Source organism: Cyprinodon tularosa, unplaced genomic scaffold (genome assembly GCF_016077235.1).
Source record: "Cyprinodon tularosa strain WSP-4 unplaced genomic scaffold, ASM1607723v1 ctg352, whole genome shotgun sequence".
In the NCBI taxonomy this organism is placed as follows: domain Eukaryota; kingdom Metazoa; phylum Chordata; class Actinopteri; order Cyprinodontiformes; family Cyprinodontidae; genus Cyprinodon; species Cyprinodon tularosa.
Genome location: NW_024039066.1, coordinates 811,964 through 933,859, shown reverse-complemented (window position 1 = coordinate 933,859; position 121,896 = coordinate 811,964). Strand labels below are relative to the sequence as shown.

At 45.4% G+C, this 121,896-nt stretch overlaps 7 protein-coding genes, 1 long non-coding RNA gene and 1 pseudogene across 13 annotated transcripts; 6 read left to right on the top strand and 3 right to left on the bottom strand.

Moving 5' to 3' along the window:
• Positions 1 to 4,862: 4,862 nt before the first annotated feature.
• nupr1b (nuclear protein 1b) lies at positions 4,863 to 7,317 on the top strand. The gene is made up of 3 exons (XM_038295212.1): positions 4,863 to 5,033; positions 5,118 to 5,253; positions 7,041 to 7,317. Exons 1-2 carry the CDS (start codon positions 4,937 to 4,939, stop codon positions 5,243 to 5,245), a joined length of 225 nt encoding a protein of 74 aa, XP_038151140.1. The 5' UTR covers positions 4,863 to 4,936; the 3' UTR covers positions 5,246 to 5,253; positions 7,041 to 7,317.
• A 250-nt stretch (positions 7,318 to 7,567) lies between these two features.
• sgf29 (SAGA complex associated factor 29) lies at positions 7,568 to 13,954 on the top strand. 3 transcript variants are annotated; one of them, XM_038295286.1, is made up of 10 exons: positions 7,568 to 7,715; positions 10,266 to 10,333; positions 10,415 to 10,490; positions 11,041 to 11,113; positions 12,524 to 12,588; positions 12,662 to 12,791; positions 12,866 to 13,012; positions 13,087 to 13,122; positions 13,285 to 13,447; positions 13,787 to 13,954. In XM_038295286.1, the coding sequence occupies exons 1-10, from the start codon at positions 7,583 to 7,585 to the stop codon at positions 13,901 to 13,903; spliced, it is 1,008 nt and encodes a 335-aa protein (XP_038151214.1). In that variant the 5' UTR covers positions 7,568 to 7,582; the 3' UTR covers positions 13,904 to 13,954. The 3 variants fall into 3 exon arrangements, with proteins under 3 accessions (XP_038151214.1, XP_038151212.1, XP_038151215.1); XM_038295284.1 differs by having other exon boundaries at positions 10,236 to 10,333; XM_038295287.1 differs by having other exon boundaries at positions 7,607 to 7,715; positions 10,175 to 10,333; positions 13,787 to 13,952.
• Positions 13,955 to 14,904: 950 nt separating this feature from the next.
• LOC119790003 (nuclear factor of activated T cells 2 interacting protein) lies at positions 14,905 to 20,034 on the top strand. The gene is made up of 9 exons (XM_038295288.1): positions 14,905 to 15,033; positions 17,440 to 17,538; positions 17,605 to 17,665; positions 17,753 to 17,873; positions 17,944 to 18,030; positions 18,097 to 18,298; positions 19,216 to 19,360; positions 19,555 to 19,661; positions 19,734 to 20,034. Exons 1-9 carry the CDS (start codon positions 15,022 to 15,024, stop codon positions 19,893 to 19,895), a joined length of 996 nt encoding a protein of 331 aa, XP_038151216.1. The 5' UTR covers positions 14,905 to 15,021; the 3' UTR covers positions 19,896 to 20,034.
• Positions 20,035 to 21,566: 1,532 nt separating this feature from the next.
• spns1 (spinster homolog 1 (Drosophila)) lies at positions 21,567 to 45,659 on the top strand. 2 transcript variants are annotated; one of them, XM_038295266.1, is made up of 12 exons: positions 21,567 to 21,781; positions 36,220 to 36,429; positions 36,931 to 36,996; positions 39,376 to 39,512; positions 39,586 to 39,737; positions 41,012 to 41,215; positions 41,285 to 41,440; positions 41,512 to 41,701; positions 42,401 to 42,466; positions 42,545 to 42,643; positions 44,365 to 44,533; positions 45,208 to 45,659. In XM_038295266.1, exons 2-12 carry the CDS (start codon positions 36,228 to 36,230, stop codon positions 45,273 to 45,275), a joined length of 1,509 nt encoding a protein of 502 aa, XP_038151194.1. In that variant the 5' UTR covers positions 21,567 to 21,781; positions 36,220 to 36,227; the 3' UTR covers positions 45,276 to 45,659. The 2 variants fall into 2 exon arrangements, with proteins under 2 accessions (XP_038151194.1, XP_038151193.1); XM_038295265.1 differs by having other exon boundaries at positions 45,205 to 45,659.
• A 3,411-nt stretch (positions 45,660 to 49,070) lies between these two features.
• On the bottom strand, positions 49,071 to 50,322 carry LOC119789992 (proline-rich protein HaeIII subfamily 1-like). The gene is made up of 2 exons (XM_038295273.1): positions 49,541 to 50,322; positions 49,071 to 49,491 (listed from the first exon to the last, which is right to left on the bottom strand). The coding sequence occupies exons 1-2, from the start codon at positions 50,320 to 50,322 to the stop codon at positions 49,071 to 49,073; spliced, it is 1,203 nt and encodes a 400-aa protein (XP_038151201.1).
• A 235-nt stretch (positions 50,323 to 50,557) lies between these two features.
• LOC119790014 lies at positions 50,558 to 80,616 on the top strand. Of its 2 annotated transcripts, none has more exons than XM_038295300.1 (13): positions 50,558 to 51,118; positions 73,152 to 73,258; positions 74,609 to 74,648; positions 74,736 to 74,761; positions 75,288 to 75,342; positions 75,505 to 75,566; positions 75,649 to 75,672; positions 78,329 to 78,371; positions 78,454 to 78,503; positions 78,679 to 78,702; positions 78,786 to 78,842; positions 78,925 to 79,116; positions 79,194 to 80,616. In XM_038295300.1, the coding sequence occupies exons 2-12, from the start codon at positions 73,159 to 73,161 to the stop codon at positions 79,050 to 79,052; spliced, it is 609 nt and encodes a 202-aa protein (XP_038151228.1). In that variant the 5' UTR covers positions 50,558 to 51,118; positions 73,152 to 73,158; the 3' UTR covers positions 79,053 to 79,116; positions 79,194 to 80,616. The 2 variants fall into 2 exon arrangements, with proteins under 2 accessions (XP_038151228.1, XP_038151227.1); XM_038295299.1 differs by having other exon boundaries at positions 50,563 to 51,118; positions 74,733 to 74,761.
• Positions 80,617 to 81,644: 1,028 nt separating this feature from the next.
• sh2b1 (SH2B adaptor protein 1) lies at positions 81,645 to 95,306 on the bottom strand. Of its 2 annotated transcripts, XM_038295236.1 has the most exons (9): positions 93,517 to 95,306; positions 93,319 to 93,420; positions 90,063 to 90,154; positions 87,323 to 87,405; positions 86,911 to 87,063; positions 86,397 to 86,608; positions 86,148 to 86,322; positions 85,693 to 85,786; positions 83,212 to 83,378 (listed from the first exon to the last, which is right to left on the bottom strand). In XM_038295236.1, the coding sequence occupies exons 1-9, from the start codon at positions 95,179 to 95,181 to the stop codon at positions 83,357 to 83,359; spliced, it is 2,598 nt and encodes an 865-aa protein (XP_038151164.1). In that variant the 5' UTR covers positions 95,182 to 95,306; the 3' UTR covers positions 83,212 to 83,356. The 2 variants fall into 2 exon arrangements, with proteins under 2 accessions (XP_038151163.1, XP_038151164.1); XM_038295235.1 differs by lacking the exon at positions 85,693 to 85,786 and having other exon boundaries at positions 81,645 to 83,378.
• A 5,643-nt stretch (positions 95,307 to 100,949) lies between these two features.
• LOC119790013 lies at positions 100,950 to 101,702 on the bottom strand (annotated as a pseudogene).
• A 5,531-nt stretch (positions 101,703 to 107,233) lies between these two features.
• LOC119789952 lies at positions 107,234 to 108,240 on the top strand. Its single transcript, XR_005281662.1, has 2 exons — positions 107,234 to 107,394; positions 107,512 to 108,240. It is a non-coding gene; the product is annotated as an uncharacterized LOC119789952 (long non-coding RNA).
• Positions 108,241 to 121,896: the final 13,656 nt, after the last annotated feature.

The window sequence follows — 121,896 nt, the reverse complement described above, 5'->3', positions numbered from 1 at the left end:
TGACCAGATAGTGTAGAACTAGATCTTGTAGAAAGTGTCCCTCTGCGCATTAAAGCTACAGTGTGTAATTTTCAGCAAAATCTAACGTCCAGACTGCAGACCGGAGCAACATGAACATCTCCCCCCCCACCGCTTCTCCCCCCCAACAGTACGGCGAGCGTTACAGGACAAAATGTCTTCCACGACGTCCGCATCACCTACCTTCTCAAGTGATGAGGTTTGTTTACATAGATCATTTTAATACTGCCATCTATTGTTCAGTACCGTCTCAGTTCATCTCTCTCAACTTGCCGTAGTTACTTTCGAGCGTAATGGGCGATCTCGCAATCGCTAGTTTGTTGGCTCTGCGCTGCCGTAGCGCAAAGATGTCTGCCTCCATGGCTGCGAGACCCGCTCCTATGTAATTATAAATAACGAATTCTAAGGCAACGCAAATATTAAGGTTAAGAGGCTGAGCTCGTAGATGATGATAAATAACATAGTTATGTATAATATATTACATTTCTGACTGTATATCCCTGTAATTATTACACACTGTAGCTTTAATGGAAAAAGACATAAATCTTTCACTACATTAACCAATGGTGGTCAGAGGGTGGCGCCAGTGTACGGCAGCCGTCAGTGAGCCCCAGGGCAGCTGTGGCTACAGTGTAGCTCGCCACCATCAGTGTGTGAGTGAATGGGTGAATGAATGTAGAGTAAAGCGCTTTGGTCAAGTGTCCTGACTTATAAAAAGGCGCTATATAAGTACAGGACATTTACCTTTTAACCAAGTCCTTGATGGTTGGAGGTTTCAGCCATTTTCTTCTGAGGTTCTTTTTGCTCCCCGCCAGCAAAATGTATAAAAGTTTCTGATCATTATATTTCAGTTTGTTTTACACAGAAATATGCATTCAAAGGTTAAAGGAAAATGAAATGTGAAAATATAAATGTTGATCAATTTGAGGCCAATATTTCTGGATGGTTTGACAGAAAATAATATGGGAGTGATTGGTAGCATTACTGCCACATCTCCAGCAGGTGTCGCCATTTCCCTCATATCTATTTTTCTCTGGAGTTATAAAAAATCTTATAATCCTTTTCCAGCTAAATTCAGGCCAAACCTTTGATCTTGTTGTTTTTGGTATCTGACAGATGTGATCCCAATCCGCCTCTGGAGTCTGTTTGGGCCCCTGTTTGGGGCCCCTGGACTGCTTCTGTTCAGGGCCCAAAACTGCTTCTATTCAGGGGCCCCAAAACTGCTTCTATTCAGGGGCTCCAAATTGCTTCTGTTCAGGGGCCCCGAATTGCTTCTGTTCAGGGGCCCCAAATTGCTTCTGTTCAGGGGCCCAAAAGTGCTTCTATTCAGGGCCCCAAACTGCTTCTGTTCAGGGGCCCCAAATTGCTTCTGTTCAGGGGCCCCAAACTGCTTCTGTTCAGGGGCCCAAAACTGCTTCTATTCAGGGGCCCCGAATTGCTTCTATTCAGGGGCCCAAAAGTGCTTCTGTTCAGGGGCCCAAAAGTGCTTCTGTTCAGGGGCCCCAAACTGCTTCTGTTCAGGGGCCCAAAAGTGCTTCTGTTCAGGGGCCCCAAACTGCTTCTGTTCAGGGGCCCCAAACTGCTTCTGTTCAGGGGCCCCAAATTGCTTCTGTTCAGGGGCCCCAAATTGCTTCTGTTCAGGGGCCCCAAACTGCTTCTGTTCAGGGGCCCAAGACTGCTTCTATTCAGGGGCCCCGAATTGCTTCTATTCAGGGGCCCAAAAGTGCTTCTGTTCAGGGGCCCCAAACTGCTTCTGTTTAGGGGCCCCAAATTGCTTCTGTTCAGGGGTCCCAAACTGCTTCTGTTCAGGGGCCCCACACTGCTTCTATTTAGGGGCCCCAAACTGCTTCTGTTCAGGGGCCCAAAACTGCTTCTATTCAGGGGCCCCGAATTGCTTCTATTCAGGGGCCCAAAAGTGCTTCTGTTCAGGGGCCCAAAAGTGCTTCTGTTCAGGGGCCCCAAACTGCTTCTGTTCAGGGGCCCAAAAGTGCTTCTGTTCAGGGGCCCCAAACTGCTTCTGTTCAGGGGCCCAAAAGTGCTTCTGTTCAGGGGCCCCAAATTGCTTCTGTTCTGGGGCCCCAAACTGCTTCTGTTCAGGGGCCCCAAACTATTTCTGTTCAGGGGCCCAAAAGTGCTTCTGTTCAGGGGCCCCAAATTGCTTCTATTCAGGGGCCCCAAATTGCTTCTGTTCAGGGGCCCAAAAGTGCTTCTGTTCAGGGGCCCCAAATTGCTTCTGTTCAGGGGCCCAAAAGTGCTTCTGTTCAGGGGCCCCAAACTGCTTCTGTTCAGGGGCCCCAAATTGCTTCTGTTCAGGGGTCCCAAACTGCTTCTGTTCAGGGGCCCCAAACTACTTCTGTTTAGGGGCCCCAAATTGCTTCTATTCAGGGGCCCCAAACTATTTCTGTTCAGGGGCCCCACACTGCTTCTATTCAGGGGCCCCAAACTGCTTCTGTTCAGGGGCCCAAAACTGCTTCTATTCAGGGGCCCCGAATTGCTTCTATTCAGGGGCCCAAAAGTGCTTCTGTTCAGGGGCCCAAAAGTGCTTCTGTTCAGGGGCCCCAAACTGCTTCTGTTCAGGGGCCCAAAAGTGCTTCTGTTCAGGGGCCCCAAACTGCTTCTGTTCAGGGGCCCCAAACTGCTTCTGTTCAGGGGCCCCAAATTGCTTCTGTTCAGGGGCCCCAAAGTGCTTCTGTTCAGGGGCCCAAGACTGCTTCTATTCAGGGGCCCCGAATTGCTTCTATTCAGGGGCCCAAAAGTGCTTCTGTTCAGGGGCCCCAAACTGCTTCTGTTCAGGGGCCCCAAATTGCTTCTGTTCAGGGGCCCAAAAGTGCTTCTGTTCAGGGGCCCCAAATTGCTTCTGTTCAGGGGCCCAAAAGTGCTTCTGTTCAGGGGCCCCAAACTGCTTCTGTTCAGGGGCCCCAAATTGCTTCTGTTCAGGGGTCCCAAACTGCTTCTGTTCAGGGGCCCCAAACTACTTCTGTTTAGGGGCCCCAAATTGCTTCTGTTCAGGGGCCCCAAACTGCTTCTGTTCAGGGGCCCCAAACTGCTTCTGTTCAGGGGCCCCAAACTATTTCTGTTCAGGGGCCCCACACTGCTTCTATTCAGGGGCCCCAAACTGCATTGAAGGCATTCTGTTTGGTTCAGAATCTGTTTAATGAAAATATTTTATTCTTTATTTCTTTATCTCTCTGAACTGTTTTAACCTGATAGTTTCTCAAACTGATCTGATCTTTAATCTTTGCTGATTGTTTCTCCTTCTGTTCGTCTTTTCAGTTTCTTTAAATGTTTTATTTTTGTTTTCCTTCAGTGGCGATTTTTCTCTGATTGGTCGGTTGGAGTGGTCTGATCATCCGACTGGTCTGATGTGGATCAGAACCGTCGGGAGGTGGTGGGACTGGTTCTCCTGATGGATCCAGAACTGTTCTGATCCAGTTTACTCAGAGTCCAGCTGATGAAAGTCACGGTTAATGTTTCACTAACTGATAGGCTGACCTGCCCTCAGCTCTGTTTGCTCTAGTTCCACCACAGCAGCAATGCGAGGGGGAGGGGGGAGCAGAGCTGCAACTCTGCTCTGTAGAAACACCAGAACTGCAGGCCCGACCCGAACCGTCCCCTCAGGAAACGGATCAGAGGGATTTTCATCTGTGACTCCAGAGTGCAGCGTATCTGCGATACGATCTGTTCTCGCAGCTCTATGTTCAGACAGGTGTCCCTCAGGCCGCCGCCCTGCAGCTTGGAACCTGAAGGAAACGTCTGGCTGAGAAAATGAGGAAAAAGATCGACTTGTTTATCAGCCTGGTTCAGTTTAAAGTCTCCTTCAGGTTTTCAGCTGAAACAGCAAACGACGTCGGAGTCGTGAGAAACTGCAGCTGCTCCTCTGAGCCAGAAGGCTGAGCAAAGTTCTGCTGCATTCTGGGAGGAAGCGTTTAGAAAGTTTAAAGATCTCACCCCAAACGCCATCATCACGCAGTCGCCGCTCAGCCGTCTGCTCTCTTCTTCTCCTCACATTTAGAAATGGACGGAACGCCATCTTTACACCCTGCATGATGAGGAGGCCCTCCTCCGCTCGGTTCCAGGATGTCCGTGAGAAACTTGCGTCTTCTGGAGAAAAATGAGCTTCAGCTCTTCTGTAGGCCGATCAGAGCGCTGCACAGGGTGCCGGTTTGATAGATCTCCTCCTGTCAGACATTCTTTCTGACGAATATTTCTATTTTTATCTTGAAATTGGCCTTAAAATTATTTTACATCATCTGTTTATGTCTGAACTGAAACATGTTTCCAAATAAAAACTTTCCAGCTGAATTGTGGGAAATCTGGTTTGTTTCATCTGAGCTTCAGAATCTGTTCAATGAAAATAATCTACTGGATCTATTTATTCTTTATCCATTTGAATTGTTTTAACTAATTCCTGAACTTATATATTTTTTATTATTTACAGAGTTTATTTGCATAATTCTATTTCTTTGTTTTCTTATTTATTGTTTGTTCTGAGGTATGACAGGAAGTGATGTGGATCAGTCCTGGGAAAGCAGCAGCAGCCATGTTGGGTTTTTAGCAGAGCAGAAAGAAGAAAGTATAAACTTTGTCATTTCTGGATAAATAGAAAATCAATCATCAGGTTTGAACCTTTTTTCCTGCAAACAGAAACTTTGCCTCATTAGAGGCTTAATGGAACCTTTTAGGATGTTTTCTGTTTTTGTGAAAGACGTGCTGGACGTGCAGCTGCTGGACTTTCTGATGTAACAGTTGTTTGTTTGGGCAAAGAAAGGGGGGGGGGGCAGGAGGAGGAGAAACAGGAGGAGGAGGAGGAGCAGCGACTCCCAAACTTATATAAACTCAGCCGGAGAGAGAAGAAAACAAACCCAGAGAGGAAAACCCTGGAAAAGTTCTCTGATTTCCCACCGTTCCTGAAGGCACCATGAGCCACGTCGACGTGAAGAACCTGAAGCTCTCCAAGTTTGAGGAAGAACATTATGATGAGTATGAGCGCTACAACCTGACGGACAAATATGCAGGTGAGGAGAAGCTCTGTGCAGCAGCAGGAGGAGGTGGAGGAGGAGGAGCAGGAGGAGTGACTCCTTGTTGTGTTTGTGTTGCAGAAGGTTCGGCCCGGAAAGGCAGAACCAAGAAGGAGGCCAGTGAAAACACCAACCGACAGAATCCTGCAGGACATGAGAGGAAAATCACAGAGAAGCTGCAGAACAGCGAGAAAAAGGCGAAGGAGTGAAGCCTGAGGTAGAAGCAGGATTATAATCCATGACAGGTTTTAATCTGCTTCCAATCCAGGCTGAGCGAAATTACAGCCTTTGATCTAATCCAGAGATCTGCTCCTTTAAGAAGAGTTTCACTGAAATAAAACTGATCACCAATCATCCCGATCGATCCTGTTCATCCCGATCGATCCTGATCATCCCGATCGATCCTGTTCATCCCGATCGATCCTGATCGATCCTGATCATCCCGATCGATCCTGTTCATCCCGATCGATCCTGTTCATCCCGATCGATCCTGTTCATCCCGATCACCCCGATCGATCCTGTTCATCCCGATCGATCCTGTTCATCCCGATCGATCCTGATCGATCCTGTTCATCCCGATCGATCTTGATCGATCCTGTTCATCCCGATCGATCCTGTTCATCCCGATCGATCCTGATCATCCCGATCGATCTTGATCGATCCTGTTCATCCCGATCGATCCTGTTCATCCCGATCGATCTTGATCGATCCTGATCAGCCCGATCGATCCTGATCGATCCTGTTCATCCTGATTGATCCTGTTCATCCCGATCGATCCTGATCATCCTGATCGATCCTGATCAGCCCGATCGATCCTGATCGATCCTGTTCATCCCGATCGATCTTGATCGATCCTGATCAGCCCGATCGATCCTGATCATCCCGATCGATCTTGATCGATCCTGATCAGCCCGATCGATCCTGTTCATCCTGATCGATCCTGATCATCCCGATCGATCTTGATTGATCCTGATCAGCCCGATCGATCCTGTTCATCCTGATCGATCCTGTTCATCCCGATCGATCCTGATCATCCCGATCATCCTGATCGATCCTGTTCATCCCGATCGATCTTGATCGATCCTGATCAGCCCGATCGATCCTGATCGATCCTGTTCATCCCGATTGATCCTGATCATCCTGATGGATCCTGTTCATCCTGATCAATCCTGTTCATTCTGATCGATCCTGATCATCCCGATCGATCTTGATCAATCCTGTTCATCCCGATCGATCTTGATCGATCCTGATCATCCCAATCGATCTTGATCAGCCCGATCGATCCTGTTCATCCTGATCGATCCTGTTCATCCCGATCGATCCTGATCATCCCGATCGATCTTGATCTATCCTGATCAGCCCGATCGATCCTGATCGATCCTGTTCATCCCAATCGATCTTGATCGATCCTGTTCATCCTGATCGATCCTGTTCATCCTGATCAATCCTGTTCATCCCGATCGATCCCGATCGATCCTGTTCATCCCGATCGATCCTGATCATCCCGATCGATCCTGATGGATCATTTAATGCTCCCATTTAATCTGCCGATGGCTTCTTTAAGGAACCATTGAAACCAGTCAGCTCTGCTCTCAGCCTCCTGATGGCAGACATGTTTCTGTCCCTTTGCCATCCACACTTTTATTATTAAACTGTAAAAAAGTATCTATTTATTTATTCATCTAATTATTTAATTCTTTATTAACAATAAGGTTCCTGACTGAGTTGTTTCCTTTCATCTGAGCAGGTTAGTAACATCAAAGGTTTAGATCATTTCCATGTTGATTGTTTTACCGTCCAATCATTGGTAGATCATTACTAACCAGATCAGAAAATGTGAGTTCACTCTATGCAGCGCGGCTCTACGGCGTCTGCAGATGAGCCAACCTTTAAGTCAGAATGTGAAGCGGATCAGAACCGGCAGCTCATCCTCCATGTTTAACCCTTTACCTGCCGGGTCTCTCTCTGCGACCATGTGACCTGACCAGGTGTGTTTTCCCTCAGGGCGGCTCGGATGGCTTTTCCCGGTAACTGACCACGGCGACAGAGCGAGGCGTATGGATGATGGGAGTTTATAGCCACTCTGCATAGGACAGATCTTAGCACGACCAGGAGGCAGCAGAGCCAGACCTCCTCGCCCCTCTTACCCGTCTGTGGGCGTGGTCCTGACATGACCACGGCGGTGCGTCTGGGATGATGGGATGGCAGCTCGGACACTTTGTGTTTTTATTGAAGCCTGGTTTTATAGACATTTTAACATTAAAGGATCCTAAACACACCATGCTCTGCCTTTCTGTCTTTATTCCATCAGGTGCAGATAAACTCTGGATTTGTTTATTTTAATGCAGATGATGTCATAATCTGACTCAGCATGTTTGTAAGAGTTTCAATAAAACCTTCAGATTAAAAAGCAGGAAATAAACAAACATGTTTATTGGTTGGTATCGTAGAGATGAATGATTCATCAACTGTTTCAAACATTTAACAACTGGATGTATATGAGCAGCATCTAGTCCCTATAGATCTATCCCCAGACTGTTATAAATATGAAGGCTGTAATGCCACCGGTGGCCTGGGATGAGGGGCGGCGCTGTTCGCGTTACAAGCATAAAGTCACCAGAGAAGAAGCCGATGCTAATCCCAGGTTAGCTTGTGGCTGTTATCCATCCGACCTGCTCGGTAATTTCTTCATGTTTTTATTGTTTCTGTTTATTTTAGTTCCGGTGTTTCTGACGGAGCGGAGGTCCGGTTTGAACCGGCGCAGACTGGATTAGCTTAGCTGCTGCTAACAGCTGGTAACCGTTAGCTGCTAGTTTTCAACATGTTTAGCTTTTATCGAACCGTCTGAGTTCTTTCAGTGCAAAAGTTTATCTGATTAGTTTTTAATGTTTTTTTTATTAAACCGTTTTTAGATTTTCCGGAGGAATGCAGCAGTTAGTGAAGCAAACCTCTGGTCGTTTCTATCTGCAGATGTTTTTATTGCTGCTGCTCTTCAAACATCTGGCGGACCTCTACCCTCTGTGATGCTGAGGGTGGAGGTCCTTCCTGGGTTAGGGTTAGCAGCAGGGAGCTTCGGTCGGTCAGTGGCTGTGTGACGTCATGCCAGGTCTGGTATGATCTGGTTCCTCCATCAGGTAGATTCTCCTGATGGAGGTTTGATCTGCAGCACAAACATCTGGAGGAACATCTGTTCTCCGAAAACCTGTTGTGAACTCATGGAGCAGCAGTCTGAGCAGCTCCTTCATGGGGAGATTCCCAATATGGACGCTTCTCCTTCTTTAACTCATCAACTGTTTATTAAAACTTTTCTGTCAAACTTAGAACAGCTTTAAACAGGAACAACGGAGGGACTGAGGCAGCGGGACCGACCATGTGATGACGTTCATCACTGGTTTAATGTCAAACCATAGAAGAAAAAAACAGGCAGATAAGAAATTAATTTTTTAATGACGTATTGAATCAGTGTGACGCTGACTAAGAAGATAGGGAACCAGGATTAAGTAAACCTGGCTGACAGCTAGGCTGCCCTGCAGTAAATCACCACGGTAACTGATGCGTTACCTGCAGTAAATCACTGCGGTAACTGGTGTGTTACCTGCAGGAAATCACAGTGGTTACTGATGCGTTACCTGCAGTAAATCACCACGGTAACTGAAGCATTACCTGCAGTAAATCACCACGGTAACTGATGCGTTACCTCCAGTAAATCACCACGGTAACTGATGCGTTACCTCCAGTAAATCACCGTGGTAGCTGGTGTGTTACCTGCAAGAAATCACTGTGGTAACTGATGCGTTACCTGCAGTAAATCACCGTGGTAACCGCTGCGTTACCTGCAGTAAATCACTGCGGTAACTGGTGCGTTACCTGCAGTAAATCACCGCGGTAACTGGTGCGTTATCTCCAGTAAATCACAGTGGTAACTGGTGCGTTACCTCCAGTAAATCACTGTGGTAACTGGTGCATTACCTACAGTAAATCACTGCGGTAACTGATGCGTTACCTGCAGTAAATACTGCGGTAACTGGTGCGTTACCTGCAGTAAATCACTGCGGTAACTGATGCGTTACCTGCTGTAAATCACTGCGGTAACTGGTGCGTTACCTGCAGTAAATCACTGCGGTAACTGGTGCGTTACCTGCAGTAAATCACTGCGGTAACTGGTGCGTTACCTGCAGTAAATCACTGCGGTAACTGGTGCGTTACCTGCAGTAAATCACTGCGGTAACTGATGCGTTACCTGCAATAAATCACCGTGGTAACTGGTGCGTTACCTGCAATAAATCACCGTGGTAACTGGTGCGTTACCTGCAGTAAATCACCGTGGTAACTGGTGCGTTATCTCCAGTAAATCACCGCAGTAACTGGTGCGTTACCTGCAGTAAATCACCGCGGTAACTGGTGCGTTACCTCCAGTAAATCACCGTGGTAACTGGTGCGTTACCTCCAGTAAATCACCGTGGTAACTGGTGCGTTATCTCCAGTAAATCACCGCAGTAACTGGTGCGTTACCTGCAGTAAATCACCGCGGTAACTGGTGCGTTACCTCCAGTAAATCACCGTGGTAACTGGTGCATTACCTCCAGTAAATCACCGCAGTAACTGGTGCGTTATCTCCAGTAAATCACCGCGGTAACTGATGCGTTACCTGCAGTAAATCACCGCGGTAACTACCAGGGCCAAAACAATCGGATGAATCGAATATTGAAATAATCAGTCCAGTTCGAAGCTGTTTTTAGGAAGACGGTCAGACTTCTTACAGTGATGGATGACAGGCTGATCAGCAGTATTTTGGCCAAAGTCTTGAATGGATTGGATTTTGATTCATACAGACAAGCAGTCGGGACGCAGCAGACATGCATGAGCTGCATTATCTTTGCTGCTCTAACCGTATGTGCATCGCTGTCTGTAACCACCGGCTGTTCGCTGCTCAGCCTCCATTCGTTGGTTCTTCAGTCTAACTATATTTGCAGCTGTCCGGCTTGCAGTCATCTTGAACGCACCTTTCCTGCTCATCTGAATGTGAACGTCACACGCGTCACTATAGAACTAATCGATATCATTCCCTAGGCATCGATTTAGCAAAACTGTAAAGGAATCTATTAAAAATAGATTAAATATATTTTTTTTTTACCCAGGCTAATCAGCAGAGCCTCAGTTGTCCTCTAATCGCTGAGGAAACGCCGTCCTCTGCTGCAGGTTACTTCCTGTTCTTCTCTGGGTTTCCAGACATGTCAGCTGACACTAAGATCGCCGAGCTGCTCACTGAGCTCCACCAGCTCATGAAACAGACGCAGGTGAGTCCAGTCGGCCTCCTTCCTGCTCACCTGTCAGGTGTTTGGTTCTGCAGGGTGAATGAAGGTGTGTTCCTGTTTCAGGAGGAGAGATCACGCAGCGAACACAACCTGCTCAACATCCAGAAGACGCATGAGAGGATGCAGACGGAGAACAAGAGTGAGTCCAGCTGCTACCTGCTGATTAGCTTCATTCCTGACGATCGCAGCAGCTAATGAACCTGAGCTGACCTCCGTTCATTCCTAAAAAGTTTTTCCTTCCTCCCCCAATCAGTAGAGCTGCTCTTTCATCCAGGATCCTGATCTCTGGAGATCTGCAGGTCTCATTATGTCCCTTCTTCCTTTGAACACATCTTGATGAGTCCAACAGGGTGAACTCTTCTCTAACAGCCGGTCAGAATCTCTGCTTCCTCAGCCAGTCCTATGGAAGATGGATTTCCATCATCTTGGATGTCCTTTAGGAGACACGGTGCTGAAGGCAGCAGATGTTCCTCTGAATGGTACCAATGGTACCGCCTCCTACCGTCCCAGAAGAGACGATCCAGATCGTGGTGTTCCTCCAGTATGCTCTCCTCTGCAGGACAATATGCAGATCTGGTTCTCTGAGGAACGTTCTGTTATCCTCCAACCTTCTCTGACCCTTCCTCCATCCTGCTGATGTGTCCTTATGTCCAACTGATCTTTATCCAACTGTCCTCTGTCTTCTTCAGCGTCTCCGTACTACCGCACCAAGCTGAGGGGTCTGTACACCACCGCCAAAGCAGACGCAGAGGCCGAGTGCAGGTGGGCCTCCCCGTTTCCTCCTGATGCTTCCTGTTTCCTCCCATGCTTCCCGTTTCCTCCCATGCTTCCCGTTTCCTCCCATGCTTCCTGTTTCCTCCTGATGCTTCCTGTTTCCTCCCATGCTTCCCGTTTCCTCCCATGCTTCCCGTTTCCTCCCATGCTTCCTGTTTCCTCCTGATGCTTCCTGTTTCCTCCCATGCTTCCTGTTCCCTCTCATGCTTCCTGTTTCCTTCCATCCTTCCTTTCTCCTCCTGATGCTTTCCATTTCCTCCTGATGCTCCCCGTTTCCTTCCATGCTTCCTGTTACCTTCTGATGCTTCCTGTTTCCTCCTGATGCTTCCTGTTTCCTTCCATCCTTCCTTTCTCCTCCTGATGCTTCCCATTTCCTCCTGATGCTTCCTGTTCCCTCTCATGCTTCCTGTTTCCTTCCATCCTTCCTTTCTCCTCCTGATGCTTTCCATTTCCTCCTGGTGCTTCCTGTTTCCTCTAATGCTTCCTGTTCCCTCCCATGCTCCCTGTTTCCTTCCATCCTTCCTTTCTCCTCCTGATGCTTTCCATTTCCTCCTGATGCTTTCCATTTCCTCCTGATGCTTTCCATTTCCTCCTGATGCTTCCTGTTTCCTCTAATGCTTCCTGTTTCCTCTCATGCTTCCTGTTTCCTTCAATCCTTCCTTTCTCCTCCTCATACTTCCTGCTTCCTCCTGATTCTTCCCGTTTCCTCGTGATGCTTCTGGTTTCCTCGTGATGCTTCCCTGTTTCCTTCCATCCTTCCTTTCTCCTCCTGATGCTTCCCCGTTTCCTCCTGATGCTTCCCCGTTTCCTCTTGATGCTTCCTGTTTCCTCCTGATGCTTCCCCGTTTCCTCCTGATGCCTTCCGTTTCCTCCTGATGCTTCCTGTTTCCTCTAATGCTTCCTGTTTCCTCTCATGCTTCCTGTTTCCTTCCATCCTTCCTTTCTCCTCCTCATACTTCCTGCTTCCTCCTGATTCTTCCCGTTTCCTCGTGATGCTTCCAGTTTCCTCGTGATTCTTCCCTGTTTCCTTCCATCCTTCCTTTCTCCTCCTGATGCTTCCCCGTTTCCTCCTGATGCTTCCTGTTTCCTCTAATGCTTCCTGTTTCCTCTCGTGCTTCCCGTTTCCTCGTGATGCTTCCCTGTTTCCTTCCATCCTTCCCGTTTCCTCCTGATACTTCCCGTTTCCTCCTGATGCTTCCCCGTTTCCTCCTGATGCTTCCCTGTTTCCTCGTGATGCTTCCCTGTTTCCATCCATCCTTCCTTTCTCCTCCTGATGCTTCCCGTTTCCTCATGATGCTTCCCTGTTTCCTTCCATCCTTCCCGTTTCCTCTTGATACTTCCCGTTTCCTCCTGATGCTTCCCGTTTCCTCCTGATGCTTCCTGTTTCCTCCGTCGCAGCATCCTGCGCCACTCTCTGGATAAGATCGCGGAGATCAAGTCTCTGCTGGAGGAGCGGCGCATCGGTAGGTTCCCTCCTTCCTGTTCTTCACCTCCAGCTGCAGCATCGTTTCCTCTCAACGACCTTCTGCTCTTTAGCTGCCAAGATGGCGGGCGTCTACAGCGACAGCGACCCCCCCAGGAAGACCATGAGACGCGGCGTCCTGATGACGCTGCTGCAGCAGTCGGCCATGACGCTCCCACTGTGGATCGGCAAACCCGGAGAGAGGTAGCGTGATGTTCTATGGCTCCGCCCCGGTCGGCGGCCCAGATGATGCTCAGGTCCGTTGTCCCTCCCTCCAGCCCTCCCCCGCTGTGCGGCGCCATCCCGGCCAGCGGCGACTACGTAGCCAAGCAGGGCGACAAGGTGGCGGCGCGGGTGAAGGCGGTGGACGGAGACGAGCAGTGGATCCTGGCTGAGGTGGTCAGCTACAACCACTCCACCAACAAGTGAGGTCCAGACCCGGTTCTGCTGGCGGCAGGAGGCCCGTTAGAACCTGCTTCTCATCCTGTTCTGTCTGCAGGTACGAGGTGGACGACATCGACGAAGAAGGCAAAGAGTGAGTGGCTCAGAACCAGCAGGTCCATTCGGTGTTTGCTGAGTTCTGGAGGCCCGGTTCTCCAGCTCTCAGAACCAGGGGCGGCTTTGAAGCTGGGTTCTGGTTCAGAACCGTTAAAGCAGCTGCAGGTGGGACTCTGACTGTGGTTCTGGTTCCCCTCAGGAGACACACGCTGAGCCGGCGGCGGATCATCCCTCTGCCTCAGTGGAAGGCCAACCCAGAGACCGACCCAGACGCGCTGTTCAGCAAGGACCAGCTGGTTCTGGCGCTGTACCCGCAGACCACCTGCTTCTACCGGGCGCTGATCCACACGCCGCCACACAGGGTGAGCCGAGCCGCCATCATGGCGCGGTCCCGCCTAAAGCAGAACTTTTCCCCACTCTGACCCGTGTCCCCGGTTCTGCTGCGGCGGTCCAGAACCCGTCCGCTCTCCCTGTACCCGGGTTCCGGTCCGGACGGGTTCTGCTTGAAGCTGCTCTCCAGAACTTTGCGTCCGGACCGAAATAACAACGAGCCGCTTTCAGGTTCTGCTTGGTCCGGTTCTGGAGCGGGACCGGGACCGGCTGGGGAAGAGTTGAGTGCTTCTGTTGGACGCTGCTGTCCAGAACCGGGCCTGGACCGGTCTGCGGTTCTCTGGCTCTGACCCGGGTGTATTTGTGTCCAGCCGCAGGACGATTACTCTGTGCTGTTCGAGGACACGTCGTACGCCGACGGCTACTCGCCGCCGCTCAACGTGGCGCAGCGCTACGTGGTGGCCTGCAAGGAGAACAAGAAGAAGTGAGCGGGTGGACCCGCCGGATGGAACCGCCTGCCGGACCCGCCGGATGGTTCCGCCGGATGAACCCGCCTGCTTGTTCCTCCTGATGGTTCCTCCTGCTGGATGTCAGACTGGATTCATCCAAACATCCTTTTTATTTCTGTCATTTTCAAAGATGTTCAGTAAGGAAACAGAGAAATGAGTGTTTGGTTCCTCTGATCAGAGGAAGCATCTGCAGCCTGCCTGCGGTTAGCTCAGCGTAGCTTAGCATAGCATAGCTTAGCTGCCATGATGGTTGGACCTCCTGGAACCACAGCCTGGTAGCCTCAGAGATGGTCTTCCTCAGATGAAGGATCCAAAGCTGCTGTTTTCCAGATAATCTCACCTAGATGCTGATTCACAGAAACACTCAGATTTTATAAATATTTCTGTTCATTTGTTTGATGTTTCAGATGCATTTGATTAAATGATGTCATGTGCAACATTCTAAAGTTCTGTAACATCTAATTGTTCTTTTATTCCAATAAACATAATCTAATCTGTTTATATCTAACAGCCTGAAATCTCCCAGGAATGCAGGAACGGATTCTCCTGCGACGCCATAAATCCCGCTGTTATCGGGCGTTCAGCTGCATCGCTGCACAGGCTGCGTTTTTCCCGCCTGCTCAGCATCCAGACGACCGACAGGAAGCTGCTGGTCGTCTGGATGCAGGGAGGTCATCATGTTCAGATTGGCTCCCCTAATGAGATCAATGGAGGCTGGAGCTGCTGGTTGGTTGGAAATAAACCTAGCCTCCTGCTCCCCGAGGGGAGGGGCTAGATGCTCTGACAGTGGAATGACAATAAAGGCTGGGATCCATGTTAGTAGATGAGGAGACATCCATGGCTCCAGCTTTATCAATAAATCAGCTCTCTGATAAAGATCCATCCGCCTGTCCTCCATTTCATCCTCCATTCTCTGTAATACAGAATAAAGATGGAGAGAGATTATCCTGACAGGAAGAATAATCCTCACAATGTCAAAGAAAATCCACATCTGCTCCACATCCCGCACCACTAGGGGCGGTATTACACCAACTCGTTAACATTAATAAAACCAGAGAAGAAGAAGCGGGTTCTGTGAGCAGAGAGTTGGACCAGTTATGGCTGAAACGGTGAGTGTTTGGCAGATCTGCCGCTTTAAAACCTTTAATAGGATCATAAAGAGGTTCTACTGGGTTCTAAGACCAGAACCAGAGGCGGAGAACTTCCTAAATGACGAACATTTCCCCGTTTGACGAAAATCTGAACGAGCTTCGCTTCAAGGAGCCCGGGCTTTTCAAAATAAAAGTGTTTCCGGTTAACAGGTCAGGAAAAATCAGTGAAACATGGAGCGGCTGTTTCCCGCTTATTTTCTGCGCAGAATTCAGGTCCGATAGACTGATAACGGCGCAAATCTGCAGAAGACCTGCTGCCATGGCAACCAGAGAACCACCTGGGACCAGAACCAACCGGGCTTCCGGTTAGTCCCTGAATGTTTCACCGCCGCGATGCGTTCAGACCGCTTAATCCAGACTGCTCCATCTAGAACACTCCACCCAGACCATTCAATCCAGACCGCTCCATCCAGACCGCTCAATCTAGACCACCTAATCCAGACTGCTCCATCTATACCACCTAAATCCAGGCCACCTAATCCAGACCTCTCCATCCAGACCTCCTGCTCAAATCAAAGCCTGCAGCCTCCACTGTTCCTCCCCTCCTGCTCCGCTCCGACTTCCTCAGAGCTCCAGGAGAGCAGCGCCATATTATTTTTAAATTCATAGGAGCAAAAGATGCAGAAATAAACGCTTAATTTAATCTGACATTAAAATAATCCCCATCAGCATCCAGTAGAAGTTCAGTTTCTGCCCAAATATTTTCTTTCTGTTGTAGATTTCAGTAACAGTGATAACTGGGATCATCCATGGTTTGGAGGAACTCTCTGGTCTCTGCTTCTGACTTTAGACTGGATTTAATGAAAGTTTAAGCTTCTCGGTAGAAAATAAATATTTTGATGGAGATGAGAAATTTGCTTCCTGGTCTGTTGAAGGGCCGATAGTTTGCATCCAATCATCTAATTATATGGGCTTAGTTTGGGGGAATATATGAGAATTATGCTCTAATCTAAAAAAACTAGATGTTAATTTGATAGAACCTCCTTGAGGAGCCGGTAGAACCTCCTTCAGGAGCGGGTAGAACCTCCTTCAGGAGCCGGTAGAACCTCCTTCAGGAGCGGGTAGAACCTCCTTCAGGAGCGGGTAGAACCTCCTTCAGGAGCGGGTAGAACCTCCTTCAGCAGCGGGTAGAACCTCCTTCAGCAGCTGGTGGAACCTCCTTCAGCAGCGGGTAGAACCTCCTTCAGCAGCGGGTAGAACCTCCTTCAGCAGCGGGTAGAACCTCCTTCAGCAGCGGGTAGAACCTCCTTCAGCAGCTGGTGGAACCTCCTTCAGGAGCGGGTAGAACCTCCTTCAGCAGCGGGTAGAACCTCCTTCAGGAGCAGTAGAACCTCCTTCAGGAGCAGTAGAACCTCCTTCAGGAGCAGTAGAACCTCCTTCAGCAGCTGGTGGAACCTCCTTCAGGAGCAGTAGAACCTCCTTCAGGAGCAGTAGAACCTCCTTCAGGAGCAGTAGAACCTCCTTCAGGAGCAGTAGAACCTCCTTCAGCAGCGGGTAGAACCTCCTTCAGGAGCGGGTAGAATCTCCTTCAGGGGCGGGTAGAACCTCCTTCAGAAGCAGTAGAACCTCCTTCAGGAGCAGTAGAACCTCCTTCAGCAGCGGGTAGAACCTCCTTCAGAAGCAGTAGAACCTCCTTCAGGAGCGGGTAGAACCTCCTTCAGGAGCGGGTAGAACCTCCTTCAGGAGCGGGTAGAATCTCCTTCAGGGGCGGGTAGAACCTCCTTCAGGAGCAGTAGAACCTCCTTCAGGAGCGGGTAGAACCTCCTTCAGGGGCGGGTAGAACCTCCTTCAGGAGCAGTAGAACCTCCTTCAGGAGCAGTAGAACCTCCTTCAGGAGCAGTAGAACCGTGGGGTTCTGGGTCATCAGTTGGGTCTAACCAGGAGAACTGGATGAGATGTTCAGACCGGCGCTCACCGTAACCCGGGACGTCTCCTTTTACTCATTAGTCTTCAGTGGAGATCATGGTCCATTCAGTGCCGGCAGAGCCCAGATCACCATGCCTCCTCTGCTGTGCCTCACTGGCAGCTCTGATGATGCAGAACGTTCAGAGGAGACCTTCTACAGCGAGGGTCAGAGAAGAAGAGCTGAAGATAAAGGATCAGAACACTCAAAATTTCCCACAATGCACCTTGAAAAGTAATTATCATCCATCTTCACTAGACCAGCAGATCTATCCCATGATGCTTTGCAAGAGCTCTCCTCACAAAGCATCATGGGATGAGGTGACTAATAACAAAGATGGCGCAGTAACTGGAAGGAGGCGGAGTTACGTGACCAACGCGGTGAAAAGTCGTGATCGTCCGTCCGAACCAAGCAGGAGGAGAACAGCATGACGCTCTGACCTTTGACCTCTGTGCTCTCAGGTGTCCAGCAGTGACCTGCAGGAGCGGAGGCCTCCACCCAAACGAAGACGAGTTCTCAACCCAGCGGCGATCGTCCCCGTCCCGGTTTACTCCAGCAAGGTGCAGCAGCTCCTGGTTCTGGTTCTGGTCTCTGAGAGCGGCTCTGATGGTCGTTTGTCCTTCCAGGTCAGCAGCGGTCTGCGGCTGAAGCCCACGGCGGCGCTGCTCTGCGGCTCGGAGCGTTCAGGTGAGGTTCTATGACCCGGCAGGTTTCTGGCAGCAGGCGGCTCCGCCCCTCTGATCTAAGCAGCTTGTTGTTTCTGCCTCCAACCAGACGATGGTGCTAAAGAGAGCCTGCGGTCAGAGTTCTCCTCAGCAGCGCCGCCCGTTGAGCTCCTGGACTCTGAGGACGAAGCAGAACCTCTGCACCAATCGCAGCATTCAGAGAGACTAGCGTAAGTTGGGCCAGCTCGTGGACCCTCAGAACCAGAAGCCAGAACCAGGGTCTGTAATGGTCTTGTTCAGTTCCAGAAGAAGTCCTCGCTGTCCGTCTCCTCCCCCCCCTCAGAGCCCGGTCCAAAAACAGTCCGTTCAGACCCGGAGGAAGATCAGGTGAGTCCGGCCCAGAGAGTCCAGGTCCTGCCTGTTTCTGTTCTGACCCACGCTTCTCTTCCACAGTGAGATCGACAGGAAGCTCCGCGCCATCAGCTCCACCCTGTCGCCAAGACCTCAGCACAGGAAAACCAGACGGTCCGGGACCGACAGTGACGACGGCGATGATGTCATCATGCTGAGCCCCGGGCCCAGTTCTGACCCGCTTCGTGAGATCCCGTTGAAAATCCGCTACAGAACAGATGTCCACAAAGTTCTGGTGCTGCCGGTAAGTTGGACCTGAGAGGCTCCGCCTTCTCTCATGCTGATCAGAACCAGAAAAGGTCCATAGTAACCTGGTTTAGGACCAGTCTGGATCTGTCTGGGACCGTCGTCCTGGGGGGGCACCTTGGTGCTGCAATGGGCACCATCGTACTGGGGGGGGCATCGCCATCCTGCGGGGGGCACCATCATCCTGCGGGGGCACAGTCTCTGATCGTCCTGTGGAGACATCGTCGTCCTTGAACCCCAGTGGGCCTCAGCAGATGGCCGCTCACACTGAGCCTGGTTCTGCTGGAGGTTTCTTCCTGTTCAAAGGGAGTTTTTCCTCTCCACTGTCGCTACAAGCATGCTTAGTGTGAGGGATTGCTGAAGAGTCAATGAGTCAATGCAATCAGCTGGTTTTCCTTAGATAGAAAACTTTGAATCAATCTGACTGGATGTCATCCTGAGAGGGCGTTGTCGTCCTGCGGGGGCGTCGTGGTCCTGCGGGGGCGTCGCCGTCCTGCGGGGGGCGTCGCCGTTCTGAGGGGACGTTGTCATCCTGCGGGGGCGTCGCCGTCCTGAGGGGACGTCGTCGTCCTGAGGGGGCTTCGGCGTCGTCATCCTGATGGGGCGTCGGCGTCGTCGTCCTGCGGGGGCGCGTCGTCCTGCGGGGGCGTCTTCGTCCTGCGGGGGCGTGGGCGTCGTCATCCTGAGGGGGCGTCGGCGTCGTCATCCTGAGGGGGCGTCGGCGTCGTCATCCTGAGGGGGCGTCGGCGTCGTCGTCCTGAGGGGGCGTCGTCGTCCTGAGGGGGCGTCGGCATCGTCGTCCTGCGGGGGCGTGGTAGTCCTGCGGGGGCGCGTCGTCCTGAGGGGGCGTCGTCGTCCTGCGGTTCTGTCTCTTTCAGTCGACCCGGCTCAGTCGTGCGGTTCTGTTTCTTTCAGTCGACCCAGCTCAGCGAGGTGGTGGCCCAGCTGTCCGTCTCCCTGAAGGTTCCGCCCCATCGCCTCCAGCTGCTCAGGGAGGATCGGGAGCTGCCCTCAGAATCTACGGTGGCCCAGTTGGGTCTCAGCATCGCTGACATCATAGGTGAGTCCCCTGCAGGTTGGAGTTGGTCCTGGTTCTGATTGGTGTCCATAGGCGGGTCCAGAGGTTCCCAGTATTAATCTGCTCTGTTTGTTGGTGAAATATTACCAGAACCCAAACAGGACCAGAACCGGTTCTGTTGGTCTGATGTAGACCAGAATCCAGACCAGCTGACCCTGTGTCTGCTTCCTGTGCAGATTGCCTGGTGACATCATCAGAGGATCCAGACGGCAGCAGCAGCGCGGTCAGAGTGAAGCTGCAGAGCAAAGACAGAGATTCCTCCCAGGAGTTCTCCATCCAGCGGGTCAGGAGCTGCTCCTCCTCCATCGTCTCCGTCTCCACCTTCATGAGGAGTAACGCCTCTGTTCCTCCCCAGGAGGCGCCGCTGAGCTCCATCTTCTCCCAGTACCTGTCCGGCCTGCCTGCTGGCGCCGCCCGGAAGGTCCGGTTCCATTTCGACGGCTCCAAGGTGACGGGCAGCCAGACGGCGGCACAGCTGGACCTGGAGGACGGAGACATCATTGAAGTGTGGACCTGAGAAGAAAGCCGCCGGGTCGGTTCTGATGAATAATGTTTGAATAAAACCGACCCGGCGACGGTTCTGCTTTTTATTTGATCAGAATGACTTCAGTTATTGGATCAGTTATTATTTTGAATAAAGATTAGAGAAGAAAAAATGCTTCTGTGGAAAAGTTAGAAACCATCAGGGTCCGTCCCGATCCACCAGATTAGAGCTGCCGTTCCCACTTCCTGATCCCACTTCCCGTTCCCACTTCCCGTTCCTACTTCCCGTTCCCACTTCCCGATCCCACTTCCCGTTCCCACTTCCCGATCCCACTTCCCGTTCCCACTTCCCGATCCCACTTCCCGATCCCATTTCCCGATCCCACTTCCCGTTCCCACTTCCCGATCCCACTTCCCGATCCCATTTCCCGATCCCACTTCCCGTTCCAACTTCCCGATCCCACTTCCCGATCCCATTTCCCGTTCCCACTTCCCGATCCCACTTCCCGATCCCACTTCCCGTTCCCACTTCCCGATCCCACTTCCCGATCCCACTTCCCGTTCCCACTTCCCGATCCCACTTCCCTGATCCCAGCATTCATTGCGAGACCAAGCAAGCCGTGATCTGAGGAAAGGTTACTTGGCGCCGACCAGTGGTGAAAATTGGAAGTTCAGTTTAATATAATCCAGTCAGTGAATAGTTCCATCTGAAATAAATGAAAATAGTTGTTTTAATGGTTATTGAGTCAGATATGTGGCGGTAATGTTTAATTTATCTAAAGGTTTTTATCTGTTACTGATTAAATGGGTTTGGCTGGAATTTAAGGACAGATTCTAATAGATCTGCAGGGGGGGGGGGGGACTATAAATCTGATAGTTTATTTTTTTAATTGCTGTTTGGCACAATTTGCTTAACTAAGTATTTTTTGTTGTTGAATATTAGAGATTTTGCAGAGATAATTTACATAAATAGTTTAGATTTACTTCTATCTTTCTACTCCTATCATTACATTTGCTTTTATCTCCCGGTGGTTGGCTCCTTTATTCCACTCTGGATTCTCCTTTATTCACTTTATCATAAAAAAATTTAAAAGAAACAGTTTTGAAAAGTTCGGTATTCATTCTTTTCCTGCTTTGTGTGTCAACACACACGGTTGCTAGGCGACAGAGCGTGCAGCGGTGAAAGCTGCAGAAGGCTGGACCTGTTTGAACCTGCAGCCAAAACTTCCGGTTCCGGGTAGACCTGGTCCTTGGAGGATCTGGTCCATGAATTTGAATTCAGCCCTTCTGTTAGTCTAGAAATCACTGAATAGCTTCGCTCCATAATATCACAGATTGGTTGGCAGGGGATCAGCAGCCAGACCTCTCAGGTCCACTGGATCAGAACCAAACATGGAGAACAGCTTCTAGTTTCAATAATCTGGAATTAACTCCCAGAAAACTGTTAAGATGCATCAGGAACTTTTCCTCTTCTGTAATTTTCTGTTTTTCATGTTCAGCAGATTGTTACTAAAATTATCTTTTTCACCCAAACCGATATAAAAACAATAAATGCCAAATTTAATCAACTTTTTACTTTTTCTATTTTTGGGAGGTTGGATTTTTAATCTGTTAAACTGGCTTTGATTTCAGATCTACAGCACATAGAACCGGTGCGCCACCAGAGGAAGTCCTTCTCGGGTCACGTGACCCGCAGATGGCGTCATGTGACCTCAGAGCGGAAGTGGTTCCTCTGGATAATGGCGGCGGTGTAGAATCTGAAAACCTTCCTAATTTCTCTCTAATTCCGCTTTTCTCGGAGTCTGAAGGTTTTAGCCGCAAACTGACAGAATGACTTTAAATTAAATAGATTATTTTCAGCTGGAAGATTAAAAAGCGGCGCCTGGAGACCGAGAGAGGAGCCGTGATTCATCCTAGCAGGTAAACAACATCATCATGTGCTTCATCCCTGCTTCATGCGATCGATGCCGAATTTAGAGAAATGATGTAAAACATTATTAAACTGCTTTTAACTCAACAAAGATCCGCAGATCGGCCTCTGCGAGGAAACCAAATAAAATGGTTGAACTTTGACCTTAGTCTGGTGCGTTCAAACTTCAGCTGAAGATCAGAAATGCTGTATTTTCATTAGAAATCTTCTTTATTTATTCATTTCCGGGTAGAAAAATGATTCTATTGTTTGATCAAACCATCATTTGTTTGGCTGTGGATGAGTTTTCTGTATTTCCAACTTATTTATTCCACATTTATTAGAAATAAGGTTTAGATTGTGTTTTGATTCTCCTGTGGAGCAAACCTCAACCTATAAACCAGTTTAAAGGTTTTATCTCAGGTTTCAAACAGAAACATGTTTTTTTTTAAACCAGTTCAACCTACTGGGATTCCTCCCAATCTAACCAGTCAGCAGCTGCTTATGAACTCTCCAGCTCAGCTGATCCTCAGTCTGTGAGGGGGCGGGGCCAAGCCAGCTGACCAATCAGAAGGCAGAGCGCCACATTTCTAAGAGGAACAAAAAGTCATCTGACAGAAATAAAAGAGGAAAAAGGTCTGAATGAAAAGTTAAACATGATGGAAGCAGGAAAGGGCGGCGAGGGATTGCTGACTGCGTTAGTGAGCAACTTCCCTCTCAGAGTCTTTGAACGCAGCTCTTTCTGATCCCCCCCATCAGAAAACAGCTTTTGAACATTTTCTGCTAGTTGTTTATTTCTAGCTTTATACATAAACTGAGATGTTTGAAATTCTATCAGATCAGTTAGTTTGAAGTTAGTGTGATTCTAACCAGTCTGATCAACATTTTCTCTCATTTTCACAACAGTCACTGCGAGCTTTTATAGCTTTTATTTTATATTTCTGCACAGTAACTCCAGTAAGGTGATATAAGTGCAGAATATGAAGAACAGCATCATTTAGGAAATGTTTGTCTTTGCTGAGAATAGAAATACTTCTAGATAGTTTAGTTTAAATGTTTTTTATATGAGATCTACAGCTGATTCTATTATCTATCATTACTAGCAGGAACTTTATCACTTTCATTCTCTACTGTCACATTATCTATCAGGATACCTACATTTGTTCTACTTTCAGTTTCCAAACAACATAAACCTGGTTTTATCCAAATTTAATGATGGTTTGTTAATATTAAACCATATCTTAGGTCGACCTAACTCCAGGTTTAAATCAGCCATAAACTGATCTAAATGATCACCTGTATGAAACATGTTAGTATCGTCCGCAAACAAAACTAATTAAAGTATTTTAAAAACCTTGCAGATGTCATTAATATAAAGGATAAATAATTTTGGTTCAATACTGCCCCCTGGGGGACACGACGTGTCCAAGCATGATGCTTGGATAACTTTTAATCCAGAGTATTTCTACTCACCGGATGCCATAATGCTCCAATTTATTAATTCATATTTCCTTATTTATCGTGTCAACACCTTTTTTGATGTCAATAAATAAACCGACTCTTATGATCTCAGGGATTTCTTCTATTAATTCAATTACGGCCATTGCTGTAGATCTTTGGGATCTAAATCCGTCCTAACTTTAGGAGTCAGTTTATGTTTATTAATGAACGTATCTAATCTATCCACAAAGAATTTCTGCAAAATGATGTAAAACTGTGGAAGTAGAGAAACGGGCCTATAATTTGGGAAATGGTGATTTTCCCCAGATTTATAAAGTCGAATAAATTTGACAATTTTTATCTTTTCTGGGAATTTACCCGAATGAAAAGACAGATTGCAGATTTAGGTCAGAGGCTGAATAATTATTTTCTTAAATCGGGATCGGGAAGTGGGATCTGAATTATTTTCTTAATTACTGTCCTGTCGATGCCGTCGCAATCAGCTGATCTTGTTTTTACATGTATTGAGCAGATCTATAAAGTCTCTTTCTATCAGCGCAGAAACATGGAAGAAAGATTTCTGCTCGTTAATGTTTCCCTCAGAGCTCCAGTTTTTTTTCTGCCAGTTTGGGTCCCAGACTCACAAAATATTTATTGAAATTTGAAATAATGAACAACGTCGTTAATATCCTCAAAATTGTGTCGTTATTTTCAAAAAATGATTTAATACATTTTTAATATCGCTTTGATATTTTTGTCATTTCTATCTAATAATTTACTTTAATAATCGTGTTTAGCGTTTCGTAGGATAGCAGCTAATTTTTTTTTATATTTCCTATATTTATTCTCTACTTCCATAGTCTATGCCTTATGAAATCTCTATATAGTTTATTCTTTTTTGGAAACCCTTTGTGACCCGTGGAGCTTCTGAGTTTTTGTTTCTATGACAGAATGTTTTTAATGGACAGTTTTTATTGTATAATACTTTAAAGATATTCAGAAAATGTTCATATTCTATATCAACATTATCTTTTTGTAAAACAGATTCCCAGTTTTGTTTCAATCAGTCCTCTTTGAAAGATTTGAGTGATTCCTCTGTTCTAACTCTTTTAAACTGTGGATTATTTTTATCCTTATTTTTTAACAAACTAATATGCTGAACTATTAATGCACTGAGCGTATTTTTATCTAAGCTATCTGTAAATCTATTATCTATAATGTGTTCAGTGGATCCTGCTGACTGCAGTGATTTAAGGAAAAAGATTCAAACTGAACCTTTTATTAATGAACCTTTCAGCAGGTTTCTGGTTATCTGAGTGAAGTAGATCTATAATAAAGTCCCACAGAAGAAGCAGAGCTTCTGAGATGTAACTTTTTGTTGTCTAAATATTTCCATATTGGAACCAGCAGCTCTGTAACACAACTAACATCACATTTTCTTTAATTCAATAAATATTTAAACTGTTAAACACTCAAACATTTAGTCAGTCTGGTCGTGTTTTCTACTATTTTATACTTTTCGCAGTCATAAACAGTTTTCCTTCTCTAATGATGTAATTGAACACACCTGTGTGTGAACGGCCAGGTCGCATTTATACGACCTGAACGGCATTAATACCCGACAAAGGTCGCTATTCTGCGTCTTTCTACGCAGAAGCGGGAAGAAAAACAACAACCATGGCGGACGATGATGCGGGGAGCAGCATTTATGTTTAAACATACTGAAAAGATGGAGTGTTTATGGTTGGGAAAGATCGCTAGATGCCCGCCGGCGCCACCATCCATGTTTACTTCCGTAAGCACGCTGGCCTGTGACGTCATCGCGTCCTCTGCTGCGCATGCGGGACACTTGCGTTGTATGACTGCAGTTCACACAGGAGATCACATACGTAAAAAAATGAGATTTTGCAAAAAAATCGGAATTGAGCATCAAGGCCTGCAGGGAGAACGCAGGGAGAACGCAGGGAGAATGCAGCCTGAGTCATAGAAGAAGTTACCTGGTCACCGCTGTCTTCCATGTCTCTCTTTTAGAATCCGTTGTAAAGGAAGAAAATATTCTAACATAGTTAACTTTGGAAAAAGGTTGGCTTTTCATTTTCTTCCCTTCCCCAGGTCCACTCGGCGAGCTGCGTGTGGTCACTGTGAAAATCAGCAAGGCGTGTTGACATCACAGAATTACAGAGTTTAATCCAATATAAGACAATGCATACACTTAGAAATAAGACAATGCACAAACCTACACCAGAAACTGCAGAACAACAGAGACATACATTCCATTACCTGACATGAATGGAGAGAAGAAATAAAGCAAAGACGTACAAGACATCTTTGGAGAGTTTGCAAGAGCAAAATCTGATCTGTAACTTCTATTTAGAAAGCTTTATCCTCTTGTATCTAATCCATTCAAAAAGGGCTGGCCCTCGGTCCTCCAACCAGAGCCATCTCTGACACTGAGCTTCACCTAATTTACTGCAAACATCTGGGGTCATTTGCTTCTTTGTTTTAACAAGAAAAGGCGGAAAGCTTGTCCTGGCATCTAGCATTCCTAAAGTCATAAAACACAAGATAAGCTCTCACAGACAGCTTGTGGAATGCGGGGGGCCTCACTTTTGACCTTCTGTAAACCAAGCAGAAATCTCTCCTGCAGGCTTAACTGTTATTCACCCCCCAGGAGATACTCATTCTATGGGCTGGTGGTCTAAATACTTATCCATTAGTAGTTTTAAATCATTAACACAGCCTTGTTCAAAATTAAGAAATATGTTCAAGTGAGAGTGTTTACACATGCCATAAGATTAACTGTAATAAAGTCTAAAAAATAATCATTTTTCTTTAACAGTCCCCGTTTTGAGGTCTGAGACATACAGACCTCACAAATAAAATGATTAAGCCTTCTAATAGAGGAACCAAAAAACTATTTAGTATACTAAAAAACTAAAACATTAGCCCAATTTTTATAACAGTCCCCTTTTTAAACAGCACCTCCTAGGTCCACTGCCAGGCCATGTGTCTAAAGCTAAACTCCATAATCTAAACTTATCAAATGTATCTTGCGCTGTCCAACAATTTAATACTCACCTGATGAACCACAAAATTTTAACCAGTAAAAACTAAACTAAAAATACATTTCACTTATCAAACATGAAAAATCATAAAACTCAGTTATGTCAATAGAAGAAAACACACAATAAAAAAATTTGCCCAAGTATAAAATTAGAAAACCAAAGCAAGATATCTCGAAATTACCAAAAAATGCTCAGCAGACTCATACTCATACATCAGACAATACTCGCCACAAAAATTACAATTTGTCAATACAAAACAATAACAACATAAAAAATACATCATAAACACATAAAAATTACAAAAGACCTTTTTTTCTTTTTTTTTTTTCACAATTCAATAATAAGAAGTTAGAGTTCGTCTCTATGCTCCTTCGATAGTCTTTCAAAAATGAATATGAATTCTTCGTCAGGAAACGATCCAAAAATACGCGCAAAAAGAAACGAATGTTCTTGAAGAGTTCGCAAAAACGAAAACACGCAATAAAAAGAAGATAAGTTAATGATGATCTTGTAGCTGGATCCTTCACGTGTTCCTCCTCGGTTGTAAACCTCAGGTTTTCACCTGAGTGTCCGTTGCTCACTGAAAATTGGAGTATTATGCCAATTTAACAGTGAGTTTAAGGAGAGGGTGCAATCTCCTTTTCTCAATGGAAGGACACCGGAACAGGATTATTGTGCCTGTCTGGGCCTTTTAAGCCTTGTAATTCAGGAAAATGAAGTGGTTTTGGCAGACTTCTGCCCGGAAATGCAGATCCTCCTCCGCGCTGTGATGGCCCTCAGACACTCCTCGACCGCAGGTTGAGACTGTAGATTCTCCTGTATGCCCTGCAGCGTGCGCCGTGGCTCCTCAGCTGACTCCAATGGAACCACGTGTCTCCTTTTCCCTTGTAGACGGACAGCATGAGATGTACTCTCCACGACTCGGTATGGTCTGGCGAAGCGAGGTTCAGACCACTTTCTTTTGATGACCATCAGGCGCACCCAGTCGATTCCCCGAACTGATCCCGAGCCTGGACGTTCCTGTGACGTCTGGTATTTTGTAAATTCTGCTGCCAGGACCTGTAACTCATTGAAGAAATCTTTATGAGATAAATGTGCAAGCTTACCTTTCCATCCTGGAATGCGGGTAGCAGGTCCTGGAAACATCCGTCCTGTCTGGAGCTCATATGGAGAGAACCCTGTTGATTGGTTAATGATTGATCCTACACTTTATGACAGCTTCACTGTCTTCCTTTTGTATTATAAATCTGCTACTTTGGAGTTGTATTTTATCAATCCTTTGACCCTCTTTTTATATAAGGCCTACATGAGAAATGAAAGTTTCCTATCATGTTAAACCCAAAACTTAACTGTATTTTAGAAGCAGTTCCATAACTGTTAATTTGTAAATCTCCAATTTAGACCAATTTAATTTCAATCATCATATTTTCTATTTTTTAAAACCTTAAAGAATGATCAGCCTGCTTTACATGAGTCACTAAATATAAAAAATGACCTACTTTATTCCAATCATATTTTAAATCCCAAAAATTTCAACCATTTTTACCTTTGATCCATTTATTCATTTGAAAACCTATTTATAAAATATTTAATTGAATAATGTATTACCCTTTTTATATTGTTTATCAATTATCAATGCCTTTTCAGTTTTGGAGAGAGATTCAATACAGCTAAATTTATTAAATGATGTAAATCTTTAGTTTAGACCTTCCTGGATGTCTTAGTTAAACAACTTATTTTAAAACATATGAATAGAGATACAACAATCCAATGATCACCTTCCTTAGTTTAAGAAACACTATTTTATGTAAATTATTTGATAGTCAATATTTTGTTTAGTATATTCAATTTATACATTTTACTTATTTCATATCCAAATAGTTAGCTCATCTTTAATGCTGGTAATACACCGTAAAACATTTAATGTATTTTGATTTAACTTCAATAACCTCTTTTTCCGAAAAGTAAAGAGAGATCCAAACTAAAATTTGCCCATCAGATCAATTCCATTCATGCCCCCCTGTTTCTATAACAGAACAAATGTTCTGTCATAGAATACAATAAAAATCCTATACAACTCATTGAGATGAAATCCGCTATCACCACTAACTTTAGCCTCATGTAACACAGTTGGATGCAATTCAAACATGGTGTCCCAGTTACTGTTACAATCTGCACACCTCAATCAAAGAATTTAATGTTTGATTAAATTTATGAAATCAACACAGAACTTGGTGTCATTTGCTCAGTAAGTCAGTCTATAGACACCCATCAATCCACTTTAACACCTTAATTTCAAATTCCATTTAAATTTAAAATTTATTTTTACTGAATGGTAGCCTCTGTACTATGTAAATAAAATTTAGATCATCTTCCCTAGTAGATGAAGCGTAACACACAATGCAATTCAGCTATAGTTAAAAAAAAATGTAATTGCAATAATTAGTCCTTGCCCATTCTTTGCAGGCAGGAAAGGAAAAAGACACATTTAGCATTTTGTGAGACAAACAGAGTGAATCATGGAGGAATGCAGTGTCGTAACAGTTGGTGCACACCAACCCCCAACTGCATCGTAAAACCTCTGACCCCAGGAGATGGGGTTGTCCTCAACACCTAGAATTACACTGCAGGGCTTCAGGACGTGAAGAAAACAGGGCGCCTCAGTGCTATATCTAAAATAAGAAGAGAACAATGGCATCACACACTACAAAAATTTAAAGAAAAGAACTTATTCACCACTACCAAGTTGTGTTGGCACCCATTTCGTCTCCAACCTGCAGACTGAAGGGAACCCCAGGAGTGGGCTTTGGCGCCCAGGTCACATGATCAGAGGTGAGAATCCAGGATCAAACATGAGAACACACAACAGGACCACCGCTGAGCGACTTGCCATGCCCCAATTCTTTATCTGCTGAATCAGAAGGTGTCCAGAATAGCAGTCATTCCAGCAGTGCAGAAACATCTGGATACAGTCCCGCTTTGATGAACTTTGGTCAGCCTTTCGTGGTCGACAGAGCAGGACATAGAAACCAGCAGACCAGTCATCTACTGAAACCCCCGTCCGGGTTTGTCTATGATCTTTGTGGTCCCGACTCACTGCTGATTTCCAGCCATAGAAGACTCCCACAGATAACGCCTGAGTCCCTTTTGTTTTCAGCCAGGCATGAAAAGCAACAGTCAAAGGAGACATCTGTTGCCAGGTAACAGTTCGCTTTCACTGACCTTCGTAATCGCTCAACAGCGTTCGGCTTTCATACAACAGTCCAGCAGAAGATGGGCCTAGTTCAGCATCATCATGTCTTTGTTCAGCAACAACAGCGGCCTGATGCGGTAATCAAGAAGATCCCTTCAAATACATCTTCCCATGATCTCTGAGCTTAAAAGACCCTTCCCCCAAGATCGCCATCAAGTCAGAAGGAAGGAGAACTGCCAGAGAAAAAATAATACAAAGTAATTAAAAAGCAAAACTTATATTTGCCACATTTTGTTACTTTCACTATCATAAATAAAATTTATCTTGTGATGCCTCCTCCCATGTGGCGCTAGATTTGTTGTTGTTATAGCACAAACGGCCAACTGCCCCAAATCCTGAACTGCAAAAAGAATAAACAGAAATTTGTTAAAATAGTCCACGATCGGATGTGCCAGAATTAAGAAAATAATGACACTTACTGTTCAACATCAATAAACGTCAATACCTCGATGACATTCACTCTGCTTGTGCCAAATATCAACTACAAATTCTAAAATCACAACCTCACAAACTCATTAAAGAATTAGAATAAACTATAAAATGTCCTAGTACTGATACCAATAAAAGTTGTGATTGAATTGCACTTTGTCAAATAGTTATGAATTTCATATTGTTCTACTAAATACCAAACATCCTTATCATTGTCCCACGCTTCAAGACAAAGTCCTATTTCAAAATTCCAGAAATTATTCACATTTTATTTGAATTTCATAGCAGTTTTAACCAAAATTTCCCTCAAAATTAACAATTTACACCCAACTGTATATAATCAAAGTCAGCAGTGATGCAGAAATCTATCAACAATTTTAAATGTAAATAGACATGGCATAGATGTTATTTGAAACCGTTCAATTTGAGATGATCAAATCTAATTTAGTAGAAGCTTCTATATCACATACATCATATTTTAGTAAAGCAGGAAGGCCATATGACTCTACATTAAAGAAATCCATAATTCACTATTGTTGAATGAAAAAAATCAAAATTATTGATTAACTAATTTACCATTAACCATATCCAAAAATTTACCAGGAATTAGGGTCTACTTCTGCTTCTCCCCCTGTTGATATAATAAAATTCTCATTTTGAAAACAATTTGGAATCTATGTCACTTTTATATAATAATTTGCTGAAAAACCAAAATATCATAAGATGTTCCACCATTTCTCCAAATCTTCCATCTAGTATTCAAACTAGACTGAGATTATGTAAATTTCAGAGTTTCATCTGTAATATCTTATCTTTATAACATCCCCCTGTGGTTTCTTATTTCCAAAAGAAAAACAATTTAGAGGTGGAAAAACAAAAAATGGAAGAACTTACCCCCATTATGCTAAAATTTCAACATGTCCAATCAGTTACCCATTAGAAATATAAACCAAGTTTATTTAGTTAGAATTTAGGTTAGTTTGTTAGTGTTGTTAGTCAAAGTGGATAACACAATTTCCTAACAACTACATCTATCTGCTTTAAGCCAAGGCTGAATTCTCGTTTCATATTAATTTCACAGCACAAGCAGAAGATTCAGCTTCAACCAGATTGTGACACCGAAATATGAAATCGTCATTACCTTAAAATTGTCCCTTAAAGCAGTAATAAAAACATATTTATGAAACAAAACCTTCAGTGTACCTAAATAGTTTAAAATAAGAAAAATATCACACAGCTACACACTAAACTGAGGTCATATTTACATAGAGCATCCTAAAACCCATCAAAGGCCATCAGCCTACACGTTCACTCTCATTCACACTCAAGCAGACTCATCAACACATTGTAAGAAAGATGCAGGATGTTACCCCAGATTTCAAACCAAAATTCATCCTGTAAAAGTCTTAAACACAAATATTATAACACCATGGTTGAAAAAAAATAATAAAAAGACATTATTATCCAATAGTTCTAATATTGTTCAGTTTTGAGTGAACCTTTTTAAAAACTCCAAATTATACACACAACCGTATTTCATGATAGCCCACTGTTATTAGATGGCTACCTAGACCCCCTGTAGGAAAACCCAAAAACCGTTCATGTGGTCATGTAATATGCAAAATGGGCTGCACACGAAGATCGTCCTACAAGAAACAAAGTTATTCATTAGTGTTTCAACATGTCCCACATTAACAGTGTAGAAAACACTGTCAAGCAGAAAAACATCCATATGTTCTCTTTTTTGTTCTCTTGTTTCAAGCAGTGAGGGTGTTCCCTCTTGTGTCAGGAAACCTAGAAATTGAAGTGATTGTCAATGTTACAATATTATAAAAAACAATTGGATCATTCCAGTGCTCTAGCCTGGAACTGATGCAACACATTTCACCCGCTGAGAAAGTAAAAACATCTGTAAATCTGTTATTTTGTACTTTTCATTTCAACACAAAACACAGTTCTAAAAGCAATTCACATCAAAATCCAAGAATCCTGAAAGCGTGAGCTGGAAATAGCACAGAACTGAAGCACTCCCAAAATGCAAATAAGGGGGGTCAATCAGTCCCCCCGCTGTGAAACAAAACTTGCATCCAAAACGGAGACACCTCTGTCCCACAGAAGCACATTTTAACAGAAAGTTAGTAATACAACATCCAGCAAAAATATTTAACAATATTTCAGAACACAATCTTGAAACACAAATCACTTCCGCACAATCTCAGCACAATTCAGACACAGACAGACGAATAGACAGCAGCGCGTGGTGGGACATAGGCTACAGTATAACGGGGGAAGACAGACACACAGCCACAAACACAAAGAAACATACAAAACACAGAACACAGACAACGTTGTAGTTCAGTCAAGAAAAGACAGAAAAGAAAAGAAAACGTCAGGTGCCGGCTAAAAGAATGTATGACGCATCTTTTAATTGTCCAATTTCAATTTTACAAATCCCTTTTATTCTCATTTCAACTTCTCAGTCCTACACTTCAGAGCTGGGTCAAGCTCGAGGCGAAAATAAGCCTCAATTTAGTTTATTCGATCACTCAATCCGCCCAGTGACAAAAGGTTTTTTTTTCTTTTCTTTTTCAGCTGGGGAGAGCGATTGAACCCGTATTAAATCAAATAATTTATTTTAGTCCTTTATTTTCCACGAGTGATACAACTCGGTCCAATTAACCCAAATAATTATAAGTCCACTGGAGATGAGTCGAAATCTCCGGCTGATACAAGCCAAAACTAACCAATACACAAATTTCCAAAATACTTTTTTTAGAGGCCCAGGCATTGCTCCTCAGGGTAAAAAGAATAAATTAATCTTTATTAATTAATTAATCAACTAATTAATTAATCAATCAATAAAACCTTCTTTTAAAAAACCCAGCTTAAGTCAGAGTTAACGTAAAGGCTCTGTTTGAACTAGCCACAGTTCCCTGTAATGTGTATTTATTCAAATCCTTAAACAACCGACTCTGTTAGGAGGGATTTTATCTACCTCTGCAGCTTCTGAATTCTGTGAGGCCGCACACAGCAAATCAGCCCCGGTCCGACGACACACGGCGCTTCAGACAACTAAAAAATAATCAAATACTGTCTTACCACACCGAAGCGTCGGGCCGAAACGGATCAATCAGGACCAGACAGCCGCCCGCCGAGACTCCAAAACCGGCACGAGCCCCCAATTGTAAAGGAAGAAAATATTCTAACATAGTTAACCTTGGAAAAAGGTTGGCTTTTCATTTTCTTCCCTTCCCCAGGTCCACCCGGCGAGCTGCGTGTGGTCACTGTGAAAATCAGCAAGGCGTGTTGACATCACAGAATTACAGAGTTTAATCCAATATAAGACAATGCATACACTTAGAAATAAGACAATGCACAAACCTACACCAGAAACTGCAGAACAACAGAGACATACATTCCATTACCTGACATGAATGGAGAGAAGAAATAAAGCAAAGACGTACAAGACATCTTTGGAGAGTTTGCAAGAGCAAAATCTGATCTGTAACTTCTATTTAGAAAGCTTTATCCTCTTGTATCTAATCCATTCAAAAAGGGCTGGCCCTCGGTCCTCCAACCAGAGCCATCTCTGACACTGAGCTTCACCTAATTTACTGCAAACATCTGGGGTCATTTGCTTCTTTGTTTTAACAAGAAAAGGCGGAAAGCTTGTCCTGGCATCTAGCATTCCTAAAGTCATAAAACACAAGATAAGCTCTCACAGACAGCTTGTGGAATGCGGGGGGCCTCACTTTTGACCTTCTGTAAACCAAGCAGAAATCTCTCCTGCAGGCTTAACTGTTATTCACCCCCCAGGAGATACTCATTCTATGGGCTGGTGGTCTAAATACTTATCCATTAGTAGTTTTAAATCATTAACACAGCCTTGTTCAAAATTAAGAAATATGTTCAAGTGAGAGTGTTTACACATGCCATAAGATTAACTGTATTAAAGTCTAAAAAATAATCATTTTTCTTTAACACCGTGTAGCTGAATGTTTTCAGGTTATCGGCTCTAACAGGTGGAGGTGTTGCTGTTTTGGCCTGTTCATCCTTCACCTGTTCATCCTTCACCTGTTCCTCCGTCACCTGTTCCTCCGTCACCTGTTCCTCCGTCACCTGTTCATCCGTCACCTGTTGCTCCACCTGTTCCTCTGTGGACTTTGTCTCGTTGGGTGACAGGGCGCTGCCACCGTGCCGGCGTAAGGGCGGGGCTGATGATCACATCATTCATTCTAGCGTTCTGCTCCAAGTCAGCCAGTCCGTCTTCCAAAGCTGCGATCCGTTTGTCCTTTTCCTCAGTCAGCATCGTAAAGTCTTCACCTGTTCTTCCAGGTCCAGGATGGATTTTTGCTCCAGTCGAATGTCCGCGGTTTCTCCATTCGATCAATGCTCCAGACCCTTAATCTGGCGGACCAATCACAACGCAGAGATGTGTTTTAGAGGGCGGGACGACAAAGCTGCACGACGCTGGCGAAGCACAGCAGTAGCATGATGCACTGCAGCGGCAGCAGCTTCAATGGAGCCTCCACTGGAAGATCAAAGTTCTCTTTCTGGTGTTAAATAAAAAAACGTTTTTTTGATCTTTTGAGGCGAGAATATTATACTTTAAAGCGTCACTATATGGTCCATTTAGTGATTTAATGCATATTAAAAAAAAACAATTTCTGAAGTTGAGAGGACCGTGGCAACCAGCGGAGCTCCGAGGCTAACGTTAGCCCGTCTGCAGCGGCGCTCTCTCTGCATGGCCGTGTGTGAAGGACCGCTGGCTCTGATGGAAGTTTTTGGCTCAGCTTTGGAATCAGATCTGAAAGGATCAGACTTTGAAACGGTAGCAGCAAGAGGCTCTACGCTCGTTCAGTTTTAAGAAGGACGTATTCGCTGTTTTACCGACAGGCTGTTTGTTTACATTCGTGCTTCCTACGTCACAGTCAGCGGCTCTCATTGGTCAGAGCGTTGGCCAATAGGAACAGGCATGGTTTGAAAGACAACGGGTTGATCTGATCATCAATCTTCTGATGTCTCATTAATCTGGGCCAGACTAGATTACACATTTAATCTCACCTTTAATCTGGTTTATCGGGCTGGGAAGGAAATCCAACAGGAAGGAAAACGCCGCCATCAACCCCAAGACGCCACTTTTGCGCCTTTGGTTTAACTTCCGGTTTGACTTTCGACATTCATTGACGGTTTTTATCAAGACTGATAGGAAAACAGAATCTGTGATTATCTGTTTTCTGATCGTGGTGATGCTGACTGAGCAGGAACCAGGATTAACCTAGCCTAGCTGTTAGCAAGGCTGTTAGCCTGGCTGCTAGCCTAGCTGTTAGCCTGGCTGTTAGCCTAGCTGTTAGCCTGGCTATTAGCCTGGCTGTTAGCCTGGCTGCTAGCCTAGCTGTTAGCCTGGCTGTTAGCCTAGCTGTTAGCCTCACTGCTAGCCTGGCTGTTAACCTGGCTGTTAACCTGGGTGTTAGCCTGGCTGTTAGCCTCACTGCTAGCCTGGCTGTTAGCCTAGCTGTTAGCCTAGCTGTTAGCCTCACTGCTAGCCTGGCTGTTAGCCTGGCTGTTAGCCTAGCTGTTAGCCTAGCTGTTAGCCTCACTGCTAGCCTGGCTGTTAACCTGGCTGTTAGCCTAGCTGTTAGCCTGGCTGTTAGCCTCACTGCCAGCCTGGCTGTTAGCCTGGCTGTTAGCCTGGCTGTTAGCCTAGCTGTTAGCCTGGCTGTTAGCCTAGCTGTTAGCCTAGCTGTTAGCCTAGCTGTTAACCTGGCTGTTAACCTGGCTGTTAGCCTAGCTCTGCAGTTCCAGACCAGGCTAGCAGTACACTGAAAATCACCATGGTAACTGATGTGTTGCTGCTCTGAATCCAGGTTTAATTAATCCAGGAAATCCAGTTAATCCTGGTTTTCTGTGCTGTCCTGGTTTGTGGAGCAGCCCTCTGATGAAGGTCTGGACTGACCACCTCTGGTCTTCCTCAGGAGCTTCGATGTATTTCTCCGTTGCTCCTGTAGTTGGTTCCACATTCAGACGTCACTGACATCATTTCCCTCCAGGCTGAGCTTCATCTTCATCTTCCTCTCTGAGCAGCAGCAGCAGAGCCCTGATGTTCGCTAGATGTTTCCTCTGGCCTCGGGCCATGAAGGAGGTTCATCAGGAACCGGACAGACAGGATGTTCCACCAACGCTCCTCCTGCTCTGATTTCATTTTCATTTGTTTATAGAAACAGTTTTGCTTTGAATCAACACTTTCCCTCCTTCTCCTCAGCTGCAGCCATGTCTCTGGGTGAGCACGGGTCGGACTCGGCGCCATTCTTCTCCTCCGACAGCGAGGCCGAGGCTCCAGAGGAAGGAGCCGACAGGCGGCCGGAGGAGGAGGAGTCTCCCAGCGGGGTGTCCAGCTCCCGGGCGCTGCTGACCGTCTTCATCCTGTGCTACATCAACCTGCTCAACTACATGGACCGCTTCACCGTGGCAGGTAGGACCTCGCTGCACCTCCACCTGCTGCTCCTGCTGCTCCACACAAACACCTGCTGCTCCTGCTGCTCCACACAAACACCTGCTGCTTCCTCCCAGTCCAACTCGGCCCGCACACCAGAACCAAACTAGAGAAGACTTGTGGGCCAGGCTGCTCCACAGATTCAGATCTGACCTGAAAGGTCAGAGGTCACCTGCATCAGGCTGCAGACAGGAGCACATCTCAGTACCGTCCCAAACAGGACCCAGGCGCTGGTTCCTGCTTTGTGATGAAGGACTCCTCCTGCTTCCTGAAGTGGATCTCTGGATGTTCTTCTTCAGCGGTCTTACTCGTACCCCCAGGACTCGAACCAGAGCTTTTGAGTCGGATTTATCAAACAGAAACTAGTTCTGGGTTCAAATGTGGGTCCGAGGTTCTGGGTGCGGCTGACATGGGCTTAAGGAACCAGGTGGCATCCTCCGGTCCGGGTTTGATTCTGATCCAGCTGTTTTGTTCTTCCAGGGGTTCTTCCAGACATCGAGCAGTTCTTCAAGATCGACGATGGAAAGTTGGGCTTACTGCAGACAGGTGAGGGGACAGATCCAGAACCTCATGGACCCTGATTGGTCCAATTCTGGTCTGAAAGAGGGACCAGCAGGTCTGGTTAGCGCAGGTTAGTGCAGAGGCGTAGCTGACGTTAGCGCAGGTTAGTGCAGAGGCAGAGCTGACGTTAGCGCAGGTCAATGCAGAGGCGTAGCTGACGTTAGCGCAGGTCAATGCAGAGGCGTAGCTGACGTTAGCGCAGGTTAGTGCAGAGGCAGAGCTGACGTTAGCGCAGGTCAGTGCAGAGGCAGAGCTGAAGTTAGCGCAGGTCAGTGCAGAGGCGTAGCTGACGTTAGCGCAGGTCAATGCAGAGGCAGAGCTGATGTTAGCGCAGGTCAATGCAGAGGCGTAGCTGACATTAGCGCAGGTCAGTGCAGAGGCAGAGCTGACGTTAGCGCGGGTCAGTGCAGAGGCAGAGCTGACGTTAGCGCAGGTCAGTGGAGAGGCAGAGCTGACGTTAGCGCAGGTCAGTGCAGAGGCGTAGCTGACGTTAGCGCAGGTCAGTGCAGAGGCGTAGCTGACGTTAGCGCAGGTCAGTGCAGAGGCAGAGCTGACGTTAGCGCAGGTCAGTGCAGAGGCGTAGCTGACGTTAGCGCAGGTCAGTGCAGAGGCAGAGCTGACGTTAGCGCAGGTCAGTGCAGAGGCGTAGCTGACGTTAGCGCAGGTCAGTGCAGAGGCGTAGCTGACGTTAGCGCAGGTCAGTGCAGAGGCGTAGCTGACGTTAGCGCAGGTCAGTGCAGAGGCAGAGCTGAAGTTAGCGCAGGTCAGTGCAGAGGCAGAGCTGAAGTTAGCGCAGGTTAGTGCAGAGGCGTAGCTGACGTTAGCGCAGGTTAGTGCAGAGGCAGAGCTGACGTTAGCGCAGGTCAATGCAGAGGCGTAGCTGACGTTAGCGCAGGTCAATGCAGAGGCGTAGCTGACGTTAGCGCAGGTTAGTGCAGAGGCAGAGCTGACGTTAGCGCAGGTCAGTGCAGAGGCAGAGCTGAAGTTAGCGCAGGTCAGTGCAGAGGCGTAGCTGACGTTAGCGCAGGTCAATGCAGAGGCAGAGCTGATGTTAGCGCAGGTCAATGCAGAGGCGTAGCTGACATTAGCGCAGGTCAGTGCAGAGGCAGAGCTGACGTTAGCGCGGGTCAGTGCAGAGGCAGAGCTGACGTTAGCGCAGGTCAGTGCAGAGGCAGAGCTGACGTTAGCGCAGGTCAGTGCAGAGGCGTAGCTGACGTTAGCGCAGGTCAGTGCAGAGGCAGAGCTGACGTTAGCGCAGGTCAGTGCAGAGGCGTAGCTGACGTTAGCGCAGGTCAGTGCAGAGGCGTAGCTGACGTTAGCGCCGGTCAATGCAGAGGCGTAGCTGACGTTAGCGCAGGTCAGTGCAGAGGCAGAGCTGACGTTAGCGCAGGTCAGTGCAGAGGCGTAGCTGACGTTAGCGCAGGTCAGTGCAGAGGCGTAGCTGACGTTAGCGCAGGTCAGTGCAGAGGCAGAGCTGACGTTAGCGCAGGTCAGTGCAGAGGCGTAGCTGACGTTAGCGCAGGTCAGTGCAGAGGCAGAGCTGACGTTAGCGCAGGTCAGTGCAGAGGCGTAGCTGACGTTAGCGCAGGTCAGTGCAGAGGCAGAGCTGACGTTAGCGCAGGTCAGTGCAGAGGCAGAGCTGACGTTAGCGCAGGTCAGTGCAGAGGCAGAGCTGACGTTAGCGCAGGTCAGTGCAGAGGCGTAGCTGACGTTAGCGCTGGTCAGTGCAGAGGCGTAGCTGACGTTAGCGCAGGTCAGTGCAGAGGCAGAGCTGACGTTAGCGCAGGTCAGTGCAGAGGCGTAGCTGACGTTAGCGCAGGTCAGTGCAGAGGCGTAGCTGACGTTAGCGCAGGTCAGTGCAGAGGCGTAGCTGACGTTAGCGCAGGTTAGTGCAGAGGCGTAGCTGACGTTAGCGCAGGTTAGTGCAGAGGCGTAGCTGACGTTAGCGCAGGTCAGTGCAGAGGCGTAGCTGACGTTAGCGCAGGTCAGTGCAGAGGCATAGCTGACGTTAGCGCAGGTCAGTGCAGAGGCGTAGCTGACGTTAGCGCAGGTCAGTGCAGAGGCGTAGCTGACGTTAGCGCAGGTCAGTGCAGAGGACCTGCTGTTCCTACCTTCAGGGTTTGTTTGGAAGAATCCTGGAGTTCTGGGCCTGATTCTGGGCCGGTTCTGACCAGATAACAGAATGTTATTGGCTTATTGTGGACCGGATTAGGTCCAACATACATTGGTTCTGAAACAGGATGGATTTCTGCTAAAAGGTTCTGGTTGATCCAGGAACCCGGCCCAGTAGAGCCGCGCTGTGGGTCCCACCGGTTCTGATGGACAGTCTGGGATCAGCTGTTTTTTCTTTGTTTCTCTGGACAGTTTTTATCTGCAGCTACATGATCCTGGCTCCTGTGTTTGGTTACCTTGGCGACCGGTACAACAGAAAGTTGATCATGTGCTGCGGCATCACCTTCTGGTCCTTGGTGACGCTCGCCAGCTCCTACACACCCAAACAGGTGAGTGAGGCCCGCCTGTGGCGGCGATGGACCCACAGCTCCCGGCTGACTCAGCGTCTGTTTCCCGCTGCAGCATTTCTGGGCCCTGCTGTTCACCCGCGGTCTGGTCGGCGTTGGGGAGGCCAGTTACTCCACCATTGCTCCCACCATCATCGCCGACCTCTACGTCAAGGAAAAGAGAACCCGCATGCTGTCCATCTTCTACTTCGCCATCCCAGTGGGCAGGTCAGCCTCCTGCTACTCGATTCTATTCAGTTTATTTCTATAGCGCCAATTCACATCATGTCATCTCAGGTCACTTTATAGATCCAGATCAACCAGATCATCCAGTCAGATTGATTCAAACTTTTCTATCTAAGGAAAACCAGCTGATTGCATCGACTCATTGACTCTTCAGGAATCCCTCACACTAAGCATGCTTGTAGCGACAGTGGAGAGGAAAAACTCCCTTTGAACAGGAAGAAACCTCCAGCAGAACCAGGCTCAGTGTGAGCGGCCATCTGCTGAGGCCCACTGGGGTTCAAGGAGACAGAAGCAGACATAGAAAAAGAAGCATAGATACAAAAGGCAACTGTCAACCAGCTCCACAGGCGGCCCCGTCCAGGAAACACACAGCCAGGCAGACGAGCTCCGAGCCAGCTCCCATGTCAGAGGATGAAGAGAGCACATCCAGTTAGTCACAGTCAGAGAAACAGGACTACACTGGAAAACAGGCCAAGCTCCAACATCTAGAAACAAAGGTGTTGATGGCAGCAGCACAGCTGATATTTCTCTCCAGGATGGAGTCACAGCCAAACAGGAACAGACCAGATGAAGCTACTATGAGAAAAAGCAGAGAGAGCAGAACGTTAGAGATTGAACTAACAGATTCTGCAGAGTGGGTGAATAGAGATAGAATGAAGCAGAATGATGAAAAAGGGGTCCCTATGTCCTCCAGCAGTCTAAGCCTATAGCAGCAGAACTATAGAGATAGCTCAGGATAACCTGAGCCACTCTAACTAGAAGCTTTATCAAAAAGGAAAGTTTTAAGCCTAGCCTTAAAAGTAGACAGGGTGTCTGCCTCACAGACTAAAACTGGTAGTTGGTTCCACAAGAGAGGAGCCTGATAACTAAAAGATCTGCCTCCCATTCTACTTTTAGAAATTCTAGGAACCACTAGTAAACCTGCAGATTGAGAGCAAAGTGCTCTGTTAGGAACATAAGGAACAATCAGATCTCTGATATCAGATGATTATTTATCGTTATCATGATTATTTATTTGTTTTAATGTTTTATTCTTTATTTGTTTTTTCTTTTCATAATTTTTTTTATTATTTCTAACTGATGTGTTTCTATAATCTGAAGCTTTTAGATGTTTTTATTTTTTCTATCATTCCTGGGATGTAGTTGACCTTTGACACCAGGTCCAGATGAGCCTGGTTGTCCTCTGGACCTCCGGTTCTGATCTGGTTCTGACCCGGTTCTGATCTGGTTCTGATCCGGTTCTGTCTCTCCTCCAGCGGTCTGGGCTACATCGTAGGATCTCAGGTGGGCGTGGTGGCGAAGGACTGGCACTGGGCTCTGCGGGTGACCCCGGGTCTGGGTCTGATCGCCGTGGTCCTGCTGTTGTTCGTGGTCCAGGAGCCGAAGCGAGGGGCGGTGGAGGCTCGGGCCGAGCTGCACCAGACCAGTTGGCTGACGGACCTGCAGACTCTCAGCAGGAAGTAGGGGCGCCCGCCGCTGCGCTCGGTAAACCCGTTTCGGCGCTCTGATCTGATCTTTTCTTCCTGCAGCCGCAGCTTCGTGCTGTCCACCTTCGGCTTCACGGCCGTGGCGTTCGTGACGGGTTCCCTCGCCCTCTGGGCCCCGACCTTCCTCTTCAGAGCCGCCGTCTTCACGGGGAAGAAGGCTCCCTGCGTGGACGACGCCCACTGCGCGTCCTCAGAGAGGTCAGTCCTCCTGATGAGACGACACCAACTGCGCTGCAGGAAAACTGACCTTCTGCCTTTATCCTCCACAGCCTGATCTTCGGCATCATCACCGTCATCACCGGCGTGCTTGGCGTCTTCAGCGGCGTGCAGGCCAGTCAGCAGCTGAGGAAGAAGAATCCCCGGGCCGACCCGCTGGTGTGCGCCGCCGGCCTGCTCCTCTCCGCTCCGTTCCTTTACTTCGCCATCGTCTTCGCTCAGGGAAACACCGTGGCTACATACGTGAGTTCATTCAGAACCAGAAGCCGCACCGAGGTTCTGGTCGGGGTTCTGGACCCAGGTTGATCCGTGTCAGACACTAAGCTAAGCGGGGATCTTTGATGATGAAATCATGGGTTTGAGATTTTCGTCAGCGAGATTTAATGAAACTCAGCAGGTCGTCGGTCCTGCTGCCTCCTGTTTGGCCCCGCCCCCACCTGGCGTGCAGCGCTGCTCGTTCTGCAGGAGCACAGATGGATAATAGGAAGGAAATAATCCGGAATGATCCGGTCCTGATCCTCCAGCTGTGCTTGTGCAGGCGTAGCTCGCCGCCGTACGCCTCTTCCTGCTCTCAACACTTTTTCATAAAGTAGGACATTAATCCCTAAAAAAGTTTAGTTAAATTCTATAAATCAAAGTTTCTGTCCAACAGGAATGCTGATCTGCATGGCAGCTTTCTATACCCAGCTATTGTAGCATCTAGGATAGAGCTGTCTCACAATCTGGTTGATTTTCCAAATTCTAAATTTTCACTTTTTTGCAACATAAAACTGACTAAACTAGATTCTAAGTTTAGGTTTAGGACTAAAACATCACATGAGGACTAAAATGTGACTAAAACTAAGAGTTTTTATCCTGAAGACTAAAAATCTAAGATGGCTGCCAGAAGCAGCACTGGCCAGACGCCTGAGATCCGATGAAGATCTGCTTCTGTGTCCTCAGGCCTTCATCTTCCTGGGGGAGACCTTCCTGTCCATGAACTGGGCCATCGTGGCCGATATGCTGCTGGTGAGAACCTGCTGCAGAACGTCTCACATGTTCAGAGCTCCTGTGTTTAGCTGCCTCTCTCTCTCTCTCTCTCTTCAGTACGTTGTGGTTCCGACCCGCCGCTCCACGGCTGAAGCTCTGCAGATCGTCATTTCTCATCTGCTTGGAGACGCAGGAAGTCCCTTCCTGATCGGAGTGGTGGGTCCCCCTCACACACACACACACACAAACACACACACACACACACACACACACGTGATCTGGATCACGAAGCTCATTCAGCTTTGGGTCAGAACCTGAAGAAATTCAGAGGATCCTGATTTATTTGGAGAAAAGTTTAACAATAGCATTAGCCCCAGGTAGCATTAGCCCCAGGTAGCATTAGCCCCTGATAGCATTAGCCCCAGGTAGCATTAGCAGCAGGTAGCATTAGCAGCAGGTAGCATTAGCCCCTGGTAGCATTAGCCCCAGGTAGCATTAGCAGCAGGTAGCATTAGCCCCTGATAGCATTAGCCCCAGGTAGCATTAGCCGCAGGTAGCATTAGCAGCAGGTAGCATTAGCCCCTGGTAGCATTAGCCCCAGGTAGCATTAGCAGCAGGTAGCATTAGCCCCTGGTAGCATTAGCCCCAGGTAGCATTAGCAACAGGTAGCATTAGCCCCTGGTAGCATTAGCCCCAGGTAGCATTAGCAACAGGTAGCATTAGCAGCAGGTAGCATTAGCCGCAGGTAGCATTAGCCCCAGGTAGCATTAGCAGCAGGTAGCATTAGCCCCTGGTAGCATTAGCAGCAGGTAGCATTAGCAGCAGGTAGCATTAGCCCCAGGTAGCATTAGCCCCAGGTAGCATTAGCCCCTGGTAGCATTAGCAGCAGGTAGCATTAGCAGCAGGTAGCAGCAGGTAGCATTAGCCCCTGGTTGCATTAGCAGCAGGTAGCATTAGCCGCAGGTAGCATTAGCCCCTGGTAGCATTAGCAGCAGGTAGCATTAGCCACAGGTAGCATTAGCAGCAGGTGGCATTAGCCCCAGGTAGCATTAGCAACAGGTAGCATTAGCCCCTGATAGCATTAGCCCCAGGTAGCATTAGCAGCAGGTAGCATTAGCCCCTGGTAGCATTAGCCCCAGGTAGCATTAGCAACAGGTAGCATTAGCCCCTGGTAGCATTAGCCCCAGGTAGCATTAGCAGCAGGTAGCATTAGCCCCAGGTAGCATTAGCAGCAGGTAGCATTAGCCCCAGGTAGCATTAGCCCCAGGTAGCATTAGCAGCAGGTAGCATTAGCCCTTGGTAGCATTAGCCCCTGGTAGCATTAGCAGCAGGTAGCATTAGCAGCAGGTAGCATTAGCCCCAGGTAGCATTAGCCCCTGGTTGCATTAGCAGCAGGTAGCATTAGCCCCAGGTAGCATTAGCAGCAGGTAGCATTAGCCCCTGGTTGCATTAGCAGCAGGTGGCATTAGCAGCAGGTGGCATTAGCAGCAGGTAGCATTAGCAGCAGGTAGCATTAGCCCCAGGTAGCATTAGCAGCAGGTAGCATTAGCCCCAGGTAGCATTAGCAGCAGGTAGCATTAGCCCCTGGTTGCATTAGCAGCAGGTAGCGTTAGCCGCAGGTAGCTTTAGCCCCAGGTAGCATTAGCAGCAGGTAGCATTAGCAGCTTGTAGCATTAGCCCCTGGTTGCATTAGCAGCAGGTTGCATTAGCAGCTTGTAGCGTTAGCTGATTAGCCTGGTTGTTGATTTTTTTTGGGGTGGGGGGGGTCAGCTGAGTTTATCTTTTTCTCTTTCTTATTTTTGCCTAAAATCTTTGATGAATATTAACTTAGTGTTTTTTTTTGGTGGACAGAAGCAGGACATCGGGTCCAGACCCGGTTTGGACCCGATGTCCTCAGCCTGGTTCCTCCTCATGTCTCCTTCCTGTCTCCCTCTCAGCTCTCTGACGGTCTGAGGAGAACCGACTCCTTCCTCTGGCAGTTCCGCTCCCTGCAGCTCTCTCTGATGCTCTGCTCCTTCGTCTCCGTGGTGGGCGGGGCTTTCTTTCTGGCCACCGCCCTTTTCATCGAGGGGGACCGCGAACGGGCGGAGAACTACGTCCCGACAGGTGAGTCTCACCTGCTGGCTGTAAATCAGCACCGATGGCTCGCAGCAGAACCTTCTTCCAGAGCGAGCCGCCCGGTCCGGGTTCTTCAGCTCTCCACAACCACTATTGAGCATTTTCACCATGGATGAACTTTACATGCACTAGTGCACTTTCATAATCAACTACAGGTGTTTGGTTCCAGGAACTCAGAGATTCACTTCCACACAGAAAGTCCATATTCTGATCTTCAGGTAACACAGAGTACATGTCAGATTAAATAATACTACTGATACTTCAGCGATAGTATCAAGGTGATACTTTATTCTATGTCTCCTTCCATGTCTGCTGGTTGTTCTGTTCTTTTTCCGTCTCTTTGCAGGTGATGAAGCAGAATGAAGATGTTTTATTATTATCTTCCTTTTATCTCCTCTTTCTCTCATCTTTTCTCCTTTTCCCTGTTTTCCTCTTCTGTTCTACTTCCATTGCAGTGTCCATATAATCTGTAAAACTCCCTGCATAATTATAATAAAGTTATTTCTATGCATAAATCCAGCGGATCACCATGGCGATAGCCGTACTGCTCCACCAGTGGATAATTATTCTGATCTCCAGACGGGAAACTGTTAAAAAAAGAACCTTCTTCCCATGAACCGGACCTCCTGAATAACCCCGGTTGTCCTGTTGTTCTCCAGCAGACGAGCCGATCGTGGTGCCGAGAAGTGGGCGGTCCACTCGTGTTCCGGTGTCCAGCGTTCTGATCTGAGGCTCCGCCCCCTGCAGCCTATTGGACAATCTTCCACAGAGAAGCAGCTTTGTTTTAGACGGATCGCTCATAAAGCAGCCGACATCCAGGAGTCAAGTCCGGTTGTCCGGGAGACGGAACCAGAGGCGGCCCGGTTGACCGGTTCCATCAGAATCTGATGTGGGCCCGGTGCTGCCAGAACCACGTCGCTTTGTTTTATAACTTTATTAATCTCTGTTACAAGCAGGTTAGTTTTATTAGAAGGTTCTGACCCGGCCCGGGATGATTCCGCTGTTTGGACCCAGAACATTTCTACTCTTATTATTTAAACATAAGCTTTTAATTCATGTTTAATTGATTTTATTCATTTTTTGTTAACTTTGAAATAAAAAGTTCTGCTCAGAGGCTCGTTTGGATTCTTGACCTGAAAAACTCGGTTCCTCTCATCTTTTCATGAATCAACCGACAACTTTAATAGATTATAGAAAATAATTAGTAGAAAAAACATATAAACGCTTAAAACTATGATGGAAACCTTTATAAGAAAGCTTTTTATGTTTATTAACTTTATTTAATAAATGGTTTAAATGGAATTGGTTTAGCAGTGATGGGTGGAGCCAAAACGCTGCATCAGCACGCGTCGTTTCCAGGAAGTCATGTGACCGATCCAGGCGCTGTTTCTGACTCACTAAACTGGGTTTAAAATCTGTCACCATGATGCATCTGCTAAAATAAAGTCTCATCTTTTGCAGTTTATCGTTAAAATGATCCAGAATTTTGGAGGCTTAAAGGAATAGAAACCATTCAGCCATTTTTATTTTCTCGTTTCATCCTCATTCGCTCAACTGATCTGAATTAAAGTTCATTTCAAATTGACTGAGTTTATTTACTGTTTTTACTGTATGTATTGTTTTAAAATTATGATTTAGAATCCTAGTCCAGCAGCATCGTTCACATTTTCCCATTATGATAAATGTTTTATTCATTGGCTGCATCTAATAATATCAAAGATATTTAAATTTAAACATGGATATGAAATAATAGAATATAACTTCCAATAACTTCAATGAAATCAAATTAATTTAGTTTATTCTGTCCAATCAGCTGCCTGTAGTGTCTTTAAATGTCCAGCAGGTGTCAGTATTCTGAGAGACAGAATCAACGCAGCATTAATTAGTTTGGCTTCATTATGCCTCACTAGTCACCAGTCATTAACCATCACAGTCATTAACCATCACCAGTCAGTAACCATCACCAGTCATTAACCATCACTAGTTTGTTCTATTCTTCAATCCTCTCCTGGTTCCTTCATGTTTTTTTCTGCCTCAGAATACAAGCTCTGCACCGGCGGCAGAACGGTTCTGAGAACTGGGAGGAACTGGTCCAGAAGTCCATTCTGTTCAGTTTGGGATGAAAAAAGGTATTTTTCTCTAAATGGACCTGAGCTCATGCTGCTCCTTGGTGATTCTGTGACATCACAGCGTTCTGTAGACCTGATCCTCTGCTTCCTCTGGAAGTAACTGGGCCAATAAAACCACACAGCCTGACAGGAAGGATCCGCCGCTTCAGATCAGTGGAGTTTAAAGATATTTGCCATTTATTTAGCTTCAAAGGTAGAAGGTTTACAAGAATCAACAAATTTTCCTCTTATTTAATAATCAAACAAAGGAGGGACTTCCAGGTTCCTCCTGGTGGTCTTTGGACTGAGGGGGGGGGGGACTTCCTGGTTCCTCCTGGAGGTCTTTGGACTGAGGGGGGGGGGACTTCATGGTTCCTCCTGGAGGACTTTGTACTCAGGGGGGACTTCCTGGTTCCTCCTGGAGGTCTTTGTACTCAGGGGGAGACTTCCTGGTTCCTACTGGTGGTATTTGTACTGAGGGAGGCACTTCCTGGTTCCTCCTGGAGGTCTTTGGACTGAGGGGGGGACTTCCTGGTTCCCCTGGAGGTCTTTGATCTGAGGGAGACACTTCCTGGTTCCTCCTGGAGGTCTTTTCACTCAGGGGGGGACTTCATGGTTCCTCCTGGAGGTCTTTGGACTCAGGGGGGGGACTTTCTGGTTCCTCCTGGTGGTCTTTGGACTGAGGGGGGGACTTCATGGTACCTCCTGGAGGTCTTTTCACTCAGGGGGGGACTTCATGGTTCCTCCTGGAGGACTTTGTACTGAGGGGGGGGGGGGGGGACTTCATGGTTCCTCCTGGAGGACTTTGTACTGGGGGGGGGGGGGGGACTTCCTGGTTCCCCCTGGAGGTCTTTGTACTAAGGGGGGGGGGACTTCCTGGTTCCTCCTGGTGGTCTTTGGACTGAGGGGGGGGGACTTCCTGGTTCCCCCTGGAGGTCTTTGATCTGAGGGGGGCACTTCCTGGTTCCTTCTGGAGGTCTTTGTTCTGAGGGGGGGACTTCATGGTTCCTCCTGGTGGTATTTGTACTGAGGGAGGTACTTCCTGGTTCCTCTTGGTGGTCTTTGGACTGAGGGGGGGACTTCCTGGTTCCCCTGGAGGTCTTTGATCTGAGGGAGGCACTTCCTGGTTCCTCTTGGTGGTCTTTGGACTGAGGGGGGGACTTTCTGGTTCCCCTGGAGGTCTTTGATCTGAGGGAGGCACTTCCTGGTTCCTTCTGGAGGTCTTTGTTCTGAGGGGGGGACTTCATGGTTCCTCCTGGAGGTCTTTGTACTCAGGGGGGACTTCATGGTTCCTCCTGGAGGTCTTTGGACTCAGTGGGGGACTTCCTGGTTCCTCCTGGTGGTCTTTGGACTCAGGGGGGGACTTCCTGGTTCCTCCTGGAGGTCTTTGGACTCAGGGGGAGACTTCATGGTTACTCCTGGAGGACTTTGTACTCAGGGGGGGACTTCCTGGTTCCTCCTGGTGGTCTTTGGACTGAGGGGGGGGACTTCCTGGTTCCCCCTGGAGGTCTTTGATCTGAGGGAGGTACTTCCTGGTTCCTCCTGGTGGTCTTTGGACTGAGGGGGGGACTTCCTGGTTCCCCCTGGAGGTCTTTGATCTGAGGGAGGGACTTCATGGTTCCTCCTGGTGGTCTTTGGACTGAGGGAGGCACTTCCTGGTTCCTCCTGGTGGTCTTTGTACTGAGAGAGGGACTTCCTGGTTCCTTCTGGAGGTCTTAGGGCTGACGGAGGGACTTCCTGGTTCCTCCCGGTGGTATTTGTACTGAGGGGGGGACTTCCTGGTTCCTCCTGGAGGTCTTTGGACTGAGGGAGGCACTTCCTGGTTCCTCCTGGAGGTCTTAGGGCTGACGGAGGGACTTCCTGGTTCCTCCTGGATGTCTTTGGACTGAGGGGGGGACTTCCTGGTTCCTCCTGGAGGTCTTTGGACTGAGGGGGGGACTTCCTGGTTCCCCTGGAGGTCTTTGATCTGAGGGAGACACTTCCTGGTTCCTCCTGGAGGTCTTTTCACTCAAGGGGGGACTTCATGGTTCCTCCTGGAGGTCTTTGGACTCAGGGGGGGGACTTTCTGGTTCCTCCTGGTGGTCTTTGGACTGAGGGGGGGACTTCATGGTACCTCCTGGAGGTCTTTGGACTCAGGGGGGGACTTCATGGTTCCTCCTGGAGGTCTTTTCACTCAGGGGGGGACTTCATGGTTCCTCCTGGAGGACTTTGTACTGAGGGGGGGGGGGACTTCCTGGTTCCTCCTGGAGGACTTTGTACTGAGGGGGGGGGGGACTTCCTGGTTCCTCCTGGAGGTATTTGTACTGAGGGGGGTGGGACTTCCTGGTTCCTCCTGGTGGTCTTTGGACTGAGGGGGGGGGGACTTCCTGGTTCCCCCTGGAGGTCTTTGTACTAAGGGGGGGGGGACTTCCTGGTTCCTACTGGTGGTCTTTGGACTGAGGGGGGGGACTTCCTGGTTCCCCCTGGAGGTCTTTGATCTGAGGGGGGCACTTCCTGGTTCCTTCTGGAGGTCTTTGTTCTGAGGGGGGGACTTCATGGTTCCTCCTGGTGGTATTTGTACTGAGGGAGGTACTTCCTGGTTCCTCCTGGTGGTCTTTGGACTGAGGGGGGGACTTCCTGGTTCCCCTGGAGGTCTTTGATCTGAGGGAGGCACTTCCTGGTTCCTTCTGGAGGTCTTTGTTCTGAGGGGGGGACTTCATGGTTCCTCCTGGAGGTCTTTGTTCTGAGGGGGGGACTTCATGGTTCCTCCTGGAGGTCTTTGGACTCAGTGGGGGACTTCCTGGTTCCTCCTGGTGGTCTTTGGACTCAGGGGGGGACTTCCTGGTTCCTCCTGGAGGTCTTTGGACTCAGGGGGAGACTTCATGGTTACTCCTGGAGGACTTTGTACTCAGGGGGGGACTTCCTGGTTCCTCCTGGTGGTCTTTGGACTGAGGGGGGGGGGACTTCCTGGTTCCCCCTGGAGGTCTTTGATCTGAGGGAGGTACTTCCTGGTTCCTCCTGGTGGTCTTTGGACTGAGGGGGGGACTTCCTGGTTCCCCCTGGAGGTCTTTGATCTGAGGGAGGGACTTCATGGTTCCTCCTGGTGGTCTTTGGACTGAGGGAGGCACTTCCTGGTTCCTCCTGGTGGTCTTTGTACTGAGAGAGGGACTTCCTGGTTCCTCCTGGAGGTCTTAGGGCTGACGGAGGGACTTCCTGGTTCCTCCCGGTGGTATTTGTACTGAGGGGGGGACTTCCTGGTTCCTCCTGGAGGTCTTTGGACTGAGGGAGGCACTTCCTGGTTCCTCCTGGAGGTCTTAGGGCTGACGGAGGGACTTCCTGGTTCCTCCTGGATGTCTTTGGACTGAGGGGGGGACTTCCTGGTTCCTCCTGGAGGTCTTTGGACTGAGGGGGGGACTTCCTGGTTCCTCCTGGTGGTCTTTGGACTGAGGGGGGGACTTCCTGCTTCCGCCTGGTGGTCTTTGGACTGAGGGGGGGGACTTCCTGGTGGTCTTTGGACTGAGGGAGGCACTTCCTGGTTCCTCCTGGTGGTCTTTGTACTGAGGGAGGGACTTCCTGGTTCCTCCTGGAGGTCTTAGGGCTGACGGAGGGACTTCCTGCCCCAGGAGACGTTTTCTTCATCAGTTCTTCAGATATTTTGTGTTCCACCTTCTTGAACTTCTTTTCCTGCATTTTTTAAAATCTGATCTCAGCTCTTTACGTTTATGAGAAATAAAAGAAGACGTTTTGTGTCACCAAAGACTTTGTGTCCCTGGAACCGTCCAGGACCTTCTACCGATGGATGCTCGGTACCGCAGCGTTTGTTAAAGTCTGAATGAGAGCTGCTCATTCGGACTCTGGTCTGGACTCGGTTCTGAAGGTTCTTTAGGAGAAACTCTGTCAGATGGATCCTCCACAGACGTTCTCCAGGTCTCCTCCCTCCGGCTCAGAGGTTCCTCAGGCTCCTCTGAACCTTCAGCAGAAGGAGGTGGGAGGCTGAGAGGAGTGAGGAGGTAGAGGAGGACTCTGCTTCCTCTCCTCGCTGTGGTTTCCTGTTTGCAGGTGGGAGGATGTTCAGACGGTTGCAGCAGCGTTCTCACAGAGCTGCAGCTTCTCACCAACCGGCGCCGCTCTGAGGTGTCATAGTCGCTCCTCCTGATTGGTCGGAGGTGTTTGTGTGAAGCAGGCGGCGGCGCTCTGAGGACAGCGTCTCCAGTTTCCACCAACAGCTTGCAGATGAGGTGCAGCAGGAGGAAGGTTTGATCGTCCCACACGGTGTTGGTGAGTCAGAGCTTCAGGAGGTCCATCTGCAGACACCAGCAAGGTGCCATCGAGTCGAGATGATTACCCGCTTCATCTGACTGAAGAGCGATCAGAAGGAGCAGACATGTTGAAGATGGCTGCTTGGTTCCAGTAGGTGTTGGTTTGGACCAGACAGTGAGGAGAACATCTACAGGCCTAGATCTACGCTCCGCTTCCACTGCCGCAGGTCAGTGTCAACCGCAGGAGAAACATCTGATTTAATCTGAAAATAAGAGAAAACTGGATGTTTGTAGAACTTCTGTAGATGGTTAGTTTCCTGTCAGGTCTTCGCCGAGCCTCGGGTCTGACCCGGTTTCAGAACCACCAAAACTCCACGAGTTTCTACTCCTTTATTCACTGCCAACATTTTGGGTGTTTTTCTAAAACCATCAGAAACATCTTCTGATCTCTGAAGAGCTTCCAGGTCTGATGATGGGTTGGAGCTCCAGAAGGAGCTGGACCAGGATCACCTCGCTGGTTCTGATCCAAAGTTCTGGGTGTTTTAGAGGAGGCCCAGTGGAAAGGTACCGAACTGGCGCAGTTTTATCTGCAGCGTGACGTTCAGACGGTTCTGAGAAGAAACCACACCTGATTGGAAGAAGCGTTGACTTCCTGCAGTCGCGTTTAACCTCGATGTGGAACCGACAGGAAGTCGGTGGCTGTTTAACACACTTACGGCTTCAACAGACATTCTCATCTCGACCCGTTGGAGTTAATGAACCCAGAACAATCAGAGCCGTTTCACACCGAGGGAAACATTCCTGTTTATTTTCTTCTTTCTGATGATTCAGCTCCATCAGATGTTCTGGTTCAAACCATCATGGACCAGAACAGCGACAGAGTCCCTCCGCATGGAGCCGGACCTGCAGAACCTCAAACCGCTCAGAGTTCTGCTTCCAACGGTACGGCTGAAAAAGTTAAGTGGAAGGAAAAAACCCAGACCTAGGCTCAGACCCAGACTCAGACCCAGACCCAGACCCAGACTCAGGAGCAGATCCTGAACAGCACATAGAGGCCCCGTCCAGCAGGTCCACCTTTCTGTGTCAAACTTCAGGTTTTGTTGTTGGCGAGTAAAATCCAAAGGTTCTGAACAGAGGAGAGCACCTGGAGCCTGACACCAGAGGAGCCAAACCCAAAGGGACCCAGAAACTGAGGGGCCGACCCCAGAGGTCATAGTGCTGAGGTCAGACAGGGCCGCTGGTGGACCACATGGGCTCCGCCTGCAGCCTCGTTGGACCTCGGCACTATGGCCCCTGAAGACGGGGACAGCGCCCTCTGAAGACCCCGACCCGTAGAGAACCGTCAGCAACAGAGTCAGACTCAATCCAGAAAATGAGCTGAACGCCAAACCTAGACTGACTAAAAATAACTGAATAATCGTTAGGCCATTTTTTGGTTGGGTGTGAGAGGGGCGGGTGCTCTATAGCACCACCTAGTGTCTATCTGCAGGCGGGGAGCATAGGAAGGGGGAGGATGAAGGGCCTGCTCGTACTTCAGGCCTAGAACCTTCCATGGGGGGGGAACTTAACCGGACCAGTAGACAAAGACACATTCCCATTCATCCTTCTTACAGAGAGGCAGACTCTGAACTCCTCCTCATCTACCAGGATCTGGATCTACCAGGAGGAGATCTGCAGGGACCTCCTCCTGGAACCAAAGGGCGGAGACACCCTGCAGGATGACGGATGTTTCCCGCCGATGCAGTAGCGGTTGGGTTCAGTTCTCTGGAGCTTTAGAACTTTGCAGGTTCTGGAGTTCGGACGTTTAGAGGTTCTTATTGGGTCGGGATGGTTTGGCTCAGACTTTGTTCCGTATCAGTTGTTTTGAGTTCTTGGTTTGGGCTCCTAAGGTCCGTTAAGGTTCTTAGAAGCGTTCTGGACTTTATTCTAGATCAGGTTTGGGTTTTTTCTTGACTTTAAAATTCGTCCTTTCAGTGGTGAGTTCTGCTGGGTTTGGTTTCAGGCAGTTTCTCTGGTTTTAATCCGTCTTTTCTTGATGGGATAATTAGACGTGTTTATTGTGCAGCAGAGTTTTTATTGTTTACTGACGGTGGAGAAGACGTTGGACATTAAGAAGTCCTGCTGTTGATGAAACTTCGCAGTCAGCTGAGACAAACGGAGCTCGGTTCTGGTTCCAGATATTCTGGACCCGTTTGGATTTTCTTTCATTTTGTTCATGTTGCTCTTTGCTTTGGACCTATTTGGTCTATTTTTTAATTTGTTATAAAATAATTTTCATGAGTAGCAGATGTAGACTGAAATACGCTAGCGTTAGCATTAGCTGGACAGCCATTTTTAATGAGTTCTGACATGTTTGGCTTTTCTGTAACTTTCACTGAGTTAATTTCTGAATATCTAAAACAACCCTGTGCAGCTTTCAGCCACTGAGGGCGCTGGACCTGTAGCTTCTGGGTTCAGCGCCCCCTGCAGGCCACAAGCAGCACCGCTGTCTGGGTTCTGGTATCAGACCAGTTTGGACCAGCATGTCCAGAATCCTGGACTTCCTCTGGATGAAATCCTCCAATCAGAAGCAGCTGAGGCTCAGAGCTAACAGCTGTTAGCTTAGTTAGCTGTGGTGTTTAAGGGGAGCTCAGACTTACAGGAAGCGGCGCTCTGGGTCACATGACCCATTCAGAGACTGATCAGAACCTCTGAGGTCACAGAGGAGCATTTATACGCAGCAGGAGATGAAGGATCATTGGATGGATGTCAGGTTAAGCTGATCCTGAGGTCAAAGGTCACAGGGATGCTTTAAGATGCTCTGCAAAGTAAATCCAGTCATCATCAGCGTACAAAGACATCAGGACTGGTTCTAGTTCCAGGAGCTGCAGGTTTTACTCTCATGTTCTGGAAATTCAATCTTTAAGATGATTTGATTTGGTTTATTTTCTGTTGAAAACACTTCCTGCTGCGGCTCTGCAAAGTCAGGCTGTTTGATGTAACGATATCTGCCTTTTCCTGTGTCGCTTCCTTCCTGACCTTCTGAGATGTTCTTCTCAGGGTGAAACATGGCCGCCTTTCATGCTGTGAAGTCCCAGATCAGCAGCTTGCTTCCTCTCTGGGTTTCTGATGAGATTTAGCGTTTTTCCACAGAGCTGTTGGAGACCTGAGGTCTTCAGAGGAGAGAAGATGATGGGTGCCTTCCGTTGCATCTCGTGTCACATCGTTTTACTTCCTGCTGAAGAACCGCCGTGATCAAGAGCCAGATTAGCGTCTGGTTCCACACTCAAAGAAATAATTTGTTGAATGAACTTAAAAAAATCATGGAAATCATTTCCACACAATTAAATTAATCTTTTTCTACAATAAACAATTAGTTGTTTCAACCCAATATACTTCATTCAGGTCAACTTAAGTTACACTATATTGCCAAAAGTATTTGCTCACCTGCCTTGACTCACATATGAGCTTAAGTGACATCCCGTTCCTAATCCATAGGGTTCAATATGACGTCGGTCCACCCTTTGCAGCTAGAACAGCTTCAACTCTTCTGGGAAGGCTGTCCACAAGGTTTAGGAGTGTGTTTATGGGAATTTTTGACCATTCTTCCAGAAGCGCATTTGTGAGGTCGCACACTGATGTTGGACGAGAAGGCCTGGCTCTCAGTCTCCGCTCTAATTCATCCCAAAGGTGTTCTATCGGGTTGAGGTCAGGACTCTGTGCAGGCCAGTCAAGTTCATCCACACCAGACTCTGTCATCCATGTCTTTATGGACCTTGCTTTGTGCACTGGTGCACAGTCATGTTGGAAGAGGAAGGGGCCAGCTCCAAACTGTTCCCACAAAGTTGGGAGCATGGAATTGTCCAAAATGTCTTGGTATGCTGAAGCATTCAGAGTTCCTTTCACTGGAACTAAGGGGCCAAGCCCAGCTCCTGAAAAACAACCTCACACCATAATCCCCCCTCCACCAAACTTTACACTTGGCACAATGCAGTCAGACAAGTACCGTTCTCCTGGCAACCGCCAAACCCAGACCCGTCCATCAGATTGCCAGATGGAGAAGCGCGATTCGTCACTCCAGAGAACGCGTCTCCACTGCTCTAGAGTCCAGTGGCGGCGTGCTTTACACCACCGCATCCGACGCTTTGCATTGCACTTGGTGATGTATGGCTTGGATGCAGCTGCTCGACCATGGAAACCCATTCCATGAAGCTCTCTGCGCACTGTTCTTGAGCTAATCTGAAGGCCACATGAAGTTTGGAGGTCTGTAGTGATTGACTCTGCAGAAAGTTGGCGACCTCTTCGCACTATGCGCGTCAGCATCCGCTGACCCCGCTCCGTCAGTTTACGTGGCCTACCTCTTCGTGGCTGAGTTGCTGTCGTTCCCAAACACTTCCATTTTCTTATAATACAGCTGACAGTTGACTGTGGAATATTTAGGAGCGAGGAAATTTCACGACTGGATTTGTTGCACAGGTGGCATCCTATCACAGTTCCACGCTGGAATTCACTGAGCTCCTGAGAGCGACCCATTCTTTCACAAATGTTTGTAAAAACAGTCTGCATGCCTAGGTGCTTGAATTTATACACCTGTGGCCATGGAAGTGATTGGAACACCTGATTCCAATAATTTGGATGGGTGAGCAAATACTTTTGGCAATATAGTGTATTTGAGTTTGTTCTACTTAATTTTTTCTTTCTAGCTTGACTTGATTAAATTATGTCTGCTTAACTCGCACCAGTTTGATTTAAATTAATACTTTGAGTAAAGTCAACTTAATTTGCATAGGTAAAATCAACTCAAAAAAATTGTGTAATCTAAATTCATTAAAATCAAGTTAAAAATACTTATCTTAATAGAATCAGACTAAAACATAGCAAATATGTTTGACTAACCTTGATACATTAGGTTGACCTAAACCAAGAATATTTGGTTTAAGAAACTAAAATGTTTAATGTTGAAAATTAATTAATTAATTAGGTGGAAATGATTTCCATGATTTCTTCAAGTTCATTCAACAAAATAAAAAAGATAACTTCCGGTTGGCTGCTCAGGTGGAAGAAGAGTCATCCGTCAACCAGAGAGTCGTGGATCAGTTCCAGCTTCCCCTTAACTACATGCCAAAGTGTCCTTGGGCAAGCACCGAACCCGAGGTTGCCTCCTGGTTTTCCATGTCAGGGTGTGAATCTGAAATGTATTGTAAATCTCTTTAGATAAAAGTGCTATACAACTGTCACCTCTAACATGTAGTGCCAAAGGTAGGAATAAAAAACATTTTTCATGCGTTTCAATCAAACTGTATTTGAACAAAGACAATTTAGGCTTACATGTTAACACTGGCTTACTAAAACAGGGTAATTACATTATTTAAAAAAACCTAAAACAGCAGCATACCATTCTTAGTTTCTTAAACACAAATTTGTAGTGGTTGCTTCACAAAATAAAATTAAAACAGGGTTAGCAAATGTTAAAAACAAACAAAAAACACCCTTAATGGTACTCTGTTCTACAGACAACATTCTTAAAGCACACTTACATGAATTTAAGTGGATACAACAACACTATACAGAATTAGACATTTTGAAACCATATGTTATTTTGAGTAAAAAATAATAATAATTAAGTTGAACTTTACTTAACATGCAAATAGCTCCTTACAGTCTTCAGGAAAAGGAAAAAAGATGCAACTCAAAGTATATCCAGTCTTCAGTATTTCAAATTGTGGCTGACACATATCTCTTGAATGTACTTAGCAGACTAAGGTTTTTTACTGATATGTAAGACAATAGTAATAAAGTTCAAGAAAAACTAGTAGAATTCTTCCAAATCCAGACTTGGCAACTGCTTTAAAGTGCAACATGAACCTTTAACATTTTGAAATAAACAGTATATTAGGCAGCCCTTGAAATGTACTCTTTTACTTTCATATTAAGTAATTTCCACACCAGCAGTGTCTTGAAAGTTTATACTTTGGCTGACTACTCGTTTTCTTGCATCTCCATAATGATTTTCTACACAACTTCAATTTTATATTTTAACTCTAGAAATCTAACAAAAAGTGTCTTGGGATGGATATCCAGTCTTAAGTATTTTACACTGCTATTCATGTGTTTCTCTTAAATCTAGTCAGCACACTAAACGGTTTTGAGAGACAAAACTGCAATAAAATTCAAAAATGTAATGTGAAATCTTTGACAAACTGGTGAGACTACGAGAATTCTCCCATATCCAGGCTTGACTACTGCTTTCAAGTACAACATGAAATTTCAACATTTAGGGGAAAAAAAAAAAAAAAGTACATTTGGCAGCCATTACGATGTACTTTTTACAGTGATCAACGTGCCAGCAGTGTCTTGAGCGTTTGTACTTTGGCCGACAACCTGTTTCCTTGCATCTCCATAATGATTTTCTGCAGAGCTTCAAATGTATATTTTAATTCTGGAGGGTAACTAATGTTCAGAGCATACACAAGTCCGAGAAACATTGCCATAGCGAATGGAACATTTCTCAAACCACTCAGTACCTCTACCCCCTCCAAAACGATTCCAATATCCTCAGGGTCATCATCAGGGTCTGCAACATTGTGTCGAATCACATAGATGCCAAAGACTGTTTCTGCCAGGTCTCTTTCAATGCACTCATCATCGCTCTGTGGGAGAACAATTAAAAAGGTTAAAAATATTAAACAAAAATAAGTAAATAAATAAATAAAACCAGACTTTATCAGTAGGATTTCTGAAACAATTCTTTGATATCTTAATGTTATGTAGGAATCATGGTTCTGAACGTGAACAAGACAAAAGAGATGGTTAATGACTTCAGGGTGGAAACCTGCACACTGCCCATCAGGATACTTTATTAGGAGGTAGAGGTCCTGGACAGCAGCCTGGACTAGAAAATCAACACAGATGCAGCACAACAGTGATCTCCAACCCTGGTCCTCAAGGCCTACTATCCCACATGTATTAGATGTTTTCCTGCTGAGACACACCATATTAAAATTAAATGGATATCTGACAAGCTCTGCACAAGTCTGCCAATTACAAAATTTGAGTCAGGTGTGTTGCAGCAGGAAACCTTCAAAAGTATGCAGGACAGTGGCCTTGAGGACTGGAGTTTGGGGTCCCTGTTGGAAGGAGATGAGAAGAATTCCTTTAGAGAGCACCCAAGAGTGTGTCGAGTGCAATTAAGTTTTACTCATGCGGTCCAACAAAAGAACAACATGGGAATCATGAACACTGGAACCAACTGCAAAATGTGGAATATTGTACAGTTTACTTAAAAGAACGTTTTATGTTGCGGTCAGTAATTTTTCTCTTGGCCTGAGCAAAATAAACCACAAAAGTTAGGATGAGAGATGAATGTGTTGTCTGATGGCTGGTCAACATACCTTGTAGTCCTTAACAAATTTTTGTGGATCCTCATTCAGATACACGGTCAAACCTCTGAGGATGCATTCTCGTCTCACATCAATGCTGTCAACCTAAGAATGAAATTCAGAAAGGACGTTCACACCCACAAAACATTAGGATCAAAACTAGCTGGCACAGAACATTTCTATAAACCAAACCTACATGCAACTCTAAGAGGCAGCTTTAAAGGAAGAATCCAGACAGACAGAATTTGGGTGACAATATGAACTGTGTTACTTGGTCTACCTATCAATGTTTAAATAAAAAGATTTATTCTTTAGCAAACCCTTTTAACCAGTTAAATTTAGATTTGAGTTTACAAAATCCACTGTGATATTGCTGTTGGGAACTTCTGGAATAATTTGTAAAATGTCAGTGCATCTGCTTATCCAAAAAAAACAATACTTAATTCCTACATTTGAACCAAGCTGAATACAACGATGTGCAAAAAGCTGTAGCCCAATGTGTCTTGAAGACATTACATGTACAATCTAAGAAAGGACAATGCAATAAAACAAATCAAATTGTCTGATGAAAAAAAAATATATATATAATATATATACATATATATATATACAGGTGCTGGTCATAAAATTAGAATATCATGAAAAAGTAGATTGATTTCAGTAATTCCATTTAAAAAGTGAAACTTGTATATTATATTCATACATTACATACAAACTCATATATTTCAGATGTTTATTTTGTTTAATTTTGATGATTACAAATGACAACAAATGAAAATCTCAAATTCATCATATCAGAAAATTAGAATATTACTGAAGACCAATAAAAACAAAGGATTTATAGAAATGTTGGCCAACTGAAAAGTATGAACATGAAAAGTATGAGCATGTACAGCACTCAGTATTTAGTTGGGCCTCCTTTGGCCTGTATTACTGCAGCAATGCGGCGTGGCATGGAGTCGATCAGTCTGTGGCACTGCTCAGGTGTTATGATAGCCCAGGTTGCTCTAATAGTGGCTTTTAGCTCTTCTGAATTGTTGGGTCTGGTGTATTGCATCTTCTTCTTCACAATACCCCATAGATTTTCTATGGGGTTAAGGTCAGGAGAGTTTGCTGGCCAATTAAGAACAGGGATACCATGGTCCTTCAACCAGGTACTGGTAGCTTTGGCACTGTGTGCAGGTGCCAAGTCCTGTTGGAAAATGAAATCTGCATCTCCAAAAAGTTGGTCAGCTGCAGGAAGCATGAAGTGCTCTAAAACTTCCTGGTATGTGGCTGCGTTGACCCTGGACCTCAGAAAACACAATGGACCAACACCAGCAGATGACATGGCACCCCAAACCATCACTGACTGTGGAAACTTTACACTGGACTTCAAGCAACGTGGATGAAGTGCCTCTCTTCTTTTCCTCCAGACTCTGGGACCTTGATTTCCAAAGGAAATGCAAAATTTACTTTCATCAGAGAACATGACTTTGGACCACTCACCAGCAGTCCAGTCCTGTTTCTCTTTAGCCCAGGCAAGACGCTTCTGACGCTGTCTGTGGTTCAAGAGTGGCTTGACACAAGGAATGCGACAGCAGAAACCCATGTCTTTCATACGTCTGTGTGTGGTGGTTCTTGAAGCACTCACTCCAGCTGCAGTCCACTCTTTGTGAATCTCCCCCACATTTTTGAATGGGTTTTGTTTCACAATCCTCTCCAGGGTGCGGTTATCTCTCTTGCTTGTACACTTTTTTCGACCACATCTTTTCCTTCCCTTCGCCTCTCTATTAATGTGCTTGGACACTGAGCTCTGTGAACAGCCAGCCTCTTTAGCGATGACCTTTTGTGTCTTGCCCTCCTTGTGCAAGGTGTCGATGGTCGTCTTTTGGACAACTGTCAAGTCAGAAGTCTTCCCCATGATTGTGCAGCCTATAGAACTAGACTGAAAGACCATTTAAAGGCTTTTGCAGGTGGTTTGAGTTAATTAGCTGATTAGAGTGTGGCACCAGGGGCCATCAATTTTGAACCTTTTCACAATATTCTAATTTTCTGATATGATGAATTTGAGATTTTCATTTGTTGTCATTTGTAATCATCAAAATTAAACAAAATAAACATCTGAAATATATGAGTTTGTATGTAATGTATGAATATAATATACAAGTTTCACTTTTTAAATGGAATTACTGAAATCAATCTACTTTTTCATGATATTCTAATTTTATGACCAGCACCTGTATATACATATATATATATGTATATATACATATATGATTTTCTAATACATTGTCCACAACATTTTTTCTTTCAAAGAGCTGCTGTAGTGATTTCAGTACAGGAACATACTGAAAACTTTTTTTTTCTTTCGCATCAAGTGTGTACTCAATAGGCTGTATTATATTAAAGTTGTTTTTGTAAAACTGGTTGCGAAGAAAAGATGTGCTTAAGGCACCACTCGCCCCTATAGCTTTCAGCAAAGGATTAGATTCATAGACAGCAGATGCTACTTCTGCTAAAAAAGATTCATCTTTTGTTACACTATGTTTTTTAAATAAATTCTCAAGAATCTTAATGGAGAATGGGAATGTGGATGCTTTTAACAAGTAGTTAAGTTCCTCCAGAAAGTCATCAAGTTTTGATCCTGGGACATGATAAATATGCTCCAACTTGAGCAATGCTGCAGCCAAATTTAGCTCAAATGCATCAAGTAAGTTCTCAGTTGTGTCTGGATTACAGCCTGAAGATGTACTACATGTACTATATACCTGAACCTCAGGGTTATCTTGATTATCTGCAACCTCTCCAGAACCATCAGTGTCTTGTTGTAGAATTTGGGTGTTTGTAACTATACCTGGCTTGAAATGTTTCAGAGTGTGTGGGTTGTGTTTCCTATTCTTGTGTGAGTGGAAAGTGCCATAAATGTTGGTTTGAAAAGTGCAATCTTTAAACATGCATCCAACAGTTTCATCATTCTTCAAATGAGTTCCAATGTGTACAAAGTAGTCTCTCTCTGTAGGAAGGCTGCTACTTGCACACAAATGACAACTGAATGTAGACCGCTCCTGAATCGCTGTAGAGCTTGGTTTTGGATGAACTCTACTCAAATGAATACGCAAAGCATTCCATGTCTTAAAAGTACATGGGCAACTTGTATGAGGACATGGATAGCGTTGTCTCAGATAGTGCTGTATTCTGAAATGTTTTAGAAGTTCAGGTCTACCAGACATGGAAAGAGAACATTCTTTACACCTCCACATTTCTTAAAGACTGCAGTTTAAAAAGAACTGCGCTGATCTATGTTTGTTGGACCAAAGCCTAAATCAATTTAAACATTCTAAGCAAGAAAAAGAATTAAACATCTACATTTATAGCAAAAAATACCGTTTAAGTCTGGAGTTTGTGCACAAAAAAGTGATGAAATCCTCTGATTGGCAAGAAGCGATTTCCTCTGAACAGAAGCCAATGGTAGGGCAGAATTGGGGTTGGACAGGAAACCAAAGGTTAAAAATTTGTTGTAACAAAGATCCTGTAATGCAGAGAAAATAATGACAAGAGAAATAAAGTTAGACGTATAGCTCCCCATTCTAAAGCTCAGATATGCTTCATAGTACAATGTGTTGGCTACCATGTAATTGACACAATTCTGTAGCCTCCCCCATTACAGCATTGCAATGTAAATATGACAATATTGATAAAATAAATCATTTAAGCATCATCCCAAAAGTCAGTCAGCTGTGAAGTCTTTTGGTATGTTATGTAAACCTCACTGTGGACTAATTATCCATAGTTTAATGAAATTCTGAAACAAACTGTACGGGAAAAAAAGGAAAAATGATCAGATCAGATTAAGACTATAGAGAACATTTTACTTAGCTTTAAAAAGTGCAAATCTCAGATCATGTATTGTTATTTGTTAATCCTGCAAAGGTCATGCATCAGTGTGTTGAGCCAAAGCAATTCAGAAATAACTATATTGCTCAAAAAAATATGCTTGTTTAACTGTACACTCTCCTGCGTGTGCAAGCACTTCTCAGCAGCTCCAGCAAAACAGATGTTTTTATCTTTGCCACACTGAAAATACTGACATTCTTGTCTGGTTAGCAGGTGGTAGAATGTACCTCACTTGTTTTCTGATCCGCTGGGCTGTATGGAGGATAAAAAGTGCCAAAATTAAATAAATAAATACAGCATTAAATAAATAATTAAATGTGTCAATAATTAATTAAATGTGGAATTAAATAAATAAATGTGTCATTTATTAATTAAAACCACGTCACTAATATAAAGTGAAACAATTAAATAAATAAAGTGATAAACAATTAATTAAATGTGTAATTCATTAAATAAATAAGGAATTAAATATATAAAGTTAGGGGGCGGGGTTAACGCGAATCGAGTCGCCACCTACTGTATCAGAGTATGTCCACAACCTGTGGATCACAGTCTCTGTAATCGATTTGCTTCGCCTTAATGTGCAAGGTGACCAATCAGGTGTTAGATAACCGCCCCCTAACTTTGATGGGTGAGTTTGACAGATTCTTTTAATGGTTTCGATGCACTGCGACACAGGACCATGAAATAATTAAATGCACACTGAAATAATTATATACATATTTTAAATGAAATGAAGACGTATTTTATTAAATTAATGACACATTTATATATTTAATTCCTTATTTAATGAATTACACATTTAGTGAATTGTTTATCGCTGTATTTATTTATTTAAGTGTGGCACTTTATATTAGTGACTTGGTTTTAATTAATGAATGACACATTTATTTATTTAATTCCACATTTAATTAATTATTGACACATTTAATTATTTATTTAATGCTGTATTTATTTATTTAATTTTGGCACTTTTTATCCTCCATAGGGCTGTGGGGGTGTGCTCACTTCAGTTTGCGGTGTGTGTGTGTCCATAGTCCTGAAGGAGCTAAACGCTTAGATGCTGCATATTTTAGAGAACGACATGTAATTTACCCCCACGTGGTCCCTAAAGGCCCTCTCACATAGGACGCGTTTTTCGCTGCGCTCACGCATGGTAGGGCGCAGACCCGGCGGCAGCGCACAGCAGTAGCGAGCACAGCGTGCACGCGTTGCTAAGCTACAGACCAGGAAGTGTTTTCTTCAGCTGCGTGAAGCTCAGTGGCGGTTCTAGACCAAATGTACCAGGGGGCCAGTAGAGGGCCAGAGTGTTTTCAGGGGGGCACAGAAAAGCATGACATAAAAAACATGGCAAGGGATTCAAATGTATTAAGAGAGCTGCATGAAGTGACATTTCTATTCAATGAGGTTGAATTAAAATTATTTCTTATGAGGTCAATATACATTGATAATTTAGGAATTATACATATTTTTCCACTTAATTTAAGTTAAAAATACCATTTTATATAAAATCTGAATTAGAGCTAAAAACAAACTGAGAAATTTAAATGTAAAAATAAGAGTATTTTTTTTTTTAATTGTTCTGAAAAAAACATTTAGCAGATGAAAACTGGGATCCTATCTCAATAGGACTGGAACTATCACCTGATTGTTTTTAAACAACTAGTTAAACATAATTTGTATTAGTAACAATGTCTGTTCCAGCGCATATGATCATTAAAATGTCTTTTAAGTATTATTTCTTCAGTACAGGGGCCAGGACATGATTTACAGGGGCACTGGCCCCCGTTGGCCCTTGTCTAGAACCGCCCATGGTGAAGCTGACACCCCATCCACGAAAAAATACTCAGCAAATAGACTGAATGGTTAGTGATACGTTAGTGCTGAATTGTGCCCTTAAATTTATCGTTTGTGCTGCTTTAGTTTTAGAAATATTAAAGATTATTTTTTAGATCATTAAGAGGTCACCGTTCCCCCAGTAAGCTCAGATTTAAACCAAAGTGGTCTACTTTTTTAGTGCTAAGTTAGTGCCTATTTTGTGCCGTTAAAACGGTCATTTGTGCTGCTTTAGTTTTTAAAATATAATGAATTATAATATAAGGCTTGTGACTAGACTAGACTAGACTAGACTAGGACGCATTTCTGGTTGTCAAGGCCACTTGAAAGACTCAAAGTAAACATAATCTGGACCGTGAGAAGAGCAAGTCCCGGATTTCTTAAAAAAGTTGAGAAGCACAGCTGAAAACAGAGTATCAGGATCTCTATGAACCCTGGGAGTGGATCACGAACCTGAAGGAGCTTCTGGAGGCAAAAAGATTCTTTACTGGATGTTATTTGTAAACTAACAGCAAATCAGAGCCACCTAGGCTAGAACACACTATTAAAGGCATCTTCTTGTTACATTTTATTGGCAATATCCTGCTGCATTCAAGTTATAATCACTGTGTCTGTGTGTTTTTAATCATTAAATAATTATGTCAAAACAAAGAAAAATAATTTTCATGATGCATTTTAGGTTATCGTTTTACTTATCATTTGTAGTTCAGATCAGACATTGTGTGCAAATTGAGCTTGCTGTTGTGACATCTGCCTTGTTGTCTTGTATTTGATTCCTTAATAAAGACGTAGTGAACGAAGTGAAATACTCATGTACCAATCACAAAAACTAATCATGAATATACTGTTCCCCATATTATTAAAATATACTCTAATTAATACACAAATAAAACAGAGCCTCCACTTAGAATCTGTTTGGTTCTTCAATTTTTCAGACTCCAAAAAAAAAAAAAAATAACTATATGCCTGTTCTTGTTAGACGTATTTTTTTAAACATAATACTGAAGTAATTAAAAATTCCGTGATCCACTCCCAGTGTTCATAGAGGTCCAGATACTCTGTTTTCAGCTGTGGTTTTCAACTTTTATTAAGAAATCCGGGACTTGCTCTTCCCACGGTCCAGTTTATGTTTACTTCAGCTGGCGAGTCTTTTAAGTGGCCTCGACAACTAGAAATGCGTCCTGACGTCTAGTCACAAGCCTTGCATTATAATTCATTATATCTTAAAAACTAAAGCAGCACAAATGACCGTTTTAACGGCACAAATCAGCACTAACGTAGCACTAACCATTCAGTCTATTTGCTGAGTATTTTTTCGTGGGTGGGGTGTCAGCTTCACGCAGCTGTTTTCTTCCCTTGCAGCTTCGTTGTGAAAGATGTATGTCTCATCATTGCAGCAAAGAGCTTTTCTCCTGAGGAGGAAGAGAAGACCAGCAACAAATAAAAGGGTGGGGGTTCACCTGATCCTGATGGCAAGGCAGGACTTGGGGGAGTTCACACAGACCGCTTTCAGGTTTACTTCAGGATGACCAGGACAACTTTTTTTTTTTTCAGAACTGGCCTCACCTATTGGACGCGCTAGGATGTCGTCACAGCGCTTTCCGCCCGGATTGAAAAAAATGTATTTCGGGCGCAGCGGCTTCTGCTGTGGCGCGGCGGCATGCGCTCACCTTGCGCGAAGCTGGGCTCCGCGACATGGCGGAACGCGCTGCAGCCGTGGCACCACATACACAATGAATGGGTTTGCCGCCAACATGCTGCGCTTTCCATGTGTGAAAATGCATCCACACGCCAAAGCCTGATTACCCACAGCGCTGCAACACGCAGGCGCGCGCGCGCGCACACAGACACATATACACGCGCGCGCAAACACACACTTGGATTTAATTTCAATTCTCAAAACGAATATTCAACACTACTTTTCAGTGCCTCTCTAAATGTCATCATCACACAATATCACAAACACGAGCTGACATGCAGTAGCATGTTGAATTAAGTAGGCTAGCCCACTTTGTCTTGTGTTAGTCACATGCTAACCAAGCAATTGTTTTGGCTCATTTGTAAAGTAATGCATCGATTAATCAAATAATAATTACAAAGCTGTATGTATGTATGTAAGATATGTTCAACAATGGTAATCAATTTTGTTAGATGACATTAGATTCGAGCTTACCTTAAACTTCCCATGTGCTCCTCATGTTTGCCTGTGGTGTCTTCCATTGAGGTGTAATCTCGCGATAGCGTCCGAGATTTTCCAGGTCTATCCTTGAACTTGATTGATTCATGTAAACTCAACAGGAATTAATCAAGTAAATCTTGAGTTATTTGGTTTTAAGTAAAATTTACACAAACTGATTATGTAAATCTTACAATCATATTTTATTTTAGTAGAAACAACATGTTAGAATTGAGAGAGTTGGACAAACGGGTGGTTTTAATTCTTTGAGTGCAGTGAAGCTCAGTAAACAGAAAACCAGAAAGCAGAGGGAACCGTTGAACGGAGCGGCTCTGTTTGCTTCAGAAGGTTTAGAAAGCTCCTCTGCTTCAGTGGAGAAGGGAACATGAAGGGAACATGTAGGGCACATGAAGGGAACGTGTAGGTAACAGTAAGGGAACATGAAGGGAACATGAGGGGAACATGAAGGGAACGTGTAGGTAACAGTAAGGGAACATGAAGGGAACATGAGGGGAACATGAAGGGAACGTGTAGGTAACAGTAAGGGAACATGAAGGGAACATGAGGGGAACATGAGGGGAACGTATAGGTAACAGTAAGGGAACATGAAGGGAACATGAGGGGAACGTGTAGGTAACAGTAAGGGAACATGAAGGTAAAATGTAGGGAACATGAAGGGAATGTGTAGGTAACAGTATGGGAACATGAAGGGAACATGAGGGGAACATGAGGGAACGTGTAGGTAACAGTAAGGGAACATGAAGGGAAAATGAAGGGAACATGTAGGTAACAGTAAGGGAACATGAGGGAACATGTAGGTAACAGTAAGGGAACATGAAGGGAAAATTAAGGGAACATGTAGGTAACAGTAAGGGAACATGAGGGAACATGTAGGTAACAGTAAGGGAACATGAGGGTAACAGTAAGGGAACATGTAGGTAACAGTAAGGAAACATGAGGGAACATGTAGGGAACATGAGGGGAACGTGTAGGTAACAGTATAGGAACAGTAAGGGAACATGAAGGGAACGTGTAGGTAACAGTATGGGAACATGAAGGGAACATGAGGGGAACACGAAGGGAACGTGTAGGTAACAGTAAGGGAACATGTAGGTAACAGTAAGGGAACATGAAGGGAACATGTAGGTAACAGTAAGGGAACATGTAGGTAACAGTAAGGGAACATGCAGGGAAAATGAAGGGAACATGTAGGTAACAGTAAGGGAACATGAGGGGAACATGTAGGTAACAGTAAGGGAACATGTAGGAAACATGAGGGAACATGAAGGGAACATGAAGGGAACATGGTAACATTCAATTCCAGCCGGAAGGTTTAGCTTATGATTGGTCGACTAAAAGGCTTCTGGAACCGCCGGAACTGATGGTTCTGGTTCCTTTTATCTGGAGTTTGGTTCGGACCTTTAGCTGTTTGAGGATCATTTTCATACGAGGTGTTTTTGAAATTGGACCTAAATTTAGATCCTATTTGTTTAAGAAAGTACATTTGAGCGGATCGAAGTTCTGAGTCGTTGAAATGAAATATTTGTCCATGTTCAATAGACTGTTTAATGTAAAAAAATGATCCATAAAATCTGATTAAACAAAATTTAAGGTTTCAGAAACAAAACAGAAAATAATACGAACATAAAAGTAAAGACAGAGACAACATGTCTGAGATTATGAAAGGATCATAATCTAAGCTGGAAAGTGAACATTTAAAGAATCTGCTGTAGAATTATGGAAACCGACGTAGAAAACCACAATAAAAAACGAGACATTTGAAATAAAGCAGAAACTATTTATTCATTCATTTAATGTACAAAGCAAAAAATGACCAGATTAGATCCAGACGTTCTTTTGTTTTTCAGAAAGTAGTTATATCTAATAAATCCCTTTAGATTAATGAAGTATTTTCTAATGAAATTATAAATTCTAAAGTAACAAAGGAAATTGAAACGATTTTATTTCTGTGGCTTTAGACCGTTGATGGCTGCAGGTTTCCATCCTTAGATTATAAAAAGCTTTGCGTTTCTTTCTGGTCAAATGAAGCTTCATGTCGCAGAAAGACGAAGATGTTAAAATAAACGCGACGCTGAGCGGCTCTCAGATCTCTGCAGCAGCGACACGTTTCAGGCTGCGAGGAGAAACCTGATGGAAACACGTGTTGCTTTGCTTCCTGTTGATCTGACTTCCTGACGGACGGCGTAGAAATGCAGAACCAGAGCAGGAGGAATCGTCCATTTCCACCTTCCTCCAACCATCAACTCTGGACCGACACCAGGAAATGGATCAGAACCAGTTCTTGGATCACTGCACTGGGTCCCTGATCATCCTGCCGTAGACCCAAACAGCACAGAACGCTGTGGGGCCGTTATGGCCTGTCTAGGTGCTAAAGCTCTGAGGATGACTTCCAGTAGGCGGTCTGTGGATTTATTAAATTAGATAAACACATTTTCTGCTCCTAGCGGAGGGAAAGCAAAGACTTCAGGATGAACCGAGACTGAAAGCAAAAGGATCCGTTTCCAGAATCAACAATTTCCTGATGAAAATAAACCAACTGATCATAAATCAGTAAACAGGAGGAAACAATAATGCAGCGTAAACAGATTCACTGCGACAGAATCCTCACCATCAGAACAGAACAAGCAAAGGGCAACAATATGGCTGCTTGGGAGGGATGACAAATAGTGGGCGTGGTCATCTTCATCCTGCATCATTCCACCAATCAGCTGTCTCCGTTCTTCAGGAATCCAATCAGATCCGCATTAATATCATTCATACGGCGAGAGTCCAAACGGGCCCCTGGTTTCTGCTAGACGCCCAGAACCAGACCCAGAACCTAGACCTAGAACCAGACCTAGAACCAGACCCAGAACCTAGACCCAGACCTAGTGCCAGACCTAGACCCAGAACCTAGAACCAGACCCGGAACCTAGACCTAGAACCAGACCCAGAACCTAGACCCAGACCCTAGACCCAGACCTAGTGCCAGACCTAGACCCAGAACCTAGAACCAGACCCAGAACCTAGAACCAGACCCAGAACCAACGGTTGTCCTGCATGAAAAAATCATGTTTTTCTGGAGTTGATCTTGACTCCATCAACCTGAAAAGGTCCCAGCAGCTCATCTTTGATGATAGCAGCCCATAGCATTACCCCACCTCCACCTTGCTGGCGTCTGAGTGGATAAGGAACTTGCTGCCCTTCACTGATCCAGCCTGGTGCCCATCCATCCATCTGGACCATCTAGACTCTCTCTCATTCCATCAGACCCAAACACCTTGGAGGAATCAGTCTGCAGAGATTTCTTGGCCCAATCTTGACGTTTTGTCTCGTGCGTCTTGTTCAAAGGTGGCCTTTTTTCAGCTTTCCTTACCTTGGCCAGGTCCCTGAGGATTGAGCACCTTGTGCTTCTCGGCGCTCCAGACATGTTGCAGCTCTGAAATATGGAACAACTGGTGGCTAATGGCTTCCTGGCAGCTTCACGCTTCATCCTTCTCATTCATGGGGATTTATTTTGCATCTTTTTTCAACACGCTTCTTGCGCCCTGTTGGCGATTTGCCGTGAACAGCTTGATTGTGCGATGATGCCGCTTCAAAAGCTGCTGCTTCCCTCTGAAAGACATCTGACCATTTCTGACTTTTCAGAGACTGTAAATCTCTTTTCTGACCCATTTTGCCAAAGAAAGGAAGTTGCCTAAAAATTAAGCACACCTTATATAGGGTGTGATGTCATTAGGCCACGCCCCTTCTCATTACAGAGATGAACACCACCTGATTTATTTAACTGGTATTTGGCTTTCAGGCCTAAACAGCTTGGAGTAGGACATGTAAAAAGGACGATGTGGTGGAAATAATCATTTCTTTAATAATTCTGCACAGTGTGAACCTTCCACAGGCGAAACAACCAATCTATGAACTTTTTCCTTTCAGGTTTACGACTATAAAGGTTTAAGCATCTGTAACAGGATACAGATATAAAGGACTAAACTTCTGTTAGCGACGCTCTAACTTTTAAACATGCTGCTTCAAAAGGTGGTATTAGTGTAAAAATCAGATGAAGGCTGATGATAAGAAGCAAAACATTTGAACATAAGTTCAGATTTTCAGATTCAACAAGAAAAGTGATTTAATATTTAGGACGGAGCATCTCTGACGCCTCATTGTTTGGGATTAACCGATTAAACGACATAAACTTTATCAGAAAAAAATATGTTAACTTTATCAAAGACACGTATTTGAAGAAAACTGAAAACATAAAATTAATATAAATTAATTATTAATAAATTACTCCAACCCTCCTTTTGATTAAGAAGATCTTAATTATTTATTTTCAAGATGCGTTTTTTTCTTTTTTCGAAACCAGAACCACTTTTTGGTGGTACCGGGTCAGACATTGGTGGTACCGGGTCAGACATGTTTGATTTAGTTATGATAAAACGTATTGAAAAAAATGTGTTCTAAGCCTGACCTGGTTGGCCTGGTTCTGGTTCCAGGCCTGGTACCGGGTCTGGTACTGGGTCTGGTACTAGTTCTGGTACTGGGCCTGGTACTGGGTCTGGTATTAGTTCTGGTACTGGGCCTAGTTCTGGCTCTGGTACTGGGTCTGGTATTAGTTCTGGTTCTGGCTCTAGTACTGGGCCTGGTATGGGTTCTGGTTCCGGGCCTGGTATTAGTTCTGATACCGGGCCTGGTTCTGGTATTAGTTCTGGTTCTGGCTCTAGTACTAGGTCTGGTACTGGGTCTGGTATTAGTTCTGGTTCCGGGTCTGGTACTGGGTCTGGTATTAGTTCTGGTTCCGGGTCTGGTGTTAGTTCGGGTACTAGGTCTGGTACTGGGTCTGGTATTAGTTCTGGTTCCGGGTCTGGTATTAGTTCTGGTTCCGGGTCTGGTACTAGGTCTGGTACTGGGCCTGGTTCTGGCTCTAGTACTGGGCCTGGTATCGGGCCTGGTACTAGGTCTGGTACTGGGTCTGGTATTAGTTCTGGTTCCGGGTCTGGTATTAGTTCTGGCCTGGTACCGGGTCTGGTATTAGTTCTGGTACCGGGTCTGGATCTGGGCCTGGTACCGGGTCTGGTATTAGTTCTGGTTCCGGGCCTGGTACTAGGTCTGGTACTGGGTCTGGTATTAGTTCTGGTTCCGGGTCTGGTACTGGGTCTGGTATTAGTTCTGGTTCCGGGTCTGGTTCCGGGCCTGGTACTAGGTCTGGTACTGGGCCTGGTTCTGGCTCTAGTACTGGGCCTGGTATCGGGCCTGGTACTAGGTCTGGTACTGGGTCTGGTATTAGTTCTGGTTCCGGGTCTGGTACTGGGTCTGGTATTAGTTCTGGATCTGGGCCTGGTACCGGGTCTGGTATTAGTTCTGGTACCGGGTCTGGATCTGGGCCTGGTACTGGGTCTGGTATTAGTTCTGGTTCCGGGTCTGGTATTAGTTCTGGAGCTGGGCCTGGTACCGGGTCTGGTATTAGTTCTGGTACCGGGTCTGGATCTGGGCCTGGTACCGGGTCTGGTTCCGGGCCTGGTACTAGGTCTGGTACTGGTTCTGGCTCTAGTACTGGGCCTGGTATGGGTTCTGGTTCCGGGCCTGGTATTAGTTCTGATACCGGGCCTGGTTCTGGTATTAGTTCTGGTTCTGGCTCTAGTATCGGGTCTGGTACTAGGGTCTGGTACCGGGTCTGGTATTAGTTCTCGTTCCGGGTCTGGTACTGGACCTGGTACCGGGTCTGGTATTAGTTCGGGTACTAGGTCTGGTACTGGGTCTGGTATTAGTTCTGGTTCCGGGTCTGGTACTGGGTCTGGTATTAGTTCTGGTTCCGGGCCTGGTACTAGGTCTGGTACTGGGCCTGGTTCTGGCTCTAGTACTGGGCCTGGTATCGGGCCTGGTACTAGGTCTGATACTGGGTCTGGTATTAGTTCTGGTTCTGGGTCTGGTATTAGTTCTGGATCTGGGCCTGGTACTGGGTCTGGTATTAGTTCTGGTACCGGGTCTGGATCTGGGCCTGGTACCGGGTCTGGTATTAGTTCTGGTTCCGGGCCTGGTACTAGGTCTGGTACTGGGTCTGGTATTAGTTCTGGTTCCGGGTCTGGTATTAGTTCTGGATCTGGGCCTTGTACCGGGTCTGGTATTAGTTCTGGTACCGGGTCTGGATCTGGGCCTGGTACCGGGTCTGGTTCCGGGCCTGGTACTAGGTCTGGTACTGGTTCTGGCTCTAGTACTGGGCCTGGTATCGGGTCTGGTACTAGGTCTGGTACTGGGCCTGGTATTAGTTCTGGTTCCGGGTCTGGATCTGGGCCTGGTACCGGGTCTGGTATTAGTTCTGGTACCGGGTCTGGATCTGGGCCTGGTACCGGGTCTGGTTCCGGGCCTGGTACTAGGTCTGGTACTGGTTCTGGCTCTAGTACTGGGCCTGGTACCGGGCCTTGTACTAGGTCTGGTACTGGGCCTGGTATTAGTTCTGGTTCCGGGTCTGGATCTGGGCCTGGTACCGGGCCTGGTACTAGTTCTGGTACTGGGTCTGGTATTAGTTCTGGTACTGGGTCTGGATCTGGGCCTGGTACCGGGCCTGGTACTAGTTCTGGTACTGGGTCTGGTATTAGTTCTGGTTCCGGGTCTGAATCTGGGCCTGGTACTAGCTCTCGTACTGGGTCTGGTATTAGTTCTGGTTCCGGGTCTGGTTCCGGGCCTGGTACTAGGTCTGGTACCGGGTCTGGATTGATGGCGACTGAAGATGGAAGCGTTCAAACGTCTTTCAGCTTCTGGTGAGCAGTCAGAGCTCAGCATAGATCACAGTGTGGGTCGGATCTAAGAACGTTGATCTATGATCAAAGTTTAGTATGATGTGAATGAAATGTTTGAGAAATGATGATGCGATCCGACTAAACATCCTTAGAGCGGTCCTGAAGGTTTCTAACCGAGTTCTGATGAAGTTCTGGTCCAGCCAAACCAGAACTTCATCAGAACTTCCTGATCCAGATTTCCTCTCAGGTGGATTAACTGGTTTGTTTTGTTCGTCAGATGAAGGATGGACGCCTCCTGGCTCACTCTGCTCATAATGGCTGCCGTCTTCATCGCCACCGTCCTCCTGGCCGTCGTCTGTCTGGACTGCGGCAACAAAAGTCCTGGTGAGAAGAAGCTCCTCCCACTCATGGTTAAGATGTGGTAGATAGCTCGCCCTGCGGGTTTTACTGACGGACCTTCAAACCAAACTCAGGCCCATATCAGATGTTTGGTTTCCATGTCTGGTCTCCAGCGGAGCCGGGTCACCATGTCACCTCCAGGTCATGTTTGTTCTGCAGCCTCTGAAGCAGGCGAGTCACACTGGAGGTGACCTGGTGACATCACAGCTCCGCCTCTGGTCTCTGGTGTTTGGGGAGACGCTTCCTACGCTGCTAGAACCCACTTAGTTTTCCATTATAAAGTAATCTAATTACTTTTCTCTATAGGTAATATTGTTATTTGTAATCTAAAGCAAGATTGACTGCAGTCAATAAGAGCTGAGCTGCAGGAGGGGACTGCGTTCAGAGAGCCAGGCCTCTGATTGGCTGAGGAGCAGGTGCTGGGAGCTGATTGGTCGAACAGGAGGATAACAGGAACTCTGATCTCCAAATATTCCTAAATTCTCCTTCCATCCCGTTTCCATCCGTCGCTCGCCGATCCGTCCCATCAGCTCATCATCAACCAGATAAACACGCGGGTCGTCCTCCATTTTACATAAAAAAAATGACTCCCCAAAAATAATAAGCGTACTAAACTATAATGTGTTAAAGGTTAATAATGTATTTCCTGATAAAATAAAAGAATTTAAATCCTTCCTGGTTCATCATCTGTTCCTGATCTGTAGAAAATGGGATGCTACGCTACTTCCAGGAGCTAACTTTATCAGCTTTGGATTTAAACAGAAATCTAGTCTTTTATAGTTTAATGTTTTCCTTTCATGCTAACATTATGCTATATAGTGCGTAATCTAAAGAAAGAAACAACTAGAATGCAGATAAAGACGGTTTAATCAGATTTACTGCTCTGATCATGATGACGTCAGAGAAGCTGTTTAACAGAGAAAATGAAAAAAGAGTCAAATTATCTCAGGAAGGCCTGATAACACACCTGCCATCTCTGCTGCTCTCCACCTGAGCCTGGCACACCTGGAGGAGAACACCCACGATGGATGCTGTTCCTGGACTTCAGTTCAGCTTTCAGCACCATCATCCCACAGCATCTGATGGGTTAACATTTGGTCACTGCTGCACTTTAAGGATGGAAATGTTCATTTCGTTGCTAAGCTGCTGCTCATTTACTATCTGTAAGGTGTATAAAAATAAAAGTATTTTTATAAACAGTAGAAAATGCCAATAAAAGTTATAAATGCCAGTGTCAGTGAGGAAGGACATGATGTTATCTTCATACATGAGCAGCAGCTGAGATGCTAGCTAGTAGCTGTACCCAGATTTGAACGCTGTGGTTTCTGTTTCCAGCCTCCATCTCTCAGACGGACCCTACAGAGGAATACGTCCCGTAAGTTTTCTTCTTCTTCTGCTCCATCGACCACTTTAGTCTGAACACCGCATCACTCAGAACCATGTTCTCTGTTTCACCCAGAAGCTCTGGATTCAGAGTCATCCATCCAGGTGAGTCCCTCACAGCTGAGACGCTTCAGGACCTCTGGGAGGGATTCTAGGGTTCATCCATCCATCATCCATCATCCATCCATCCATCATCAATCCATCCATCATCAATCCATCATCCATCCATCCATCCATCATCCAATTCAATCCATCCATCCATCAATCCATCATCCATTCATCCATCCATCCATCCATCCATCATCAATCCATCCATCCATCCATCCATCCATCATCAATCCATCATCCATCCATCATCCATCAATCCATCATCATCCATCCATCCATCCATCTATCCATCATCCATCCATCCATCCATCATCCATCCATCCATCCATCATTCATCCATCCATAATCCATCTATCCATCATCCATCCATCCATCCATCATCCATCCATCCATCCATCCATCATTCATCCATCCATCCATCAGTCCTCCATCCATCCATAATCCATCATCCATCATTCATCCATCCATCCATAATCCATCCATCATCCATCAGCTGATGACATCATCTCACTCTGATTTTCAGCCCAGTCCGTCACCAACCATGTCCCCATCCATTCTCCCAGCAGCCTGATGCCGCAGTGAGTCTCTTCAAACTAAACCCAGTTTTTTCTGCCAGAACCTCACATTAATCTCCAGATATGGTTTTGGAATCTAAGATGGAAACTGATATTTCAGGCTTTTATTGTTGCAAAAAGTGTATTAGTTAGATCTTAATTTAATTTCCTTTGTGTTTATCTCAGCCCAAATGCTGCTGACCGTGGTTCTGAGCGGAGACTCCGGCCCTACACACCGACAGAGACTGGTGGGCTGTCCTAACGAGTTCTCACATCTTCCTGGTGTTAATGTTCCAGACTGTCAGTCAGTTTTTCCTCTTTCTTTCACAGAGAGTAATCCGAGTTACGAGAACGGTAAGTCCCTGGTAGGAGCAGATTCCCCTGGCTTCTCTCCGGCTGCACCATGCTAACCAGAACATCCTGCGTCTTCATGAGTTAAACAGAAAAACATTCGATCAGCTTGACTTTAGGAAGCAGTTCGCTCAAAGATTGGCTCTAACTTAGTGGCTGTTTCATTTCTGCCGGCTGTGGAGGATCAGAGACCTGGACTCCATGGTTCTGTAGGGGCCAGCCCTAATAGATGGAGGTTCTGACCGGTTGGATGTTGGCGTTTGGACTGGTTCTGAACCAGTTGGATCCGGTCTCGACGACTGAATGAGAACCTGTTTGTAGACAAAACTGGATTCAGTTTTTAAGCAAAGTTTGAATGTAGAGTAAGAAAACGGGCGTTTACGTCTTTGCGTGTCGTCCAACAGGGACAGTCGTTCGTTTCCTGCAGGTTATTCACAACCTGTTGGTAGCGGTGACATCGATGAGCGAAAGTTTCCATTTGCGAAGCGTTGCCAGCAGGTGCTGCTGCTCGCCGTGTTCTTCTGGGTGGATCTAGTTACAAATTTTCCTCGGTGCTCCGTTCACAAATTCTTTCCGAATGGACGGCGCCCGGAGGGGCGTAGATGCTAAAAAGGACGTCAGACCTGGTGGATGCGTCAAGCAGGCGGCTGTGGACCCGGTTGGACGAGTCTGGAGGTTTGTAGTCCTGAACGAGGTCATCAGCTTTAGGATGTTTCAGCACAGATACAACATGGACCGAGTTAAAACCTGTTTGGAAAGCGACTTTTCAGGCGACGGCGCCTGCTTGAGCTGAAGGAACCAAATTATGGACAATCTGAACTCAGGACATTTTGGTAAAAGTTACCCGTTGATCCTTTAAGGACTTGGTTGGACACCAGGTGTGTCTGGGCAGGTGTTCATGGCCAACATGTAGAAACAGACAAGTGTTTTCTTTAAGACAGCTGTTCTAAGGTACCAGAGCCCTGCTGTTTCAGAGTTCTCCTCGCCTCCATACACCTGATTAATATGAAGGAATGAGCGAAGCAGGGGTCTATAATAGACTGAGTAGCTATCCGGACAGATTGAACGGCTTCAGGTAGAACCACCTGCCATAGATAAAGGGGAGGATGGTGACTTCCTGGATTCACCTTTAAATTTCATTGGTCAGTTCTGGTGTCAGAGGAAACACCTGGTCGGTCTGAAGCTACCTGTTGAACCGAGGGCAGCAAGAGTCCCTCAGGGGTCCATCTTAGGACCACTTACTGAAAACTTTACCAATATTCTTTATAAGATTGTTTTTGCAGATGATGCATGTTTATCTGCACCGCAGAATCAGCTGATGATCGGTTTATAAATTCTCCTTTAATACAAATGAAAGTATTTTATACTATTCTGTTTAAAAAGGAGACAAACATTTAGAAAATATAACTGTAGATATTCAATTCCTAGGATCATATTTGGTTGAATTTTATTATCTAAATCTTAAGTTGTGTAAATATGCTGGTGTGAGCGGCGCTCCTTTAATCATTTACTCTATTTAAACCGCATCTACATTATGGCGATGCTACTGTGGGCAGCATGAGGCCCTGCTGTGTAACAGATATAGACCGGATATCTGGATATAGACCGGATATCTGGATATAGACCGGATATAGACCGGATATCTGGATATTGACCGGATATAGACCAGATATCTGGATATAGACCGGATATAGACCGGATATCCGGATATAGACCGGATATCTGGATATAGACCAGATATAGACCGGATATCTGGATATAGACCAGATATAGACCGGATATCTGGATATAGACCGGATATCTGGATATAAACCAGATATAGACCAGATATCTGGATATAGACCAGATATAGACCGGATATCTGGATATAGACCGGATATCTGGATATAGACCGTATATAGACTGATATCTGGATGTGGACCGGATATAGACTGGATATATGGATATAGACCGGATATCTGGATATAGACATCTGGATATAGACCAGATATAGACCGGATATCTGGATATAGACCAGATATAGACCGGATATCTGGATATAGACATCTGGATATAGACCAGATATAGACCGGATATCTGGATATAGACCAGATATAGACCGGATATCTGGATATAGACCCGATATCTGGATATAGACCGGATATCTGGATATAGACTGGATATCTGGATATAGACCGGATATCTGGATATAGACTGGATATCTGGATATAGACCGGATATCTGGATATAGACCGGATATCTGAATATAGACCGCATATAGACTGGATATCTGGATGTGGACCGGAAATAGACTGGATATAGACCGGATATCTGGATATAGACCGAATATCTGGATATAGACCGGATATCTGGATATAGACCAGATATAGACCAGATATCTGGATATAGACATCTGGATATAGACCAGATATAGACCGGATATCTGGATATAGACCAGATATAGACCGGATATCTGGATATAGACCAGATATAGACCGGATATCTGGATATAGACCGAATATCTGGATATAGACCGGATATCTGGATATAGACCGGATATCTGGATATAGACCGGATATAGACCGGATATCTGGATATAGACCGGATATCTGGATGTGGACCGGACAGGGAAACTGGTCCAGTACTTCGTTTGAGAACTTTGTTTGTTTTTTTCCAACAGGACCTGATTGCCAGGACAGCGACGCTGAAGACAACGGATACATGTAGGTCTGAGCAACCCCTGCTGCTCCACCCACCACTGACCCCCCTCCCCCCCTCTCATCATTTCTTCTCTGATTTCTACAGAAAGGTTCTTCCTGAAACGGATCAGAGTCGGGCCTCCACTCCCAGCTCAGGTAGAGGTTCTCCTCCGGTTCCTTCCATCATGGTCCCTTAAGTTTAACAACCTGAGCCGCTCTCAGGGAAGGAACCACAGAGCATTAGGCTGCCACTACCGTGCATATGGACATATCAGCTTTAGCCGTTAGCATGTTCAGCTGGTCACGTCTGATCCGTTTGTTTTCTCCACAGATAATCATAACTACGTGAACGTTGGTGAGTTCTGGTTCGTCTGAAGGAAAAACGTTCTGCTGCCTTTTCTCTTTGCTTTGTCACCGTTTGCAAATGTCTCATTTCAGAAGAAGCAATAATCAAACCAGAACCAGAACCAGAGTCGGACCCAGAATCTGAGCCCAGTAAGTTGAGCCCCAGTCTGGCCTGCGGGTCATCAGAGCCTTTGGGTCCGTGGTTCTGACGGTCTGCTGTTTCTCTCCTCAGACTACCTGAACCTGAACGAGATGGACCAGCCCAGTGAGTTCAGAACCTTTCTTTTCATCTGTCTGGGTTCCTTAAATACCAAACGTGTTTCCTGCAGGTGCCACGGCAGACATATTGGGTCACAGTGAGCCGGAGGAGGAGGACGACGACGATGATGACGACGATGATGATAACTATGTGAATCAGCCGCCTGTAGGTTCTGGAACTCACCTGAGCTAAATCACCCACCTGTGGAACAGCAGCTCATTCGCTCCGTATTTTGCTTTTAGATGATCCACTGTTAGCCCGGCAGCGCCTGGTGGGGGGAACCGACCCGACTTCCTCATCTTCACCAGAACCCTGACCCTGCCAGAGGCCAACGCGTTTCGGTTTAGCTTCGCTCTTATCCATAAGCTGCAGGGTCGGGACCGGCCCGGTTCCAACCCTGCAGCCGGCCGAAAGGATTCCTACTTCCAGCAGATTTAGGTCTGAACTGGTCTTTAGACTGAACCGGCTGGTCTTGATTCTGGGTCCAGAACCAACTGATCACGGATCTAAAGGATGATGGTGAAGAGGCCTTCTAGGCTCCTCCATGAGAAGACTGTCTGTTAGCATCAGCGCTAGGACCCGCTCAGCGCTTTTTATCCAGATGGAATTTAAACAGAGACTCTTCTTCTGCTGAAGTCTTTTCCAGTCAGCGTTCAAACCTAAATCTGCTGGGTGTGAATAGATTCAGGCCCAGCTGTGTCCCAATAAACCAGAAGTAGAACATTGATAGACGGTCGTCCATCATGTCTCCATACCAGCCGCCTGCTTCTGACATAAACTAGTTTTATTTTAACAGACCAAAACCAGAACCTCTGAAGGAGATCAACCGGGATCTGAACCAGCAGCTCCTGCTTAGTTAAACAGCCAGAGATGGTTCATCATCTGCTCACCTGTGATTGGCCGTCCGTCACTTCCTGCTTTAACGGACTGGCTTTGGTTAAACCTCTGAGCAGGAAGTAGTATGAATGAAACCTGACCTGGATCAACAAACGCTGGAGAGTCGGATCCATCGATCCGGGGATCCATGGATCCGGGGATCCATCGATCTGGTGATCCAGGGATCCATTGATCCGGGGATCCATTGATCCAGGGATCCATCGATCCGGGGATCCATTGCCTGCAGAGCATCTCACCTGGTTCTGAGTGGACGGATCCACTAAACCAACCAAACGATCCTGGTTTCCTGGTTTCCCTGATGCAGCAAACATTCAGCAGGATGAATCCACATCCTAAAGGTCCTGAGATCTCCTTCATGTTTTGATCCCACCTAACAGGAGCTTTGGTGATTGGAGTCCCTAAGACTCCACAGATGACCGATCACATGACCGATCACATGACCTTTAGAGATTAAAGGGATGAACTGAATGGTGGGTCAGACATGTTGATAACTGATTCCTTTAAATGAGACCCTGTTAAATCAGCATCTCTGAGAGACGTGTTGAGGTTGGGAACACTAATATCGGAACAGAATCCAGATTAATCCAGATTAGCACAGAGGCCAGGAGACTTACTGCTATCGGGCATTTATTTCATTCATTCATGGTAACCTGCCAATGTTCCTGGGGCCCCGCGGCGCCAGCTTGTTTCAGCTTTACTTTCACTGACGACTCCTGAGAATGTCTTCATTTACCTGCTGATTTCAATTAAAGAGAAAAATGCAACAAACCGACTCTGACCTCATTGACTGAACGCAGCGCCCCCTAGAGCAGGTGCTATCAGGTCATCGTCATCGACGGGGTCATCCTGGGATGACGTCATCGACGGGGCCATCCTGGGATGACGTCATCGACGGGGCCATTCTGGGATGAGGTCCATCCTGGGATGACGTCATCGACGGGGTCATCCTGGGATGACGACATCGACGGGGCCATCCTGGGATGACGTCATCGACGGGGCCATCCTGGGATGACGTCATCGACGGGGTCATCCTGGGATGACGTCATCGACGGGGCCATCCTGGGATGACGTCATTGACGGGGCCATCCTGGGATGACGGGGCCATCCTGGGATGACGTCATGGACGGGGCCATCCTGGGATGACGGGGCCATCCTGGGATGACGTCATCGACGGGGCCATCCTGGGATGACGGGGCCATCCTGGGATGACGTCATCGACGGGGCCATCCTGGGATGACGGGGCCATCCTGGGATGACGGGGCCATCCTGGGATGACGTCATCGACGGGGCCATCCTGGGATGACGTCATCGATGGGGCCATCCGAGGATGACGTCATCATTGAATCTGGTTCATTCGTCTTTGGATGAACAGAAGCTCCTCCCAGAGGAGCCGCCATCATCAGAACCAGCCTCTTCCTGCTGCTCTAGTCCAGGTTCTGGTTCTTTGGATCTCAGACTGAAGAACGCAGACAGCATCATCTTCCTCACTGCTCTAAGGTGAGCAGAACCAAGACCAGAACCTCTGGTCCTCTGCAGAGAGGCTGGGAGAATCCAAGCATAACCCGGAACAGAGGATCCATCAGGATCCAAGGAACCAGATTCTGGAGCCCAGCAATGGTTTCCTCTGTCGCCTTTGAAACCAGGGGAGGAGCTCAGAGCAGCAGCTGCTTCTCCGCACTGGGAGGAGGAACAGGATCTGCTCAGACTGGACCCGTCCCACCAGATCAAACATCTGGAGACGATGTCCAATCGGATCAGAACCTTAATGCTACAAAGAGGAAATGAGACAGCAGAGGTCCGGTTCCATGTTTCACTATATTTATATTATATCATCATTAAATTCAATGTAGTACCTGAAACTACGGACACACGGCGAGGAGCGGCAGCGCCGGCCGTCCTCAGCAAACCGTCCCGACCAAGAGAGAGGAGAGACAGAGAAAGGCACGAAGAGTCTCCAATGAGACCAGGGAAGGGGGGAGGACGGGGGGAGGACGGGGGACGGAAAGGCACAACCAGAAAGGGGGGGGTTGGGGGGGCGAACCAAAAAGGCACGAAGACGTCTGAACCCAGATGGAACACGCTTAGAAAATAAAAGCCTTTAATACTATAGTTCTGACCCGGCTGACCCGGGTCCGGTTCTGAGGTAAATGGTTCCTTCCTGCTCCAGACCCAGAACGTTACACGGCTCAGCTTCCAGCCAATCACAGACCACTTCCTGTCAGGTGACCATCTGGGAACCAGGAGTCTTATTGCTGGGTCGGTTCTGGACCTGGGTCCAATAGAAACGTCTGGATGTTCTGGGTCAACAGAAGCTGCTGATGGAGGCAGAAACGGAGACCAGTTGGACCCATTTGGTGGATGGAACAGAACCTTCTGGTCCAGTGGGCTCTAATTGGGTCAGAACCTGCTGCTGTCACCAACCTTCAGCTCCACAGGCTCCTGTTACCATGGTGACCAAGAACTGGGTCAACAGAACCTGCAGCCGATCCAAGCATCAGGACAGAACCCAGCAGCAGGTCCAGGTTCTTCAGGCTGGAGCTTCTCCGGGCTAAACCGGGTCGGACCCCCCACCCCCACCTTCTGATGCAGCAGAAGTTCTGGTTCTGCTGAACCTCAGCCGCTGTCACGGTTCTGGGTTTTATGGCGTCCTTTGGAATCCAGAACAGGTTCCTCCCAGAAGGATGGAGCGGGTCGTCTTCAGAACTTTCGTCCTCTCCACATGTTCTGCTGAGGAGAACCTGAGCAAACTGGACCTCCAGAGGCCCGGTGGAGGCTTCATGCTCTCCTGGGTTATGCTGGTGAAGGTCCGATTCAGACACCTCTCTGGTTCTGCTGGAGGCTTCAGAACCTTTTCCCCTGAATGACTGACAGTGGTCTAAAGAAAGGTTCTGGTTCTGGGCTAAAACGTTTGAGTTCTGGAGGGAAGCCTGGGTCCAAAGGAGGCCCGGCTCAGTGGTCGGCGGCGGTACCAGGGCCGGTGTAAGGTTCTGGGTCTGCTCGGCGCAGTAGGAACACGCTTAGAGAAGGTTTGGCTGTCTTGGCGGGACCACGGCGAGGTACTGGGTCCGCTGGGTTCTGACCCGGAGGATTCAGAACCTGAAGCTTTTCGGACCACAGAGTGAAGAAGTGTTCAGCTGTTAGTGTTGAGCAGCGGCTCGTCTCTGTAGTGTTGGACGGCCAAGATGGCCGCCACCTCCCTCAGAAGAAGGAGTACTGGTTGTCGACGGCGCGGGGGGCCCTGGCTGCGTCCCTGTCCTCCCCGTCCACAGCGTCCAGCTGCCGTAGAGGAGTGTCTCTCTCCCTTTCCTCCCAGTCCTCCACTCCTCCCCCGCTGCCGCCCCCGCTGCCCCCACTTCCTCCTCCACTCCCTGCTCCGCCTGCTGCGGCGGCGGCGGCTCCAAGGGGCGGTGCTGCTCCTCCTCCTGTGGGCTCGGCCTCGCTGCCCCTCTCTTGAGGCGGGGTGGGTGGTGGCGGGCGTCCCGGTGGCAGCGGAGGGGGCTGAGGTGGACTACGGGGTCTGCTGGTCGAGTCTGCAGGAGGATCAGAGGGAGAGAAGAAGAGTGACCAGAGGGAGGAGTGAGGGGAGATCTGGACTCCTAGGAGACGGAAGATGATCGGCAGAAACATCTGATCCCATTTGGACTCTCATTGGTGGCTTCAATGGACCCATCAGTACCGCTCTGTCTCTGCGGGACCTCAGATGGTTCTGGTTTATGAGGGACTGCAGACCAGATCAGGCGCTATGTTGATGCGCGTTCCAGAGAATGAAGCCCAGAGGTCCACAGGTTTGTCCCTCTGGTCCAACGGCTAAGGCTAACATGGGACGTGTTAGGACGGCTAAGGCTAGCATGAGACGTGTTGGGACGGCTAAGGCTAGCATGAGACGTGTTGGGACGGCTAAGGCTAGCATGAGACGTGTTGGGACGGCTAAGGCTAACATGGGACGTGTTGGGACGGCTAAGGCTAACATGGGACGTGTTGGGACGGCTAAGGCTAGCGCTGAGACGTGTTGGGACGGCTAAGGCTAACATGGGACGTGTTAGGACGGCTAAGGCTAACATGGGACGTGTTAGGACGGCTAAGGCTAACATGGGACGTGTTAGGACGGCTAAGGCTAACATGGGACGTGTTAGGACGGCTAAGGCTAACATGGGACGTGTTAGGACGGCTAAGGCTAACACGGGACGTGTTAGGACGGCTAAGGCTAACACGGGACGTGTTGGGACGGCTAAGGCTAACACGGGACGTGTTGGGACGGCTAAGGCTAACATGGGACGTGTTGGGACGGCTAAGGCTAACATGGGACGTGTTGGGACGGCTAAGGCTAACATGGGACGTGTTGGGACGGCTAAGGCTAACATGGGACGTGTTGGGACGGCTAAGGCTAGCATGGGACGTGTTGGGACGGCTAAGGCTAGCATGGAACGTGTTGGGACGGCTAAGGCTAGCATGGAACGTGTTGGGACGGCTAAGGCTAGCATGGAACGTGTTGGGACGGCTAAGGCTAGCATGGAACGTGTTGGGACGGCTAAGGCTAGCACTGGGACGTGTTAGGACGGCTAAGGCTAGCATGGGACGTGTTGGGACGGCTAAGGCTAGCATGGGACGTGTCGGGACGGCTAAGGCTAACATGGGACGTGTTAGGACGGCTAAGGCTAACATGGGACGTGTTAGGACGGCTAAGGCTAACATGGGACGTGTTGGGACGGCTAAGGCTAGCATGAGACGTGTTGGGACAGCTAAGGCTAGCATGAGACGTGTTGGGACGGCTAAGGCTAGCATGAGGCGTGTTGGGAGGGCTAAGGCTAGCATGAGACGTGCTGGGACAGCTAAGGCTAGCATGAGACGTGTTGGGACAGCTAAGGCTAGCATGAGACGTGTTGGGACAGCTAAGGCTAGCATGGGACATGATGGGACGGTTAAGGCAAGCATGGGACGTGTTGGGACAGCTAAGGCTAGTATGGGGCGTCATGGGACGGTTAAGGCTAGCATGGGACGGCTAAGGCTAGCATGTGACGGCTAAGGCTAGCATGGGACGTGTTAGGACAGCTAAGGCTAGCATTGGGACGTGTTAGGACGGCTAAGGCTAGCATGGGGCATCATGGGACGGCTAAGGCTAGCATGGGATGGCTAAGGCTAGCATGGGACGTGTTAGGATGGCTAAGGCTAGCATGGGACGTGTTAGGATGGCTAAGGCTAGCATGAGACATGATGGGACGGCTAAGGCTAGTATGGGACGGCTAAGGCTAGCATGGGACGTGTTAGGACAGCTAAGGCTAGCATTGGGACGTGTTAGGACAGCTAAGGCTAGCATTGGGACGTGTTAGGACGGCTAAGGCTAGCATGGGACGGCTAAGGCTAGCATGGGACGGCTAAGGCTAGCATGGGACGTGTTAGGACAGCTAAGGCTAGCATTGGGACGTATTAGGACGGCTAAGGCTAGCATGGGACGGCTAAGGCTAGCATGGGACGTGTTAGGACAGCTAAGGCTAGCATGGGGCGTCATGGGACGGCTAAGGCTAGCATGGGATGGCTACGGCTAGCATGGGATGTGTTAGGACGGCTAAGGCTAGCATGGGATGGCTACGGCTAGCATGGGACGTGTTAGGATGGCTGATAAACCAGAACCGGTTTCAGCTGGTCGTAGCCGGTTTAACTGTGTTTAACTATAAAATAGAAATGTGAAATAATCAGCATGGACCAGAGCTCACTGGAAACATCTGGAGAACACCTGCACTAACTGGGCTGAGAAGGTCTCTCAGGGCCCACAGCCTGAAGCCACCATGAGAGTCTGGGTAAAAATGGCTCACACTCGTCCTCTCAGCCGTGTCCGGGCGCACTTACACACAATCAGAGATGGGGGTTGATGGAGAGTCGGGATGGCGTGGCGTGGTGATGACATCGCAGACCGTGGGCCGACTGCCTGCCCTATCCCGGCCTGCAGGGGGCGAGCCAACCATACACACAACAACAGAGAGGTCAGATGGACGCTGCTGGGGGTCAAACGGCTCCTCCTGCAGCAGCGAGTCACAAACTGGGACAAAGTGGCTGTTGATGAGAGCTATGAGAATGGAGAACCATGGAGAACCATGGAGAACCACGGAGAACCATGCAGAACCATGGAGAACCATGGAGAACCACGGAGAACCACGGAGAACCATGGAGAACCATGGAGAACCACGGAGAACCATGGAGAACCATGCAGAACCACGGAGAACCACAGAAACACGGACCAAAGCATGCAGAGGCACGGAAAGTGCCCCAGGCCCGTCCAGGGAAGCTACGCCGGCTCCTCCTACCTGGCTGCCGGACCGCTGCGGCTCCCACGAAGCTGATGAGCGTGACATCAGAGGCGCCGCCGGACTCCAGGGGGATGGGGTGCACCCGGAAATGTTCCAACATGTCGAAGATGGACTGGAACCAGAGGTGCTGGACACGGCACTGCCCGTCCTCATTGAGGGACAGACGGAGGTGCTGTGGGACACAGGAGGACGGCTTAGAGGCGCAGAAACGTCCCTCTGGGACAGGAAGTCCTCCTCCGTACTCACCTTGGCCTTTCCCTGGAAGTTAAAAGTGAGGACGTACTCCCCGCGCCGCGTCTCGCTCTGCCGGACCAGGAACACGCCGTGGCTCGCCGGGCCGCCGGCCAGAACCAGCTGAGCCGCTTTGAGGCGCGACAGGGTGCCATGGAACCACTGGCACTCGCTGAGCGGGTGCTCCACGGCGTCGGACGTCACCGCGTCAGAGAAGAGGAATGATCCTGGAGGACGGAGAGACGGGAGCAGCATGAGGTTCTGTTCAGGGCCAGAACCAGGAGACCAGAACCTGGAGATGTCCTCATCAGTCACGGATCCTCGACCAACTGGACTCAAGGGAGGAGGAGGAGGAGGAGGAGGAAGCTCCTCTGAACTTCTGACCGGGTCTGGCTGTAGGAGCGCAGTAAAGGAGACAGAACCGGACCTGATCCAGGACCGTCCAGCAGGGCTGGGGACATTCGGACTGGCTGGTTCTGGTCCCATTGACCGGGTCCCTCAGGGTTCTGCTCCTCGGGGAGGTGCTTACCTGTAGCTTCTGGCGTCTCAGCAAACGGAGTGCCCATCCCGGCGCTGCCGCCAAAGGTCCTGCCATCGGTTTCGTCCAGCGGAGCTCTAGGTGGAAGTTCTGGAGGAAGCGGGTCCATCAGGGGCGAGGAGCCTCCGATCCCTCCGTAACAGACTGAGGGGAACCGCAGGAACCCAGAGAACCAGAACACAGGTAGATGTTTGGGTCAGGAAGAACTTAGAACACGGACTTCTGGTCCTCCAGCCCCCTGGAGAAGTTCTGGTCCAGCTCAGCTGACTTTCTGAAGGGTTTCAGAGTTCCTGTTTGAGAACTATTCTCCTAAAGATCTCTGGATTAGAACCAGCTGAAGTCTCCTGAATCAGGCTTGAAGGAGCAGAACTGGACCAGAACCAGATCAGAACCACTAACTCACCTTGTGAAAGACGCTCGCCGGTCTCAGGTGTACCGCTGACGTCCAACGAGGGGGAGCAGAAACCTTCAGCGTCGTCCTGCTCACTGCGGCAGAGAGAGGAGGGTAAACACCAGATCCAGACAACTACCGGACCAGAACCCCACACCTACTGGACCTACCGGACCAGAACCCCACACCTACTGGACCTACCGGACCAGAACCCCACACCTACTGGACCAGAACCCCACACCTACTGGACCTACCGGACCAGAACCCCACACCTACTGGACCAGAACCCCACACCTACTGGACCTACCGGACCAGAACCCCACACCTACTGGACCAGAACCCCACACCTACTGGACCTACCGGACCAGAACCCCACACCTACTGGACCAGAACCCCACACCTACTGGACCAGAACCCCACACCTACTGGACCTACTGGACCAGAACCCCACACCTACTGGACCAGAACCCCACACCTACTGGACCAGAACCCCACACCTACTGGATCTACTGGACCAGAACCCCACACCTACTGGACCAGAACCCCACACCTACTGGACCTACTGGACCAGAACCCCACACCTACTGGACCTACTGGACCAGAACCCCACACCTACTGGATCTACTGGACCAGAACCCCACACCTACTGGACCAGAACCCCACACCTACTGGACCAGAACCCCACACCTACTGGACCTACTGGACCAGAACCCCACACCTACTGGACCTACCGGACCAGAACCCCACACCTACTGGACCAGAACCCCACACCTACTGGACCTACCGGACCAGAACCCCACACCTACTGGACCAGAACCCCACACCTACTGGACCAGAACCCCACACCTACTGGACCTACCGGACCAGAACCAGAGAACTTCTGTGGTTCTTCAGTGTGTCCTTGATGAAGGAGCAGCTTCTCTATGGAGTCAGAGGGTCTCTGTTCTCGGTCATGTGACCCCCACGCAGCGCAGGATTGGTCAGAGGATTTTTGCTCCGTTAACAATCAGGAATTTAACTCCAAACTTCCAGAGGTCTTTAAACTTCACTGCATTTCTGAGGATTACTGAGACTCTCCTGATGCGCCTTGATCAGTTTTGGACACGTTACTTTGAAAAAGTAATTAGTTATAGTAACTAGTTACTCCACAAAAACAAGGTAACGGCGTTACTCCCATCACTGGCCTCGATACACAAATGCGGATGGTTTGCAACCAATCACAGAGCTCCCTTGTATGAGCCAATCACGAGAAAGAACTCCATGATGACTGACCCCCAGATCCCACATCCTCCGTTTATTACTAATAATTGTTTATGGAGCAGAAATACTTTGGCCAATCCTGCGCTGTCTGTGGATCACAGGTGAATACTGAGTTCCAGCTCCAAACGTCTTTGATGTCCAGACGTCTCCTGGCTGTGATGTCCTCAGCATGCCAGGCTGTTTGGACCCACAGAACCGTCGGTACCAGAAGGAGATGGACATCTCAGAACATCTGACAGTCTGATGTCATGGAGAGGTTTCCTTTGGACTCAACAGCTTCAGAGGTCCTGATGGGACCAAAGACCAGCGGTCCTCATTGGACCAGCGGTCCTGATGGGACCAGAGGTCCTGTTGGGACCAAAGACCAGCGGTCCTCATTGGACCAGCGGTCCTGATGGGACCAGATGTCCTGATGGGACCAAAGACCAGCGGTCCTCATTGGACCAGCGGTCCTGATGGGACCAGAGGTCCTGATGGGACCAAAGACCAGCGGTCCTCATTGGACCAGTGGTCCTGATGGGACCAAAGACCAGCGGTCCTCATTGGACCAGCGATCCTGATGGGACCAAGAACCAGCGGTCCTCATTGGACCAGAGGTCCTGATGGGACCAAAGACCAGAGGTCCTGATGGGACCAGCGGTCCTGATGGGACCAGAGGTCCTGGTGGGACCAAAGACCAGCGGTCCTGATGGGACCAGCGGTCCTGATGGGACCAAAGACCAGCGGTCCTGATGGGACCAGAGGTCCTGATGGGACCAGCGGTCCTGATGGGACCAAAGACCAGAGGTCCTGATGGGACCAGAGGTCCTGATGGGACCAAAGACTAGCGGTCCTGATGGGACCAAAGACCAGCGGTCCTGATGGGACCAGCGGTCCTGATGGGACCAGAGGTCCTGATGGGACCAAAGACCAGAGGTCCTGATGGGACCAGCGGTCCTGATGGGACCAAAGACTAGCGGTCCTGATGGGACCAGCGGTCCTGATGGGACCAGAGGTCCTGATGGGACCAAAGACCAGAGGTCCTGATGGGACCAGAGGTCCTGATGGGACCAAAGACCAGCGGTCCTGATGGGACCAGCGGTCCTGATGGGACCAGAGGTCCTGATGGGACCAGCGGTCCTGATGGGACCAAAAACCAGCGGTCCTGATGGGACCAGCGGTCCTGATGGGACCAGAGGTCCTGATGGGACCAAAGACCAGAGGTCCTGATGGGACCAGCGGTCCTGATGGGACCAAAGACTAGCGGTCCTGATGGGAGCAGCGGTCCTGATGGGACCAAAGACTAGCGGTCCTGATGGGACCAGCGGTCCTGATGGGACCAAAGACCAGCGGTCCTGATGGGACCAGCGGTCCTGATGGGACCAAAGACCAGAGGTCCTGATTGAACCAGAGGTCCCGATGGGACCGGTTTGGTGGGAAAACAGGTCTCTGCTAGAGTGTGAAAATCAAAGAGAAAGGAAGTGAGCCGGTTCTGACCCGGCTGGGTGATTACCTGAGACAGATGGCGTTTCTGATGTCACTTAGCCAGGCTCTCATTTGGACGGCGTCTCGCGTTTCGATCACATACTGGGCCGACCCCTCCAGCTGAGAAGAACAGAGACATGCGGGTCAGAGACGGGTCAGAAACGGGCAGGCCTGTTTGGGTTCTGGTTCCACCGAGGGAAACATCCAGAACCACAGCAAGTCTGAAGATCACAGGTTTTTATGTTTGTGATCTACGGAGGGCCATGAGGGACACTCCTTAGAGACCCTAACGTCTGATTGGCTGCTTCATAGCGAGTCATCATCATCATCATCATCATCATCATCATCATCATCATCACAGCTGTCTGCTGGTTCTGAAACATGGAAGCTGCTGATAGACCACAGAGACCCGGCTGTTTCTCAATAAGTGTGCGTCCTCGTGTCCTCGTGAAACGTTTCACCCTCAGCCCTCGTTCTGTTCCAGTTCACAGACAAAGTATCCGGATGATGGCGAGTAATTGTTTCATTTGGCAAAATGTTCCTTTGATTTGTGTTTATATCATTATTCCTCCACTAAATGAAAAAAGAATAATTTAAATATGATTTCACTAGGAATTAAATCTAATAAAACTGGAATAAACAAGAATAGAATTAAACTTTATTCTCATTCCACTTTCACAGTACAGAGCAACAAAATTCCCTCTCTGCATTTAACCCCTCCCCTTGGGGAGCAGCGGGCTGCCATTATGTGGCTCCCGGGGAGCAGTGTGGGGTTAAAGGTTAGACTCCCAGCAGCAGTGTGTCGCAGTGAGCTTGATGCAGACATTTTTGGTTTATACTCAATTTTGATCGTCGTCTGCGCTATACACTGTGGGTCTAGATACGGCCGAGGCGGCGAGGACATGGGGGGCCAGGTTATTCAACAACGCAGGGACATGATGGCTAAAAAGAGCGGAGATCCAGCTGGAAAAGGGTCCCCGCGTTCTGGCGTACCTCGCTCTTCTAGCTGGTCCATTGTTTTCCGCAATGGCGGTCATAAAAACAAAACAAGCCGGCCTCTGCGGCACTGTCTGTGCTCACCTACAATTTGGGAGGCGCAGCAGAGTGTCTGCGGGGGGGGGGGGGGGTGGGGGATAATCTTTGCTTAATAATTGGCAATCCTTTTGGGGAAAGCCTGGTCTGTTTCGGAGAGATGGCATCCATCCCACTTTGGATGGTGCAGCTCTTCTTTCTAGGATCTGGCCACATTTATTAGTCCTCCAGAACCCTGACCCCCCCCCAGGGTGCAGACCAGGAAGCAGAGTCCTAGTTTAACAGACCTCTCTGCAGCTTCTCTACTGTTACCCACTCTTTACTCCATCCAGACAGTGTCTTGCCCACGACCAAAATCTAATAAATTAGCAAATATTCCCAAAGGAGTAAATCATGATAATCTAAATAAAATCAAAATAATTCCAATTGGGGGGAAAAGTTAAAACGATTAAATGCGGTCTGTTTAACATAAGATCTCTTTCCTCTAAAAGTCTGCTAGTTAATGACTTGTTTTGTGATAATCACATTGACTTGTTTTGCCTTACAGAAACCTGGCTGCAGCAAGAGGATTATGTGAGCATAAATGAGGCAACTCCTTCAAGCTATTTAAATTTTCACATCCCCAGAAGTTCTGGGCGAGGAGGAGGAGTAGCAACAATCTTCCAGTCTGACTTACTGATTACTCCCAAAACAATTAATACCTACAACTCTTTGAACATTTAACCCTTAATTTCCCTGATCCAAATTTCAAGGCAAGAAAACCTCTTCTTTTTGTAACTTTGTATCGTCCACCAGGTCCTTACTCTGAATGTTTAGATGAGTTTTCAGAGTTCCTTTCTGATTTGGTATTAAATACTGACAGGGTCATCATAGTGGGAGATTTTAACATCCATGCTGACATTGAAGGCGATAGCTTAAGAGCAGCCTTTAATGCTATCTTAGACACTATTGGCTTTGTTCAAAATGTGAATAGTCCCACGCATTCTCATCTTCATACTTTGGATCTTGTGCTGACATACGGCATAGAATGTGAAGAAATAACAGTATTTCCTCACAACCCTGTCCTCTCTGACCATTTTCTAATAACCTTCAGGATTACTTTAACAGAGTTCTCCTCCCCCAAAAGAAGGTTATATTTTAGTAGATCTTTATCAGATAGAGCAGTTATACATTTTAAAGAATCTGCTTCACTTTCTCTCTCCTCTGTGTCGCTGAGCAGTGCTGCAGAGTGCAAAAGATTAGCTTATTCCCCTTCACAGGTTGATGATTTTGTTGATGGGGTTGCTAGTTCTCTGCGTATTGCCTTAGACAACGCAGCTCCTTTGAAAATGAAAACCGTTAAAAATAGAAAGCTTGCTCCTTGGTTTAATGCAGAGCTGCGTACTTTGAAGCAAAATGCTAGGAAACTGGAGAGAAAATATCGCTCCACAGGCCTGCGGGAGTCCTTCCTAGTCTGGGAAAATGGTTTACTGCTGTATAAGAGGACCCTTTGTAAAGCAAGAGCAGCATATTTCTCCTCATTAATAGAGGAGAATAAGAATAATCCTAGATTTATTTTTAATACAGTTGCCAAACTCACTCAGAGCCATAGCTCTGTTGAACCGATTCAGTGAACCGATTCATTGAACAGATTCATTGGACCGATTCAATTAACCGATTCATTGAACCGATTCAATGGATCGATTCATTGGACCGATTAAATTAACCGATTCAATGAACCGATTCATTGGACCAATTCATTGAACAGATTCACTGAACAGATTCATTGGACCGATTAAATGAACTGATTCAATGAACAACCAATTCATTGAACAGATTCTTTGAACCGATTTAATGGATTCGATTCATTGGACCGATTCAATGAACCGATTCAATGAACCGATTCATTGGACCAATTCATTGAACAGATTCATTGGACCGATTAAACGAACCGATTCATTGGACCAATTCATTGAACAAATTCATTGGACCGATTCAATGAACCGATTCCGATTCATTGGACCGATTCATTGAACCAATTTATTGGACCGATTCAATGAACCGATTCCGATTCATTGAACCGATTCATTGGACCGATTTATTGGACCGATTCAATGAACCGATTCCGATTCATTGAACCGATTCATTGGACCGATTCAATGAACCGATTCATTGGACTGATCTATTGGACCAATTCAATGAACCGATTCAATGAACAGATTCCGATTCATTGGACCGATTAATTGAACTGATTCCCAGAACCGGATCAGTACCTGCAGCAGGAAGGTGTTCTCCTTGTCGGGGACCTCCACGGCCGTGGTGCTCCTCACGTCCACAATGGAGAAGCAGGGAACGGTGAGCCGCGGCTTGGAGGACTGAAACACAGAAGAGCGGTTCAGCCCAGAGCGGTTCCTGTCTTCTCCTGGTTCTGATCCGGTTCTGATGGACCCATTAGGTAGGGAGAGACTCACCTTTGGAGGGATGAAGAACTCCAGGTAGTACTCCTCTCCTCGCTCGCCCCCCTCACGGTCCCGCTCTCTGAGAACCAGACGACATTTATGCCAGCGGCCCCCCCTCCAGGGAACCCTGCCCCCGCTGACCAGAGGCGGCACCGGGGCCGCCTGGGGGCTGGCCGAAGCAGCCGAGGGGCTGCTTTCTGTGCCGTGATGCAGCAGGCCGAAGGTGAAGCCGGAGAAGACGTGGCTCCCCCCCAACTCGTCACTGGACGAGCTGACGCTCACCCCCCCCTCCCGCACCAGCCGCCCCACCTTCCTTGGAGGAGCCGCGGCGGCGGCGCTGCCCAGAGGAAGTGAGTTGGAACCGTGGGGCACGTTCTGGCTGAGGAGCGGCGGAGGAGAGCGGGTCAGTCGGAGCTTCTCCAGGCGATGGCTCCACTTGTCCTTCTCGCCTCCTTCGCCGTTGCTCCGCCGGCGGTCCCTGGCGGCCTCAGACACTGACAGCGAGGTGGCGCTGCTGGAGGAGGAGGGAGGCAAGGAGGAGGAGGAGGAGTGAGGAAGGCAGAGGGGCATAGACAGCGAGACGGGCATGGAGGAGGTGGGCGTAGGGGGCTGTGTGGCAGCGCCCCTCTTGGCCGAGTCCTGCACCCCCACGGTGTAGCTGTAGCTGGAGGGCAGCGGCGTCTGAGCCGCGTCGCTGGAGGAGCTCCGCCAGTGCAGGATGCCGCGGACGCTGCCGCGGACGCTGCGCCCCACGCTCCGCAGCGAGAAGCGCTTCTTCAGCTTGTTTTTGGAGGAGCTGGACAGGCTGCTCCCTCTGGAGTCGGGAGGAGGACTAATGGAGGATAGAGGAAGATGAGGAGCGCCGTCGGCCTCCGAGGACTCGCCCCCCCGCTCCTCTGTCTCCACACCTTCGTCCACCGACGCCGCTCCGAGCCAACTGTCCTCCTCTTCCTCCGCCGGAGCGTCTCCGTTGGCGGGGTCCGGCACGGCGCCCCTCTCCTCCCGCCGCCCGTTGTTCCCGCCCACCGAGGAGCAGCACGACGACGAAGAGGAGGGGGGTAGGACACCGCCCTGGGCGTAGGAATCCTGAAAGCGGTCGCCGCAGCGGCTCTCCAGCACTAGCCGGGACGGGGCGGGCTTGGGCGTGACCTGCGCCGTGCCGGTTGGGGGGCCCCGCAGGGCCGCTCCCCCGGGTCCTGAAAGGGGGGAGACGGCATCCTCTTCCAGGGAGGTAGCATCAGATGGGGGAGCCCAGGCCCCTCCCTCATCATGCCCCGGAGCGCAGCTCGGAGGGAGCGCCCCCTCCAGCTCGCTCTGGAAATGGCGGATGAAGCGGTCGGTGAAGCGCCGGCAGAACGCCGCTGCCGAGTCCGGGGTGTAGTGTGGGTTTTCCTGGAGAAACGCCCGGAAGTGGCGTGCAAAGTCGCCGGCTGCGACGCGTGCGTGGAGTTCACAGAATTCGGTCCAGCTGAGGGAGGGGGACGGCGACGGCGTGGGGGTGTCAGACAGGGAGGAAGGGTGGGGCTGGGGCGGCGGGCTGACCAGAGGGGGGAGAGGGGGCGGTCTGGAGGTCAAAGGTAAGAGGGAGGGGGGTGGGGGAGAGGGAGATGGGGAGGGTGGGAGGGGGGAGGAGTTAGTTGCCCGCGGGCTGGGCGGGGTCAGAAGGGAGCCGTTCATCCTGGGGAAACGTTTGGGACTCAGTTCAGTAGGATCACTTCAGGCACCAGCAGCACATCTGTCTGCTCACTCACAGCCCAGCAGGTCAGTATGGACCCGAAACCACGGCAGGTCCGAGTGCTGCAGCCCTGTTACATCATCTCTGAGGGGGCGACGGCAGCGAGCTTCAGCAGCAGAGCCCGTTCCTCAGACCAGCTTCAGGGAAGCGGCGTCATCTTCATCCTCTGATGGCCGTCCTGAGAGCAGCGGTCACATTCTGGAAACACACAGACACACATGAACCGTCAGGCCACCGCTAACGGGGGTGGAAACACGTCCCCCGCCGATGGGGGCGGGAACACGGCCACTGCTAACGGGGGGTGGGAACACGCCAACTGCCGACGGGAACACACCTACCGCCAACGGGAACACGCAAACCGCCGACGGGGGCGGGAACACGCCAACCGCCAACGGGGGCGGGAACATGGCGATCACTGACAAGGGCGATAATATGCCGATCCTCGACGGGGGCAGCAACAAGCCGAGGGGGGTGGGAACACGCCGATCGCAGACGGTAGCGGGAACAAGCCGACAGGGGCGAGAACACGGCCACCGCCAACGGGGGCGGGAACATGACGCCTGCCATAGGGGCTGGGTACATGCCCCCCCTTCGATGGGGGCAGGAAAACTCCAATCGCCGACGGGGGGGCGGGAACAAGCCGACGGGGCCAGGAACAAGGCCACTGCCGATGGGGGGCGGGAACCAAAACCCAGACTGGCGTGACTGCAGACTGGGACACTAACCAACCAGTGGATTCAGTGGGAGATGTTTGGGGGGGGGCCATCAGGCCCTCACAGTGACACCCGGATAAAGCAGAACAGGCTGAACTACATGATTTTATTCTATTCCTCAGTAATAAACCATCTCTGGTCTTAATGGCCTTTCATTTATTATAGATCATAAAAACGTTAGTTTACATTAACTGCTGTCTGATTGAACGTGTCTAATTTTTGATTTTCATGGATTTTAATCAATATGTTTAAACCAGATTTAAATCTGATTTTAGCTGCTTTGTTTGGCCTCACTTCCATTATTAAACTAACGGTTTTATTAGAATCTGAAGACATGCTGTCCACACCTGTCCACATGCTGGACATTATTGTCCCTGAAGGACTGTCCACCTGAGGAAACAGGTTGATGTGAGCTAACTGTTAGCAGCGATCATCATTCAGCTTCTTAGCCGCCATCAGCTCACCGCCTCCTGGAACCAGCAGCTGCTTTCATCCTCAGCAGCTCTGATGCTGCTTTTATAAACACGATCCTCAGACTGAACCAGAAAACCAACCGCAGCTAACCCAAAACATTAGCTCCGAGCTAAGGGCTAACAGTTAGCCGCTAACTAGCTGCTAACTAATGAGCCGTACCTTCTCCTTCCAGCCTGGTTCCTCCTCTGCAGCTCAGATGGTCAAAGCTCTCAGCATCCAGCGGGTCAGCAGGATTAAACCAGCCTGGTCCTCAGAGCTTCTGGCTGCTGCTGTTGATGCTAAATGTGAGCCTTGCTAAACCTTCACCAGCCGTGATCTCGCACGGCTTCATTTCTCGCGATATTTACCAGAAGGTCGGTCTTCTTTGAAGTTACAACTCCCTGCAGAAAAGCTACATGTTTTCAAATATACCTTATGTGATTTATTATTATCTAATAATAATAAAGATAATTATATATAAAAATAATAGTAATGATAAATAAAACAAATTTATGTTTGTATTTAAAAATGTAGCAAGACGGGATATTGTTTAAAAAAACTAAACTAAGTTATTAAAAATATATATTAAAAGAAAAACTGAATAAAGTATAAATAAATCCCCTGTAAATGAAAGAAAAGGAAATTATAAAATAAATATTTAATTAAAAAGAACGGCTCTAATATAAAATGATGAAAACGAAAAAGAAACTGGGTTTCTTTAAATATATTCATAAATATATTTTGTTTTTGTTTGTTAAGTGAAACTTTATGGTAAAAAGTGTGATATAAACTATTCAACCGTTTCTGTGAGGTTTTGTTTGATTATAATGAAAATAAAAAAGGTTGCATTTCTCCAGAGGTTTTCCTTTGTTGGATGAGATGATTGGATCGCTGCAGGACCTCAGGATGTTTCCTAAACATCGACCGAACTTCCTGCTCCTGCTCTGGATCTTCATGTTATTTATTAAATAAAAATGATTTCAAAAGGCGGCATAGAGCTGAAAATGATGCAACAGCAAAATAGAAATACATCCTAGATGTGTGCTGTTATTCTGAATGAACCTTTTCATTCAATTCAGTTGGTTTCTAATTCATCTCAAGGCTCTTTAGGGACTGTTCAATCCGAGCATCCTGATTGGTTAAAGGTGAAACTCAGCTGACTGCAATTATTCTAGATCCTTTAGTTCTGGTTATTTCTGAGCTCAGTTATTCACCATGTGTGGAAATCTGTGTCCGTATGATCAAAGGTGTCGGGTAGTTACTGTAGATTCACTGCTCTGCCATGTTTACTGAGTAAAGTCATTAGAAAGTATTGCTGTTCTTAAAGGAATAGTACACCCAAAACATGATTAGCCTTCATTTTCTACTCACCCCCATGCTGAACAACACTCTGGAGTACTTTTTTGATATCTCAAATGCATCTGGAGATCTGGGAGGCTTCTTGCTGTCTGCTGACATTCAAATAATGGAGGTCTATGGTGCCCGAGACAGAAAGGTCCATAAAAGTCCACAAAAACGTGTCAATAATCCTCCATACTGCTCGTCCAATGTATTCCAAGTGTCCTGAGTGGGTAGCATCCAGAATTTACTCGAAACAAAGTCATTTAGAATATTTCTGATTTATGCCCAGTTTTGAAGCGTGGTCTGCGCTACGTTATTCTACCCTTACCCCTAGCTGGGTGTCTAGATACGGCGGTGAGGAAGTGGGGGCTGCCACGGCCGTGCCGTCCACTGTCACGGCTGTACGTGGATAAAGTTCAGCGTAGAGAAACTCGACCTTCCTGTGACCTTCCTGACCTTATTGACAACCTTCAGGATGAACTAGAATGGAGAATAAGGACTTGGTATAATTGGAGAAAATCAGAATTAGGAATATTCTGCATTGTATTATGATATGATGCATAATATGATGCATTAACTGCTAAAGTACTGGTTTCATAAATATAATTAAAATGCATTTAAGAAAAAGAAAATTCTTACTTTTTATTTGGAATTTTAAATTTGTTTGTATTTTACTGGTTAAAATACAAACATCTGCAAACGACTGGATTTTTGTTTAGTAAAATATCAATATTGAGAATAAGTTCTGATCGTAACATTAGAAGTGGAGAAACATTTCTTTTATTTTATCTTCCTTAAGTCATTTCTGAGATGGCTACTTTCTACTGCAGAAAAATCTGCTCAGAAGCTGCTAGTAACTAGATCCTTTAACTCAGTTACATTTACTGCTGTATTTTGGAGAGAAAATGTTCGATCAGGAGTAGCTTTACTGCAGCACACCTCTTCCTTCTAGTTGAGTAATATTCTAGTGACGTATTTCTGTCTGCTCTCAGTCTCTGAGCAGTTATCGCCTCAGAGCTTCTTAACATAGATGCAGTTTTCACAAGGAGGATATATTTCATGAGTTTTATGTTGAAAATCCTTTTGGAAATGTGTTTCTTCTGCAGGAATTCGTGTTTTTTAATAATATAAATTAAATCTTTGAAATAGCAAAACCTGTAAATAAAGTCTGTCTGCTTTTTTTCTAAACATTAAATCAGATGTTCTGATGCAGCATTTTCTCTGAATCTCTGATCACCACTGTTTTACTTTTAGTAATTAAATGTTGAAGTGATGTTGCTCTAATTTAGGCCCAACAGTTGCTTCTCTTCTCTACCCACCTGTCTGTTTCTTTGCTGTCTTGTGTGTTCACTGCCCCCTAGCGGCCAGAGAAGGTTCTTTTTTCACTCTAACATGTTTCAGATCAGGATCATTTCTCTGGATAAACTCTAACTTCAAACTGTGTAATAAATTCTATGTTCTGGAATAATCTCCTCTCCATTATGTTCACCTGATTTCAGACAAAAATCATCTCAAAGATGTTCAGAAAATATGAACTTTATGGTTGTCAGGGTTTTAAAAATGAGCAATAAACAGAGCAGAGTCTTTAATAAAGTCCAGCATTTTACAGATAAAAACATTCAATGTCAAATATTTAGAAACATAAAATGTTTAAAAGTTGCACCATTTTCGCATGAGAGGTTTTCGTGATGAACTCGATCAGAAAACATCAGTGTCTGAGTGAGGTCACGTGAGGTCACGCACACAAATAGATGGAAGCGGAGATGAAGATGGTTTTATTAAACCTCTGCATAGTAATACAGGTAGACTGTCCGTGCTGCGGTGGTACGGCGCTCCTTTAATGGGGGGACCTTACCTTACGCAGCCCCGCCTAAACGCACAGCATTATGGGAAGTTACGTTTTTATACACTATACATCCATACACAAAAAAAACATCAACAAATCTGAGATATTTACAAGCCAGGCATAGAAACCAGCCTGTGTTTAGTGTGAGAGGAGTCCCATGTCCTAACAGGCAGTGTTGGGAAAGTTCTCTTTCTATGTGAACTAGTTCAAAGTTCAGTTCACACATTTTAAAATGAACTAGTTCAGTTCATAGTTCATAATTCAAAATTTTGAACTAAGTTCACAGTTCCAAAAAATGAACTAGTTCATAGTTTTTTTTTTCATATATTGCTCAATTACACCATAGCCTACTGTAGAACCACAGACAGCAATTATTTTATCAGTTGTAACACTGAAACTGTGCGTCAGATTTCATCTTCATATCCAGTTTTGAATCCTTATCCAACCAGGGTTTACATTAGCATTGAGGGGACAGCATTTCCCCATTGTTGCTTTAACGCTTTGTTGCTGTCCATTCACTTCACACTAGTAGCAGCTGCAGCTTTCACCCCTACAGTATATTCTCAAAAACATCAGGAAAAATGTGCTGCTTGAATGGTCTTTTTTATGAGTAATTATTAAAAGAAAAACAGGAAAGTAGTCTTTAAGGTGCAAATGTTTTTTTTTATTTTAATATTTTTTTCAATTTGAAATTCCATTTCAGTACATACTAAAAAGGAATCCTGGAATCCTGGAAAATTATACCAGGCAGGTTTAACAAACAAGTTACATGAATAGTAAAACCCTCAAGAAGATTTTACTAACACAAACTCAGGGACCAGGCTGAGGTAGGAATTTAAGGTTACTGAAGTGCAGATTTTTTTACTGAAAGCCGGCGGGCAAAGTTTGCAGAGAAATATCAGATTGTTGCAATCATCCTCACCGACCACCTGGTCATAAACCTGTTTTAAGTGATCACACTGCTGCTTTGTCGCCTCCACGGTAGCCTCCATGCTGCTGTGGCTTCCACGCTGCATTTTGTTTTGATGACGCACGCGGCTGTAGGCTACGACGCTGGTAGCTGGTGTTGCCAGATTGGGTGTTTTTCCCGCTACATATTAAGGCCTGTTTACGGTGTGATTTAGCCGGGGTTTCGCCTGGAGGACTCTATAGAAATCTGGCAACCTATTGAACGGAGCTGAACTGAGAGAGTGTGCCGTTCACAGACACCAGAATGAACGAGTTCACAATAACGTTCATCAGGCAGTAATGCAGTACGTTCAGTTCACGTTCGCCCAAAATATGAACGAGTTCATGAACTTTCGTTCAATGAACGCGTTCAGGCATAACACTGCTAACAGGTCCAGTAGAACCCCAAACAGTCCAGGAGACGAGTCCCCATGAAGGACCCCATCAGTCCACCTACTGGGCCCCTTATTGTTGGGTCCTACCTCCAGTGGGCATCCCCCCCCCCCGGTACAGCTTGCTAATAATGTTGGTACTCGTCTTTGTCAGCCAGCTGGTTGTTCTCCAGCCAGCTGAGGATCTCGTTACACTTGTCTATCAACTTCGTCTCGTCCTCCACGCTGCTCTTAGTGTTGAAAGCGTAGGACTGCAGGGAGTTCTTGGCAGCTATTTTGTCCCTCTGCAGCTTGTCCTCGGCTTTGTACTTCTCAGCGTCCTGCACCATCCTCTCGATCTCCTCTTTGCTCAGTCGACCCTTATTGTTTATTGATGGTGATCTTGTTCTCTTTGCCGGGGCTCTTTTCCACAGTGGACACGTTCAGATTGCCGTTGCCGTCGATGCTGAAGGTGATTTCGATCTGCGGGACTCGGAGGAGCCACGTCCAGCAGCAGCAGGTCCTGAACGTTCCCAGAAGTGTCTCCCATCAAGATGGCGACCTGGACAGCGGCACCGTAACCACCGCCTCATCCGGGTTGATGCTCTTGTTCAGCTCTCGGCCGTTGAAGAAGTCCTGCAGCAGTTTCTGGAATCTTGGGGTTTCGGGTAAAGCCCCCCACCAGCGCTACGTCATGGATCTGACCCTTGTCCATCTTGGCGTCCCTCAGAGCTTTCTCTACCAGCTCCAGGGTTCCCCTGAACAGATCCGAGCACAGCTCCACCTTTTGAAAACACCTTGAAGGGCCATTGCTTCATGTTGGCCTAGACCACCGATCAGCCTCTTGGCATAAAACACTGTGTTGCTTGGATTCAGAGCCGCGCCTCCGATCAGCCTCTCTGTGTCGGTGAAGCTGGGGGTGGTCCGGTTGCTCTGGTCGTTGGCAATGTTTTCTACTTTTCCGTGCTGGAAAGCCCCCACACAGGAGTAGGTGTACCCAGGTTGGCTGAGTTTGCTTTCAATCCTAAACAAGCAGAGGCACAAGAAGATGGAGGACTTTAGTGAACAGGATCATTTCTTTCTCTTAGAAAAAACCCTTTAGATTTCACATTATTCCAGGACTTCTATGGTTGTTTACACAGACAAAGCGACTGTCCTACAACCACCTCCATGACACCTCCCCAACCTCTGCGGGGGCCTGGGCACCTCTCACAATACCCACATTAAAGACCCACCCCTCCTCCTCTCCACAGTCACCTCCCTCTGGCAGGAGGCTGCGGTCCATCGGGACAAAAACCTCACATTCTCCCAATCGGCTACCAGCCTTATCCAGGAGGCCCAGAGACCCCCGTCACCCTGACTCTGCCTCTCTACCTCCTTCAGGACCAACAAGCTACACCATCATAGCATCTCCAGTCTACTGTGTATATAGTATATAGCTATATACTATGTATTGCATATAGCAGAGGTCTTCAACAGGGGAGCGCGACCCCTAGGGGGTCCATGGAGGTACTGCATGCGGGTCGCGAAAGTTTAGATTGATTAGACTTTTTTCTATATTCCTCCCTGCATTTTATTCCACTAATTAAAATGTCTTTAAATCCACATTAACATGAATCCAACAGACTGTAGTAAACAGATAAATGGAGGCAGAAGATGTCTTTCAGTCATCAATGCTCACATTCAGAGACACACAGGAGCTCTTTCAAGCTGGACACCGTTTCATTCACAACACCAGGAATCAGAAATACTTTAATAATCCCAGGGAGGGATTACTTTAGTTACATTGCTCCATCTGTAATAGAGTGACTATAGTTTGATAGAACACTATTTCATAGAATATATATAATTAGGGGTCCCTGCTCCATCTCGTCATCAGTTCGGGGCCCTGGCATATAGCATATTGTATGTTTTTTAGTGTATATAGCCATAGACCCTGTATTCTATATATATCTAACCATCAACACCAAGTCAAAGTCCTTGTAATTGCAAACCTACCTGGCAATAAACTGATTGTGAAAACAGGTGCAGTGATGCTGTGTTCAATGACTCAGAGATGTTCAGCAGAACCTTTGGTTCCAGAAATCTGATTTTCCTTCATCTGTCTTTAACTGCACTCTAGAAGGTCATCTTCTATCTTCCTATCAGATAATCAGAGCGTTCATTTAGATGTTTGTTGAGAAAGGGGAGAAATGTGAAGCAGCAGATACTGAAATGATGACTTACTTTAGATCAGATCTTCCCCTGCAGAGCAGCGTCTATGATCTTCTCCTCTGAGGATCTGTCCTGATGTCCTCTGAAGGTCTGTTTGTCTCTAACTGTCTCACCGCCATTTAAAGCCTCTCATTCACTTCTAGCTGCTTCTCCAGCCTTCGTCCAATCAGAGCGCAGCAAAGAGCCACGTGCCATGATGTCATCGCTGGAACTTTAAACCAGCCTCTGGTCGTCCTGAAAAAATGTCAGAGTCAGAATTTATGAATTCAGAATATCTGAGTGAGCAGAAACTATGGAGCCAATTTTCTAACAAAAGTATCAACTTGTTGGTTTAATAAAGGGCAGAAATCTCCATGGAAACCGGAGCTTTGTTCAGGTAGTCAGCCAGTCAGTCAGTCAGTCAGTCAGTCAGTCAGTCAGTCAGTCAGTCAGTCAGCCAGTCAGTCAGTCAGTCAGTCAGTCAGTCAGTCAGTCAGCCGGGCTGCTCAGTGCCGCAGTGGGCAGCACTGCTGCCTTGCAGCAAGAAGGTTCTGGGTTTGATTCCTGGCCCGGGGTCTTTCATGGAGTTAGCTTGTTCTCCCTGAGCATTCATTGGTTCTCTCTGGGTACTCCAGCTTCCTCCCACAGTCTAAACATGACTGTTAGGTTAATTAGCTTCTCTACATTCTCCCCAGGTGTGAGTGTGTGACTATCTTACCTTACCGCATGATATGTGGTAGTTGCTGATCCTTGATCTTCAACTGTTAGGGGATTGATTGTCCTCCCAGTATGTGGAGTCTGGATTTGGTGGAACTACTTCCTGTGACTAACAGGCTGAAAGGCCATTGCCAGCAATGGAGGGCATATGGCGTGACAGGACAGGTAGGACGTCCACTGCATCCATTCCTGTCTCCAGTCTTCTTGCCACTGGATCCAGATGGTCTCTGATGAGAGGGTGAGGTCGACGTTGCGAAACTCTTCCTCACTTTAAAACAAAGTCATCCTTTCATCATTTGACCCCAACGTCCCGACCACGGGGTGGATGGATGGACCACGGGGTGGATGGATGGTCCTCGTCGTATCGATGGATGAACATGATCCTCATCAGCTCCTTTGGATCAATGCTATGATAAACATGTCTGGGTGTGAAAGGTTTTATTCAGGCTGGTGATTATGTTTTATATATTGATTATTTTTATGTGTTTTATGCATTATGAGCAATAAATGCTGAGAGTTCATTAGTTAATGATGATTCAACTTTTTCTCTGTCAGTTTTTAACCAAACTACTGAAGCTGCTCCTCTCCGCTGATATCTACCAAGCTACTGAAACGGCACCGGAAATACTACCGCTTTTTCTTCAAAATAAGATCAAACGATTTGCAGTGAAGTGCAGGTCGCTTTTATTTTGAAGGTCTAAACATGAAGTGTTTGATGCTGTTCAACTGCCTTCATAGATCATCATGTGAAGCTCCTAGAAGCTGCTGGAAAGCAGTGCTGTTGTTGTTTCCAGGAAGTCATGTGACCCATCCAGCAGCTGTTTCTGATTGACTGAATCACTAAACTGGGTTTAAAAACATTTCTGTCACCATGATGCATCTGTTAATAATGTCTCATCTTTTGCAGTTTATCATTAAAATTATCCAGAATGTTGGAGCCTAAAAGGAAAAGAAACATATTTATTTAATTTTCCTGTTGTTTCCTCTCAGTTCTTCACTGAACTTATCTGAATTAAAGTTAAGTTCTAATTAACTCTTTACTGTTTATTTTGTTTATTTACTGTTTTTACTGTACTTACTGTTTTAGAATTATGATTTAAAATCCTGGTCCAGCAGCATCGTTCACATTTTCCCCTAAATGTTCCCGTAATTAAACATGTTTATATTATTTTATTGGCTCAGGCTATCCTGAGCTATCTCTATAGTTCTGCTGCTATAGGCTTAGACTGCTGGAGGACATAGGGACCCCTTTTTCATCATTCTGCTTCATTCTATCTCTATTCTCCCACTCTGCAGAATCTGTTAGTTCCACTCCTAACGTTCTGCTCTCTCTGCTTTTTCTCATAGTAGCTTCATCTGGTCTGTTCCTGTTTGGCTGTGACTCCATCCTGGAGAGAAATATCAGCTGTGCTGCTGCCATCAACACCTTTGTTTCTAGATGTTGGAGCTTGGCCTGTTTTCCAGTGTAGTCCTGTTTCTCTGACTGTGACTAACTGGATGTGCTCTCTTCATCCTCTGACATGGGAGCTGGCTCGGAGCTCGTCTGCCTGGCTGTGTGTTTCCTGGACGGGGCCGCCTGTGGTTGACAGTTGCCTTTTGTGTCTATGCTTCTTTTTCATCTTGTTCAGAGGGAGTTTTTCCTCTCCACTGTCGCTACAAGCATGCTTAGTGTGAGGGATTGCTGAAGAGTCAATGAGTCGATGCAATCAGCTGGTTTTCCTTAGATAGAAAACTTTGAATCAATCTGACTGGATGGTCTGGATGATCTGGATCTAAAGTGACCTGAGATGCTATGATGTGAATTGAAGCTATAGAAATAAACTGAATAGAACTGATTCGTCCTCATTCTCTGGGTACAGACTGAACTGTCAAACCAGGTCAAACCATCATTCCCCTTCCAGGTTTCTAGAAACTCTGGATCTTGTTAACCTGGCCTCCAGTAATATTCGTCTCTAATTGATCTAAATCCTGGTTAATTGGTTTTCCTCTTATCTCTCCTTCACTGTTTCAAATCATATTTATTTCCTTGGAAATCAAAATGGGGCTAAAATGATTGTTTATCTTCGTCACTGAATCTAAATATTATTTTATTTCTTCTCCATCATCCTTCCTTCAAACTTCTTTCTTCTCTTTCATCTGAGCTGATTTCCTCCCTGTGTCCCCCCTCCCCCCGCCCCCGCCTAGAAGCTTCCATCGCTTGCTGGAATGTTCTGTTGCCTTGGAAACGTCCGCTTGAGATTCAGCTCCTGATTGGTCCGTTTGGCTGTCAGAATAAAGTTGCTGGGAGCAAAGCGGAAAACGAACAGATTGACTTTCAGAATAAAGCAAAAAGTTAATGCTGAATGACAAAAACAAAGACTCTGCTTCTGGTTTCAAGCATTTTATATATTAAGCAGCTAAATTAGTTTGTTTGCATAAATGGAGAACAGGTTTGTCATTTTCTGTTTTTAAGTAATAATTGTCTGAAAAGATTTTTAAGGTTTGTTTATTCTAATAGTTGCCTAATTTAAATGAAAATAGTTTCATTGTATCTAAATAGTAAGAAAGCAGAGAAACGTTTCCATTTCAGTAAGAAAGTCTTCTTTTTAAAATCTTCTTTTGTTTTAACAGGCAGGTCCTTCATATTGTGAAACATCTTCATCTACATTTATAGATCTATGGAGCAAAGCCAGTCATCATTATTATGAACAAACATATCTGCAATAATAACTACCTGGATGCAAAACTTAGGCTGCAGGATTCATTAATATTCTGAATACTCTCATCATCATCATCATCATCATCATCATCATCATCATCATCATCATCATCATCATCATCATCATCATCACATTTAACAATCATATAGAAATGTTTCTCTGACAGATTATGACCTGAATACAGAAAAGGTTTAATCTAACTAACTGATGTTTAGTACATAGACAAATCAAACTGTGTTACATGAATTAAACAATACAATAGGAGAGAAATCAAAGTAAATAAAGATTAAACATCAAAGCAGGTAGTTAATCAATTATAACAAAAGCTTCAAAACTCTGGGACACCTGCATGCATGTTGATGAAGAGAACTCCAGATCACAAGAACCGTGAAAACAGAAGGCTGTAGTGAATAATGATGGCATCTGGTGAAAAGGTTACACAGTAAAAAAAAATGGAAAAAGCTGCATTTTAACTCAATTAAAACATGGAGGAGGATTCATGTTGATAAAAAAAATGCTGGTTTCCAGAAGCATCTTCCTATTGATAATCTAATTGGTTTCAGAGTTCAAACATCCAGACTGCAGGTATTAATATAAACAGTTAAAAATGAAGCTCATAGATCCAAATAACTTAGAAAGACCCACAGGCTGCGATGTGGTTTAGGAAGGCTTTTATGTTGAAAGGCTGAACCATATCCGGTCCTTTCCGTCTGCTCTAGCTTGACGGTAGGAGGGCAGAGACAGTTCTGGAAGCAGCTACGGGGTTTCCCTCGGCTATAAAGCAGGGAACTGCCGCTGCTGCTTCAGTCACGCTGAGGACGGAACATCTGGACCCACCGGAACCGGCCAGAACCGCCTCCCGGGTCTCCGAACCGTGAGTAAAACCACTTCCTGTCTGTCTGGTGGATCAAACCTCTTCCTGTTTCTGCGTCTTCATGTTTGCAGGGAAAGATGAAGGTTTTATGCTGAAAACTTGTTTTGTTCGTTTCAGAAATGTACCCGTCCGTGAGGCAAACACTGAGGTTTCCATAGAAACAGAAGTAAAAGATGGAGTCAGCGCGTGGCTGGGTTTAGACTCTGCCTCGCGCTAAACTAAAGGATCCAGATTAAACCACAGCTGGGACCAGGAAACTAAGTTTGGTTTAAAAGTGAATAAAGTCAGATTTAAGCTTTGATGAACTATCAGGTTTAATTAGAAAAGATCTAAGGGAGTTATCGGCTCATTCGTTTAGACCAGTGTTTTTCAACCCTGGTCCTGAAGGCACAATGATCTGCATGTTCTAGATGTTTCCCAGCTTTCACACACCTGTTAGCAATTGATAGCAGATTATCAGGCTTTGCTGAAGCTCAGAAACATCCAGAACATGCAGAGCAGGAAGCCTTCAGGACCAGGAGGGAAAAACACAGGTTTAGACCTCTGATCTTCAACAAGAAGTGGCTGAGGCCGGTTTGAACCGGTTTAAACCTGCTCTGACTGTAAGGGTCTAGAAGGTTCTGGAGAGCAGGGGCGGGGCTAGTCAGCTCAGGGGTTCCCCCTAGTGGAGGTGGAGGGGATGGTTGGAATGTGAAACATTTTATTTCAGGCTGTGTCTTATGTAAATGAACCGGATTCTGTTTAAAATCATAAACTGTTGGACGTGTAACTCAACATTCCAGCTGTAATATTTCTGCAGCTTCAGTTGTACATTTTATCTGAATAAAAGTTGTTGGAGGAAAAAAATGTCTCAGTTAAAATCATTGAAGCGTCTCCGACCGGATGAGCAGGAACCAGGAAGGAACCTATCGCCATGGTTACTAGGAGCGGTTAGCTTAGCAGCAGCTCCCAGTGGATGGTAAGATGGTCTGTCTCTGACCCGCTGCATGGACGTTAATACTCAGACGCTTCATTGGACGCTGTCAGCAGAGAGGGTGACCTGCCGAGAGGGCGGCCATCTTGGGTCAGACAGCTGCAGTCAGAATGAAACTTGGATCTCATTTTAAACCCAAAAAGACGAGTCAGAGAAAATAATCTGACGTGTCAGAAACCTTTAAAAGACTAAAATACTTTTTTTTAAAATAACCTTTTTAGTTAAATTGCAGATTTATTTAGATTAAAATTATTTAAACTGAACTCAAACTGGATGAAATATAAAAAAACTTTGCAATTAAACATAAACGGTTTTATGTCGTTACATTAAAGTATTTTTAAGGATTGCTTTGAGTATTATGATCTATGAAGGAAACTGAGATGCAAAGAGTGAAGTTAATAATTTAACTGGAGCCCAGAGGTGCAGGCAGTGGGACTGAAACACTCTGGATTCATAGCTCTATGCTCTAACCAGCCCAGCTATTTTAGTAATGGAACTTTTGTAATCAACGCTTTATTAAATCATTAATGGTAAATATGTTTTATATCAAAGTATTTAATGCTAAATGATTTAATTAGTTAACATGCCTCATATTTAAACTCCAGAGGTGTCAAGTAACAAAGTACAAATACTTCATTACTGTACTTAAGTAATTTTTTTAGGTATCTATACTTTACTCCATTACTTATATTTCTTCCTACTTCTGACTTCTAATCATTACATTTTCACACCAGTATCTCTACTTTCTATTCCTTACATTTTTAAATCAATCGTTTCTCGTTACTCTTGGCTTCGGTTTAATGTTTCTAAATCTTTATTTCCCATCATGTGCTCCATCCAATGCAGATCATTGGCTCCGCCCACATCTAGTGAAAACTAGTGTGATTGGATGAGTCATAGAAGGCAAACACTCATTGGTTAGCTAAAGGAAATCATCAGAAGCAAGCAGGTGTTCTTCAAACCGCTAACGTAAATTGTCTATGCCATGCTACAATGTAGGATTCAGAAAAAGATCTTGAAATGTCTGAAAGGTCGGACACAGGCGAGAGCGTATCTGGAGACGGAGACCAACCAGACCTCCCTCATCCTTGGCCCTATCTCAGAGGATTTAGAGAAATAGTCCAAATATTGAGCTTTAATTCATATAGTGGCATCTGGCTGTTTTTTTAAAGGTTACTTTATACTTTTATACTTTAAGTAGTTTTTGGAGCGCATACTTTTTCACTTTTACTTGAGTAAAGAGGTCAAGTTGATCCTTCAACTTTTACCAGAGTGTTTTTAAACTGCAGGATCTAAACTTCTACTGAAGTAACAAATGTGTGAACTTTAGACATCGCTGCTAAAATCTCACCTGAAGAAGGAAGCTAATGTTTAGCCGGTGCACACAAATACAGCTTTAAATAAAAATATATATTCATAGTTGCATCTAAATATTTACAGTTTTTATATATTATATCTTCCTGAGACACAGGAAAAAACTAACTTCTTGTTTTTAATTTCTTTTTCAGGCCTAAAGTCCTAAAATTATTTTTGTTTCACATATATTTAAATTTTACAACTAGTCCACTGCAGCAAACTGGACGATTTAAATCGGAATTCAATAAAGACACGACTTTCCCTGATTTTACAATAATTTCAATAAAAAAAAAAGATTTGAATAAAACCAAATAATTGTTGATCTGTCATTTTTATATTTTAAAGGCAAAACTTCATAGATATGTTTAATTATAGCAGTAAACTATGAAAGTAATGAATCTAGCTTTCTGTTCTCTTTATAGATAATTTAATCTGTGATAATCCTGGAAACTTGTTTCCTTCTTAGTAAAGCAGATTATTTGGTATTAATCTACTGCAACAGGAAGTTATATTTCCAAATATGGAAATTAAAATATTCAGCTTTAATCAGAAATCATAGAATTTCCCAGAAATAAAACTAGTTAGTAAAAAGCTGAGCGGCTGAAACGGTTGATCAGATTAATGAAATAACAAATTTAGTAACTAACTGATAACTGTTCTATAGAGACTATAAATCAGGCCTTTAGCTGACGGAGCAGAAATTATAACAAAAGTGTAAAAATATAAACATTTTGAATTTAAGATCAAATTTGTTCTTTCAATCTGCTCTATAATCCAGAACCACTGAAGTGGAAAAGTTTTAGTTTCACCTGATTTCATTTTCCTTTGGCTGCTCGATTATAATCAATAAAATAATCACCAGATGAATCGATTTAAAGAAATAATCGTTATTTACAGCCCAACTTTTCAACCTCAACCTTTAATCAAAGACGTTGAAGTGGAATCCGACGTGTCTAATAATCCGTTTCTTTTTCAGTCAGTTTATCTAGATTCACCAGATCTAGAGCGTCTGAGGTCATACAGCAGGATTAGGATCTGAAAGCAGCTTGGTCTGACCTAAGATGGCCGCCCTGTCAGCGCGCGTCTCACCCGATGATGAGGGTCTATAGATCTCTATGGTCCAGAAGCTGATGCTCTGAGGTCTTCAGAGCCGCCCATCGCTTGTTCTCAGATCAATAGATCATTCCAGTAAACCTGGGGTCAAAGGTCACCAGGCTGCTGTGCTGCAGGTTCTGGTTCGGTTCTGCTGGGTTTTTAGCCCTTCCTTTTCTTTCTGTTTCTAATGTCAGTAAAAAAAAAACCCTGAACTGGTTGTTTTCTGCTGCTTCATAGAATAAAGAGATAAAAAATGATTCAAACATTCTGATTGGATCCAAAACGCCGACCTGTAGAAAAGAAAAGGATCAGTTTGGTTCCCAGATAGAAATGTTCAGACCAGAGAGACAAAGGAGCGGATGTCTGCAGCAGCCAGAGCACAGAAACGCAGCAATCAGAAGTTACTCTGTCGATAAATTAACCAAACATCCATGAGACGACGCTGACGCTCCACTGGACGCCATCCGGCTCAGCTAAGGTTAGTGGGACCTAGAAACGCGCTAATAGACGGTTACTTTGAGTCCATCCATGGCCCCGCCCCTTTGAACAGAACCAAACCATCAGCAAGCCCTGAAACAGTCGGTCAGCAGAAACCCTCTGAAGAAGCAGGTTGTTCCTAACAGGTCAGAAAGGATCCAGGTCAATGTTAGAGCCCCCCACCCCCCAATTACATGGTCAAACCAGTTGATCCAGATGTGTCATCTCTTGGTCTCATGAGCTTCACTGGTTCCCAGTTAGATGAAGCTGGTTCCTGAGGAAGGATCTGTTTCTGTTTTCTCTCTGATCTATTTCTTCTTCTGCTGTCTGTGTCTACATCAAAGCTTAAAGCCTATTTTGGAAAAATAATGTTTCTAGCTTTATTACATTTGTTTATTGGAGATTACCTCTAAAATGTCCAAAGGTGAATAAATCTAAATAATGATTGAAATGTGTTTAATGATGTTGAGCAGAGATAGATAGAAAAAGTTCCGAGGAGGGAACCCTGTGGGACTCCTGGTTCCTTTATTATCCTCAGAAAGAAGCAAAGTGGTTTAATATGATGATGAATCAGAAGAACGTCACAGAAAGATGCAGAAACCATTTAAATCCACAGACAGCTTTCCATATTTTACAGATAAAAACAGTAAAATGATGAATTTTCATTTCTGTAAAAACCTCGACTGCTTCTGAAAAAAATCCCAACATTTGAATCTTGTGGAAGTTTTAAACGAGGGTTAGGGTTAGGCTGAACTCTCTAGATGTTAGAGTCTCACAGTCATTCTTTTCTTTCCAGGGTAAAACATTTCAGAAATTCCTCAACAATTTGGTTAAAATTTTTTTATGGTCATTTTGTGAAAGTTTTTTTTTTTTTAAATGTTTAATAAAATGTGTATTAAATATGAAACATGATTAATTGATGAGATAAATGAGGTAAAGTGAGAAATGAAATGAATCAATCTTTGGGTGAAATCTGGAAGAGGCGAAGGTTGTTTTGATCATTTGTACGGTGGCCTTTGGTGTCCAAAAAGGTGCCTTTGAAATAAAATGTATTATTATTAAGGTTCAGAGCAGCTGCTGTTCTGCTATTTATGAAAAATTATGTTTAAATCAACAATAAAGTCAATCACAGGTAAATCTTTTCCTGTCTTCATTCTCTTTCAGTTCAAAAATGCTAAAAAAAAAGACGATACAGTGTTCTATTTATGTCAGGGTGCTAAGTTTCTGCTGGTTAAGGGTAGAAATAAAACACATTCTATTGGATTTAAAGCACAGAGGTTTATGATTAACAACTTGTTTGAAAGTTAAATGGAACCTCAAAGGTTTCAGGTTGTTCTTTCTCATTTTAAGATGAAGTCATGTGGTTATTCCTGCTAACCATAAAGATTCACTCAAATATTGAAGAGATATTGTTTTTTATGCTTTCAAAAAGAAGAAAACGCCCCAGAGCAACTTTTTTAGTTTTTTAATTTATATAAACTCTAAACCAAAAGTTGAGAAAGAAATGTTATTGCAAATTGAAATATGTTGAGATATTTGATAATTAACAACAATCAAGAAAAGTGGCTGTAAATGTAACCACTGTCTTACAGATATGTGGTATTTTGGTAAAATGACTCATTTAAGAGATAAATAACAACCTCATCTAAAAGGTTTCATTTAAATCTGGATTGTTTGACTGAATAAAGTGGTTATTTTAATAGTTTAATAAGTAGCCACTCTTAGTATTTTATTAACTGACTTCAGAGCTCTGGTTTTTAGATGTTTAAATAAAACAGGTTATGATCTGATCAGCTTTATGTTAACGGCTGGTTTTTGTAAAATGAGTTGATTTCTTTGATAACGAAGACGTTTGAAGGTTAACTTGGTTAAAATGTGGAGAAAATTCAATGAATCTAAGCATAAAGTGTCTAAAGCCACAGCTGCAGATTGAGAGTAATGTCTATTTGTATGCAGACGATACAGTGTTCTATTTATGTCAGGGTGCTAAGTTTCTGCTGGTTAAGGGTAGAAATAAAACACATTCTATTGGATTTAAAGCACAGAGGTTTATGATTAACAACTTGTTTGAAAGTTAAATGGAACCTCAAAGGTTTCAGGTTGTTCTTTCTCATTTTAAGATGAAGTCATGTGGTTATTCCTGCTAACCATAAAGATTCACTCAAATATTCAAAGAGAGCTTTAATTTTCTTCCATCATTTCCATAAAACCCAGCAGGAACCTTTTCTTGGTATTATTGCAATGGTTTAAACTCTGAACCAACAGTTGAGTAAAAAGGTTGTTGCAACTTGAATTGTTTTAAGATATTTGACTTTAACAGCAATCAAGAAAAGTCGCAGCAAATATAACCAATTATGTACAGATCTGTGATATTCTGGTTAAGAAAGAAAGAAAAAATTAATGAAATTAAAAACTTAATCTAAAAATATTGAAATGATTTTTGTGTTTGGCTGAATTCACTTGGTTATTTTAATACTTTAATCCCTAGCTACTCTTAGCATTCAAACAGAAAGATTTCAGAGCTTTGGTTTTATTATTCTGTGTTATAACGTGTTATGACCTGGTCAGCTATATGCTAACAGATGGTGTTTGAAAAGGGGTTGATTTATTTTAGAAGAAAATCGTTCAATATTTAGGAGGTTAAAATTGAGAAGATATTCAGTGAATCTAAGCATAAAGTGTCTAAAGCCACAGCTGCAGATTGAGAGTAATGTCTATTTGTATGCAGACGATACAGTGTTCTATTTATGTCAGGGTGCTAAGTTTCTGCTGGTTAAGGGTAGAAATAAAACACATTCTATTGGATTTAAAGCACAGAGGTTTATGATTAACAACTTGTTTGAAAGTTAAATGGAACCTCAAAGGTTTCAGGTTGTTCTTTCTCATTTTAAGATGAAGTCATGTGGTTATTCCTGCTAACCATAAAGATTCACTCAAATATTCAAAGAGAGCTTTAATTTTCTTCCATCATTTCCATAAAACCCAGCAGGAACCTTTTCTTGGTATTATTGCAATGGTTTAAACTCTGAACCAACAGTTGAGTAAAAAGGTTGTTGCAACTTGAATTGTTTTAAGATATTTGACTTTAACAGCAATCAAGAAAAGTCGCAGCAAATATAACCAATTATGTACAGATCTGTGATATTCTGGTTAAGAAAGAAAAAATTAATGAAATTAAAAACTTAATCTAAAAATATTGAAATGATTTTTGTGTTTGGCTGAATTCACTTGGTTATTTTAATACTTTAATCCCTAGCTACTCTTAGCATTCAAACAGAAAGATTTCAGAGCTTTGGTTTTATTATTCTGTGTTATAACGTGTTATGACCTGGTCAGCTATATGCTAACAGATGGTGTTTGAAAAGGGGTTGATTTGTTTTAGAAGAAAATCTTTCAATATTTAGGAGGTTAAAATTGAGAAGATATTCAGTGAATCTAAGCATAAAGTGTCTAAAGCCACAGCTGCAGATTGAGAGTAATGTCTATTTGTATGCAGACGATACAGTGTTCTATTTATGTCAGGGTGCTAAGTTTCTGCTGGTTAAGGGTAGAAATAAAACACATTCTATTGGATTTAAAGCACAGAGGTTTATGATTAACAACTTGTTTGAAAGTTAAATGGAACCTCAAAGGTTTCAGGTTGTTCTTTCTCATTTTAAGATGAAGTCATGTGGTTATTCCTGCTAACCATAAAGATTCACTCAAATATTGAAGAGATATTGTTTTTTATGCTTTCAAAAAGAAGAAAACGCCCCAGAGCAACTTTTTTAGTTTTTTAATTTATATAAACTCTAAACCAAAAGTTGAGAAAGAAATGTTATTGCAAATTGAAATATGTTGAGATATTTGATAATTAACAACAATCAAGAAAAGTGGCTGTAAATGTAACCACTGTCTTACAGATATGTGGTATTTTGGTAAAATGACTCATTTAGAGATAAATAACAACCTCATCTAAAAGGTTTCATTTAAATCTGGATTGTTTGACTGAATAAAGTGGTTATTTTAATAGTTTAATAAGTAGCCACTCTTAGTATTTTATTAACTGACTTCAGAGCTCTGGTTTTTAGATGTTTAAATAAAACAGGTTATGATCTGATCAGCTTTATGTTAACGGCTGGTTTTTGGAAAATGAGTTGATTTCTTTGATAACGAAGACGTTTGAAGGTTAACTTGGTTAAAATGTGGAGAAAATTCAATGAATCTAAGCATAAAGTGTCTAAAGCCACAGCTGCAGATTGAGAGTAATGTCTATTTGTATGCAGACGATACAGTGTTCTATTTATGTCAGGGTGCTAAGTTTCTGCTGGTTAAGGGTAGAAATAAAACACATTCTATTGGATTTAAAGCACAGAGGTTTATGATTAACAACTTGTTTGAAAGTTAAATGGAACCTCAAAGGTTTCAGGTTGTTCTTTCTCATTTTAAGATGAAGTCATGTGGTTATTCCTGCTAACCATAAAGATTCACTCAAATATTCAAAGAGAGCTTTAATTTTCTTCCATCATTTACATAAAACCCAGCAGGAACCTTTTCTTGGTTTTATTGCAATGGTTTAAACTCTGAACCAACAGTTGAGTAAAAAGGTTGTTGCAACTTGAATTGTTTTAAGATATTTGACTTTAACAGCAATCAAGAAAAGTCGCAGCAAATATAACCAATTATGTACAGATCTGTGATATTCTGGTTAAGAAAGAAAAAAATTAATGAAATTAAAAACTTAATCTAAAAATATTGAAATGATTTTTGTGTTTGGCTGAATTCACTTGGTTATTTTAATACTTTAATCCCTAGCTACTCTTAGCATTCAAACAGAAAGATTTCAGAGCTTTGGTTTTATTATTCTGTGTTATAACGTGTTATGACCTGGTCAGCTATATGCTAACAGATGGTGTTTGAAAAGGGGTTGATTTGTTTTAGAAGAAAATCGTTCAATATTTAGGAGGTTAAAATTGAGAAGATATTCAGTGAATCTAAGCATAAAGTGTCTAAAGCCACAGCTGCAGATTGAGAGTAATGTCTATTTGTATGCAGACGATACAGTGTTCTATTTATGTCAGGGTGCTAAGTTTCTGCTGGTTAAGGGTAGAAATAAAACACATTCTATTGGATTTAAAGCACAGAGGTTTATGATTAACAACTTGTTTGAAAGTTAAATGGAACCTCAAAGGTTTCAGGTTGTTCTTTCTCATTTTAAGATGAAGTCATGTGGTTATTCCTGCTAACCATAAAGATTCACTCAAATATTGAAGAGATATTGTTTTTTATGCTTTCAAAAAGAAGAAAACGCCCCAGAGCAACTTTTTTAGTTTTTTAATTTATATAAACTCTAAACCAAAAGTTGAGAAAGAAATGTTATTGCAAATTGAAATATGTTGAGATATTTGATAATTAACAACAATCAAGAAAAGTGGCTGTAAATGCCAACTTTCTTGTTTCTACTAAAAACTTTTTGGCCGCGGTGACAATGTAAATATGTGTTTTTTCTGAGTATGAGGATTTTTCTCAGAATCAACGTTTTCCTATGCCCGAACAAGTCAGCTAAACCATAAATGATATTTAAAAAATTCCTTCAATATGAGTCCTAGAAGCCTCTGGAGATGTTGTATACCAAGTTTCATGTTTGTACATCAAACAGTTAAGAAATGGGAGCGATACGAAAATATGTATCGTTTTGGATTTTCGGATGTGATTTTTGGCAAGTCTCTCATTGAATTTCTATTGGGGAAGTGTGGACTTCTTTGCGGTCTGGGCCACACTGTCGGAAAACTGTAAATGCCACACAAATGAGGGTTACATTTCCTGAATCCTGACAAAAATACCTACGTTTTGATGTATAATTTATTTCAATTGAGTGAAAAATGATGGAGGGAGAAGAATTTGTTCGGAAAAACAAGAACAGCTCAAAAGCTAGAGCACGCACTCTAGTAGTTGAAGAATTCCGTCCATAGACTTCCATTATAAATCTTAAAATCTTAAAATTTTCTTTTAAAGTTTGAAGCTTCACTGAAACAAAACTGTAAAAGTTAGCAAAAAGCTGAGTTAAACAGTAATAGCAGAAAGATACGGAAACATTTTAAAAGTTGAATGGTGTTTCTAGCTGAAAGTATGCTAAGGTAGTTGAAGGTCAAAGATGAAGAAGTTTTAGCTGAAATTTGCTGAAATCTAAGAATTCTACATGCATTTCAATGGGACAATAAAAAAAATGCAGAAGAAGCTGAATATCGCGAAAACTACAAAAAATATCTTTACCAAAAGACATAGCATAATTCTTCTGAACAAGCTGAATGTTTTGATACCAAAATTGTTGAAAACGGTTGAAAACTGTGGGACTAGTTAGAGTCAGAAAAATAAAAAGTGAACAACAATAAGTGGGAATGCATAAGCATTCCCACTTGATTAAAAACTTAATCTAAAAATATTGAAATGATTTTTGTGTTTGGCTGAATTCACTTGGTTATTTTAATACTTTAATCCCTAGCTACTCTTAGCATTCAAACAGAAAGATTTCAGAGCTTTGGTTTTATTATTCTGTGTTATAACGTGTTATGACCTGGTCAGCTATATGCTAACAGATGGTGTTTGAAAAGGGGTTGATTTGTTTTAGAAGAAAATCGTTCAATATTTAGGAGGTTAAAATTGAGAAGATATTCAGTGAATCTAAGCATAAAGTGTCTAAAGCCACAGCTGCAGATTGAGAGTAATGTCTATTTGTATGCAGACGATACAGTGTTCTATTTATGTCAGGGTGCTAAGTTTCTGCTGGTTAAGGGTAGAAATAAAACACATTCTATTGGATTTAAAGCACAGAGGTTTATGATTAACAACTTGTTTGAAAGTTAAATGGAACCTCAAAGGTTTCAGGTTGTTCTTTCTCATTTTAAGATGAAGTCATGTGGTTATTCCTGCTAACCATAAAGATTCACTCAAATATTGAAGAGATATTGTTTTTTATGCTTTCAAAAAGAAGAAAACGCCCCAGAGCAACTTTTTTAGTTTTTTAATTTATATAAACTCTAAACCAAAAGTTGAGAAAGAAATGTTATTGCAAATTGAAATATGTTGAGATATTTGATAATTAACAACAATCAAGAAAAGTGGCTGTAAATGTAACCACTGTCTTACAGATATGTGGTATTTTGGTAAAATGACTCATTTAAGAGATAAATAACAACCTCATCTAAAAGGTTTCATTTAAATCTGGATTGTTTGACTGAATAAAGTGGTTATTTTAATAGTTTAATAAGTAGCCACTCTTAGCATTTTATTAACTGACTTCAGAGCTCTGGTTTTTAGATGTTTAAATAAAACAGGTTATGATCTGATCAGCTTTATGTTAACGGCTGGTTTTTGTAAAATGAGTTGATTTCTTTGATAACGAAGACGTTTGAAGGTTAACTTGGTTAAAATGTGGAGAAAATTCAGTGAATCTAAGCATAAAGTGTCTAAAGCCACAGCTGCAGATTGAGAGTAATGTCTATTTGTATGCAGACGATACAGTGTTCTATTTATGTCAGGGTGCTAAGTTTCTGCTGGTTAAGGGTAGAAATAAAACACATTCTATTGGATTTAAAGCACAGAGGTTTATGATTAACAACTTGTTTGAAAGTTAAATGGAACCTCAAAGGTTTCAGGTTGTTCTTTCTCATTTTAAGATGAAGTCATGTGGTTATTCCTGCTAACCATAAAGATTCACTCAAATATTGAAGAGATATTGTTTTTTGTGGTATTTTGGTAAAATTACTCATTTAAACAAGAAAAAAATACTTCAGGTAAACTTTTTATTTCCTATATATTTAGATAATAGTTAATAAGAGGTTTTGGTTTGGTGAGTTTGTTACATAAAACAGGATTTGATACAGATATGTGATATTCTGGTTAGAAAAATGTATTTAGGCATAAAAAGGTGTATAAATATAATTTTAGAATGAGGTTTTCTCTTATTTTCATAAATCAAATTTAGTTGAGACGTTTTATTGCCTTATTGTGCTTTTCTACACTTTGTCACATTCTCACCAGTTTTGGTTACATTGAAAATGCTCAGAGCTCTAAGATTTCGAAAATGACATGTGATAAAAAGTAGAAACAATGACTGATGAGGCCAAAATCAAATGAGGGATTTATTGATTTCTGAAAGTTTTCAATCATTAATGATTTTATTTTTCAAACTGTCAAAATTTCCATTTCATTTTAATCCACAATTATCCGACTAATGTGAGAAATCAACAAACAGGAACTTATTGAATAACAATGAAAAACTAGATATTTGGAAGACGGCTTTGGTTGATCGAGGTTCTGCTGATTCGTTAAGTTTGTTGTCATTTATCATTGGAGCAAAAATTTATAAAACAGAGGAAATTATTCAAGGAATGTTTCAATAAACCAGGAGGTTATGTTTGTTCAATGTGCTTATGGAAAAATAGAAGATGGTCTCCAGTTAAATGTTTTAATTGGACTGAATTTGTTTTTCATACAAAGAAAAGTTTGACACTAGTGGAGCTCTGCTGTTTTAAAACAGTTTTATGACTTAAATCAGGAGCATTTCTGGTTTCTGATGCTAATACATCCTGAAACCTCAATGTGTTTTAATAAAAACATCCAAACTGGTTCATCGCTGCTTCATAATGGCTTCATGTCTTCTTCTAGTTTGCAGAAAATCTGTTCCATTTAAAAAAACGGTTTGGTCCTATGATGTAGAACCTCTAACGTGTTTTAAAATGAGATCTGAAGGTTTTATCGAAGTTTTCTGAAGCAGGTTGATGAATGAATGGATCCCAGCAGCGTCAGAGGAAACAGAGGTTGATCCGAGGAGATTCAGTCACGTTTCATTTGATTTAACTGATATTAAGAGCAATGAGCTCTGGCCCGCAGCATGCCGGGGCCGGATTAGCCTCCTATACGTTTGCATCTTAATCAATAAACATGTTTCATTTGCCTTTTATGTCTGAACAAGAATTGCACTTAAAGAAAAAAAAACTTTTATCACAAAGGCGGCGTGACTTAATCTGGGTTTGAAGATTAAAATGAGATTAAAATTAGAAGCTCGGTCGGCTCCAGAACCAGACTTTAAAAACCCAAAAGTCCAAATCTGAAACCTTTAACACCATCTATGATCATCGGGGTTCTGCTGGGTTTGGATCAGGACTATTATAGACGCCTCGAAACTTTAAACGCTTTTTAAAGAACTGATCCTGTTTTATTTTCAGAACGTTTTTTAAGGTTTTTAGAGGAGAAACTTAAAATGAAGCAGCATCAGATAAAAAAGCCGTTTAATCAGGGATTTAGGACGTTTTAGCTGCTGCTTTTAGCAGAACCTCTGAGAAAACAACTGTTCATGGAAAAAAATTCAACTAAACCTCCTGAAAAGAGTTCTGTCAGAGAATGATGAAATAACCAGAGATAAGCCAGATGGATTGTTTGGTTTATCTTCAGTTCTACTGAAGAAAAAAAAAAAGAAATTTTAAGTCCAAATGAGGAAATTCAGCCAGAAACACTAAAGAAAAAGAGCAAAAATTGAGAGGCAAAAAATAAAACAGTCAAAGTGAAATAAACAGACTAACACCAAAAAAAAAGCTAAAACTAAAAGAGTAAAACCAGGAAGGAAACCATAAACCTGAGTTTATAAAAGCTCCAAAAATACATTTTTCTAAAGTTCCAAAATGATGAGAACATGAAGCTCAAATAAAAAGAATAAAATCAAAGGAACAGAAATGAACTGAAGGCGCATCAGAAAGATGGATGGAGAACCTGAAGGAGGCGAAACTGTGGAGAGCTGCTCCTGCAGGAGGTTCTTCCATCCTGGGTTCAAACCTACATCCATTAAAACCTTCAACTGCTCGACTTCCAGCTGCAACAAAGATTCAAATAAAATCAGCTGACGCCCTCGGTACGGCGGGGGTGGGGTGGTGGAGCGGCCTTCAGGCCCGGGAATAAAAAATAATCCACAATAACAGCAGCAGATTAAGTACTCAGCAACAGTACTTCAGTACAAGTAGTAATACTTTTAGTCAAAAGTTACTCAGTGAAACATCGACTCAAGTATTGAAGTACTATTAAAAATACTAAAGTATTCAAAAGTAAAAATCTAATCTAATATCAGAACATTTCTAATTTTCAGAGTAATTTTATAAAAAATTTGTAACTTTCAGAAAGCTGTAGAAATACCTGCTATAGATTCTATACCACCTGGAAAGAACTGCAGCATAGAAATACCACAAAGAAATAAGGACAGATATTTAGATATTTTTTTCTTATTTAAAAATAAACCAAAAAGAAAACAGGAGAGTCTTGATTAGACTGATTTCTTTAAACCAGATTCTGTGTTCTGGTTCTAAACAGGATTCCTGATCGGTCCAACTGGACTGACCGATTGGACGGACCAACTGGACTGAACAACTGGATGGTCCAACTGGACAGACCAACTGGACGGACCGATTGGACGGACCAACTGGACGGACCAACTGGACAGACCAACTGGACGGAGCAACTGGACGGACCGATTGGACGGACCAACTGGACGGACCAACTGGACTGACCAACTGGACGGACCGATTGGACGGACCAACTGGACTGACCAACTGGACTGACCAACTGGACGGACC

Excerpts from the sequence above, each read along its gene's own strand:
- nupr1b (XM_038295212.1), top strand. The coding sequence starts at position 4,937 with ATGAGCCACGTCGACGTGAAGAACCTGAAGCTCTCCAAGTTTGAGGAA. Across the intron at positions 5,034-5,117 it reads CCTGACGGACAAATATGCAG|AAGGTTCGGCCCGGAAAGGC; the intron begins GTGAGGAGAAGC and ends TTTGTGTTGCAG.
- sgf29 (XM_038295284.1), top strand. The coding sequence starts at position 7,583 with ATGAAGGCTGTAATGCCACCGGTGGCCTGGGATGAGGGGCGGCGCTGT. Across the intron at positions 11,114-12,523 it reads GACGCAGAGGCCGAGTGCAG|CATCCTGCGCCACTCTCTGG; the intron begins GTGGGCCTCCCC and ends CCTCCGTCGCAG. Across the intron at positions 12,589-12,661 it reads GCTGGAGGAGCGGCGCATCG|CTGCCAAGATGGCGGGCGTC; the intron begins GTAGGTTCCCTC and ends TCTGCTCTTTAG.
- LOC119790003 (XM_038295288.1), top strand. Across the intron at positions 17,666-17,752 it reads CTGCGGCTCGGAGCGTTCAG|ACGATGGTGCTAAAGAGAGC; the intron begins GTGAGGTTCTAT and ends GCCTCCAACCAG. Across the intron at positions 18,299-19,215 it reads ACAAAGTTCTGGTGCTGCCG|TCGACCCAGCTCAGCGAGGT; the intron begins GTAAGTTGGACC and ends TGTTTCTTTCAG.
- spns1 (XM_038295265.1), top strand. The coding sequence starts at position 36,228 with ATGTCTCTGGGTGAGCACGGGTCGGACTCGGCGCCATTCTTCTCCTCC. Across the intron at positions 42,467-42,544 it reads TCGTGGCCGATATGCTGCTG|TACGTTGTGGTTCCGACCCG; the intron begins GTGAGAACCTGC and ends CTCTCTCTTCAG. Across the intron at positions 44,534-45,204 it reads GGAGAACTACGTCCCGACAG|CAGACGAGCCGATCGTGGTG; the intron begins GTGAGTCTCACC and ends GTTGTTCTCCAG.
- LOC119789992 (XM_038295273.1), bottom strand. The coding sequence starts at position 50,322 with ATGCAGGAAAAGAAGTTCAAGAAGGTGGAACACAAAATATCTGAAGAA. Across the intron at positions 49,492-49,540 it reads ACCAGGAAGTCCCCCCCTGA|ACCTCCAGGAGGAACCAGGA; the intron begins GTACAAAGTCCT and ends CTGAGTCCAAAG.
- LOC119790014 (XM_038295299.1), top strand. The coding sequence starts at position 73,159 with ATGGACGCCTCCTGGCTCACTCTGCTCATAATGGCTGCCGTCTTCATC. Across the intron at positions 75,673-78,328 it reads TAATCCGAGTTACGAGAACG|GACCTGATTGCCAGGACAGC; the intron begins GTAAGTCCCTGG and ends TTTTTCCAACAG. Across the intron at positions 78,372-78,453 it reads GCTGAAGACAACGGATACAT|AAAGGTTCTTCCTGAAACGG; the intron begins GTAGGTCTGAGC and ends TGATTTCTACAG.
- sh2b1 (XM_038295235.1), bottom strand. The coding sequence starts at position 95,181 with ATGAACGGCTCCCTTCTGACCCCGCCCAGCCCGCGGGCAACTAACTCC. Across the intron at positions 90,155-93,318 it reads AGAACACCTTCCTGCTGCAG|CTGGAGGGGTCGGCCCAGTA; the intron begins GTACTGATCCGG and ends TGTTCTTCTCAG. Across the intron at positions 87,406-90,062 it reads AGAAACGCCATCTGTCTCAG|TGAGCAGGACGACGCTGAAG; the intron begins GTAATCACCCAG and ends TCTCTGCCGCAG.